This window comes from Drosophila novamexicana, unplaced genomic scaffold (genome assembly GCF_003285875.2).
Source record: "Drosophila novamexicana strain 15010-1031.04,08,12 unplaced genomic scaffold, DnovRS2.1 tig00000485-arrow-pilon, whole genome shotgun sequence".
Lineage (NCBI taxonomy): Eukaryota > Metazoa > Arthropoda > Insecta > Diptera > Drosophilidae > Drosophila > Drosophila novamexicana.
Genome location: NW_020824808.1, coordinates 4326102 through 4468571, shown reverse-complemented (window position 1 = coordinate 4468571; position 142470 = coordinate 4326102). Strand labels below are relative to the sequence as shown.

Here is a 142470-nt window from a genome sequence, read left to right as displayed (position 1 = left end):
CCTTTTTGTGTGGAGGAAATTCAATTAGCCAACCCAATGATTGGACCTAGTTGTGGGGCGACGTTTGCTTAGGTAATGTTTCAATTAATTCATTTGTGGCGCACAGTTGTTGTTGCTACAGCTAGCTGCTAATGATGCGCCGTTTACAGGGACTAGATGATGTATCTACCCATTGTATCTATCTGCTCATGCTGGCTGGAGATTAGAGAAGAAGAGGAGAAGCCCGCTCACTCCCAGCCATAAACAAATCGAATCAATTGACCACAATTAATAACACCAATTTTGTGCGACTGCATTTCATTATTTGTTATATATTTCACAGATATTTATTTGATAAAAGCCGACATCGTCAGACGCCAAAAATCTCATCTCTTTAAGTGGCTCATTTTGAGGCTGGGGCACCCAAAAATAATAAAGAGTTGGGGCACGGCCACAGCCCTAGCTGCAGGCAGCCAAGCAACACCAGGGGCACCAGGGGGTAGGGCCAAATAACACCAGAAAAAAAGGATCGCTACCGGGTAACATATCAAAACGCCGCAAATGGGCAACTCAAGCAAATACAACAACAACAAAAAATGATATGAAATGAAATGATATAAAAAAACAAAAAAAAAAAAAACAGAGAGTGCCAAAAAAAGGCAAACATGCGACGTCGTCTAAAGGATTTGCCAACGCAGACAATGCAGCAAAGACAAAGTATCTGTGGAAAAAAGTATCTGTAAAGCTGCCGGGCACAGGCAAAGGCAATGCCAAAAGATATGCTGAGGTCGCTCTGTCTGCAGCTGCGAGTGTGTGTGTCTCTATCTGTATGCGTGTGTATTTGGGAATTTATGCTGAGATTTGAAAGTAAGTAAAAAAAAACAGAAGCTAACGAAAAGTGAAATAAATGCAAGTCGCGGCAAAAGTCAGAGAATTGCGTATTCGGTAGCTGGCTAAATGTCAGGGCAATATAAAAGATACATGTGTTAAAAACACACAAGATTGGTCACCATTAAGATTCTTATCTAAAGTTAGCTATATGTATTAATATTTTAATCCTTTTTATTATTATTATAACGTAAATGTCACAGGCATGTAAACATTTCAGACTTGCACATAAAAATAATTGCGTAAGAGAAAGCGCTCGTATTAATATGGTTCCAAGTCTGATTAAACTAACTATACCATTTAAGTTATGCTATGGAAATAGATCAATTTTAAACAGGTGTGTCTTAATTGCCTGAGCGTTGAACAAATAAGCGAGAGGTTGCCAATTCAAATTCAAGGAAAATTGCAATTGTTAACATTTGTTTGCTTAATTTATTATTATCAGTTTATGCTTTAACAAGGCGCTCAATTTACAAGTGAACATATATGGCACGCAAATCAAATTAATAAAAAAATAATTTAAAAATAAAAACAGTTCTTATTCAATTTTTAGATATCTATTCTACCTATAACTGACACAAAGATACAATTTTTTTTTTCTTCAAGCTTTATGTCATTGTTTATATCTGTTTATTTAATTTATTATTATCAGTTTATACTTAAGAAAGGTGCTCAATTTAGAAGTGGGCATATGTGCACGCAAATCATAATAATAAAAAATAATTAAAAAATAAAAACGGTTCTTATTAAATTTTTAGATATCTATTCTACCTATAATTGACACAAAGATACAATTTTTAAAATAAAAAATTTCTTAACATCAAAAACAATAAATAATCCTAAAAATGAAAATTGTGAACAGCTAACGATTTTCTGTTTAAATAATTTTCTTACTCAAACTCTATCTCAAACTCTGAGCTGTTCACAAGTTAAGTATGCCCAACTGCTTTTGCAGGGCATCTATAAAGTCCACAAGTGCGTCACCTTCTTGCCACACACAAGCGAACACACGCACACAGGTGCTTCTCATATGCGGATCCTCGGACAAGTTGCTTGCAGTTCGCACTACCACGCGTTAATCCCACATGAGATTATGGGACGGTTGACTTAAAGCATCTGTTAAATTGGCTTAATCTGCACAAGTGTGTGAGTGTCTGTCGCAGTGTCTGCCCCTCTGGCTCTCTGTCTGTCCGTCTGTCTGACTGTCTGTCTGTTTGCCTTTGTAATATGTATCTCCCGCCGCCACTTTGTAACTGTTGTCATTTTTATTGCCCTGGGAATGTTTTTTGTCCACCATTGTGAGAGACGCACACGCCCCGCTAAAAAATTTTTTTCTCCGTCTTCACTCGCATGACTGCCATTGTGTGTTACATTTGTGTGTGTGTGCCCTGTCCTGACTGGGTGTCCTTTGTACTCAGCTAAACAAAAGTTTTGTCGTTGATTTTATTGACCAATTTTTGGATGCGTAAGTTTTTTTGGTTTATTTTTTCTCCTGATACTCCCGCTTAATGCTGGAAGTTTTTGCATGTTGCCCCTCCTTCTGCTGCCCCTGGTCCATTGGCAGTTTATTTGGTTTTCGTTTCGCTTGTTTTGTTTTCATAAGTTTTTATGGCTTCATCTGTGGGATTTAAAGTTTTATTGTGATTTAAACACTTGTTAATCGTGTGTGCATATGTCAATTGCCTGTCGTTGTGTGTGTATGTGTGCGTGTTTGGGTAAGATACTTTTTTTTGTGTAGTTACCGGATTAAGTTGTCTTCGGGAAACGCTTATGACTGTCAATTTGCCTTGAGGCTGGAGTTATGGAGTGGTTAGTAAGTGGATTACCTTGATGTTTTGTTTTGCTGCTTTAAAAAATTGCTTTGACTTAAATTACAGACGAAATACATAATTCTTAAATTTATTTTATATTTTGGATATGATGATACATTCATAAATAAGACGATAATTATTCTTATAAATAACACATATTTTAATTTTTGTTCTATAAAAATGACTATATTTAAAACGAATAATTAGTATAATAAAATAGGAAAATGCTAACCATTAATTTAAATAATTTAAAAAATCAAAATGGAAACAAGTTAGTGTAAATATTTAATACAAGATCAAAATTATAGAATTAAAAGTAAAATAAATTTAAAATGTAATAACAAGGGGAAAGATAGTAGTTTGCCAATCAATTTGTTAGCTTTAATAAATAGTTAGCTTAAATACTGCAATACAAAAATGAGATTGAAATCGTTGTCACTTATAGTTTTTTTTTTTTAATAATTGAGCAAGATAATTTTGCATTAAAATTTGTTCTATTAAAATCAATTAACAAACATATTTATTATGCATTTAATATACATAATATTTGCTTAGCTTGCATTTAGCTTTCTATTTGGAAAACATGTTGCCAAACCAATTGACTTGTTAATTTCCGTCCATTAGTTGCACGTCATTAGCCCCAGTTGACCCAAAGAAGTTGTCTCCATTTGTGGCCAGAGTTTGCATATCTATGCCAAAATTTACATGCAACTAATGTCAGTTAACAGACGAGCTGAGCTGAGCTGAGTACATCCGCAAATCCATCGTTTCATTGATAAATTGTCTACAGAATGGCAGCGCCCCCCTGACAAACAGCAACAGCAGCAACAATAACAAGCGGAGCAATGATAGGTGGACAAGTAGCAAATGTCAGTTACACACACAAATAATCACTACACTTCAATCAGGCGGCACGAGAGTGAGAGGCAGCAACAGGCGTCCGGCGTCTGGGCTACATCTGCCCCCGGAGCAAGTGGACAACCTGCGGAGCGATTGTAATCAAAATGCAACAAATTAAGGAGGCAGTGGCGCACTGAGGAACGAGGGAGAGAGTAAGAAAGGAAAAGAGAGAGAGAAAAAGGGAGGCAGCACAAGGGAAAAGCGAGGCTCGTACCTTTTGCTTAAAATATTTATTTATGCAATTATTTTGCAAGTAGCTCAAAATAAATAAATGAAATGAAATAAAATAGCAGGCAGGCAGCGTCCACCTTTAGCTTGGAACTGGAACTGCGACCACGACTGCGACTGCGACTGAGACAGCAACTGCGACTGGCTCCGTTTACGGGAGCAGCAAGTGCTTTGGCACGACTGCAATTGACGACGCGACGCAGTAAATTAAAATTTAAATTTATGCCATTCGCTGTTGTTGCAACAATGCTGCGTGCAGCAAGGCCCCAAAAACATGCGCAGGACGCAATTAGGCAACAGGTTGAGCTCAAAGCAAAAGGTGCAACAACACACAACTAAAAAAAACTAAAAAACAAGAAACGCTCTGTCATGTCATCATTTCTATTGTCACCCATTTGCTGTCTGTCAAAAATGGCAAAAATTATTTATATATTTATGACAACTCTGGGCCGGACCCTAAGTGAAACATCGCTTGCGTTCAACATTTACGCGCTACGCGCTCAGCTGCCAAAACAGGTGTGCAAATTGCCCCTACCCGCCTACCATACCCTATGCACTGACCCAATTAGTTGTGCTTGTTGTTGTTTCTGTTTTTAGTGCTTTTAACAATGTATGTGGTATGAGTTTATGGCTCGTAAATGTCCCAACTGGCCAATTTTCATGTGTATCGCTTTTAATTACATACGCTGCGTATACGTAATGTGCTTGTATAATATTTGGTGGGCGTGGTGGCAGCCAAAGTATTGATAGACTGCAAAACTCGCTCAGCCAGCGTCTCATTAGCCCAATAACTGTAACTGTGAAGCTGTAAAACCACCAAAATCAGGCAATTGTGGTAGGTTTGGGGGCACGGGGGCTGGGCAATAAATGGCAATCAGGTAGACAATCAATGGGCTGAAAACCCTTTTTGCTTTACGATCTGAAAACAATTTAAGCTTTTATTTGTTTTTGATGCCACCAAAGGCCAAACCAATCAAGTCGAACTTGGCCCGCAGACCGAGAGAGGGCCCAAATGGTAACAGCACACCGAAAAGCCAAAGCGAATGCATTGAGCGTATATCATTGCAAGAGCAACAGTTGCTATTGATGGATCACCAAAAAGCAACGGGGCAACAGCAGCAACAGCAGCAGCAGCAGCAACATCGGCCAACAAATGCCAAATGAGCTGTAGAAGAAGTTGCGTAAAGCGAAAACTGTGATAATGATCATACAAAAGCGAAAAACGCGTTAAACTTTGCAACGTCGTCATCAACAATTGCAAGCGGCAAGCGGCAACAGCAACAGTAACCCCGAGGCCCCCGGCAGCAGCAGCAGCAGCAGCAGCAACTGACCCAACGACCGGACGTAGTGCTTGCAGTCAAGTGCGATTGCAAATGCACGGAATTCACATTCGAGCCTGCCGCGAAACCCCACTAACCACTGCTACACTCAGAAAAACATTTATTTTTATTTATTTACGTGATTAATTATTATACAAAAAAATAATATAATAACTAACGGGAGGGAGTGCTAGCTTTAAGGCCATCGACTCTCAGAAAATTAGTTGTGATATAATTACTTTAATTCTTATTTTTAAAATATAATAGAATAAATAAAATAATTTACCAAAATGTATATTCGGACAATTTAATAATATTTATTTATTGCTGATTTTGGCGAACTCCCCATTTTCAAAATATTAAGTTAGCTGGACCTTGACCCAGCTAACTTAACATTAAAATAATTATTATATTTTAGAATATTATTATAATTATTTTCTTTAAATTATAATATTTCTAAAATTGAAATGATTATGTTTTCTCACTATTAATATTATTATATTGTTTATAGTATATAATACATATATCTAATCAATTTCTTTTTATAAAAGACTGTCTATAAAATATGAAAAATTGATTGTTTATTTAAATAACAGAAGATGGAGAAACTGAAAACAATAATTATTAACTTCTTGTTTCCATTGTTTCTCGAAACCTTTTAAATTTGTTTTTATGTTTGTAACAAGTTACATTTATCCAATTACCCACTCAATGCAATTCTGTATTTTTTTATATATTATCCACACCTCCTTTTTGTTTTAGTGTACAAGCCAAAAGGTTGGCCATTAAAGCTGTTCGGCTTGCACTCGATCGGCTACCGTTGCTACCGCTAAAGCGGCGGCTGCTGTGGCGGCTGCTGCTGATGGGTCTGTTGATGGTTCTGCTGATGGCCAGTGGCTGTCTGCCCGTCTGTCTGGCTGTCCGTCGGTCTGTCTGACTGACTCGTCTGATGAGTTTAGTGCCGCTCGCTGTACGATGATTTGTAATTTTTCGCCGTTTGCCAGTTGAGAATCATAATAATCATAATAAAATGCAGCTATGCTCATTTTAACACCAAAAAGTATATATGTATATGTGTCCTGCACGGAGTCTTTCTGTTTAAGTTTGGTTTTCAGTTTTGGGCTATTGAAGTATTGCCGTTGTCATGTTAATTTTGCAGCCTGGCTAACTGGCTAACTGACTGGCTGGCCGGCTGGAAGTCAGTTGGCTGTCGCATTAAAATTGGTAATTTGTGTCAAGCATGGACGGTAGCTACTACTGTTTAAGTGCTTGGGCTTCTGGGTGGTTTCGCCTCTTTGATCTCAACTTGGCTAATTAAGTTGAGCTAAACGTGCTTAAAGTCTGACCCGCCGCCTGTCGCTCATATGCTAATGGACCCAGCCTTTACATCGCAGCTCTTTCAATAATGAGCCGAGTGCCTGCAGTTTTTACTGCCGTCATTACGTATACCTCATTGTTCGAGTGACGGACACTTTGGTTGCTTTATTTCTTTTCTGGTAAAGAGCTAAATCAATAACTTTTTCGAAATTCTCAGCAATTTCTGGCAATACGCAAGCGTTAAGCTGTCTATTTGAAGAATATAAATTTTGATAGCGTTTAGAAAGCAACATCAAGATAATTTCGTTGGCGGCCTCTTTGCTCATAAAACAATAACATATATTTATTACAGCTTAACGGTTATCCTTCGTTATGTACCTGGGAAAGAAGCTTAGTTGTCTTTCTATGCAAATTTTTGCACAAGAAAGTTGAAGTATAAAAAAAAGCTTCAAAATCGTGTAGCAAAAATCTTAGAGGACATACGGAGCGAATTATTGTGAGATTCTGCGAGGTCATAAATTGTACAGCCGTTTCTTTTGCTATTGCTCGTAGTGCATTTTGAGTACGAGTTTATATTCTAGCAATCAAAATTTAAAATCAGAACATTTTGAATTACTCTTTCTAACTCCTTATTAGACACGTTAGATTTCAATACCAGTTGCTGGGTGTTTAGAGATTAACTAGAAGATTCTTGGCTCAACAAATTCGTATTATAATCTATTCTAATCGCTCTCGTAATAGTTAATAAATATCTATTTTTATACCCTGAACCCATTAAAAATGGGTATAGGGGTATATTGTATTTGTGCAAAATCTAAATGTATGTAACAGGCAGAAGGAAGCATCTCCGACCCCATAAAGTATATATATTCTTGATCAGCACCAATAGCCGAGCTGATCTAGCCATATCCGTCTGACTGTCCGTCCGTCCGTCCGTCCGTATGTATAAGGATCTCAGAACCTATAAAAGCTACAGGAATGAAATTTTAGATGTAGGTGCTCCTAGTGCCCGCGCAGATCTAGTTTGCTTCCGATAATCGATAACTTACTCCGTTTCCAAGCAATCGGTATAAATCGATATCGATATCCTGTTTTTTGGGCAATTTTGGTAAATAATAAGAGCTAGAGTCACCAAACTGGGCATATAGCTTCTAAAATAGAATATATATGTGCATTTGATGTTGGAAGAAGAGGGTTAGGGGTATCCCCTAGTCGGGAGCTCCCGACTAGAACCTGTTACTTGTTATGCTCTCTAACTGAGAAGAAAAATCTGAGTCGGGAGGTACTTAAAGTAGCTATATAGATAATCTGCTCGTTTTCAATAACACTACTTTGTTGATTTTGTTTGTTATGATACACATTAAAGTCGCGTCGGACAGCTTAAAATGTATCATAATTCTAGAATATTAATTGCAATTGTGCCCATCCATCCTGCATTATAATGGAATATATTTGCAGTCTAAAATAATTACAATGAAATATATATTTGCACTCTAAAAAACTATTCACCCTTGTGAATTCACCCTTCAATAATGGCAATGACGTTTGCAGAAAAGTGAAATAAAATTGCGAGTATTTTGAGTAGCCACAAAATGAGTACTAATTAATGTCAGAAATGTGGCGCAGTCCTTTCTTATCGAGTCGCATCAATGGCTGATGATACTAATACTCTAAACGAGCGATGAGTGAATGTCCTTTTTGCAAGTGAAAGCAGCTGTTAAGCATAATTCCGTGGCTAAGTTTGAGGCAGGGCAATTAAACTGTCATCAGTGTCAGAAAGTTGCCACATGAAAATTGTCTAAAATTGATGAAATTTGATTTTAATTGGCCAAAGACAAAGTGCCAAAATGTGGGCGTGCCGGCGCAACAGCAGCTGTCACAGGAACATGACATGGCCGCCCTTCCGCTGAGCAAGCCGCTAAAACTAATTTCCGTATTGTGGTGGTGGTGGTGGTTGGTGTTGACTCAGTGGTTGTTAGTTGTTGCGCCATATTTGCCACTTAACGCATCATCACTTTGGTTAATTTGTTGCAATGGGGCTTGCCACCGCGCTGGCTGACCTTGGCGGCTAATGATGCCGCCCAGTTGCAGTTGCAGCTGTAAATTTGCAACACAAATGCAAACAGTAAACGGCCAATTGGCCAGCGATTGCAATCAGCCGGCGCGCCGCATCTCTATCACAGCGAACATCATTACCATGCACTTCTTGAAAGGGGTCTGCAATCGGAGGTGGTGGTAGAAAGGAAGGGGGTCAGTTGCAGCATCCGTTGCTACGTTTTACGCGCTTCAATGATTTGGTTGCGGACTGGCCGCAGCCTCGTTGTACCAGATTAAACGTATGCAACTCTTAACCTTCGTTTAAATCTGCTCTGATTGACAATCATCAAGCGATACGAAAACAAGAAAACTCCGCAAACATTGCCCCAGGTTCAGTGGCAGCGGCAGGAACAGTTTCAGCTTTTATTGTTGTAACTACATTTGTTTTGCGGTTCGAATTTGTTTTGTTTTATTTGTTCCTCTGTGCGTTTAGCTGGGAAGTGGTTTCTGCTTTGAGTGGATAATCAGCACAGCTTACAGAAAAGCCCACAAAGATTGCCAGCAATTGAATGCATGAGATCTTACCAAAGATCTCGATAGCCTTGAACAAGTTTTGATCACAGCTAACCCAGCCCAGCTCAATTATCATTTCGGATATGCAAATGGCCCAGACAGATAAACACACATATCCCGGGCTATAAACGTTACGCGGCGATCAATCAGCGACTGGGCCAAAACGCATTACCGTTAGAAGCGCCAAAGAGCTAATCAAAGTTGCAAGCAGAAAAAGAGCAAGTATCAACAGCCGAATATTAAATACCCTGCCAAGCATTTATATCTTTATCTATATATATATAGATCGCAGAAATAGAATCGAAAAATCATTTGAAAAGTTATATTTGTTGTCTTTTCAAGGTATTTTTGAAGAAAACTTATTTTAATCTTTATACTTATCCAAATTGTGTGCCCCACAATCTTCCGTCCTCTTTCTCACACTGGCGAGTTTTTGTCACTCGCTCTCTCCTTTTATGAAATGTCGCTTCTCTTAGCGATTTTCAAGATTTCAAGCAAGATTTAAAGTTTGATTTCTGACTTTTGTAACTAAGCTACTATGACTAAGATCAGAATACCTTCAATGAGGATACATTTTGCAGCAAACTTAAAATACCCTTTGGTAAGTGTATTTAAAAATTTGCATATGCCGCAGCCAGAGTTGCCCGCAGGGCCAAAAGCCAGTAGCCCAATAATTTCATATTATAACTCATAAAAACGCAAAAACAAAATTAGAATATATCTTGCATATGTGTATTTTTTGGTTCGAGCAACGTTTTTGCCAAAATTTCGGCTACTGCAATTTTGAAATGAGCTTCATCCAAAATTATGGCACGGCACGAAAGGGTTGCTCAAATAAAAACTATATATATAAAACTAAAAAATTTGCCGCCGATCATCGCGTTTTTAGCTGCAAAAACTAACTGTTCTTCGCTGAGACTTTTGCATAATCGACGTCAAATGTTTGTGATTACTTTTTTCTATACACAACGCTAAAGTTTGCCAAATTTCGATGCTTTTGGCCAATTGCATTAAATTGTAATTAACCTTAATTGATTGAACGATTATCATTCGCCTTGCCAATGCAAAATTTCACTTTCAATCAATGTTCTCGCAGTCACTTCCGATTGCGATGAGCACAATTACACACACATGGTGCACATAGATACACTGGGCGTGAGTGTGCGAGTAAGTTAGTGTTGGCTGCCTCGTCTATCATTAGCATCAAAAAGCTATCATCATCATTACCAAACCCCAAACTGCTGACCAAACGAGACAGCACGAGTCTCGCACTCTGCACGCGATAAAGTTGTTGGCTGTTTCGTTACAGGTTGTTGATGTTTGCTGCTGTTGTTGTTCTTCTTGTTGGCGTTCTCTTAGATACACACGCATACAATAATTAGAAGTTGAAGCACTAGCAATCATAGTTGTTCAGAGGTGTTGCTTTGTTAAGTGCAGCCTAATCATTTGCTATGAGCAACATGCTAGCTACGGCAAAGTATCTTACAGGTGCATAGATACATATATGCAGATTATCTTCAATTAATGGCATAGATTATTTATTAGATTGTGTTTACAGTTTACAGTTGATCCGTTTACTAACAAAAACACAGCTTTCTTACTATTTAATTGTCATCTGAAATCTTCAACATATCTGAATTCGTTTTCCTTTAGAACCTTTTTGAAATGTATGTTTGCGTTCACATATTTTTATGAGCATTTCACCTAATCCCTAGCTGTTAATTTATTTATTTATTAGATACAAACATTTTGATGCTCGAAATTTAAAACCTGAATATAAATTTGCAAACGGTCGTTATTTTATCTTAAGCAAAACAAATGTTTAAATAGAAAATACAAAGGAATTGTTTTATTTTTCATTAAACCGGCTATCGGCAACATTTCTCCCAGCCACTCATTAGGCATATATTATACTTAGCTTAGCTATTTGTATAACTATTGGTATTTCTTATTTCGATTGAAGGCTTTCAAGTGGCTGACATAAATTGACTAAGTTTACGAGTGAATGCAACGTTAATCGCTCAATCAGCGAGCTAAAAAACATGATTAAAAAAAAACGAAACGTATCAATAACTTAAAAATATAAATCAATATCAAAACAAATGGTCAACGGTCCATGTAAGCACTAAATCAAAGTGTCAATATGGGTATTTGATACACTAGAGATCCAGCAATCCAGCAGTCCGACTGCAACGGAAATTGAATTATGCTCCCAGTCGAAGCGCTCAGCTCCAACTCCGACTACAACTCCAACTCCAACTCCAATTGGAACTCCAATAAGTATCTAAGCATGCATGAATGAGCGCCTGAATGACTGAATGACTGACTGAATTGTCGCCTGAGTGGCTGGGTGACAGACGGCGGACAACTGGCGCTCAAATCAGGTGCTGCCACTTTCGTTCGGTTGCCAACGACGTCCGTTCGACGTGGACGTTTGCTCAGGATTGCGTCTGGCGGAGCTGCTGATTGCGGCTGCTGGCTGCTGCTGCTGACTGTGAGAATCTAATGTCCAATGTCTGAACGGTTTCCTGAGCGAACGGGTTTCCACCGGCATTAGATACTGCAGTGATACGCATGCGATACGTTCGATAGTTTATGGTCTACAATTAAAATTGCACGTTTGTCGGTTGACGACAACAGTGAAGCGGCCAGAGGCGTAGCTGCTAGCCAAAGGGGGTGAGATCTAAATATAAACATACATTTAAAAGAAAAATGTCTATCATGACAGCCTTGAATATTTATATATTTTTTTAGATCACTTTTTAATTTATATAGATTAGCCCCTTTTAACTACGCCACTCTCTTTTTGTTTGAAGCAAATGCATTAAATGAAAATTAGCTGCAATAACATGAAAATTCATAGCTTAATATGAGCCGGCGCTATATTTGCCACAGGTTGGGGCAAAAACTTTTTCTTGGTCGAGTGCGAGTACGAGTATGAGTTCGAGTGCGAGTACGAATACGAGTACTCCGACTTATTCGCCGACAACTTGAATGGCGCATGGTAAATTATTGAGTTTAAATGCTCGATTGACATGTGAAAATGCTTATAAAAGGACTGTGTGAAGCAGTGCAGTTTCATATTGTTTGCGTTGTGCTAATAAATAAATTAATTGTTGAGTTAATTAATTATTTTTACGTGGCATTTAATTAACAGACAATTTTTTGTTAATCAACAACAAAATTTGTAACACTTTTTGGAAATTTTTTTTTCATGGGTTTGCCTTTTATGGACTTGGCTTCAAAATATTTAATTGTCTTTTTTGCTTAATTTATGATTTTTAATGGTAGATTAATAATTATTATATTATTAAACTATGTTTAAAAATATGATGCATTACAGATAAAAAACCAATAAGATAATAGGTTTTTATGTAATTCACTTTTTGATATTTCAATATATCAACTTGTGATAAAAATGACAAATTTGAAATTAATTATAGCAATTAAATGCCAATTTAATTCCCAAGCAGTGTCAAGCTCTCGTATATTCATGATTTTAAAACTCAATGAAAATGAAAGTGTCACACATACGAGTACTCCACATAAAACCAACGCGCACAACCACTTTCGATAGGCAAAACCCGCTGGAAAAGCCACTTTTCCAACACTCAGTGTAAAAAAATGAAAATCCATAAAAAATAAAAAAAGCAAACGCTTTGAAAACGGAAGTTGGAAGTGTGGCAATTAAATGTGTGCGCGGGACACGGGACACTGGCCGGGGCCGGGAAACTGGGTAAACAAACGCAGCGATGCAGCAATCGCCGCTCAACACAGCGTGAGGTGTTGGAATTATTGTTATTTTCTGGCCCAGAACCCCACTCTCCCTCTTCACTGCTGGAAAAGCTGTTGATTTGTTCAATTGAGTGCGGCTCCAATTTATGCTCCCTGCTCGAACTAAAGAGCTGCCGAAATCTCTTTTGAAAATTAGACGCAAATAGTGCGGAAAATAAAGGCCGTCCAAATGACCCTCAAAAATACTTCACATGGATGCCATACATTTTGCTGCAGCTCTTTTTGCTTTTGGCTGCTGTCGTTTTGATTTTTTGCTCGTTGGTTGCAAAAATATTTGAAATATTTTGCTTTAGATTAGCGCAACTTTTGTCGCAGCTAACGGCGCTTTGGAACGCAACAGAAATCCATCAAAGGATCATCAAATTTTGCAGTGACGTATTGGGTATTGCCCTCGGTCCCAGACTGTGGCAGGAATGCGCAATGTCTACCCAAAAGAAAAATAAATAAATAAAATAAAATCGAAAAAAGAGAAAAAGTCAGAAAGAAAAAACTTAAAGCTACCTATCTCAGGTAGCTAAACTACAGCAAACGAAATCCAATAAAACATAAACACGACCAGAATTATAACAACTAAGTAAACGTCTGTCACTCGGACTCGAGCAGGACAGAATTTTGATCAGCCCAAAAATGGAGGAGGAGTCCGGCAGCCGAGGAGCCTTGGAGCCAAAGAGTCGAAGAGTCGAGAAGCCTGCGGCCCAGAGAGCTTGATCAAAGGCCGCAGCTTGAAGGCTGAGGACATTGACGATTGCAGTGCAAATGATAATTTATTAGATTGCGATCTTTAGGCTCAACAAGAGAGCGCAACAAAAAAAGAAGCGAATGTCTAAAAAAAGACTGAAGGTTTTAGAGGCTGAGAAAACAAGCTGGAATTTTTATTGAATTAATTTCGTCATTCGTCTCCATTTCTAATTAAACCGAATTAATCATGAGCAGCAACATTGCACTAATTATGCGTAGACCAAACTGGGCTACCAGCCGATCTCTACGCGATCTCGTTGAGTCTATTGCTGCTGCCCACTGCAGGACGGCAGCTGCTCTGCGTGGCTGTTGGCGGCACTCACAAAAGCATTTTGCAGCCGATGCCCATGATGATTATGATCAAACAGTTGTCCAGCCAGAGCACTCTGCACTCGAAGCGACTTGACTTTGATGTTTTGCGACACGCACGACACACATTTATTGTTAGCCTTAGTTCCAGACGTTGCCCTTGGCTGCCACCAAATGTCCAAATTGTCTCGAGCGAAATTCTTAGTGAAAGTGCGAGAGACAGGGTGAGAGTAACAGTGAGTAATGATTGCGCATATTGCGTTGCCCAATCATATCAAAAACATATGCAGATGGCTAATCAGATAAGCAAAAGATTAATCTTTAAGGATTTTGGAGCAATGACAGCCTAAGTCAATGCCCAACTGTCTACAGGCAAAGCAGACTAAATATTTAGCTCTGCTTTCAGCTTTATTCAAAAGCTTGCTTATGCGTTCTAGCTAACCCATCCTAATGAACCTTCCTTAGAGCTTAAGTATTCCTTAATGCTCTAAAGTGATTTTAATCTTACTATAGCATTAATATTCTTAATCTAACTTAGAGCTTTCATATCGCATACCTGAAGCTTTAATATGCTTTCCAACATGTGTTTGTAACACTTTTCTTACTACGATAATATATTATAACTAATAATTATAATAATAAATATTATAACAAGCAAAACAACAAAGATGTTTGTTATTCAAGCTGCCCTTACATATTACCTTCTTTTTGCCTATGATTTATCTGTTCTTACAGCTATGAAAATGCCGCCACTTAACAGAGAATGGTCGATTTTTCTAGCGGTCAAAATCAGATCAAATTAAAGGTAACATAAGCACAATCCGTCATAATGTTAGACGTGGGCTTAGCAGCTACAAAGTGGCTCCTGGTTGCCCGGCGAGGGAGACCCCTGCGGCAGAAGTGCAGCTGGCTAACGAGCGCTCAGCGCAAACACAGAAAGAGAGAGAGAGAGAGAGAGAGAACCCATCAAATCTGCCAAGGATTAAGACGCGTGTAGCATTAGCCGCCGGCATAGCCACAGCCATAGCCACGGCCGCAGCTACCGCATAGCTTAATGGCCGTAATGACCAACAGCAATAACAACACCAACAACAACAGCAACAAGGACTAGAGCAAGGACAAGGTAGAGGATACGCCAGATAATGCGCATGATACGGGCCAACACATGATGCAGCTGAAAAATTGTACAAATTACTTGTGTCCAGCAAGCAGCGAGCACAAAATAAAATCATTTCGGACACAACTTCTGTTGTTTATATAGGAACATGATGCAGGACTCGCCAGAGGAGGGTTGCACGGGCAAGCCAGCCAGCCGGCAAGCAAGCAACCCCCGCGCTGGGGGCAGCCTTTATTAATGATTCACAATTTTATGTTGCGCGTATTTATCACATTTGAGTGTGCGACACACACACACACACACAGGCACGCACACATAAACGACGGCGACAGGTATTTTGTAAGTTGAAAACTTGACAGACTTGTTTGTGATCCTTTTTTTTTTGTTGCTGCTGTTGTTGTTGGGTTTGTTATGACAAACGTGAAGCAAGGACAAGCACAAGGGACTCGGCGGCTTGCGCCTGTTTTGGGCGACATGTTTTGCAGTTTTCCGGTTGACCGCAACAAAAGACATGATGTCACGCTGCCTGTGGCTACAGCTGTATTTGTGTGTGTGTGTCTTGTAACTACAATGGCAGCGCGACACAACAGCCTTTGTCAACACACACACACTCCGCTCGTGTCAATTGTAACGTAGTCAAAAGGTCGGGCTTAAGTGACTTTATTAAGCGGTTTAAAAAGGGGCAGGTTACACTCACACACAATCGCATGCAAGCGCACACATTCAGGTAGCCGCACATGTGTGTGTGGCACTTGACATGCCTGTGGCTGTCCTGGCAGCTTTTGTTTGCTACTGCGACCTCAGGGGGCACAACTTTTTAGGGCGTTCTGGATTAGATGGGAGTTAAATGCTGCTTTAAATAATATTGTCTGTGTAAGATAATATTAAGTCAATATTTAAGAAATTAGAAACTTTTAATTCAGACTTAAGTCAAAGTACATTACTTGCTGCAATAAAATATTATTATTAAAATGAGCTTATTAACAAAATTATATTAACTCCGTTTAATATAAGTGTTTTGAGGCATTATTGAAAATGTTTTTCAAATAATAAGAATTATATTTTAATAATTATTATTCCATACAGCCCAATATATAAGAATAAGAGTAAGCAGAATTTCTGTAAAAATGAAAGTAAATATGCTAAAATAATTTTTATTACAAATGTATATATAAATTTCTCAAAACATAATTAAAGAATTTAAAAATACTTTAACTCAGAGCCTTGCTATGACTAAGCCTATTTGCGTTTCCACAGCTTATCACCAAGGATCTAGAACAAACGAACTCCAAGGATTTGACACATTCATTAAAACTGTATGTAAAGACCGTTCTGCATCACAACCCCTTCAGGGGGCACAAACGCCCCCCACCAGTTCGCATTTCATTCACTTTTCCGCTGCTTTAAATCACACATATTTCTGTGTGTTCTTCTTGTTTCTTGTAATTTATGGGCCACATGTTACCTGACAAAGGTAACACACCTATGAGTAGTCAAAATGCTAAAAGAAAAAACGCTTTGGCATTAAAAACAAACGAAAAAGGAAAAAAGTTTAAAACAATGCAAGGAAAATTTGAAAATACTGGCCAGCACATGAAAATTCCTGAGCAAAGAATTTCACGCTGATTTATGAGATTGTAAAAACGCTTGAAATTCGCTCTGGCGAAAATTCAACAAAATTATTATGTGTATATGTAATAAATGTGAAATATTAAATCTGAAATAATTTGAGCTTTAAGCGAGTCAATGACCCAACTCCTTTATCTGGGCTGAGCCATATATCTCGTGTCTATGGGCAAACAATGGAGAGCATCGAAATATCGATGATTCACGACTTGACAAATGAATTAGCGCAATTCACTCGGAGCACAGCGAATGGGAAATGATGTCGCATACAATGCGTGCCTTTCAATGCAAAAGTCAAAGTGTCAGGCCACAGTCGAAATAACAGTGTGCAGAATGACAAACTGACAAACTGACAAACAAACAAACGCTTCCTGTTGAAACATTGCAAACTTCCGACTGCCAAAGGAACTGGCGAAAACATATGCCTGCAGTGTGGGTACAGCCACAACCTAGCCCCTGCCCAAGACAAAGCTTAGCTCGACTTCAAGCAGCGAGTGTAGTTGAAATATTTTTGGTGATTTATTTGCAGCGCGTAGTTTGTGGCATGTTTGCCGACAACAACAACAGCGCCAATAAACAAATTGCCGACGCATTTTGTCAGCCTTACGGCACAGGATTATGTTAAACAAGCAAGCTTGTGAACTAGCACAGTGGCTGACTTTGAAATACCCTGTACTCATTAAATCGAAATATGGAGATATATGTTATGTCTTAGCTGAATGGCTTAAAATAAAATTGGAAAAAAATACAGACAGCTTTTAGACTTATACATATTTTGATTTATGCAGAGTATACAAAAAGTTACGTAACATATTTTTTATTACAATAATTAGAGAGCTGAATGTGTTTAAATAGAATTGGAATATTTCAAATCTGATGAAAGTGTCGTTGGACTTTAGATTCATGTAGAGTATATATTTAGAGTGAATCATTTTTAGCCTAAGCTGGATGGCTTGTCAAAATATCTCAAATCTGATGAAAAAATCGAAGCAAAAATTGGACTTGAATAGAAAAAAAAATAGAAGATAAAGAAGATACATTTATACAGATAATACATAACATATTTTCCGTTATGTAGTAGATGGATAACTTGCTGAGCGCATGCTACATTTGCACAGCTCGTTTATACCCAGTTGCAGTCCTTGGCTGCAGGGTATCGGAACCAAGCTCCTTGACTGCTGGGCGGCTCGACTGCTTGATTCCTTGGCTGTCTGTTTGTCTGCTTGTCAGTGCCTGAGTGGCGCTCTTTTTGGGGTTCAGCCTGACTTTCGTGGTACTCTCGTGTGTGTGTGTGTGTGTATGAGTGTGCGCTTGGGCTCCAAGCACTTTGGCAAGTGATTTCAATGCGCTGCTTTATAGCGCCACTTAATGTGTCATTGAATTTAAATCAATTTCTGTGCAAAGTTGAAAAACTCTTGAAGTATGGGTACATAATTGGGCTGACACGATGTGAATTTGCGGAGTTCATTTTAAAGCTAGTAGATTTTCAGTTCCAAATCAATTAACAACTACTTGAGACAAGATTTTGATAACTACAATTTGAAGATTTGTTAAATATGCTTATATCTGAATTATTTTAATAGATTGTTTATTTTAATCAATTAAAATATATCTAACCATGTCGAAAATATTATCAGAATAATTTGGCTTCATAAAAATTATAATAATTAAGTTCTAATCGTGAACCGGTAGAAAAGTTGATTTAAATATAGCATTTTTTACAATACAATTTACAATTACAATACACTGAAGACTTTTGCCTAGGCTTATAATAGTCTATAGGATTGGTATTTTCAGCGTTTTCAGCATTTTGTGAATATACCCTTCTTAATGAAATCATAACTGTGTATCAAATGCGGGCAGAACTTCAACTTCATATATGGATTTGAAGAGTCTCTGCCAAGCTGCAGTCATCTTGAGCATTGTTGAAGTGAGGGGCAGGGCGCAGGGGGCAGGGGGCAGGGGAGCTGACAGTAGCGCCTGCAGTAAAATAAATCACAGAAAAATGTCTTTAATCTTGGCGCCTGCAGTTGCGGTACAGGTCGGTCGCATCGGTAGCCGTTGTGGCTTTAGCTGCTGTTGGGGCCATACATCAACGCGGCATGGCAGACATTGTGTTTGTACCACGCCCACTTATGAGAGTTTTGTCGCCTTAATTACTAGTCGCTGGTCAGGTCTGTCTATTTGTACAGCATGGTCCACAGTGATGCCTGCCGAATGAATAAGCCGCGGCCCCTGATGATTGCCATTCATATCATTTGTCAAGGAGTGCATAGAATGCACTCATAAGCGCCTGCGGTCACAGCGGAAGCTGTAATGAGTTATTCAAGTAAAGCGTCAATTCACAATGGCAATTAAACTGGCCCAAAGGGTCGCAGCGCTAACTTTTCCAAGTGACTGCAGCCGTTGCCACAGAAGGCTTTCACACAGCCAGCATGTGAGTTGACTTGATAAACCACTAAAAATAATTTACGACTTTGTTAGGAATTTAAATTTCAACGCCCGCGCTACCTCAAGATACAACAGATACTGCAGATACTGAAAGTATCTGTAGGATACTTTTTTACCACAGCGCTTAAATTTATGCGCTGAATGGGGTGTTGTGCGGGCTCGCATGTGTAAGACGCTAAAACAACCTGTTTGTACACACTCACCCACAACAAACACACACCCGCACCCACACACATATCGGGCTTTTTATTTCCGCTTAGATAAGTTTATTTCATACGCGACACTAAATTATATGCCAAGAATGTTTACTAGTCGCTGTTGTTGTTATTCCTGGTAGACATCTTGCTTATTGTTCTGCTACTGCTGCTGTCGCTGTTATTGTAATTTATGCAAAAATATTTTCGTTGAAAAATACGATTACCAGTGACCAGCCATACCCAATGGCAGCCACAGCAGCTCTTTGGGCCGCTCTCTCTGAGGCAACGGGAAAACAAGTGAAACAACCTAAAACTCCGTCTCCGTTTTCCATTCTCCGGCACTTGGCCCAGCACGTACGAATAGTTTTGATAAATGTTTAACTTGGTAAGCGCATGTTGGTTTGTCTTGGACGCGTATGGCTGCGGGTGCACCCATTTGGCGGGGATGGGGCACCAAGAGATAATAAAACACACGTTTTAGGTTTGTCTTTGGCATAGGGTGCCTGGTGCTTGCTTGTAAAAATACGTGGCTTCCATTGAATACTACCAAGAACAGCTGATGGAATGTTTTTGAAATAAATCTTCATTTGAAAAAAGGCAAAAGTTTCTAATTATTAAAGAAATTAATACATTTCGCTAGGGGATCAATCTAGAGAAAGAACCAAGATCAAAATGATATTTCTCTTGTAAATAGGCTTTGGCTAAGGATTAGCTTTATAAGACAGAATACTTTTTTAGAAATTTTTGTATATTTTTAAAACATAATAATAATCATTCTCATGCAAGTACGTTAATAATTCCATGGAAAATGTATAAATTTATGAAATGCATAAACTGTTTATACATTATCAATGTAAAAATCGAACTAAAATCAATATTACATTACCCTAACAATTCTGAAAAATTAGGGGAAAAGCTAAATTCTTTAAACATTCTATTTAAGTTTATGCGGCATTTAGGGCATGAGAGAAACCTCTTATTTGTGGCTAAATTTAATTGAAAGGATACTGAGTGAAAAAGCCCAACCACGTAGACCGTAGTGACATCCTCGAGACTCAAAGACAACAATAAAGTTGGGGAGAAAAAAGCCACCACGCAGCCAGCTGCAATGTCAAAACTGCAATTTTCTAAATAAATCTAACCACAGTGAAAACTCACCCCTTCACTAGAAGTCCCAGCGATTGCAGCGGGCGCAGCAACAGCAATCTCTGTCCTTGTTGTGGGCGTTGCCAAAAGCAAGGCTTGGGGCCACTTGCAGCGTCTGCAAAATCTGCATAGACGCCTACTTTTCCTGGAGGAGAACTTGGCTGCGCACAATGCAGTGCGCCAAATCCAAGTCTGGCCACGCCCCGCAAGTGCAACAAAAAGCACAAATTTAGGGGTGAATTTAATAAGCGAATTTAGATTTGTTGCAGCGCCAATGCAGCAGCAAAAAGTATGTTCCCGTATTTATTCACATAGGTTTCGTATAAAAGATAAACAACAAAGTTGACATTGATATTCCACAGCCACCGTAATGATATCGGAGAGTTAGGGTATCACCCTGCGTTAGGGTGTTGCATATTAGATGAAGTTGGGAGTAAATGTATATGTACTCTTATATTCAGAAGGTGGGTTTCCCGTAAGGAAAGTTAAAATATATTGGAATAAATTTGCATAATATTAAGAACTAATCAAATTTATATTTAAAATATAACGAGAAAGAAAGGCTATCTTCGGCACGCCGAAGATCTAATACCCTTGCAGACCCAACCTTTTCATAATGCTTATAGTGCTTTGCCCGTATCTAAGAAGCACAGGGAAAATAGTTAATGCCGAGTTTGGTCAAGATAGCTTGATAAACAAAATGTTTTTTCATACAAAAACTTTATTTTCGAGCGATCGTTCCTATGGCAGCTATATGATATAGTGGCCCGATCTTAATAGGATTTTGCATATATATGAGGAGCTTAGTAAAACTAATAAATGCCGAGTTTGGTCAAAATATCTTGATAAACAAAATGTTTTTTCATACAAAAACTTAATTTTCGACCGACCGTTCCTATGGCAGCTATATGATATAGTGGTCCGATCTTAAAAGGATTTTGCATATATATGAGAACCTTAGTAAAATTAATAATTGCCGAGTTTGATAAAAATATCATGATAAACAAAATGTTTTTTCATACAAAAACTTAATTTTCGACCGACCGTTCCTATGGCAGCTATATGATATAGTGGCCCGATCTTAATAGGATTTTGCATATATATGAGGAGCTTAGTAAAACTAATAATTGCCGAGTTTGGTCAAGATATCTTGATAAACAATATGTTTTTTCACACAAAAACTTAATTTTCGACCGATCGTTCCTACGGCAGCGATATGATATAGTGGTCCGATCCAGCTGGTTTTCACATATGTGCTGCGTGCAACAAAAAGACGGACTTCTGCAAAATTTCATTAAGATAGCTTTAAAACTGAGGGATTAGTTCGCATAGAAACAGACAGACGGACGGACGGACATGTCTCTATCGACTCGGCTGTTGATGCTGATCAAGAATATATATACTTTATGGGGTCGGAGATGTCTCTTTCTATGCGTTACACATTTCACGACAAAATTATAATACCATCTGCAAGGGTAAAAAATTAAATAATTTTGTTTAATAGCTGAAATAAGAAGTTAAAAGTTTATTTTTACATTCCTAAACATAAGCTTGTATTAAATCATAACAAATTCTTTAAATTGATTTAAGCTATTTAATATTTTTAGACCTTTTATGTCCACTTGAGTATGTTTTATATATTATAATACAATTTGGGAAATTGTTAAGATATTTGGATTCTTAATTTATTATGATAAATATGTTTATTTTTTGTTTATTTAAATTTATTTTGTTTTATAATTCTGATTGCTTTCATTTGATTAAAGAATATTTTGTAGTTTAAGATTATTAATTATTTTATTACTATTCAATTATAATTACATTTTAGATGTAAAATTAATGGCAATCCAAGTGCAGTTGAGTAATATTCTTAACAAACAAATAGATATTAGCCGAGTGCTTCTGCCTTTCGCTAGAGAAGTCTGCCGTTCCGCTGAATGACTAATAAAGCACCGAAGCCGATGAGGTTTATGGACGAGTACTTCTCGTAGCTACCTTATAGCTACCTCTTGCCGACCTGTAAATTCGTATAATCAAGCAGAGAACTGAAACGCTTAGCGTCTGCATTTGCGGCTATTAAGCCATAAACCGCGGGCAGGGCGAAGAGTGGCCTGTTTCGAGCCAGGCCTGTGGACTCGCGGACTCGTCGAGCGCCTCATGATTTTAATTATTGTTTACATTAAATGGTCATGAGTCTGCGCCGAGTGAGACTGAGCGCACTGGGCGTAATTCGCATTTAAGCCACGACCGTGTACTTAAACAGCGATTAAGCCCGGACTCGGACTCTGACTCTGTTGTGGGACTCTTGTAATTAGCCACCAGTCAGTTGAGCCACTGTGAGAACCGCTCGCACATACAGATTTCTGGGGCAACAGGTCAATAAAGAGCCAAAAATCTTGCAAGCGTCTGATATATGGGCACTTCCTGCGCGCCTTTAATTCGCTTTTAAATGTTGGGGCAAGTTTTTAAAAGTTTTTAATTAGGTACTCGGGAAAGTAATATGTATGTAAATACTATATATATTTATATATGCTTATATATATTTAGATAATTTGCCTCATCATCGGCCTGTGAAATTCTGCACACGTCATTTCCCATTGGCATGAATTTGCATTTTCAGCAACTCATTTCAATATCCTTTCGCTTGTTTTCATTGAGTAAATGCTGTTGTGGGCAGGGGTTGCTGGGCTGGGGGCACCATACAGACCTAGACCTAGACGACGACGGAAGTCATTTATTTAATATGCGCCAACATTATCCTTTATTATGGCGGTTTTGCATTTCTGTGCCTTATGAGCTAGCACGCCAACCGAGAGGGTCGCGCGTTTCCAGCTAGTGAAGCCTGGCATGGCGTGGCCCGGCTTGGTCTAGTCTGGTCTGAACTGCTCTGCTCTGGCTGGGGCAATACCAAGCTGATTGGATCTACACAGTCTGTAGTTAAAGGGTGTGTGTGTGTGTGTGTGTTGTGTTATGCGAATTCAATTTTGGTAATGGCTGTTGGAATTTATTTTTGTTTTCCGAAATCAATTAAGTCCTTTAAATTGTTTGCATTGTGTTTAAAGTTTTACAGGAAATTGTTGGGAGCATCGATAAATAATACTTAGAAAATATAACTTTAAATCTTACTGTGAAGCTGATTAGTAGAAACTTAAGTCTTCGCCCGCACAAGCCCCATTTGCCAACTGCAAAACTCTCGAAATTTGTAAGCGAATTTCCCAAAGATGTTCTTAACATCAAAAAGATATATTTGCTTGAAAATATAAAACACAATCGAACTATTATTATCTTATCAAACCTTTTGCCTTCAATTTTTTTTGTCACTCCATAAATATCTCGAAATGGGCGGGTCAATATCTGAAATCGTTTTATTACCAACATCATTGACAATTTGCCACCCAAAGGGGTCAGAACTTTTATTGCCTGGCAAAAACTTTTTATATTGGCAATTTCTGCAGAGCATTCGCCAACTTTAAGGTCTGATGTGCTTGAGAAATATGCCTCAATTTTTTGCAATTGTGAGTTAGCTAATTATATAGCTTTTACTTTAGCACCAGATGCTTAAAGATTTATGACTCGCCAGAGCAATTTAATAAATCTAGGCATATTTCAATATCTATACCCTGGGTGGTGCAGGCCGCTTGCCACCGCACCACCGCCCTGTGAATTATACACAGATTTGTCGCGCTTCTTGCTATCTGCAGGCAGAGAGCAGAATATTCCGACACACTTTAGCATATCAACAAATACGCTCATATGTCTTTGTGGTGGTAAACAGCCGCCTTGCCCCGTCCTTCGCCCGCAGCCTACCACTTGAGGCTTTTGCAAAGGGTCTGCTACTTGGCTTTCTTTTGGCATTTTGCTTTTTCCTTAGCTTTGGCACATAAATCATTATTCGTCGCTGCGTTTATTTTGACTCTGGCAGCTCAAACACTTGAGTGTGTGTGAGTGCATCTGTGTGTGTGTCAAGCGTCGAGACATGGCCATTATACCATTTTAATGTCTGTTTAAATTGTCTTTAAAATTATGTTCTATTTCGGTAAGAACTTAAATAATTATGAACAATTAAAGATGAGTATTCCCCTATTTATATACCCTTTCTCACCCAAACTTTCCCTTTATTCTTTTTTATCACAATCTCAAGCTACATTTAGGCTACATTTAATTAATATATTTTATAAATCACTGGCAACCACCGAGCTGCTCATCCTTGGGGACCTGCTTCCAGTTTACAACTTTTGCTGCCGGACATTGCTGGACATTTGCTAAATGACTACAACACTTAGGCCAAGATTTATAATAGCCAAGTTGTTGTTTACTTTTGACTGCACACACACATACACACACACACACCCGCACCCAGAGTTTATTTAAAAGGGGATCTCGCAATGTGCACACTTCATTTAGCCACGTGCCTTTTTGGCTTGAACCGGTCGCAGCCCCCATTGGCTAACCGAAATTACGAGCGTTGATTAGTTTGCTTAGCCTGGCTAAAAAATGTGGCCACACCGAGTTTTGAACATGGTCAAAAGCGTTACAAAAAAGAGGGCAAGAGTTATTTGTAATAAATTTAAGTGTTATGCTCGGACCCGGTTCGTGCCCCAAACGGCAAAAAGGTAACACCCCCAAGTTACAGTTACAGTTTCTAATTTATGACAAATGCACATGCTCGTCTTGAAGTTTGGACCTGAACCGAGAACTGGACAACACCTCCACCCGCCCAGCCGCTGCAGAGCCCCATCAACAGCAAAAACTTATTTGTCGATGGCTTTTGCGGTTTTGCAATGCGGCGCTGATTTTCAATTTACTAAAATTTTGCATTTCCAAAGTGTTGCGCATAGTTTTGTGCCAAACATAAAAGTTATGAAATTGTGTGTACAGTATGATATATGGCCCAGCTGGCGGAATGGACAGTGATATAGAGGAGAAATAAATAATCGTGGGCATCAAATATAAATAAGCAGTGAGGTAAATTATTGTGCTATTGAAATATTAAAAAATACAAAATTACTTAAACACATTTAAAGTAAAACAAGTAAGAGTTTCTAGTCGGGAGCTCCCGACTAGGGGATACCCTGAACCCTCTTCTTCCAACATCAAATGCATATATATATTCTATTTTAGAAGCTATATGTAAAATTTGGTGACTCTAGCTCTTATTATTTACCAAAATTGCCCAAAAAAAAAAAAAACAGGATAATATAATTTTTATCGATCGCTTGGAAACGGAGTAATTTATCGATTATCGGAAACAAACTCGATCTGCGCAGGCACTAGGAGCACCTACATCTAAAATTTCAAGTGTCTAGCTCTTATAGGTTCTCAGATCCTTGTGTTCATACATACGGACGGACGGACGGACGGACGGACAGATAGACGAACATGGCTAGATCGACTCGGCTATTGGTGCTGATCAAGAATATATATACTTTATGGGGTCGGAGATGCTTCCTGAGATGCCTGTTACATACATTTGGATTTTGCACAAATACAATATACCCTTATACCCACTTTTAATGGGTTCAGGATATAAAAACCAAAACGTCACCAAAATATTTGTTAGTTATGCTTATCTATTGCTCTGGCATCGTTTTCGCGGCACTGGGGTAGGACATGCCATGCCCCCTCCGCCTCTTCCTTTCAGTCCTTCTCCGGCGCCCACAAGCGTACGGCATGTCAAATTATTTGTATATAATTCACATCCTTTTGCAGGCCCTGACAAGTGATTTATGTGCGTCTCCTGCCTGCACAGAATGTAACCGAATGCTGCTCCTATAAATAAATATGCCAAGTCGCAGTCGGGCGACATAAGAGACATTCCTCCTATTAGAAGCAGAGCAAATTGTTGGCCTCAGCACTATTATCCTTTTCGCAGACTGTGCTCCGTTTTAAGTAATTGCTGACTTTTGCCATTTCAGCGCTAAGTTATTCCTTTTCGATACCGAAAATTAGATATTCCGACCACATGCTGTGTTTAAATTGTTATGCCATCTTTTTTGGCACTATCCAAACGGATATCGGAGGTGTGTTTGTGTGTATGTGTGTGAGCCCAACTACTTGTGCTTTGTAATTGAAAATAGTGTTTTTTGGCACGGTCAGAGACAACAACTTGCAGCGACAGAGGCGTGTCTCAGATTTTACAAGCTGATTAGAAATCTGACCGAAGTTTGAGTATAAGTCTGTGCTAGATTGTAGATGGAAATATATTTTTATTTTCCTTTAAATTACTTTCTGATTCTACAACAGCTTCAATAATCAGCTCCTTAAGTGAGTAAGGTGCACTTCTTTCAGTTAGTCTGGCATATCCACAGCTGAATGAATAAATAAATGATATGAAACATGGTCACAGCAACACCAGGCGTATCCTAAGCTCCTGTTTTCCACTTTGAATTTTAAATCAAAACTATTTATGTCAACTCGCAGTGCCTCTCTCTCTCTTTGAGCTGTAGTAATGGCTATTCATGAAATGCTTTTTTAAATTATGTCATTAACATTGCAACTGGTGCCGGGAACTGGTTCTGGATCTGGCTCCGACTAGGCAGGCTCTCATTTTTTAATGGGGCTTCTAGAGAGCTCAGTCGGTTGTGCGTTGTGTAATTATGGCATATTTTAATTGCATTTAGAAATTGTTATTGGAATAGTATTGGCATTAAATGCTTGTAAATATTTTAATACAATTATTTCATTAGACGCGCTTCTTGTAATGTGTTTTAATACATCGTTAAGAAGTTTTGGGATTAAAATGTTTATACATAGGCTGTTCAAGAAACTATTCAAAATATAAAACAAGTAAGAGGTTCTAGTCGGGAGCTCCCGACTAGGGGATACCCTGAACCCTCTTCTTCCAACATCAAATGCATATATATATTCTATTTTAGAAACTATATGTCAGATTGGTGACTCTAGCCCTTATTATTTACCAAAATTGCCCAAAAAACAGGATATCGATATCGATTTTAATCGATTGATTGGAAACGGAGTAAGCTATCGATTATCGGAAACAAACTCGATCTGTGCAGGCACTAGGAGCACCTACATCAAGTCTCAAGCTCTTATAGGTTCTGAGATCCTTGCGTTCATACATACGGACGGACGGACGGACGGACGGACAGATAGACGAACATGGCTAGATCGACTCGGCTATTGGAGCTGATCAAGAATATATATACTTTATGGGGTCGGAGATGCTTCCTTCTGCCTGTTACATACATTTGGATTTTGCACAAATACAATATACCCTTATACCCATTTTTAATGGGTCCAGGGTATAATAATTAGACGTAAAGCCTCTTAATTAAAAGATCTGACAAGTTTCTGAAGGAGCAAAGGCCATGTATAAATATATTCGTAAAGGTAAGGTTAGTGCTGAAATATTGTCATAAATCACATATAAAATATCTGTTTTCTCTCTTAAGCTTATGAAGGTGAACTAAATTAGGAGAAAAGAAAAATACTATAACAAACCAATCAGCTTTTTTTCAAGGGAAACTTGTAGTTAACTAAAGCTAGTTCTCAACAGAAATATATTAACTTCAAGGCTGTAGCATTAAAATGCACTAACAATTGTTCTCGCTTATAATTCTCAAATAGTTAAAGCGCTGAACTGCTAAATTGATCTTCATAGAGATCAAATTTTAGTTCTTTTGTCAAACAAAAACTTTAGCTTGAACCGGAACGGAGCAGTTTTAGATACGCCAGCAGAACGAATAGCTAAACAGCCGCAACTAATGAGCATAAGAAATTGCTAGTCTAATGTTTTTTAAGACTTTTCGACATTACCAAAGTTGCATTTGAATGAAAATGCCTGAGAAATTTTACTGGTGTCTGGTGTTACATCTGGCCCTCGCTCAACTCCTCGTGCCCGCAGCTGGCGAAGCCGTCCAAGTGGACAGTAAAAATGTGCGTGATATAATTCAGTCTAATGAGCTGGTCCTGCTGCTCTTCTATTCGAACACATGCCGTTTCAGCGTGCAGATGTTGCCCATCTTCGATGCAGCCGCCGATCAGTTAAGGTCTCTAATTGTCGACTCTGACCAAGTGGGTCTGGGCAAGGTCGACTGTCTGAAGGAAATGCAAATGGAGATTGACTTCGATATAGGCAAATATCCGACGGTGAAGATCGTGCGACATACGCATGTCAGCAGCAAAGAGTATCGAGGAAAACGCTCAACGGAGGCTCTCATTCAATTTGTCTTCAAGGAGCTGCGGAATCCCATCGAGCAGTTTGGCTCCATGCACGAGCTAAACGGTCTTGTCGGCCAAAAGTATATGGTTATTGGTTTCTTTGAGAGGAAACAACATGCTGAATATGAGATCTATCGAAAGGCAGCATCCAATATGAAGGAACACTGCCAGTTCCATGTGAATTTCGATGAGACACATATCCACAATAAGTTAACATTCAGGCGCGAGCTGAATCATACGGATTCCCACAGCGAGTACTCCGGCAACATGTCCAACTTCACTGAGGTCCTAAGCTGGTTAAGGGAGAAGTGTGTGCCAACGGTGCGCGTACTGACATTTGAAAATGCCGAAGAGCTATCGGAAGAGGGGAAACCCTTTGTTATACTCTTCCATCACCAAGATGATCGCATATCTCCAAAGGAATTTGAAATGGTTATTCATGCCGATTTAATGGATGAGCTGGACAATGTTATCTTTCTGACTGCTGATGCAAAACTCTTTGCCCATCCTGTATTCCATTTGAACAAAACAGATGCGGATCTACCCTTTATAGCTATAGACAGCTTTGTGCACATGTTTCTCTTTCCCAACTACAAGGATCTGCACAAGCCATCCAAACTGAAGCAGTTCGTACGCAGACTCCACACTGGCGAGCTGCACTGGGCCCACCATTTCGATGAGGCTAACGAGGAGAGCACTACGGCAAGTGCAGAGGAAACTGAGATCGTGATAACGATGGCACCCGAGTCAAAATTCAAGGCACTGCTGCCTTCAAAAAGTCGATATACATTCGCCAAAGATGAATTGTGATATCAGTTGCTATCTATGAAACCAACTTAAAATATACAGATAGGCAATAGGTGCATCAATTTGTTACATTAAAGAAAAGCAGAAGTACGAAAAGAAAACAAAAGGAAAATTGCATAAACAATGGCATGAATTATTAATTAAAACCAATGTTTTTAAATATTCTTATATAATTAAATAAAAATATTTTGAAAATGTAAATGAAAATAATCACAAAACTAATTATATAATAAATATATAATTAAAATATAACTAAATGCAACAATAATTAGCAATAATTTTCATAAATGATAAAAAATGATTGCTTACAGAAAATAACTTACTAATCCAAAGTTTTAAACATACAAAACAGTTTCTAGCAAGAGCTATTAAAGTGTTGGTTGAATATGCCAAGGTAACAAATTTTCGTCAGCATTTCCCGCATTGAAAAGAAAATTTTCTGTCACTCAGTAAAATCTGGAAGTGCTTTGGTTAATAACATACAATTATTCTTTAATATTAAATAAAGTGCTATATTATTTTTACACTTCAATAAATATAACTTCATCTAAGTTATTAACTTCAGCTCTTTTTATAAAATGTGCCTAATAAGAAAATATTCTAGATATCTAATACTGTGGCCATACATTTGCACCCGACTTGGCATTCACAATGGTTTTGTATGTAGGGAGCATGTATAGGGTTGTAGAATGCTTGAGCCTAGTTGGAAATGGGCGTTCTGTTTATGGCGGCTGCGACAAATCGAACACCAGCCAATATGGGCATGGGAACCAACCATTGAGAACCAACTGAAGCGCTGGCACGTGCCAAGATGGGAAGATCTTGAATGCAGCACGATGGTTCCAGGAACGAGATCAAGGAACGCAGAATATTTGAATATGCAGTGCAGGGAAATGCTAATGGACTCATTAGTCAATCACAATTGACAGGTTAGTGTGGCTGGAACTGGAATAGGAACTGGAACTGGTTCTTGTTCCCCCGGGGAGAACGCCCGTTAAGGCAGCGCCATAGAAACAAACACTTTTACTCATAAATTGTCATAATTAATAATCAATTTATGGACACACACTGGCAGTTGGCGACTGCCTTAAAGAGGCTGACATGGACCAAGTTGGAGCAGCAGCTTGGACCCGGTTCTAATGAGCGTCAAGAGCGCGTGCCGTGCACATGTGCCAAATGCGGCACCTTCGCGTGGCCAGCGCTGCAATTACCAGAGTTTTCCATAGTCGGTGCTGGCCGCCTCGTTTTGGAGTGGCAGCTGCCCCACCAAATAGGTGTTGAGCAACTGCACCACCAGCAGCATCCCAACGACCATGCCCACCATAAATAACTGTCAATAAATGTCAACGTTTTTGGGACGCATTAACATAGAAGCTAAGCCGATTCCGCTGACAGCTGGTGACGTTTGCCCCAAGATGTGGCACCAGCTGTAGCTGTATTTGTATTTGTATCTGTATCTGCAGCCGTATTTGTATTTGTATCTGTATCTGTATCTTAAGATGTATCTGTTGCTGCCTCTATGGCCATCCATCGCTGTCAGCGCTTGTCCTTTGCGCAATTGATTTAATCGCCTTTTAATCGCCTACGCCTCGCCTGCCCCGGCTCGGATGCCCAATTACCTGTCGACGCGATGCCTTCTGTAATTCCCGCTCCATCGTTAGTTACCTTTGGCTTGGGCTCATCAGCAGCTGTCGCGGAAGTCACGTGCGGAAGTTTTACTTTATGTTCAAGTACCTGCAATACTTACCCGATTTTAGACCGGGTATTCACATGCAAGTTCTATATTAAAGCTAATTTGGCTTCCGTTTAACATTTACACACTTTGATTTTTCGTGGAAATTAACCCAAATTTTTAAAATGTTGACTTTTTGTTGCATGTTTATTGTGTGATACGCTGTTAGTATTACGTTAGTTACACGAGCTAGGTTAAACTGTTGATATATTTACTGTTCTAGTCGTTATTTTGCAGCATTTCCAGTCTAATGTCAATCAATCAGAAACAAGCTTTAAAAGAAATCGGGTCTCGTCAATTATGATTGAGCTACTCGCATTCTTTTAGACTTAAACGATCGCCAAAGATGATTTGAGACTTTAGAATACATTTAAGTATTACGATATCTTTATTTTTCTATTGTCACGGTGTTTATTGGGTCACTCAAGTGACTCGGAGGGAAAATAAAAGGACTAGATCTCACTTCTAGCCAAAAACACGAATACCCTTAAGCAAAGATTTTTACCTATTGCTCTTCCCTAGGAAAACCTTACGAAATGAGACTTTTTCTTTTTCTTCATCATTCTTAATGCATTCTAAAATTATGTTCTGCTTCTCTTCTTCTAACAAATTCAACATAACCTCTTTCAAGTACCGCACCGTGCATACTGCGGCTTACAGCTCGATCAGAGATACGCGTTGTGCGCCAGTAGAATCGCAAAATGAACTCGATTTACAGTTAGCATAACAAGAAACGGCAAAGAGAGGCAAATGTCAAGCACACACTCAAATAGAAATGCAATTGCAGTTGTAATTGCAATGGCAAATTTGTGATATTTCAATTAAAATCTAACGGCACAAGTCATTAAATAACAAATACAACATGTACAACAACAACATATCTCTCTCTCTCCATCTCTCTCTCTCTCTCTCTCTCTCTCTCTCTCTCTCTCTCTCTCTCTGTTTGTGTGAGTGCTCAACATATTCAAAGTTGTGCCGAGCTGCTCGACGCGACGGGCAATCAAATGCGCTGATTCCAATTGCAAGTTCTGCGCGCACAAAAAGCAGTTTACGGCAGCTACAAAAAAAAACACAAACAAAACGTTTTTGTTTAATTAAATTAACAAAATACGCGACCGATAAGAAACAAAAACTCGAATATTTTGCACGCCAACAACAACAACACGTGTTTTCTGCATTGTCAACTAAGAGCGTCTAAAGAGAGAGAGAGCGCGGCGGAGCGTGTGTGTGCGCGCTCTCGCTGCATGCTCTTAAGCTTAACGCGCTCTCGCTTCCACAGCTTATTAATTGGCAGACGCGCTCTCTCACTCGCGTAGCCCCACATGACGCGGTTTCTCAAGTCCATTTGTCTTGCGGCTCGCTCGCACTTGCGCATGGCCCGTGTGCGGCGTTGCCATCTCGCTCGCCGACTGGTTTCAACCCGTTTCCACCAATCGGCAAAAAGCAGCTAGGACCAGTCTGCTCGCCATGTGCGCACAAAAACGAGGCGGAGCACAAAAGCTCCCTCGCAGTCGCTCCCCTCTGATGACCCCTAGGTGCACCAGCCCTATGGCAGCGCTGCCCCTGCGCCATTGCCGCGCTGCCAGCCTGTCTGTCAACCAATTTGGCGTCCATGACCAACCATGACGACTCCAGCTCCGACTCCAGCTCCGATTCCAGCATTGACTCTAGCTCCGGCTGCCTCTCCACCAACACAAAATGTTGCGGCTTTGCATTTTGACATTTCGCTCGCATCGTCAATGGCGCCGCACAGCTGTGTCTGTCTGCATCCTATTCCAGTCCAGCTGCGGTTGGGCCCCGCAATTTTGTAATATGTTAAATACGAACAAAATGCATTTTCGAAGATTTCCCATTGCGGTTTCCACTGTAAATTGCACGTTATCAGCAGCAGTTTTAAAAGGCGAAACGTTTTGTGCATCTGCCGGTTTTTTCAGTGTATTTCAGGAACCAAAATTACCCAAAATCATTTAGAACACTCAAAAAAAAGAAAAAGATTCAAATTCGAGCCGTTTGTGGTTACAAATATTTGTATGTGCGATCTTATAAACATTGCAAGCAAACTATGTATAGGACAAAAAATTTATTTTGAAAACTAAGTAATACATATCTTTTTCTATTATATTGGCTTAGTGTTTACAACATTAATTGGTGTTTTATAATTGGGAAAAAATAGATAGAACTAGTGAAGCAGTAATTAGTTTTTTATATTTTGTATAAACTATAAGTAACATTTTAAGTAAGGTTCTCTGAATAGAGAATACTTGGGATCCAAAGTGAATTTCAATTTGAAAAAATTATAAAATCTGGTAGCACTATTTTGGCATACAAATATTGATGAATCGTCTTAATTTAATATCTTTGTGCTAATTATGTTAAACATTAATAGCTCCAACATGCTTTTGATATGGTCATTATATTCAAAGCGTTTAATTTGAGTAATAGCAGGATATTACGATTCAAGTCGCTTAATACGATGATCCATTCAATTTTAGCTTTTAAATCCGATCGTAACAAAATAAGAAGAATATCGATTTTATCTAAGTTTTTAAAAATTTCAAATAGAAAATGTTAATTAATTTATATACATACTTTCCCAAAATCCCTGTCTTAGCGTCTATCTTCATCACTCCGACATCAGTAAGCCAGTCAATCAGTCAGTCAGTCAGTCAGTCAGTCAGCCAGGACAAACAGTTTTATATATAGAGATAAAGTTTGGAATGATTTAATCGCCTTAATATGAATCAATTATACAAAATTTAATAAATTTGATTATAATCAAATAATTTTGTAATCAAATCCTTTATACATTCTTTGACATCTTAAACTCTATACTAGGATAATAACTGCTAATCCATACTTGAAGTGTCTATCTTATTTGCTTGTAAGCTATGCTTCTAGTATCCATCCATTCTCTGGGTCTACAATGCATTTTGTGTATGCTATCTACCAGCTCCAACCTACAACCATTATTAACCCATTACAGGAACCATCAATGGAGATTCAGGTATAATGCTCCTCTATTTGGCAGAGCTGGTAAAAATTGCATTGATGACAGTGCAAACAATTGAAATGACAGCCGCGTTGGGCGATAAGGCGAGTTTTAATGGCGCTCAAACAAATGGAAATTTAGCACGAACCAAATGAATGGAGTTCAAATGTTGGCACTAAGCAAATGACAGAACATGAAAATATAATTTAAAAAAAAGGGGGAAAACAAAACTAATTGCAGTTGTTGTTGTTGCTGTTGCTGTTGATTGAATGAAATAATCAAATTAGCCGATAAGCCTCGGGCGTGTGCATTCGCTCGATTGGACTTTATATTATATACATACATATATTTGCCGTCGGAGGCTTTGCAAATCGAGCGCTAAATAAAGCAATTTCCTAGTAATGCAAAAATGGCAAGCATTACAACATTGCGAGCGTTTCGCATTCCATTTGTAGAGCTGCATGTACCAGAGCTGGGCTCGAATTGGACGCGCCGCGCGGCATAATCCCCAAAGGTGGCAACGTTGCAGTTGCATTGATTAACTAACCTGCCATTGCATAATGCCATGCAGCTCGAGTGCTTTGTTGTTTTTCTTGCTATATATTTCCCTTATTTTCTATATTATGTTTAATTTTTAATTTTATGCGGGCGCTTTTCCCCTACGGAATTGTTGCAGTTGTCAGCGGCGCAGCGAACGGGCCGAAAAGTCTTCTTCAATTCTTCAAGAACAACAACCAAAGCAGCCATAGCAAAGAGCGAAGAGAGCAGCAGCTCATAAAAAAATGCAACGTTGCCAGCCGCTACGCAAAGCATAAGAAAAAAAGCCAATCCAAAGGCAAGCAGCCGGAGAGACAACAAAAACGAACGAAATCGGCAAAAAAAGGCAACGTCAAGTGCTCCAATAAAAATTCCGCCGCCTTTGGCACACGCTGCACTGCTCGCTCCCACAGCGCTGACTGCGCTGCTGCGGCGCCTGTTGTCTCGCTCGGTCGTTTTTTTTAAGAGCGCGCTTTTTGCAGCGCCTGCTCTTGAGCTTTCGTTTGAGTGTTTTTATGTGCACTTGAAATGAATACGTGCGATTATTGGCCGCGCGAAAAAAATCAAAACTAATAAGAAAAAACTCGCTTATGTATTTGATTTTCGTTTTTGCTAACGGCTTTTGCTGCCTTTTTTCTGCTAAAATTTTAATTTGAATATTACATGTATTAAAAACTCATTATTGTTGGCCGATCCGCAAAAGTTGGTCAATGGGCTAATGTGCGTCCAACGCTGCGGATGCTTTTGTAGTTGTCTTTATTTTTTTTTTTTTGCTGCTCTACGCCCATTTTCTTCGGAGAATAACCCTGAAATGGAGAAGTTTCACTGTGGTTCTTATAAATTTACAGCTAAGATTTTTAGTTATGTGTGTTGTTTTGTTGTGTACATTTTTCATGTGATATGATATATAACTATATATATTATTTCGGATATAGCTTCATCCATAAGCACTTTCCTAATCTGTACTTTAACAGAGAACAAGTTCTGGTAAGAATTTAGATATATGTCTTGATGTATTGTTTTATAAATAATCTACTTGAGAAGACATATATATATATATATATATATAGACTTAAAATTATAATCTATTTTCTAAATAATACTAGAAACTCAGTTTCTCGGAACCAACCAATAATATAGCCACCTTTCTGAAGATCTCAGATCCACCTCCTCTCTAGATAAGTATATATACATATTACTATGTATATATAATATTATTATTATATGTACATAATTGATAATAATGATATAAAGTCATCGGTCGAATTGAGTCTTAGACAACCTTTATTTCATTTCGAACAACTAAGATGCTGGAAGAAAAGCTTAAAAAAAAAAAAAGAAAAATATCGTTTTTCCAAATGTTGGGTCTTAACCAGGGCTCCTCTCTAGACATCGCCAAAGGACGACGCCGGTCAGTTCGCAGGTGATGCTGCAACCCACCACAAACAGAACTATGGTACGGAATATGCGGAATCCATATAAGATATTGTCATTGCGCCCGTTATTGCTTTTAATCGAGGACCGCCTCCTGTTGGACCTTCGGTTGCTGAGTCTGGGCTGGTCTTCGGGATTGGGCTGTGGTTGGGGAGGTTCCGCGTTTTCGGGGGGCGGTTGTTCTTCGGCTGGCGGTGGGTTGGCCTGCGGCGGATCCTCCGGGTTCTCTGGGGGTGGAGGCGGGGGTGGTTCTTCTTCATTGGCAGGCGGTTGATCTCCCCCGTTCTCTTGCTGATCGCCTGGCGGCGGACCATCCTGAGCATTGGGATCTGCCATGAAGAAGATTTATAAAGAATTTGGAATTTATTGATTGCCGAAAAGAAAACCCGACACCATTTTACAAACTTGACAAAACAAAAATAAATAATGAATGACACGCCTACTTGAGCAGTTAATTATAGTTCGGTTTGGCTTGAACTTTGCATTTTTGTTGGAAAACGCCTACGCCTACTGGAATACCCCAACAATAGCAGCAGCAGCAGCAGCAGCAGTAGTGGAAGCATGGTCATTCATGCTCAAAGAGCAAAAGCACTCAAGCAAAAAGCACACAATCAAATCAAAGCTGCTCAAGAGCGCAGCTGAGCAAAAACCACAAACAACTTTTTTCTACACAGCAGCAGCAGCAACAGCAGCTGCTGCAACAGAGAGCGTGAGAGAGTGAGCGCGCGGTTTTTGCTGTCGTTTTTGTTGTTATTTGCTTTGTTTGCGCGCGCCAAAAAGGAGTAAAAAGATGCGCATGCGCCGCCGTCGCTGCGCCCCCCCAATTCACTCAGCCGAAAAAGCTGCACCATCAGAGCGAGAGAGCATAGCGGCCAAAGAGAGAACGCTCGTGTATATGTGCTTTCGTGTTTGTGTGCATGTATGTGTGTGTGTGTGGGGCCACTGCTGCCGTCGACGTCGTCGCAGTGGCTGCGATTTGGCGGCGAAGGCATTTGAATGTTTTTTTCGTCGCCGCAGTCAGCATTCGAGTTCGGAATTCTTGCGAGCTGGCAGCAATTTTTTTGCCAGCGCCAAGAGACCGGGCCACAGACAATCGAGTAGCCACTGTACCAGGCAGCAGCCCAGTAGACCAGTTGCCACTAGCCACTAGCCAGTATACAGTATCCAGTATCCAGTATCCAGTTACCAATAATATCCAACAGTCTCGCGCGCGTTTGCCAAGAGTCGAGCGTTTTTTTGTGCTCGCGCGTTACTCCAAGAATTCTGTTGCAGTCGCCAAGTGCAACGCATTTTCGCCATACCGCAGATGCAGCTGGCTTTGCTCTGCATCCACAATTAACAAGCGCGTTAAAAAGTGCAACAACAACAACAACAACAAAAACAAGCAAGTGCAAGTGCATATTGTTAAACACAACAACAACAAGAAAAAAAGCTAACCAAAAAAAAGTGGAAGAAGAGCAGTCCAAACGAATGTAAGAATCGTTTGTGAATGAATCGCCGGTCAAAATTGAATGAATATTGTGACGCCATTTTGAGTACACTCAGAATAACAAAAGTGCTAATTGTCAAGCATTTCAATTGTGGACTGCTTCAAAAGTGAAAGTCAAGTAAATAAAAATACCTGTTTACGAATAATAAATGCTAAAGTCAAGTATATTTTTGTGGGATATCGGGATTATTTAGAGTATTTAGAATATTTTTGAATAGGGTCTGAGAGAATTAGAGCAATCAGAATGCGAGTACTTGAAATAGATTTGTCTGGGCTATAAATGAAATAGAGTAACCAAAACGTGAGTGTTTGAATGGATTCGACTAGAGTCTACATAAAATAGAGTATCCAAAACGTTGGTGCGATGTATTTCAAGCATTCATTATCCTGTAATTTTGTATTTTTAATCTCAGAAAATGTATCTACTTGGAAATAATTTATATAGAAAATAAAAATAAATGATAAAATAATGTTACCCTAGCTTGTGGTTAAATAATTAACAAAATGACACAACTTTTTAATTTCTATTCAATATATTATTATTTTTTTTTTGGATTTTTAATCAGATTTATCGAATAATGTAGAATGACTTCTGAGAATTTGGTAAAAAGTAGACCCCAGGGTTTTAAAATGGCTTGCAAACTAGCCAATAGCTTGTAGATAAAGGCAAGATTTTATTACTAAGGCTTTATTTAACTTTGTCTCAATCAGTTTTCAATGAATCAATCATATGGCAGCCTGGTCTATAGACGGAATATCTACTGACTTTGCAGAACATTTTTTAAAAGTTAGCAGACCAATTATATAAGTCTGTTCCATAGAAATAGAAAAAATTGGATCCCATCAATAGAACATAGCTTATACTTTTTGAGCATATCTTATAAAAACTCACTTAAGGAGCTGAAAAATATATAGAATTTGGAAAAAAGATTGAAAATGAAAACACATCGGCTGTTATCTGCATGCGAAAGCTAAGCCTAAAGCGAAAGGGGCTACATAACCTAAATCAAAAGGGAACCAAAAGTATTATACTTTCTAATCATATTTAAAATATATCCAATATTCATCTAAATATAAAGTCTAGAGTTGTCGCATCCTGCAATAAAGAAAATCAAATGGTTTATAAAAAGCAAAAAGCAAAACAAAAGTGCTTGAGAAGACGAAACAGTGGCAAATAATTTAAATATTGCAAATACTAAAAGTGCAAAGTGCAAAACGCAGTGTTGAACAAGGCCGCAGTTGATCTGTTTAAATGATTATGCATGGTACCTGGTACAAAGGACCACAGCTGTCGCATCATCCACACACCGACTACCATCAGTTCCGATCGTATCCCTCGTTTGTTGTGACACCCTATCACGAGGGACATGCGGCCACGCCCTGCCCGCCCACGCCCTGTACACCCTGCAACAGCAGCACCAGCACCAGCACCAGCAGCAGCAGCAACCATGCCGCAACTGGACTTGGACTCGGTCTTGGACTTGGCCAAAACACAGCCGAGGCGACACCAATAATTGTCGAGGGCACATTCGCTGCTGCCGCCGCTGCTGCAGCCGCTGCAGCTGCCGCCGTCGGTTGCATAAATCCAATTACCGGAACGGTAACGGGAACGTTAACGGGAACGGGAACGGGAACAGTGACTGCAACGGGAACTGCATCTGGCAATACGCTGCTGAGTCCGGCCATTAAAATCGAGCAGGTTTTTGGCGAGGCATCCGCCAACTCATCGCTGGGCGCCGTTGTCGAGGATTATGCCCTGAACTTGGACTGTCCAGTGGAGCATCAGTTTCGGGTGAGTTGCAATTAAGTACAGTAGCACTTGCCAGTTGCCACTTACCACTTGCCACTCGCCACCGTCAAGGGGGCGTGCTCCAAATCAATTTTCATGAAATCATCCAATAACACTTAAAAGCCACAAAAAAAAGGGGGAGACAAAAAAGCGAGAGGCAAAAAATGACAACGAGTAAAAAACATGACAACAAACACGCCCCCAAATTCACACACACACTGCGAGAGAGAGAGAGAGAAAGAGAGCGAGAAAAAGACGGCAACGCTTGCTCTTCGTTTTGTTTTCGAAGAGCGCGGCCAGGTTTTGAGCTTGTTTTTGTGCTCTTGAGCGCAAAAGCTTGCGCTGACTTTTTGTGCACGCAGGACATTTTTTGCTGCGTTGGTTCGTGCACAGGATATGCCATAATTAGTAAGCGAAAGTTTTGCGCTTTAAAGCTTTCGACGAAAAGCTCTTCAATTGAATTTACTTGAGCTACGCTCAGAGTGTTAAGAAAGGATGCAACAGTTGGGTCTGAATATAGACATCAAAATATCCTTTATGGCAAAAGACGAAAACAACTTGTGGAGCCTTGTTGAGGCTTTGACTTGGCCGAAGCAAGTTAAATAGGGGCAGGTCAGGGTAAAAAGGACTTGCATTTTATAGAGACACAAGAGAAGCTGTGTATTCTTATGGAATCTAATAAAGTAACTAAAACCAGCTCTAAGGGGCTTAAGCTTAGAATGTAACTCGAGAAATATTGTCTACAGCTGAGTAAACTGGGGAAAGTCAGGGTAAACTAAAGTTTTTTTTTTTATATAAAATCATTTCGACTGTATCAGAGTTCAGTTTTTTTCTTGAATATAGGTATGTCATAAAGTTAAAAAACAACAAACATTTTGTTGCAATTAAAATTCCATTTGAGGAAAATTACAAAATTCGAATAGATTTGTTTCATAAAGAAACCAAAAAGAATTTGAGATTGATTTTCTGAGGAATATAGTTGACATACAATATCTATCGGGCAATATTTAAGGATTTGTTCTCTAAGAAATTTAGTGAAGATATAATTTTTATACCCTGAACCCATTAAAATTGGGTATAAGGGTATATTGTATTTGTGCAAAATCGAAATGTATGTAACAGGCAGAAGGAAGCTTCTCCGACCGCATAAAGTATATATATTCTTGATCAGCACCAATAGCCGAGTCGATCTATCCATGTCCGCCTGTCTCAGAACCTATAGGAGCTAGAGACTTGAGTTTTTAGATGCAGGTGCTCCTAGTGCCTGCGCAGATCGAGTTTGTTACCGATAATCGATAACTTACTCCGTTTCCAAGCAATCGATATCGATATCATATTTATTTTGGCAATTTTGGTAAATAATAAGAGCTAGAGTAACCAAACTTGACATATAGCTTCTAAAATAGAATATATATGTATATGCATTTGATGTTGGAAGAAGAGTGTTCAGGGTATTCCTAGTCGAGAGCTCCCGACTAGAACCTCATACTTGTTTTCTTATGTTGTATTTACTTTAATGTGCTTAGCTTATAGATTAGTTTTACCTAGAAATTCTGTAATATAATGTAAAAATAGACATTCGTGAACATCTCTTGGCTAATAATGTGTTTATCTTTTATATTAGTTTTACTGAAGAATTTCTATAATATAACATAGTATTAGTGATAGATATTCGTATCTTCTTAAGTAAAACATTCGTGAATAATATCTCTTGGTTCGAAATTATATCTAAGCTTATTTTATAGACTAAGGAGTTTATAGAGCAGCTTGTTATTTGACACATTTATGTTCGTTCACTTCTTACCCGGAACCGTTTCCTGCACGCCTGACCTTTAATTTCAATTATCCGTCAACGTTATTCTCCGACGATTCTCGCATCCGCTAAACGCCGGATGCAGCTCACCTTAAAGGCGACGTTTAGGTTTATCTTTGGCGAGAAGTGGCAGGAGCATATCCTTTGCTGTTATCAGCTAATGCAGAAGGAAAACCATATTACTTGGAAATGTTGCTGTGTGTTTGTGTGTGTGGGCTCAGTTGTGTGTGTGCGTGTGTGTCTGTGAGGGTGTGCTGCAAAGGAAATATTCGCGTTGCAAGCGAAATCCTAGCACATAAAAAAGCAACGCACATAAAAACATATGCTTCAAGCCCTGGTTCAGGATACTTGTTTTCTGTTTCCCTTCTTTTCTTTTTTGTATTTTTCTGTGCGCATTGCATTTACGACGTCACCGTCGCCGTCGACGTCGACGCGAGCAGCGCTGCCAAGCCTTGCAGTTGCGGGCTAAAAGTTTTCTTGTTTCGATTGTTAAGTTGTTTCAAAGGCGTTTAACAAAAAGGAAAAACAGTAAAGAAAAGCCAGCTTAGGACGCAGTGGAAGGGTAACTAGGTAGCTTGATACTGTAATAGCTATAAAGCCCTGTAAGCATGGCAGAAAACAATATAGCTTTATTGAGCAATTATTTCGGATAATAAAACAAAATAAAACATGTAAAAGATTTATAACGAAAAAAAATATAAGGCGAGAGTTCGAAAAAAACACAAGCAAATGCGCTTTAAAAATTAAGAAATGAATTTGGGAAATAAATATAGAAAAAATACAAAAGTCCTCGAAATGTGCAAGCAGCAGAAATAACAACCAAAAAGAATAGCAAAAAAAAAAAAAAAAACAAACATATAATAAACAAAATGAAGGCAAAGAAATTGGCGCTCATGAAATGTTAACGGCCAAGCGCTGACGCTTGACGTCGACGCCGGCGTCGCTGCTGGCAGCGCAGCGCGCTTGAATGTTGAATGTTTTCATCCTTTCTTCGATGTGTTGTCGCCGCGCTGCTTCTGCTGCTGCTGCACTTCATATATATATATACATATATATATATATATATATATATGAATGTGTGTGTGCCAGGACATCACACGGTTTTCGCTTTTCTTTTACAACTTTTTGTTATTATTTCGTTTTTTGCTACTCGCCGCTGCCTTTTGAAATGTATTTTCTTTTAGTCGCTGCTATTTTTTGCTTCATGTGGAGGCAGCTAAAAAAAAATACAATTTCACTTGAATTTTTTTATGCTACTGCCGCTTGTGTGTGTCCGTGTCAGTGTATGTGTGTGTTTGTGTGTGTGCTGGCCCTCGACCTGCTGCTACTTCTTGAGTTTCCTCTTCGCGCGCGCCATTTTTGCTGCTGCTTCTGCTACTTACAGCAAACATGGCTGTTGCTGCTCCTGCTGCTGTTACTGCTCATGCTGCTGCTGCTGCTGGCATAAGTCGCCGCTTTTATCCTGCTGCTTCCGGCGCAGCCGACGCCAGCTGCGACGTTCACGATTGTTGCATGTGTCCGTGGCCTTTGGCGCGCTGCAACTGTCGTTGTCTTCAGTTCGCTTGCGTTTGGCCAAATCTATTGGTCGTCGGCGCGACGTGCCGCGTACGCGTCGCGTGTTTTCCAACTGACCCGCATGCTAGGTGCGGGCGCCACAACACCAACAAACAGACACAGGCACATACACTCCAATTATAAAGACTATCAACAGCTACAAGTGCTACACGGTGCAACTGCAATAACAGCACCAACAACTTGACTTGCCTCACCTGACGAACCGTGGGAAATTCCAACTTAAGACCAGCTGAACAGGGTGGAGTCAAGCTTTTAGTTGCATCTTATCTTTCTATATTTCGTTTAAAGAATTTTCCGCAACTTAGATCCTAGTTTCCTAGTTTTAGTGACTGACCTCTGATGCACTATTTGTATGACTGCTCAACACTCTTTTTTCTAAAAATATTTCAGTGTTAAAAGGTGCGTGTAGTTAACTGTAGTTAATACAGCAGAATCTGAAGCCGTCTGTTCACATTTGAATTCCCCACGTTTCGTTTAATGCGATCTGGTTTCTTCTACTTGAAATAACTGCAAGTGCAACACTAACTGCAGTGTTGTCTAATCTAGTTAGCTTGAACATTTATCAACAAATATTAATAACATTACACAGCACTAGAAATCGTTCACTTTGAAAAACAAATAAGTATTATTGTAAACAGTACTGTATAACTTTTCGAAAAAATATTTTTTTAGACTTTTAATCAATTTTTTCATATGGCTTATATTCAGAAAAGGAGCTTAAAGCTTATAGTAAGTTGTATTGCATTAGCTTAATGCAATATATGGCACATCAGACTTTAAGATCTTGATAAAATAATGATTAAGCTGTTCTTAAATTTCACATTATTAGGGTACAGTTTAAAATAAAAAAATAGCTTCAAAAATTAAACTTTTCAACAAATTTTTAAAAATTTGAAAAGCTTTTAAATAAAAAACTAAAGCAAAATAATTTTCTTTAAAAATGTTGTTTAATTGTGTTTTCTCATTTATTTTGTTGACGCTTTTTTGTGCGCATATTTTGTGCAATTTACTCTAAGGTAAATACGCCTAATACATTATTTTGTGGCAAAAACACAATTTGCACACAATTCTGGGATAAATTCTGTGAGACTAATGCGATTTAGACTTGGAATAAGCGTTATACTATATTCTAGAGTATGCCAATCGTTATATTCTGGGATTGTTTCTATTCTGAGACTTCTAAGAACCACAGATTTGTTTATCCTCTGGCCTAAAGCTGCCTCGTTTGAAGCTTGAACATTTTTTATTTGTATTGTTTAGAGGTCGCATACATAGAGTATACAGGATGCTTAACAGCAGCGCGTCTTCAGTTGCAATAACTATAGTACTTAGAACTTAAAAAAAAAACACACACACAAACGCACATAAGATGCAATAGCAGCAAGAAAAACATAATAAAAATCACAAAGATGAGCAACCCGTATAAAAGAAAATCAATCTGCCGTGCTGCAGCCCAGGCACCGAAACCCTTACACCAAATTCACAAAGTTAGATCAGCGCCTCCCCCACCCCCAACTCGTAACATAAACCAAGCACCCGCACTCTCTGCGCCCTTTTGCCAGGACATCCCACGGCCTGCAGGACATCGCGCAAATTCAGCTATATTTTTTTCATATACGCTACGTTTTCTTACAAGAAAATGCTGCAGTGCGCTGCGAATGTATGTCTTTATAACGGCAGCGTGCATAAAAAAGGAGCAAGGAGCAAAAATTATAAAATAAGAAAAAATAAAAATGAAAGCAAGGAAAAAAAGAAATAAAAAGAAATGCACACACACAGAACAACAAAAACTCGAGCTGACTCTGAGATTGCTCTCCCATTGCAGGGGCGCAGGCAGCAGAGCAAGGAAAAAAAAAGAAAACATTCACAACATACAAAACAGTTTTTACACACACACACACAGCACGTATGTATGTATGTGTGTGTGTGTGTGTATGGGTTTGTGTATATTTCTTTGTATACATATTTGACTGCTTCGCGCGCGCTCGCAATTTCTTTTGCGGCAGCTTCAGCTTCAGCTGCTGCACTTTGAGTTTCTGTTGTTCAGTTGTTGCAAGCTATCCCACGCTCGCTGACTGCATGACAGAGACGGACGGGACTGAGACAAGGACTCGACATAAAATCCCACGCACACACACACATACACACACAAAAACAAATACAAATACAAAGCTGCAACGAGGCTTATGCGTAATATTCATACGACTAACGCCTCAATTTCCAGCATAGTGTGAACAAGCGCCCGCGCATTCGATTTGTCTAAGATCGGACATCTGATATATATCAAACATATATATGTGTGTGCTACGTCACGTATACAACATGTATCCGGAAATAAATCAAAGCCTGTGCTAAATGCGCGCATCGTGTGTTTTGGCTTAAACAACGCAATCTATGCCGCAACGAAAGTTCCTAAAGAAAGTGCAAAATATTGAAATAATCATTTAAAAAGTTTAAATCAAAGAACAAGTGTAAAATTTGCAACAAAAAGTTCCTAAAACGCACAAAGTGCAAAATATGTCAAAAGAATTAATGGCATTTTAATATAAATATATATAAATAAGTATTTATTATAATTATATACGTAAAATTTATAAAAAATATATATATGAAGATGAAGATGCAAAATATAACAAAGTATGAATAATAAGCATAATATAAATATAAAAATAATAAAAGTATGGATATTCACTTATGAGAATTTATAATTTTATTCATATTTTTTTGTTTATTTTTATATTTTTATATATTACTATAACTATTATGATTTACGCATTTATGTTAAGTAAAACTTTGTTTTAAGGAATTCAATTTTAACTATTTTATTGTTATATATTCAAATATTTATTTATTTATATAATATATAAAACTGTGTGGTTTTGTGTTTAACAGTTTATTTAGATATAAGTTTTCTATTATTTATCAGAGCAAATTCTATTAGCTTTATTTAGCCAATAAAGTTGTAGCGGTCTTAGCCCTTTGGTACTTTTAAGCTCTTCAATGAAACCGACAACCAACAAACCGATCTAAAATACGTACACTCCAAACTGCAACAATCTAAACGAAATCATGGAAAAAAAGCGTTTACCACACATCACACGCAACCTGCCACAAAATGTGGCAGCAAATGGAAATGCAACAACAACAAATCAACTAAAGCAACAAATAAATCATACACAATTTCTCAACCGAATGTAAACTAAACAAAGAGCCCCGCTAAAAGCGAAATAAAATAGAAAAACTAAAACAAAAACTTTTTCAAGGTCATTTGCCGTGAGGTTTTTTGATTTTTCATTTGAACAAAACTGCATCTAAAAATACAAAATAGTGTTGGGGTAAAAAATGCGACGCGTCGCAGCTACAAATAAAGCATATCAAATGCTTACAAAACTTTTTCGTGCGACCCCTCGTATAAAATAAAAGTTTAGCCAAAGAAATAATAAAAAAAATCATCGCCAGCAAAAACTTTTTGTGTTTATTTTTTGTTTTATATGCCACTTGTTGTTTTTTGTTGTACGCCTGCGGCTCGGTCACAGCTTTGTTTGCATGTGTAAATCGAACGAGCGGTGCACGAGTTAGACACATTCCCACCAACCACTGCCCCTGCCCCGCGGTGCCTAACGAAAGTGAAATTGTCACAGACTGTGTGAAAAAAGTGTTGCCTACATTTGAGCACGAGTCATGCTGAAGGATCAGCTGCGGCGTCGTCGCGCCCAGGACTTGGGCAGCTACATAGAAGCGCTTACTAGCGCTACGCCCGCACCAACGCCCTTTCTTATGCCCGCTGAATTCTACACGAGCCTCTTCGCCAGCGCCGTTCTGCAGCAGCAGCAGCAACAACAACAATGCGAGGCCAGCCGCTGGTACCCGCAAACACCATCGCCCACGCCCCCGGTGAAGCTTACAGCAACTGGCACACCCCCGCCAGCCCACCTGTCGAGCAATTTATTGTTCTCTGCTGTTTGTGTTGCCGCCGTTGAGTCAGCCAAGCGCAGCCAGCTGAAGCCGCAGGATGTGGCAGAAACTAAGGCGCAGCAGAATGTCCTTGAGAAAGTTTCAAATGTGGGGCTGGCAGAGCATGTTAGTATGAAAGTTGTCTGCAAAGTTGAGCAACTATTTTTTTTTTATTAATTACGTGTGAATAAATATATAATTGACATACATTCTCGGCTGACGATTTATATGTGAAAATGTTTTTTTTTTATATCAAAATTGGTTTAACATTTATAATTTAAGTTTGGTAATAATTGAAATTTTTTTGAATTTATATTTGCTGCGTCTGCTTCACTTAAAGGCACGTTTTCTTGAATTATTTTATTGGGATTTCACATTGTAAACAGTGAAAAATTTCATTACATTGAGTTAAATATTTTTGATTGGGCTGTTGCTTAAATCTGGCTTTAGGAATTTCTCTGATTTTCTTGCTACTATTGAACGACATTTTCTAAGAAGCTGCGAAAAGGGTATTAAAACATATTTGGATGTCATAGTTAGCTCTAACTTTTCACAACTGTGCATTGAGGTGCTATAAGACTTAAATTCCATAGATATGAACGCGAACAGGCGTTCAGTCTCCTCACAGTCCATCTGAATAGACATAATTGGCTTTAAAATCCAATTAAAGTATATACAAAAAAATTGCGACCCGTCTCCAACTTGTGTTGAACCCTTACCTTAAATGAAAAGAAGCGCAAGAAAAATATAAAATTGGGTTTGTTTGTTTACGCTAATTATGGGTAGCCCAAAAAAATAGGCGATTTTTCTGTGGCAGCAACAACAACAACACGAAAAATCATCAAAAAATCATTAAATATTTCATGCTCAATGCTTGGGCTAACAAGAAAAATATGAAAAACCCTTTTCAAACAAAACAAAACAACAAATTTTGTACTTTGCAGAAACCCCAACACAACAACAACAGCATCAACGGCTACGCCTGGTCAACGAGCAACGGGCCGCAAAGCGAAGTCATCAACAACAACAACAACAACAACAATCAACACAATTCACACCAATCAGGCGCTACCGGACCTGGATCAGGACTATTGCCTAGCTCTGCTCCAGCGACGCCGCCAACGCCGCCCGTGGACGCCAGCCAAGCGACAGCCGCTGGTTCCGCAATTAATTTGAATCAGCCCGCAACCCAGGCGCGTACGAACTACGGCAATTCCGTAAAATCACCACCGGAAACAGGCAGCGCGCAGCCATCAGCAGCTGCTGCCACCTGCAAAACTCACGACAGCAGCAGCAGCAACAACAACTGCAACAACAACAACAGCGCAACTGCTGCCGCTGTGGCCGCTGCCGCCGCTGCTGCCGCCGCTGTCAACATGCCGATCGGCGGCGTGCAGGGACAGAATCCCACCCAGGGCCTGGTCCATTGGATGAGCGCCGTGATGGCCGAGCACATGACCGGACAGACGCATCACGATCCCGGCGCTGCCGTTGGCATGCACTACATGTGGAATGGGAATGTCGATGTGAGTATCCGAATCCCAACTCCCCTCCTTCTTAGTCTTACTGGGGATGGCGTTTGAGCACTGTTTGTCAGCTGCGGCAAAAAAACCTATACATTTTTTAAGTTTTCACAGGCTTTTTTTTTACTTTTTGGCTTACGCGAACTTTGCCCAAAGTTGGCCGCTCAATTCTGCACTTGGCAGCTGATGTGGCCGCTGACTGGTGCCTACGAAAGGCGCTCGACTATGTCGGCGTTAAATGTGGGCGGCTTGGAGGAGCTTGAAAGTATCCAAAGGAAGTGCTCATAATTAATATGACCTGGAACTTGTCGCACTGAGTAAATTAAATGAGCGCAGCTTTAAAAGGACAAGCAGAGCAGCTAGCAATGGGATAGTTGGGTTGTTATTGCAGAGTGTGTTAATTGACCAGTTAAAAAAAAATACCCCCTTAGAAGGCGAGAAAATTCGATTTAATTCAAATTCTAGTTTCGCCAATTATCGGGTTAAAAATATGTCAGCCGATAGAAGTTAACTTAGGGGCATGTTTTTCCAGAATAATTCAATAGAGCTCAACTTTTAAAACGTTTCATGTTTCATCAGTTCAAGCAAAGACCAGTTATCCTAGCGACCCGCTCATTCAGGCGACTGCGCAACAAGGATCCGCTTACAATTCGAACAGCCTTTGGCTTTAGTTAAAATTTGTCTCAGCCAAAGCTAGTCCTATTTCAAAGCTTACTTGCAAGTTTATAATTATGTTCAATACTAAAAATAAGCATGGCTGCTTAGCTAAAATAACTACAGTTTGAATCATCTACGGTTTGAATCAATGCCCTGCCTTTCAGTTCGATTCCGTGAACCTCGTTTTACAGCACTGGTTCCACTAAACATTAAATTTTCATGCATTTAAAACTTAAGCTCAATTGAGAGTACAACAAGCAAGCTCTTGCTGTTGATTGTATACAAACTCGATTATCCAACATTTCATTCAAATGTTGCAAGTCGCCTTATCAATTTGCAGTGTTGCAAGTCGAAGGCCTGGGCAAAGCTCTGTTACAAATGCAAGTACCTTTACAGGGCAGCGTACAGCAGCGCGCAGCTTCAGGTCAGCTCATTACCGCGACACCCCCAAACCCTCTGCTGGCAACACCTCAGCTGCCCCAATCCTCCGTCGAGCCCCCGTCAAGTCCACTAAGCTCGTTTGGGCAGCCGTTGCCAAACCCACTGCACTTTCACTCGACAAACTTCGGCCGGCAACTGACCAAACCCAAACCGTTGCTGTCTGTTGCCACACGAACGAGCGGGAGAGGTAGAGCCTGTCGCAGTTCCCCCTCCCATGGCCAGTTCCAGTCCTAAGTTCAGCTAACCAAGTGCGCTGTCCCCTGCTCTGCTGGGCAAGCAGACGCGACGCAAAAAAAATAGCGTGTCCTTTGAGCAGCATCCTCCAGTTTTTGCTGTTCCTTTTTTCCCCGCAACACACAACTTTTTCTCGTACCTTTTCTGCTGCTCCTTTTATGAATATCCTTGCTCTTGACTGCGTTTGGCTTCGCGTGCCACGCAGCAAAAAAAAGTTCTTCGAGTTTTTTCTGTTTTTCTTTTTTGTTGCATTTTTCGCATGTTTCCTTTTTTTCGTTTTTCAAGATGTAAACAAGTTTTTCTTTACGCGACGCGTTAAACTTTGCTTGTGTTTTTTTTTTTCGTAGCCTTCTTGTTTTGATTTTCATTTCTTTTTTTTTTTGGTCTGCACTGAGTCGAGTTCTTTGCATTGGCTCGCTTTTCACTTTTTTGTGCGTTGAAATTATTGTTTTGAATGGAGATTGATTGTCTCCAAGGACAACGACGGGTCGAGCGTGTCTGCAGCTGGAAAAGGTCTCCCCCACGTCCCATCCACATCCCACAATGAAAATCATTTGTTATCGCGTGCTTTGCCCCTGCAAAGAAAGCAATTTAGAACTCGACGCGACGACCCTGTCGAATGGTTTTTAAAGGATATCCGAAGTTAATTAATTTTTTAAAGTTCAACTATGAACGAGCGGAGCTTAAAATCAACAATCAACGAGGCAAAATCTTGGACTTGATGTTGTCACTTGCATTATTTAATTTAGTTAGCTGTTGACTAAAAAACACAGAGCAACAACGAGAGAGAGAGAGAGACAGAGAGAGAGAGAGAGAGAGAGGGAAAGAGGAAGAGAGAGAGAGAGAGGTAGGACAGAGGAGGGCGAGTGTGAGAGAGGGGGCAATGCAGAGTTTACTAATTAAGTTTGAAGGGAATTGCACTTAATTTAGCTAAGTTGACAAGTAACCCAACTTGAAATTGATTCCGACTTGATTTCTGCAAAATGTTTGATGGAAAACTTAAAACAAATGAAGAAATGAAAATGTACTACATTTAAATAAATACATATGTACATATATTATAATTGTGTAAAATGTGTGTTTGAGTAATAAGAGTTTTATTGAACGTGCGAAGAATGTAGGGTAGAGTACTCTGAGTATATAAAATAGAATATAGAATATCGTATGAGCTTAAAGAGCAAGAAATCATAAAGTAAAGATAATAAATAAGAAATTCACTTTATATACGTACTTTTACTGGAACACAAAAATTCCTCTTCATTGAAAATTCTTCAGTTTTGTATCACGCTGGTACATCTAGTACTTTGTAAGGGTTTCTATAGGTCATATTAGCTGCTAGTCAGCTGTAAATTATCTTATCCATTTACTCATCACAAGCTTGACAGTGTTGAGCAACGGGGGAGAGTCCCTTTTAGAGCAAAGTTGATTGAAGACGGACGCAGGGTATTGTGAAATAAGGAAAGACGCATGCACATATAAAAATAAAAGACTAATACTGTTTTTGTATATTTATTGTGTGCGTATCAATTTTAAAGATATTATCTTCACCATTTTTGAATATTAATTTTAAAATATTATGGGAGTACACAGCAACAATATATACTTTAATTGTAAAGGTAATAAATTGGAATGGATAAATATTAAGCTCAATAGTATTTTATTTAAAAAAAAATTAGAATATAGGGTGCGGCTTAATCTTTTTTAAAAGGCTATCAAGTGACCATATTCCTTAGTAGAGTTGCAGTAATAATATATTGAGCCTGTTTTATATAAAGAATCCATAAAATAACCAATAAAATTTGTAGATAAACTTAATATAATAAACAGCTATCTTCCAGCTTGAATACACCAACGGAAAATATTCGAAAATTCCGCAAACAATTGTTGATAACCTTTCATGCCTATACATATATAATAAATGTAGATGGTTGACTTTAAACAATGTAAAACATTAGTTAAATTGCTAGCTATTTCATTTTAAGATTCCAATTAAAAAGCCATTGAGGCTTGTTGTTCCAATGTGCAGCCAACAGTGGCAGGCGTCCAGAGGAAAGACCCTAAACCACAACACGCCTCACAACAAAGCATTGCAATTAATACTTATATACTTCAATTAGAAAAAAGTCAACGTGACGCTAAAGTGAAAAGCGAAGGAAAAAAATAAAAATAAAAATATACTAAAGTAGAAAAAGAGCAGGAAAAGTGAAAATTGAAAGGGCAAGCGGGGCAAAAGCGCAACATGGTATGAGGCTAAAACTGGACTGAAACTGACTAATGGGGCCAGTTGTCAGGGCTGATACAATACGAATTCGAAACGCCAATGGCCAGTGGGTGTGCCCAACTCCTACGCTGTTAGGGCGCCGAAAAAAAGGACTGCAAAAACCGCGAAAACCGCTGGCAACTTCAATTTTTAAAGTAATTGCAATAAAGTTGAACAAATTTGTGCACAGCAACAATAGCTACGAAATTCTAACCTCAGGCGGCAGTAAAGGGGTGTTGTATGGGGAAGGGAAGGAATAGTCAAACATTTGAACATTGAACAATACAAAAAATGTTTTTTTTTCCTAGCCGACGCTGAATGCGAAAAAAATCAATAGAACCAGACAGCAGCGGCATGAATAAAAAGATGACGGCAAAAGAAGAAGTTAAATAGAACCAAAATGCAAAAAAAAGTTCAAAAAAAAAAATTTTTAAATTTCCCAAAATCATAAAAAAAGGCTACAGCAAACAAAATGTTGAAGCTGGAGTCTGGAATGGCCAAAAAGGTTTGCTACAATGTGCAAAACGCGTTTCGTCCGGAGGTTGTCGGAGCTGCAATTGCGAAAAAATTCACGTTTTCCGCCTAATTTTTTTGCAATTTCTTTTTTGTGTTTTCTGTCCTTTTTTTTTATTTTACTAGACAGCGTACTGGACATAGAAACTGCACCACCCAGCGGTCAAAGCGCTGCCAGAGTGTGAGTCGACGCTGCGGTCGGCGTCGCTGCCGCTGCGAAGGGGTTAAAAAAAATTTTGTTTTGATTTTTTTCCACTAGCAAAAAAAAATCATGAAGAGCTTTTCCCTGCTCTTTCAAATGTTTTGGCGCTGGTCAGCGGAAGAGAGAGAGAGAGCGAGAGAGAGAAAAGAGGCGATAGCCCGCGGTGGTTAGAGCAAGACAGCAAATGGCGCGCGCTGCTGCTGCGCTGTACCAATATTACAAATTTTTTTTGCCACTTTTCTTTGAGAATTTTTTTTTTGAAATTTCGTTTTGTTCCATTTTGCTGCGTGCTGCTGCTGCAAGCCGAACGCAGCGTCGGCGGCTGGCCGGAAGCTGGCGTGGGTCATGCGACGCCTTCATCTACAACTTGCTGTTGTTCTTGTTGTTGTTGTTGTTGCTGCTGCTGTTGTTGTTGTTGTTGTTGTTGTTGCTGTCGTTGGCTGGCTGGCGTGTTGGTTAGAGAGCACTTCCGTTCATGTGCCGGGCGCTGGAGCTGGCTCTGGTTCTGGTCATCTTCATCAGCAGCTGCCAACGCAGCACTGCAAGTTCGCTGTGCGTGTTTAAGAGTGTGCGTGTGTGTGTGTGTAGCTGTGTTTGCATTTTTTGTAGATATTTCTTCTACTTTTTCGTTTGTCCACCTACTAACTAGTCGTTGCTGCACACACACGCACACCCACACATTCACAGCCCACAACTCGCTTTCCAACACTGCTGCAGAGTTTGGGTGCTGTGCAACCAACAAAAACTAGCGTTACGTGGTTTACACACACACACCCACAAACACACACGCTGCTGCGTTTTCACACGCCGTGGCAACTCCCCTTTCGCTATGCAACACTTTTTTCTTCCACTTTTTCTTCACCCTTTTTGTTGGCAGCAGCGAAAGCCGCCGCATTTTTGCCGCTCGCCAACGCCGACGCTTTGACACCTTCGATTGTGTGTAACGCGGTTTTCTATTTCAATTGACACCCCCCCCCCCCCCCCCCCCCCCCCAATACATATATATAAATAACTGCCCATATAACTCCTATTTTTTCGCTATTGTCACTTCGATATTATTCGCCAGCGGTTTCAAATTGTGACAAGTCCAAAGATATGTTTATTTCTGTAAATTTTAGTTTTTTTCTATAAATATTTATTATTTTGAAAACTCATATTACCTCTAGATAAATGGGCAAATATTGTTCAAGTGAGTCTTTAAAAAAATATGGAATTTTAATTGATTTTAGTTCAAGTGAAATTTTTGTTGAATATTTCATTAATGGAATTCTTTATCTACTTTCAATTGTGTAAAATTATTCCATTTTAGTATGAATATAAAAATGCTATTTAAATATAAAGAATTTCAAAAAATGGTATAGTCAAGAATAAAACTAGAAAGTGAATTTGAGTAGGAACAAATAAATAAATAAATCTGTCTGAAAATATATGAAAATGTGGGAATTTTTCTTTTATTTTCGATTTTCAATCTCTATTAGGTTAAGGTAGATTTTGTAAGGCCTGTTTAGGTTAAACTTTACTTTATACCGGATTGTTATTAAGATACAACAAATAAAAAGGAAAATAGCATAATTATCGTACATTAAAATAAATAGAATTAAATAATTCAAACAATTAAAGTACATTTAAATTTTTTTTTAAATTTAATAGATATTTTAGATTGATATTCTTTTGAATTTTTCTTTCTAAGGCATTTACTTTTAAAGGACAAAATTCTGCCAGAATAATTAATAATACTTAATCTTATTTATAATAAACTAATTGCTCATCTTTTTGTTCTTATTCTATTTTAAATTTTATGACTAAATTTAATGACTAAATTTCATGCAGCATGCCAAGGATATTAGCGATTACAATCTTTGGCCACCGACGCCGCGCAGCCATCAGCATGCCAGCGAGCATCATCCGATGTCCCTGAAACAGGAATACGAGGTAAGTGGTGCAAGTGGTTTAAGTGGCATAAGCAAGTGCCGTTAAATGTCCATAGATTGTTGGCATTACTCTATGCCACATGCATAAAAACGATACCCACAGCAGCAGCAGCAGCAACAACAACGACAACAACAGCCAAAGTCAAACAAAAAAATTTCTAAAATTCGCGCGACTCGTCGTTTGCTTCTGGATTTGTTGTTTTTATTTAGACCCCACCATATCAGCCAGGGTTAGGTTCGTTGCTGTGTGCTATATTGTATACAAATAACTGTATTTGCTTGTTGTTGTAGTTGTTGCTCTGGATTTTCTTGTTGCATTTTCCTGGCATTTTGTTCTGGTTTTTTACCTTTTGTCTTTTTTGGCTGTTTTTTCTAAACATATCGAATATGTTTAGGCAATAGCAGACGCGGTTTTTATTTAGAGAGCATTTTTTTACGATGGTGTTTTAAAATATACTTCATTTTATTTGCCCTGTCGTAGGTCATGGCTGGCACAGAGACAGTGAGCGAGAGAGGGAGAAGAAGAGGGAAGGAGAGAGGGCGAGTGAGAGTGAGAGCTAGTCTCGAGGCTTTTAACCCATATTCACAATCGAGAGCAGAAGCCGCAGCTAAATTTTTCTATTTCTATTTCTATTTTTATGTGATTTTTGCCTCACTTTTTTCGCACTATTTTTATTTATATTTTCTCGTTTTGATTATGTTTTGTTTTCAACGCGAATTTTTGTCACGCATTCAATTTGAATTTTGTGGCGATTGTCAGATATTTGTCTGGGTCTTTGTTGGCCATAAATCGTTTTGACAACCACATTGAAAACATTTGCCCAACAATATTTTGGCTTAGATATTCATGTTTTTGTTTTTTTGTATGGCATTCATTTCATTTGATGTTGCTTTTGATTGTTGACCTTTTCAATTCGTTTATATTTCAATTTTGGCTTTTTATGCGCAATCATTAGAAATTTATTTTATTATTTTGACAGTTGCATTTTATTGGCTTTCAATGAAACCAACTATTATTTAATAATGATTAAAAAATAATTGTTCATTGATTTTATAAAACAACTGCTTGCTTAAAAGTCAGCTAAATTATAGGTTTTTGAGTGGTTCTCTAAATTGAAGTTTTGCAGTCAAGAATGAAATAAATGTTTTTTACTTTTTGTTAAATTTAATTTGGAGGAGCATCGAGGAGTTTGATGTTTGATGTTGACAATTTAGCTTTTAATGCAGTGGAATACATTTAATTGCGATAGTTAATTATACATTTCTTAAGTAATTTTTAAAGCTCTAATGCGGCTTCCTGTTGAAAAGAAGATTGTTTAGTTTAGAGTTAAAGATTCAAGACCAAACATAGCTACTCTCTATATAAAGATCTCTACAAATGTCAATATTAGTCGCATTTAAACAACTACTTATTAAGACACTCAGGAGCTTTATGTACCAAGAGGTTGGTTTTCTATTTTTTATAAATTTACTCTGCTTTTATATCTGCCAACTCTTCAATGCCATCTGATTTTCTTTACTTTTCAGGCCAAAATGAATGATCACCACCATCACACTAATCTGCAAAAAGGTGAGTTGAGATAGCAAACCGTATCGAAAATGAACTGTGCCCCCCTCCACGCCGCTACTCTGGCCCCATGCAATGACCTGCCCCAAAACTGGAATAGCTGACCCAGGCAACTAAGGCTACTAGTTGATTAGTTCATGGCTCCGCTGCTTAATTAATTGCTCACAAAAACAACAAACGATAATCACGAATCTCGAGCAGATATGTGGTTTCATGGAGAGCGCGCGCGACTTCAGATTGCAATCTGAAACGAAAAATGCATACGTTGCATATAAAAGTTAAATTGCAACACGCGTGCGGCATGATGATAGCGAAGACAAAGGCGAGCGGACAATGTGGCCCCATTCAGCAAAGGACAGATACACCCCAGATACTCCCACGAAAAATTGACCTTTAACTGAAAGAACGGCAGCAGCAATAACAAGAACAACAACAACAATTGGCAACAAGATGCTTACAACATGTTTACATAAATTCCTAAAATGCAAACAACATCTTTGTGCACAGCAACAACAACAATAGCAATAAGAACAGCAGCAGCAACGGCGGCAACATTGACAGCAACACGCTCCAAAAGGGTTTTCGGTAAACGGGTTCGATATCGGGTTAGTAGCTCCGTTGGCGGCAATGATCTCGACCCGATAATGTCAACGCTAGGCAATTGGCCAATAACATTGTTGTTGCTGTTGCTGCCGTTGATGTTGCTGCTGCTGCGATAAGCATCAGCAGCAACATTGCGGGCAACAATGTAGATGTAGATGTATCTATGCGATTCATTGGCTTTTACTTGTACGCCTGTTGGCTTTTACCTGTACAAATTAACAATACGGACGGCTTCAACTATGTTGGCCATGACTGGACTAAGACTTTGCCTGACTGCAACTAGCATGTAGTAGCTCATATTGCTGCACCCAAAAAAACTAAAATAAAACAAGTAAGAGGTTCTAGTCGGGAGCTCCCGACTAGGGGATACCCTGAACCCTCTTCTTCCAATATCAAATGCATATATATATTCTATTTTAGAAGCTATATGTCAAGTTTGTTGACTCTGGCTCTTATTATTTACCAAAATTGCACAAAAAACAGGATATCAATATCGATTCTTATCGGTTCCTTGGAAACGGAGTAAGTTATCGATTATCGGAAACAAACTCGATCTGCGCGGAACCTAGGAGCATCTACATCTAAAATTTCAAGTCTCTAGCTCTTATAGGTTCTGAGATCCTTGCGTTCATACATACGGACGGACGGACGGACGGACAGACGGACGGACGGACGGACAGACGGACGGACATGGCTAGATCGACTCGGCTATTGGTGCTGATCAAGAATATATATATAGTTTATGGGGTCGGAGATGCTTCCTTCTGCCTGTTACATACATTTGGATTTTGCACAAATACAATATACCCTTATACCCATTTTTAATGGGTTCAGGGTATAAAAATCCAACCCAAATATTATTATTCAGTAATGGGATACATGTTTTAATTATTAAGCATTTTATAGGCTTAATAAAAGAGCTTAAGTGTATTAAAAACAATGTGTATTCAGTTCCAATCATTGGAACATCTAACATATTCATTTTTATATCAGATATGCTAGATGTGCGTTCATGGTAGAAATCAAATGTAGCCCTCAACTTATATATGAAAATATGCAAGACATGCAGTATTTTCAGTAGAGCGGACAGTAAAAAAAATGTTGAAATTGTGTGACAAAGCTAACTTTGAGCCAATACAGCCCAGGATTTGGAGTCAGGTTTACAAACTGAACCCCAGACCAGGTAGTTGGTTCTTAGTTAAGACTTAATCAAACTGAAACAAATTATAGATAGTATATTATTGTTAAACTCCACTCCACTCCTGCCAAGCAACATTTTAAACGGATTCGATTAGATTTGTGGCAAGGAGCTCATCCAAAATAGTTATAATTAGAGCAAACTTAGCTGAACATTTTTACTTTTAAGAAGGGTTCTTCAATGAAGTCCATATTTCAATCTCAGTTTTGATTATATATCTTCACAAAATTAATATCTCTGATTTTCTTTGAGTGTATCTGTTGGTCTGGCTGTTGCTTGTGCCCGTTCATTCAGTTTGGACAACTTTGCGGAGCTGGCGCCATTCACCCGCCTGTAATTAACACTAAAAATGTTGAACAACTTGAGTAGCCTTTGCTACCAATTTGGTGGCAACAATTGTCTGCAAATGTTTTATTAGAAATGCTTTCGACATGCCAACGGGGCGCGTCGACTGCCTCAGCTGCCGCAGCCGCCTCGGCTGACCCAACTGTAGCAGTCGGTAATCCTCTCCAGACTGGCCAGACTCAGCATTTTAGCTCATCAACAGATTCACACAATTTTTGCACGCAAATGCGCCAGGCACTCAATTATAGAAAGATGGATGGGTTAGATGGATAAATGGAACCCAGGCATAAAAAATATTTGAAAAAATATAAAAATTGTGAAACTATTTTCACATAAACTGGAACTCAGCTCGCGCGCGATTTCCCAGTGGCAATCAGAGCGGCCAAGTTTAATTAGAGAAGCCAGCGAACGTCGCGGTGCAGGAACATGGGCGGAGGGGTAAGTGGCACGCTGCTGGCCAGGTGGCAGGTGGCAGGTTGCAGTTGGCAGGCTGGCGGCAACGTGATGTGAGTGAACGTCGGCAACTTCAACAGAGACGCGCGGCATGACTTGTACCCGACTCAATTCGACTCGTTTCGACTGACAGCCGTGGCAACATTAGATGGCGCCACGGCTGACACAATTCAACAGCAACTGAAGCAAACAACTCAATTGCAGGTCACTTTCTGGATGACAACCGTCTGGAGCATCATGCGGCGGTCGCCGGACAAGGTAAGTCCTAAAACCGCAAGTCAAAGTTTTACCTTTTAAGGTCCTGCAACACTTGTCAACAAGTTTTCTAATGCTTTTCATGTTTTTTACTCTTGTTAAGGACTTAAAAGAGAAACTAAGAAACATAAATGATGAGAAAGCTTTGAAAAGTCTAGTCTAAATTCAGAAAGTTTTGGATGTTATTTAAGTTCAAACTAAAACTAAGTTTATCTTAACATGCACATATAACTAGATAGAAAACCTCGGAGATACTCCGTTCTGTACAAAATTTGTTTTAAATATGTATATATTTTACACATAAAATCATTTTTTTCATATCTAGTAATATGAGAGAGACAGATTTGTATATATAGAGAATAAAATGAGTGAGGCATAAGAGATAGTGAGAGAATGGGAAGGAGCGAGAGAGAGCATTAGAATAATTAGATTTTCAATGCAACTTATTCAACACTTAAGATCAAAGCATGAAAATCTGTATACGTTACTTGAATTCTTGAGAATCACAAGGTAAGGCAATATTGAAAAATACTTTTTTAGTTCTGAGAAACTGAAATTATCTTCTTTTGCGCATGGTATAAGAGAGTCTTAAATATTCGTGCAAAGGAATTGCTAATTTAACATCGTTTTTGAGATCATACAATGCGTATATAGCCCGGCCTTGCCCGAACTAAAGTTAGCATCGACAATTTTACTCAAAGTTAAGTTAAATACAAATTATAATAGCAATTTAAAAAACTCATTGAATGGGATGAAAATTTCTATATTTTTAAAGCATTCTCTCTAATTTTAAATTTTCATTTTTATCTTAACTGATAGTTTATTTAATTTTCAATTATAATTATCTAATCAATTTTCTCAACAGGCAGCCTGGGACTTGGTAGCGCCGTCAATGGCTCTGGCCCTGGCCCTGGCGGTGGCAACTCTGGCCTCGGCGGCGGCTCGCATCATGGCAACCATGCCTCCGCCGCCGCTGCGGCTGCAGCGCATCATCACAACAATGCAGTGGCAGCTGCATCAGCGGCCGCGCTGCTCGTCGTCCCTCAGCCGATTAATGCCAGCAAAATGGGCGGTCCCGGTGTGGGCGCTGGCGGTGGACATGCCCCCGCCGGCGGCAGTGGACGCAAGTATCAATGCAAAATGTGCCCGCAGGTAAGTGAAGCCCCTTTGTTCCCGCTGCTATTTGCATTGCACTTAACTGTTAAGTTAACTGTTAAGTTAAAGCTATAAGGCTTATCAATATTTTGGCCGACGGCCTTGCGTAAATTGGCCGTGCAGCAAAGTGTTGACAACAGCTCGGGACAACGATATGACAACCTTTGTTTACAATTTTCCAGTTCATTTGTTTGCAACAAAGTTTCGAATTTCATTCGACCCGTCTCGGTTTCTTGCCCCTCGCGCCGTGCGCTGTGCTCTGCGCCCTGTGCCCTGTTTCCATATCAAGTGCAGTTTTTCCCACATTTCATTCAACTTCAGTTTTTGGCGGCTAACGCACTCGGCCAGAAACAGAGCTGGACAGAAATGGTGTAAATGACACTCAAGCTGCGGCCAACAGATGCTGCAGCTGCTCATAAAATGTCAAATATGCATCGACAAGTATGCTTGTGTGTTTGTGAGAGAGAGTACATACATGTGTGCATGTGTGTCTGTAATCGTCAGTGTGTTAATTGCAGCTAATTGAGCTTATTGTTTTTAACGGTTTCGCTTTTTTCCCATTTTTTTGGTTGACCAGTGGCAGGTGGTGGTTTTCGCCAGATTTTCGGAGCGTTAAGCTAGTGATATGCGTGGGACATATTACCGGGTGGGCTCTTAAAGAGAGAGTTTCTTGGAAGCTTAAAAGTTCTTTAAGCTGAAAACCTGCAAATGTCGTTTCATCCGAATATGCTTACTTTATGCTTAGTTTACATTATTACATTGCACATGTCAATAAAAAATCAATTAAATAAGCTGTTCATACAACAGACATTCAGTTGCTTGCCATGCTTGATATGCGAAGAGTTTTAAAGTTGTATAGTAAGGTATCGTATTGCATAGTGGTTTACTGGTACAGATCCCCATATTTCTAATAGGTGACATTAGATATTATGAAAAACAAATGACTTTACTCAGAAAACAAGAATCTAATATTTTCAATTGAATGCTTACAATTCTAATATGAAACAAGTAAATAAAAATATGTTGTGGAAAGATTATATTATACGCACATTTTCGGGTATTTTGCGCGAACCTACAGAGTTTATAATTTAGTCAGCTTTATTGAGCTTCTCGTTAAGGCTAGCATTTAAATAGCACTAAAATATCAAGTGCATTAGTAAAACAAAAACAGAAATCTTTTGTATTTAATAAATCAAATAAGCTCAAGGGCAATTAAAAAAAAACACAAACATTAAAAAACTGTTAAGAATTTATACAATATGCTGCTTATACGTGAGTGTGTGTGTTTGTTTTTTTGCTTGTTAAAAAGATCGAACAAATGAAAGTAAATTGAACAACGCCCCGAGAGAAAAGCAAAAAATAATATGTATGTAGGAATAGCAAAAATTGTTGTAATTGTTGTTGGTGTTATGTATATTTTTGGGCAACAGCCGCAGCAAGAACGGCAACGAAAATTTGTTGTCCATTGGACGAATGATATGTCGGCCAGATATGCCACACCCAGAACGCCCACAAATTGTGGTGCGGAGCTAACAGCTTTTGCAGCGTGCGCTGATGAGCGACAGTGTATGTACGTTTGCTAGTAAGTGTGTGTGTGTATGTGTGTGTGTGTGTGTGTGTGTGTGTGTGTGTGTGTGTGTGTGTGTGTGTGTGTGTGTGTGTGTGTGTGTGTGTAGGCGACTGATGATGTTGATGACGCTGCTGAAAAGCCAGCAACAATAACAACAGTAACGGCAACAGCAACAGGGGCGAGGAGGTGTTCATTTGTGCGAGGCGAAGTGAAATAGCAGCATGCCTAAAAGTATGCTGTGAACATTTTTTTGTAGCAGCCGCTGCGTGCGAGTGAATTCACAGTTCTGCGAGTGTATGTACGGGTGTGTGTGTGTGCGTGTGTGTATGTCAAATTCATGTTTCTTTTTGTAGCTCACACGCATGCATATAAATTTATGAGTGTGTGCGTGTGTGTGAGCTGCACTACTGAAAATTAGTGCGTTTCTACGCTCAAAAGCGTCTGCTGGTCTGTTGCTACGTTTTTAATTACCCACACTTGGCATTTTTTTACGGCGCTGCTTTGGCAGTCTCCTTGTTGTCCTTGTTGTTGTTGTTGCTGTTGTTGCCAATGCAGCTAAAGCTTCAATTGGAATTACTTCACTTGGCACTCGCATCTGCGTTGTAGCAGCAGCAGCAGCAGCAAAAACTTTTTGTCTTCTTTAATGCCTTTGACTGGCCACATCTACGTATCCATATAGTATAGCATGTGCACGGGTGACTGTTTGCGTGTGTGTGTATGTGTCAGGTACAGCTGCAGTCAGCCTATCATGTTAGTGTGCGCTGGCCTGCTTTCTCGTTTTTTTTTTTTTGGCTCTGCTTTTTAACTCTGAAAAAGGAGGGGCAAGTGTTACTTTTGCAATTTTGTTGTTTTTGGCCAAAAAATTATGTGCTAGAGTATGGGCAGGTAGTAGATGGTATACTTATATGCTTCTCGCTTTATGACGTTATTAAATTATGCTGTGTGAAATCAGTGCAATTATGTTGATGCGATTTTAATTCAATAATGCAGCTGCAAAAACATGAAATTCTAAGCTAATTACTTCTATATGAGTGATGCTGTCTTTGCCTTTGACAAATATGCAACACGATTAATATATTTGTAAAAAAGTTTTATGCAAATGTAAACCGAACTTATCTGCATCAAGATATTAGTTTAATTTAAAATTTAGGATTAGCGATAAAATGTTTTTAAGGCTCATACATTACTTAAGCAAAAATCTCAATATATATAAATTTTTGTGCCTGAAAAATATTCAATATTAAAAAAAAAAGACGCGTAGCTGCGCCCACTAGCCAAAAAAAGGCTCTGCTTACATAAAATTACATAAAAAGAATGAACGGAAGTGCGCACACAAGTATGCACATTTTTTGCACTGCGTTTATTATTAGCGCACGCATAACATGTGGATGCATGTGTGTGCTGCATTAAATTGCTGCTGCCTTTTAGGCGCCTACCCCCAACCCAATGCACCTCTACCCGCGTTATGCCCCTTTTATTATTTTTCACAGCAATTTTTTAGTTACATTTGCGTTTATTTTTTGTTTTTTTTTGGTTTTATGCATTCAGTCAACTTGCTCAGCTGCCCAGCTACATGCTATGCACTAACACAATTACACACGCACAGAAAAGCCACTGAAGCACTGGCCATGCCGCATGTGCAGCCCGAAGAGTGTGATGAACGGCGGTTTGTCGGGTGCTGCTCAAATAGCTCACACTATCAATTAGTAAAATTACATGCGAAAAACGAGCACAAAATGTTGTGCCACGTTAGGCAAAAAACAAAAAAAAAATAGAAAAAATTATAAACTGCATAAAAAAAGTTTAGCGCACACTCATGCCGCACACACGCATGTGTACTTGTTGTCTGTAATTCCCCTCATTTAATTAACAATAAAAATAGGCTAAAAAGTCCAAAAAAAAGTTAAAACTGTAAGCGATTATGCATACATGCCGCACACACGCACACACACTCCCACAAACACGTACATACATTGCGCGCGTGCCATTTGTTAAACAATTTTAACACGCGCCCCCAAGTAGGCAACGTTTTTGCCAAACTGCGCGGCTTACACTACGCACAGACACACACACACTCAGGCACACAGGCATGCCGAGCGCCAGGCATTAACATTTTATCCAATATAATGCATGAAATATGTAAACTATTTTTGTATTTATTTTTATTGTTGTTGTTGATTTTTGTTATTTTTATGTTTTTTTTCGCTTTTTGCCATTTTTCCTGTCCCCGTATTGGTGGCCCCTGCGTATTGTCATTGCCCCTGCGTATGCATGTATGCGTGCCCACGTATGTGTGTGTGTCCGTGCGTTTGTGTGGGTAGTGGTCAGCGGCCTTTGGCATTAGCATTTGGTTAATGTTAACGAGTGTCGCCCTCTATCGACCGAAAAAAGTTTACCTCACATGCATTTTTAGTGCGGTTAGCAACAGTACACACAAACGCAGACGCACACACACACACACACACACACACACACACACACACACACACACACACAGAGAACAGACACGCACGCAGGCAAATCTATGACAGCTATCTCGCGTCCACAGCTTTTGCCATCTCTTTCGATTGCAGTCTGTAGCTTGTTTATTTTTAATTTTATTATATGTACATTATTTTTCCAATGCATTGACGTGTGCGACTGTGTGCGTGTGTGTGTCTATTTATGCACTTGACCGTTGCATTAAAGTGCTTTGTTTTGTTTTGCTTGTATTTTGCATTTTTTATGAAATCATTCACTTTTTTCTAGCCTGAACTCTACACTCAGCAAATTGTTTTTAAAACGGCTAGTTTTTTAGTTTTGTTTATTTTTTTATTATTGTATTAACGCTTCGAACAACATATTTATTTACATGGAAGTGTATGCAGTTTATGTTGTGCTTACTGCTTAAAATAATATTAATATTCAACATGCAGCAAAACATTCGAGCGAAATAACAATGTTATATTCTTAGATTTAATCAATTTTGTAAATTCAAAAAAGGTTACACTTTTAGCCGTTTTATTGCTCATAAAGTGATATGTAAAGTTAATTAAATTCGCAAATAATTGATTACTTTTTCTGCTCTAGCAACTTATATTAACAAATAGTCCAAATTCCACTTGAATGAAACACTATAAATATGAATATAAATTTCATGTTAATATAAATAAACCATTTTCCATTTTTTGAAAGGTACTTTAAATTCTGCTCGTGGGCCTTGGAAGATTGCCATAAAAACAGATTTTTTAATCTTCCAATCTTTTAAAATTCTCAAGTTTGGCCTTTCTTCACGTCTCTTTATATTATATATATATTGAAAAATTAATCAATTGATTGTTGCAAAATCCTTTAGCATTTTATTGAAAAGCCACAAGATTTATAACCCAAATTAAATAGTTTTTTCTTCACGAAAAATGCCAAGTCTCATTGTATAAAATAAAAAGAATTAGTAGGAATTTTTGACAAGTATTCACTGTTCCACATTTTCCTGGACACCTTATTATTCCAAGTGCGGTTTACTTTAGGTTTCAACGAGTTTTTTTTCTGCAGGCGCTGTTTATATGCACATATATAAAACACACTCATTTCTGTAAAACCAGCTGTGGTGTTATAAGGTTAATGATAAGCGCATTGTTCTCAAATCACAATTAACCAAAACAAGCTAATAGTCTATGGATATATTAACTAGCTCTTGGAAAATTATAAAATTACAAGGCTAACGGCTATTGGCTACTATATTCCATCAATTTGTCAGATTGTTAACTAACTTGCATATAGAGCCCGCCTCAGTCAGCGAGATTAACCTATTGAAGAGAAACGGACTTCTATAAAATAAAACAGAGAAAGACTTCGTGACTTCGAGAGTAACCTACCATCGATCTAAAATAGGTTTTCACGGATTGCCAGCTTGGTGAATGGTAATTTTCACGTTTCCACTCTTCATCATCCAGCGAACAAGCTGGCAGCAGCGGCTCCACCTCAAGGAATTGAGCCCAGAAGCCGGGCGATTGGAGCAGCAAAACGCGCAGCACCTGCTGCCAGAGCACAATGTTACTCAGATTCAGATCGACATCGTCGAAGAGTGTTGGGGCAAATATGACGGCAATATTATTAATAGACATCTTTACGGCTGGGCTCTGGGCAATGCGCTGCCAGTGCAGCATGAGAAAGGCCAGTGTGTCACGATGTGATTGTGGCAGATCCACCATGGCCAGATACAATGGCTCCTCAGCAGCCAGCGGATCGGTCTGTTGTGTAGCCAGCACAAAGTCGCGTCTGTGGTACATGGGTATCAGGGGGCGTTCCAGCGAGCGCAGAAACTCCTTCACACAACAGCATAGCGTGTGCGTGTCCTTATCGCCCAGATGTGGCGTTGCCTTGCCACGCAGCAGCTTGTGTCGCAAACGCTTGACCTTCTCCCTGGTGGAGGAGACGCGATACAGACCCTCCTGCTCCAGGCCGCGCCCCTCAATTTCTGTCACACAGTGGACTATCAGGGCAGGCACCAAGGGAGCCGCACGTGGCACAAAGTCGCTCAAGTGGCCGCGCTTCGTGCTGACCAGAGGCTGTGGTATGCAGTTAACCGTGAGCTGGCTGCAGCAGTCCGTGTGGCAGCGCAGCGGACAGTCGCGGCACCTCAAACTGGCCACCGCAAAGCGTATGCTGCAAGAAGCCGGAGCATGCAACACACTTACAGATATTCAAGCTGTGGCACCCACTCACCGTTTGTTGCACTGCACACAATTGCCCACATTGGAGTAGTAGACCTTCAGCTTGAAGTTGTGCTGGCGCAGCAACAGCTGCGGCGACTGTGGATAGGCGGATGCGTAGAAATCGTCACGTTGCAAGGATAGCTCATCGCTGCCATTGGGATTCATGTGAATGCGCAGACGATCATCCAGCAGCGAGTCCATCGACTGCTCATCGTACATGCGAAACTCTCTGCTCAGATCATTGTATGAATTATATTCGCGGCGCAAACGATCCTTGGTCTGCATTGCAGCGCGTTATGGCAACAACTAACCAAATTGCAATTCTCGCGCACTCAACGATTGGCGTCTGTTTTGCCCAGTTATCGCCAACTTCTGATACTTAACCACATATGTATACCTCGCCCACCCATGTACTCACCAAATCAGCTGTCACTTTTCATTGAGTCAGCTGCCTGGCTGCCAATATTTTTCCAGCAAAAGTTAACTTCGCAGAATGTTTACCTATTGCTTGTCGCCCGACTTCAACAACGATTTCGAGTTGAACGGCTCGTCTCAATAGTCTCTCGCAGTACTGAACCGCACTCAAACAATGACTAAAGAAAAAGTTACAATTCAGAATATAATGGAAACGCAGACGCTTCACTCGATGACAGCTCAGTAAAACTGAAGCTGTTTTTTGATTAGACAACTAAAACGAATTTGTAAGCATCGATGCTGCTACGATATATTGCTCAAAATCATCGTATGACTATTTTGAAAACAATCTTCAAAACATTTACAAGAACATGATCTTTATAACTTGATAAGTCTTTGAGAAATAGGACTAGAATATTTTCAAGGCTTTTTTAGGATTTATCTTTGTGCTCTACCCAGTTTTCTTGTTGCACCCAATGAAATCTTTAAAATGTGTATAATTAATTGATTGTTTTTTTAGGATGCAGCCGATAAATGTAAACATATTTCTAGAAATTAGGTTAAGTGCAACATATTTTGTAGGTATATTATAATGAAAGTCGCTCAATTTTTAGATATTTTCACTTATCGATTAGTATCTGTCGATATTAAACCATTTTTAGGTAGCAATTTTAATCGATTCTTATTTAACTATCGATAAGCGCGATCTTTTATTTTTAAAATTATCAAGAACGATCTCCGATTAATGAAGTGATATAATACTTATGCATTTCCAGTACAATTTAAGGAGAGCTAAACAGTATATTATTAAAGAAAGAGTTACTTACAAATAATAAATTATAAGTAGGTGCTTAATATTACGACCGACTAGGAAAAAAAATCAAAAATAGTCCCAAATTCAATTCATTGAAATATTTTTCAATATAATAAAAATTGCTAATTCTTAATGAACAAAATTAATTTTTAGCTGTGTTTAAAGTAAGCTTGGAATTCATCTCTAAAAGCACTTTGGAAAAACTCTCTTTAAATATTTGTGCGGCACTCGAGAATTCAATGTCACGACGCCGAGAAAAAAACTCTGATGGAATAACAATTTGCGAAAGTATCAATGAATTCTAAGCGCGATGAAAATCGCTCAATGGCCGCGCTATGTGGATGAAAAATTTATGGGGAGAACGTTTTGCGACCGACAAACAAAATACGTAAAAAATTGCAAAATCAAATGAAAAACTAAACACGAAAACAAAAGAAAGCAAAATGAAATTTACGCGAGCACATCTAAAAAGCGAAAAAGTGTGAACTAAGCGTAGCTAAAAAGTAAAAATGTTGAACATTTTTTATTCGATTTTTGATTTTGGAGTCTGACAAATGTGTTGCATACTTGCCGGCGCAGCGTTTTGGCATCAATTTTTGATCGAGCAATGGCCACAGCGCTGGGTGGACAGCAGAGGAGGGGTATGGGTGCGAATAAACGAACAACGCGAGCAAAAGGCGAAAGAATCTGATTTTTATATTTTGTTGCCGTTTTTTAGGCGCCAGCAGCAGCAGCAGCAGCGACAGCATACCTGTGTGTGTGTGTGTGCGCGCGTGTCTGTGTGTGTGTGATTGGCTGGGATGCCTGCTTCTGTATGTGTGTGTGTCTGATGGGAGTCGCATTGAATTCGTAGTTATTAATGCGTATTGAAATGCACATGTACATGCATATATATCTACAAACCTCTTCCTTTCCATGCATGTGTGTATAAGTGGGCCGTGTGTGAGTGAGTTTGAGTGTATGCGTCTGTTTTGTTTGTATTCAAAGTCCACAAACGCCAGTCACGCATCGGCATAAGCCCATGCAAGTAACCATAGCAAATATGCGGGCTTTGCCCCCAAAAACCACCATACTGCCCCACTCCCATCTAACCCCGCCACCAACAAACCTACCTTGCGTATGCGATTGTGTGTGTGTGATTTTGACTGCCCACTGTGTTCGAATACAACAACACAACAAAACAACTAAAAAAATCTCTGTGACATGCAAAAAAGAAACAAAAAATAAAACAAACCAAAGCAAAATGCCAAACGTAGAACGAGCACACACACACACCCACACACTGACCTCACGCACACAATAATAAAACAAGGAAATATTACATCAAAATCCACTGACAGTGTTGCCACGTGGTGTTAATGAATTTTTCACACACACACACAAATGTTGCCACAGTTTTTCTAAAATGTTTTTATCCGACTACAAATGAAAATGTTGCAGCTGATGTTTGATAAGTGCTAGAATATAATCCTTTCAAGGTAAGCCAATTAGAAACAGGAAAAGATGTTACAACTACGTCTACGCAAATTAACAAACTTTCAAAAAAGGATTTAATAATTATATATATATTATATATTCATGAAAATTTGTATTGACCCAACAAATGCGGATCTATGCTAATGTTTTTTATTTAAATTACCTCATCTTAAAATAATTTTGTAACTTTATAATATACCACAAAATTGAAATTAAAAAAAAAAATAATTAGGCGTACACAAATCAATATGTATACTTTTGAAAACTTTTTAAAAATTGTCATTAAAATATTGTTAGTGCATTCTACATATGTACATTTTGGTTGGAATGCAGGCTCAGTTATCCTAGTTAGATTCTGTGATGTGGAACAATTATTTTGATTATTATTATTTTTATTTTTAAATTATTATTACGCTTATTATTACCATTGCGCTAACTTAAAGATCTATTGCCGCCATTTCAAAACTCAACCATTTTTTAACAAGCAATACTTTTCCTAAAATACATTATTGCAATAAGTGCTATACTGAGGCAAATGTATATATACATATAGGTTTGGAAGCATATTTTAAAGAACTCTTCGCTCCTGCCAAAATCCGTTTAAGCTGATAGACCCTATATTTGCTGCTGTGCTCAATAGCCTCAATAGTCTAACCCAATTCTCTAACACTAAAAACGGCAATTTATAATAAATAAATTTTTCAATGGCAACTCTACCGCCGCACAATTTTCCGTGTGACTCAATTGAAAAAAACTTAAAAAAAAAGAAGAAAATAACAAAATCTAAAAGCAAATGCAAATACAAAACACAAAATACAAAATCAAATGCAACAACGTGCAGGAGGGGCGATAAAAGTGGGCAAAAACAAAGCCAAAACAAAACGAAACAGTAAAAAATGCTGTTTTTGAGCGGGTCAGAAGTGCGGCGTGCGAGCGAGATGGCACGAGGAAAAAATTGTTTCCTGTGACAAGGAGGCGGTGGAAAAAAATGTTGAAGGGGAGGCTGCATGGAAAAAATGCACAGCAAATGGAAATGGAAGATGTGAAAAAAAAATAAAAAAAAGGGCAGTGAGAGGGGCAGCAGAGCAGCTGTAGCGTATGAAGTAGAAGTTGAGGCAAGGTTGCAATGTGGCAGCAGCAGCCACCATACCAGCAGGAGGAGGAGGAGGAAAAAAAAACAACTTAGGAATAGCAGCGACCACGACGACGGTGACGGCGACGAGCAGCAGACAAACGACGGCTGCAACGCAGCGGAAGGAGTGCGCTTTGTGGCCTGTCTGTGTAGAGGTGTGTGTTGGCCGGGGGGGTGGAGGGGTGGGGGGTGTACTGAAGTGAGAGCACGGGGATTGCTGCTGGCAGTTAAGCCACGAGATGGCTTAGGTCAGGGCGGAGATTGCCTGAGGTGTGCTCTGCGTAACTGTGTATGTGTGTGTGTGTTTCGAGTTGTGCTTTTATATTTTTTTTTTCCCCTGACGTAATTCGACGCCAGACTGATAGAGTGCTTCAAAATGCCAGCCGCGCCGATTGCCAACACTGCGCCATGTTTTAGCGTGGCCAGCGCTGCACGTGCGTAGCGTCAACCACGCAGCGACAAAAATATTGCCTACTTTAAAGCGCAACATTAAAATTTGTTTAAAATGCTATCGAAATTATAAATGATATACAAATAATTACAATTTTAATCACAATTGTTAGCTGCATAATTAGTTAATTTATGAAGCTGACATTTTTTACATGCCACTCCACATCACCACTCCGCCAAAACCCACAGAAAAAGCCAAAAGAAAAGACAAAAGCAAAACGCAAAGTCAAATTGCAAAGAGCTTTTCAATGCAAACAGAAAAAAGGGATAAAAAACCAGACAGCATCAAAGTCGAACAAAACAAAATGCTGGAAAAAATAGCAGACCATTGGCATGAGTGCGGGGGCGGCAACTGCGTTAGGTGGGGGTTGCGGGCCGGCTGCGAATTTGGGGGAGGCGAAGGCTAACACGACGCTGGCAGCGAAAAAATTCCATGCGTTTGTATGTCTTTATGTGTGTGTGCGCATGCTGCTTTGTGCGCGTGTGTGTCTGTGTGTGTGTGTGCGTGGGCAAAAATTCCCCTTTTTAAATTTTTTACACACACAATACTTTTTTTTTGTATTTTGCGCGTTTTTTAGAGCCCATCGGTTGGCTCCAAACTTGCCCCACACCAAATTGAGTTTGGGTCAATGTTGACGGCGACTGCCTGCCTGCCCGCTCGCCTGTTTGTTGTTGTTGCTGCTGCTCTTGTTGTTGTTATCGTTGTTTTGGCGTTGCTCTGTCAGGTGGCTGCGACGCTGGCAGCGCTGCTGCTGTGGACGGCGCAGCATTTGAATAGCGCCAGCAGCGACGCCGCCTATGCAACCGAATCATTTTTTTTGTTGCTTTTTTCGCTGTGTGAATGAGTGTGTGTATGTGTGCGTGGCATTTTTTTGCCCGTTTAGTTGGTTGCTGTTGTTGTCGCTGCTGCTTTTTTTTGCGAAGTTGCCGTTGCCTGTTTGTGAGAGCGTGTTGGTTGGCGCTTGCCCCTTTGCTGTGTGTGTGTGTGTATGTTGTTATTGTTGTTGTTGTTGTTGCCGCTGTGTCGGCCGGCGGCGGCCTTTAGTAAGCCAGGCCGCCACCCACACACACACAACTACATTATGCTGCTGCTGCGTTTTGGAGCGCAGTTGCGCTTGTGTTAGTGCGCGTTTTGTCTGTCTGGCTGCCACCTCGTGCCTGTCGATGCCGCCGCCGCCGTCGCCGCTGCGTTGCTTTGCATCTCTCTCTTTGTATGTGTGTGCGTGTGTGTGTGTGCACGACCCCCCGAAAATATATTGTTTCAGATTTTTTCATCATCGCTTTAGTTGAGTTTTTACATTGGTGACGGATCGTGCTTTCGGCTCGGCACGCGCGGTGCTGCTTCAACGAAACGACTCTCGACGCTCGACGCTTTGGACGCTCGCTGCTCGACAGGGCCAAAGCGCGCGACTTTCAGTTCAGCTGTGTGTTTTTCTGTGTGCGCAACATGTTCCTTGAGACGCCGCCAATAAAAGTAACAGCAGCAGCAACTACAACAACAGCGACAACAACAAGCACAAACACAACCACATCAAACAGCGGACAGCGTCTTCGGCTGACGTCGTCCTTGTCGACGTTGTTGTTGTTGCCACGACAAGGCTAAGAAAAAGTAGCAACATATACAACAACAACTAGAAAAAAAAATAGGAAACAAATTCAACTCGCACTTGACTCGGTTTCAGTTTCCGTTTCCGGTGCGCGCTTTTAGACTTTTTCCGGCTTCTGCGTTTCGATTCAATTGCGGGCTGTGTGTTTATTTATTGCTGCAGCACACAAACAACGTACTCGCGTGTGTGTGTGTGTGTGTTTGTGTATCTTTAAGATACGCGAACTTCTAATGCAGCGTGGCTGCCCGTCACGTGCTTTGGCGCTAAGAAGAAAGCGAAGCGACGCAGCAGCTGGCTTTTGTTTTCCTTGCCGCACACTTGCCTTTGTGTATGTGTATGTGTGTGTGTGTGTCTGTGTGTGCATATAAATAATAAATGTTCTTTACGGCGCAGCCAATGCTGGTAGGTGTGCGTGTGTGGGTGCTGCATATCAGCTGTTCTTGTGTTCAATATCAAGGTCACAATTACTCTCCGTTTCCGCCTTTAACTGGGCGAAACATAAATATTCCGACGGTATGAGAATATTGGTAAAAAATTCATAGAACTTAGGAATATTTCAAACAAATAAGCTCTAGAGTTCATAATATCTAATAGTACCAGCAAGTATTTCTTAAATTTTTGCTAAGCCAAATAGTATATTGGTTTTTTTTTAGTATCCAATTTTGTTACTCAATAAAATTATTAACCAAGGCTAGCTACGCTCTTGGTTGGTACATTCAACTTATTATTATCTGTTTTTTTTTTTTTTTTTTAAGAAAGTTTAGTGTCACTTCTTCTGATTGGCATTTAAAATGTACAATCTAGAATCTTTCAGAGTTACACGTATCATTATTTAACAATAATATATTGTTTAAAGAAGTTTTTCTGAAAAATTCTGTATAATTTTAAAACGTTATTTATGTTATTTTAACAGATATTTATAACATTTAAACATTCTATATATATAAATATTAAATGTTCAGGATATCTTATCCATATCTTATCCATAATTTCAAATCATTCATTTATTTCACTTTACTACGTATTTAAATTTATTCATTTATTATTTTATCTTCTAAGAATATTTTCGCATAAAGCCAGAGCTACATTTCAAACCAGTTCCAAATTGATGAATAACATTGATAAAGTACTCGGTAATCTTTTAAATCAAATGTTAAAAAATATATGTCAACAAAAAATTTAAAGCCTAAAATCTATACATTTTTCAGTACAATTTTTGACTAAGATCAAGTCACCTATAAAGAAGTTTTTAGATCCTTCCACTAGATTCAATAGACTGAAATGTAAAAAAACAAGGTCTAAATATGTCTGAGCCTCCACTTAAAAGTTTTTTAATATATTTAATATAAGCAAAACAAGCGTAAAAAGATCACATTTTATATTAATGAAATTGTGACATCGTACTTCAAACTGATATTAATATGCCTTATGGCTTTCCTTAGGCACATAGTTGACATAATCCCAGGTTCGATTACCCAGGCTCAGGCATAGGTCATCTTTTTCAAGCTGACTTCACATTAACTCGATCTGATGTTGCTCGCCTGCGTCTTTGCGACTGAGAGTTTTGCGGGAGAAAAAAACCATTCAAGCTTACGCTAATTGGGCAGCATAAACACCTGAAGCTGAATACAAATATGAGTCCTAGCCTGGGCTTGAACCTGAAGCACGCATGATCCAGGCTCGGGAATTTGATATGCTGAGAATATGCTGAGCAAGCGCCACACAAATCGCTGCACAGCCCGTTAATGAGACACAGCTGCGCATTAAAAGCCGTGCCACGCCCCCACACACACGCACAGGCATAAACGCATTCATAACAGTTACTAGAGGTTTTTGTGGAGCCTGCTGGCCACAAAATTTATTTGGCCAACGATCAGTTAATCAACGACAATTGTGGCGTTCACAACGTAACCAGCAAGAATTTCGGGCGTACGCTTTTTATAATTAAAATAATATATGTTACCTTTAATTAAGGAGCAGAGCAAAAATTAATTGCATATTTGAAGTGATGTGAAATTAATTAATGATTAGTGCAAACAAGCGTGACCCCAAATAAGGAAAAAAACGCGATAAATGTGAAATTAAATATCATTAAAATGAATAAAAATAATAATTAAATGTATTGAAAAAAATATTTGCACGGATCAAATGGCACCCCGCAATGCATTTTTCATTAACTTACAATAAGCTAAAAAAAATAAACATAAGCTAAATAAAAAACCAAAAAAAAAAAAAAAAAACGAAACGGAAACATTTTTGTGATGTACAATTTAATAAAAACAAGCTAAAAAGTAGTGTGAAAAATGCATTAATCAGGCAACAACAATAGCAAAAAGTTATGAATAATAAAAGAGCGGGCGAATTCTTTCCTTTTTTCAAATTTTTCAACAATTTTCAATTAACATTAAAAATAAATCTAGAGTCTGAGTCACGAGGGCAGGCCAAACCGCTAAATGTTAATTAGTTAAAAGCCCGAACTATGCATTAACCCGAACTTCAGCCCACAAACCCACAAACAAACAAACACACACATGCACATAAGTACATAAGAACATTCCCCAGTTTTTGCTGTTTTTTTGTATTTTTATTTGTTTTTTTTTTTATTATTGTTAATTCGGTTTTAGGACGGGGCCTACATTATGTGCAGCGTATATGCAGATAAGTCTGTATTAAAGCGCATACATATGTAACACTCACTCGAATTTATATACTGTTTTATATAACACTCTGAAAGCCATTAAAAAGAAGGAAGAGCCCATTTGAAATGTCGTAATTTGTACACAAATAATTATTTAGCTAACAAATAAAAATTGAAAGGAAAAAAATAATAATGCATCAGTGTGTATAATCTACATGTGTATGTATATAACCTCTGCCCCTATATTAAGTATGTATATATATATATATATATCGCATAAAATCGCACTCTTCTTTGCATATACCTTGCATACATACATACATACATGCTCCATTTGTTAGAAATATAAAAGTACAGCAAGGCTGAAATATTTTTGAAAATTTCTATTTGCTATAATATTATTTTTAGAACTTAAGAAAGCACTTTACTTTTAGTTATCTGTCATCCACATTCCCCCTACATATGTAAAAAATGCTGAGCAGCTAGGTATACATGTATGTAGTAGTATACCCGAAATTTTCAACAAATTTTCAAAAAATTCCTTACAATTTATCATTTATCAGATTAACGTTTAGCTGTAAATGTTGAGTATCTGGTAAGCTTTGCCATTTTTAACTAATTTATATTAGTTCATAAATAAATAATGAATCTGCAGATCTTTTACATATCCATAGTCTTAAATATTTTGCCAATATACTTCACCAAAATAAAACACAATTTGGCAAATAAAAAATAAATCAATTTGTGGCTTTATTGAAATGTTAACCTATAAAAATGTCATTCAAGGTCAATGTCGTGAATGACTAACGAACTTGCAATTCCATCTATACGCAAAATAAACAAAATACAGCCACGAGTACTCACAGACCGTTTCAATCATATCAAAACTCAACATTCACAGAGTTCACAAAAATAGTTGAAATATGCAACAAATAAATGAATTATTCGCTGCGCTTAGAAATAGAAAAACCCCACAAAAACAGAAAATATGGAACAATACAAATAAAAACAACGAGGACTTTCACCTGATATATACGCAGATTGTCTGCTGCTTGTCTGCGCTTCAATGACTTGTCCCACAACAAATAGCAAAAAATAAAAAAGAAGAAATAGAAAAAAATATTCAACAGTCAACAGCAGAGGGAAGCACATAGCGGATTTTTATGTGGGGAAAAAATTCTAATCGAAGCGCTCCAAAAGCGAGCAGAGAAAAGGCCGCATGGAAAATAGAAAATGGTCAAATTGAAAAAAACACGCTCCCGGCCACAGAGTGCGAAGGGGGGGCGCTGGTCGCATAAAATCTGAAAAGTCAAATGCGTGGCGAAAAAATATTTCCGCGTAGAAAAAAATTTAAAAAAATTCCGACGTGCAGCGCAAACGAAGCGATTGAAAATGCAAAATAACAAAAATAAAATAAAAAGCATAGAAAAATTGGTGTTAGATTTTGACAAGCACAAAAAATTAAAAATGACCAAAAAGGGAAATAAATTCTACCCAAAATTGCTGTGATTGGTGCAGAGAGCCGAGGCCTAAGCGTTTTTGCGGTCGCGTCTAGCAGATTTTTAAATTTAAAAAACCGTCACCTACAAAATTGGACACAAAAAAACCGATAAAAAAAGCTGTGCAACAGGCAGAATACCTTAACCTAAAGTAAGGATATGCTTGATAAAAACAAAAATGGTAAAACCTCTGCTGATAGATCAGACAGTTCACATTATCTTCAGTATAAAATACTTTCTGGTTTTTTTTTCTGGGTTCTACGTTATGTCTTCTGAATAGATTTCTTTTCAGTTAATTAATGTACATTAGAAATTTTATTTGTTTTATATATGAAATTTTTTCTATAATTTAAAAAAAAAAAAATACTTGTGTGCCTTGCGGTTATTACATCACTTATTTACTATGTGCAGGTAAAATATAACTTGCATATACATTTCTTAGCCACAAAATAAAAATCAATTGAAAGTCCACGGCTTAAAAACCTATAGAAATGAATAAAAATATAATTTGTAAATACAATACAAAGAAATAAACAACGAAATAAAATTAATAATTATAAAAATTGCCCACGGAACATTTTCTTCACAGATATAAAAATTGTGCTTAAAACTCATTTTAAAGACTTGTAAAAAATATATTCATACAATAATACTAAAACGGTTGAAATAAACGAGCTTAAATAAGAATATTAACACGAAAATGGAGGGCCGTTTGATTGAGTATCGTCCAATTGGCGGTGGCCTCGACTACCATCACAATTCCCCGCTAATTGGCGAGATTCCACCCTCTGGCGGCGACTACTCCCACGCAGTACATCGCTCCATAGATCATCTGCGCAACAGTTTGAACGAGCGCGTGGCCCTGGGACCCCTTAGCGTCTTCTCAAACACACCTGATCTGCGCGGCTCGGTGCTAAGCTATAGCCAACATCCGCAGCCACAGCAGCAGCAACCACAGGTGCCACAGCAGCCACAACAGCAGCAGCAACAACAACAACAGCAGCAGCATCAATATCACCTGAGTGGTGGCGGGGAGCCGCTGCATCAGCCCAAGCCAACTCTGGAAAGCAGCTCCACTCTAGCTATTGCCGACGGCAGCAGCAGCAGCTCCAAGCTGGTCAACGATTCCGTCGTAAGCAGCAGCAGTAGCTCTGCTGGCGCCGGCACAACAGCACCCACGGGATCGACACGTGGTCGCAAGTCTCGCATTTATCCGAATCCCAACCAGCACATTGTGGTCACCAGCAACAGCGTGGACAACGGCGGCATACGCATGCAAAACGCAACGATCAATGAACGTAATCCGAATTCTAATCCCAATACGAATTCCAATCCAGTTCCGACTGCAGTCAGTGGAAACGTTGCCAATGCCAGTGGCATCTCATCATCTACCAGTTCGCCGCATCACATGCCGCATGATGTGAAGGATACCAAGGTGAAGGCTTCAGGGTACCCGCAATACAAAGAAATTCATCTGGGCCAAACTCTAGTTAATTTTGACAAAAAATTGTGACTTGTGGAGTTCCCAATGCTTTTAGTGGCCTTAAACTTAATCGATTTCTATGCACGATGCTATTCTGGAGAAGGTTTACCTTCATTATTGATGAAAATAAAAGTAAAATGTACTTTTTCTTGAGGATATTATTTTTTTTTTCAAAATTTAGAATCTCGAAATTGGCCTTTAAATCGAGTATGCAAAAAGTTGTATGTTTTGAGAATTTTTTGATTTTTTTAAGGTATTGTATATATCTCTATTTTTGGAAAAATTATTTTTAATAATTGAGAATCCTAAAGGCATTTTTAAACAGTTTCTTGGGAATTCCAATCAAGATAAAAGTAAAAAATTTTTTACTTCTAACGAACCCAAGTAAATAACCAGAAAGAAGGGCTATCTTCGGCTTAGGATTTTGCATATATATGAGGAGTATAGTAAAACTAAACAAGTAAGAGGGTCTAGTCGGGAGCTCCCGACTACGGAATACCCTGAACCCTCTTATTCCAACAGCAAAAAAAAATTAAAAAAAAAGTTCCCTTGGCAGGGTTCGAACTCGCAACTGATCGCATTACTTGCTGTCGACTCTACTCAACAGCCACAACAGCAACAAAAAAAAAAATACTTTTCCCGGTAGGGCTCGAACTCGCGACAGACCGCACCACTTGCTATGCCTCTACTCATCACCAAAAATTAAGTACTTTTGGTAAAAAAAAGGAACTAAAATAGCATTAAAGAAAAAAGTCGCACTTAGAATGCGAAGTAAACGCGCATGAATGTGTGTGTGTACATATATACAGAAATTCTTAAAGCTGCTGCCCCATCCAATTGCGCAGTTGCATATAACTTTGTTATTTTCTTAACCGATCTTTATGAAATTTTCTACAGTATATCTTATTGTTCCATAGAATATTTGTGTATTCTGAAAAAGTCAATTGCATTTAAATTGTGGTTTAAATTGGTTGGCAATAAAAGTTGGGTTATTAAATTGATGTATAGCTCTGGGGTGGTAGCGGGGAGGTGGCGATAGGTATGAAATGAAAGATACTTGAAATATCTATAATATTCTAGAAGCAACATATCATGTTTGGTGGCTCTAGCTCTTATTATAAGTAAATGCCTTTCCTAAACTAGCTCAGTCGAAACTGTTTCGGTTCGAATGGGGAATAACATGGTTTACATGGATCATGATTTCATACCTAAAATAAGAATCGTTTAATAGATTTGCAATAATTGTGGTGCATTATTTAGTATAAAATAATGTTGAATATTAAATATGTCATTTTTTTAAATCAACTTTGATTTCAACGAAAAATAAACAATTGATAGCTTCAGCCGAGTGCAATGCAAGTTAAACAAAATATAAAAACATATATCCCAACCAGTCAAGCCACAGCCATGTCCGACTCTTACAATTTTCAAAATCTCTCAATTGCAGATCTTTAGCTCAAAAGCGGACTTGCAGCTGCACACGCAGATCCATATGCGTGAGGCGAAACCGTACAAGTGCACGCAATGCTCTAAGGCGTTTGCCAACTCTTCGTATCTGTCACAGCACACGCGCATCCATTTGGGGATTAAGCCGTATCGCTGCGAGATTTGCCAGCGCAAGTTTACGCAGCTATCGCACCTGCAGCAGCACATACGCACGCATACGGGCGATAAGCCGTACAAGTGCCGGCATCCTGGCTGCCAGAAGGCCTTCTCGCAGCTGTCCAATCTGCAGTCGCATTCGCGCTGTCATCAAACGGACAAGCCGTTCAAGTGCAACTCCTGCTACAAGTGCTTCTCAGATGAGCCCTCGCTGCTGGAGCACATACCCAAGCACAAAGAATCGAAGCATCTGAAGACGCACATCTGTCAATACTGTGGCAAGTCGTATACCCAGGAGACCTACTTGACCAAGCACATGCAGAAGCATGCGGAGCGCACGGACAAACGGCCGCCCATTGCGCCGGGCAGCGCAGCAGCTGTTGCCGCTGCTGCTGCCGCTGCTGCCGGCGGGCAGCAGAGCAATGCATCAACAGCGGCGGCCAGCAACACGCAGCATCAACGCAACAATCTGGTGTTGCCACCCGTTTCAATAGCGCCTAGCGACAACAGCTACTGGCCAAAGGTAAGTCCGGACTCTGCAGCTGCAGCCAATGCCATGGAGGTTATGCATCAGCAGCAACAGCAGCAGCAGCAACAGCAGCAGCAACAACAACAACAGCAACAACAGCAGCAGCAACAACAACAGCAGCCGCATCACCACCACACGCAACTGGGCGTGCCACCGCAGCAGCATGGCCCGCCCCAGCAGCAGCAACAGCCGCAGCACCATCACCCACAGCAGCAGCAACAACAACCACCGCCCCAGCACAGCATGGAGGCGCACTATGCCCAACCGACAGCGCCCAACAGCAACCAGAGCAATGGTCATCCGCCGGAGCAGCTGCAGCCGCATCATCGCATCATGCCCGACCCTGTGCGCGAGGATATTGGTAAGTTTCAAGTTCGCAACTTTCAAATTAGGAACAACTTAGGCAATATTGTCCATCTGCAGTAACCACTCCCAGCACTGTGGGGCCGTATGATGCGGCATCCATAACGAAAACCACCAGCAATTCGGCCTTTACGCCGATCAACTCGATGCCGCCGCACCTGAACTCACTGAGCCACCATCCGATGGCGCAGCGTCCCTATCTCTATGATGCCATCAGTTTTCCCAATAAGAATGTGAACCAGAATAATGCCAATGCCTTTCCCAATCAGCTGATCTCGCTGCATCAGATACGCAACTATGCGCATCAGCCGGCGGGCCTGATGGCCGGGGAGCACCTGCTCGGCGTAAGCGTCGGGCCTGGCAAGGATAAAGGATAGCTAACGTCGTATTTTTAAGTTGGCCACGCCCCATCTTCTTAAGTTATTGTACTTAGCTACATATTTGATATAGTATATATATGTATACAATTATCAGATATTTCGTTAACCGCCGATTTGTATGCAATACGAGCTGAGGCCCGTTTAATTAGTTTCTATTAGGAGTGTCGCGTATCCTGTACAGTATTAATTTGTAGTTAGTAACTCTTAGTGCGTACTATGACCTAGGTTACATATATATATATATACACAGTTCTTTTAAGTTATATGACGATAAACAAATCTGTAAATTGCCAATTATACGTATTATTCTAATTTAGCTACACCGTCCAAATTAATTTTAGAACTCAATTACTGATTGAAGTTCCTAAGGGAACGAAGGAACTATACTTTGTGTGCATTTGCTGGCTTTGTATAAATAGGAATGCTGGTTGAAGCTATTTTAGAACTTGCTTACATATTTATATCTGTCCGATTTGTTTAGTTCCCTGGAGAGCGTCAAAAACTCATAACATGTAGTTTAACATGTTGTTAATGTCGATCTCTCTTCCTGGTGTTCATGTTGAGCTTAAGCTTACAAGGTGGTTAAGTTACCTAGTAAATTATTGACATAAGGATTTGCATACTGCAAGCAAGTTCGATTAATGCTTTTCATATTCATATTAAGCTTACAAGTTGGTTTATTTACCTGGATAATATTTGACATGAGGACTTGCAGTGTTACGTGGTAAACAAAAAATGTACTGTGCAGCATTTATTGTGACAGCACCAAAAAAGCTTTTTAAGCAAGAAACACATAAGGATTAACAGCTCAATATTATGAACCGCCTGATCAACTTCACGTCAAATTCAACCTTGGCCCCTTGGAAATTTAACTAGCCTATAAGCCTCAAGGGTAGCTTTATCATTTCAATACCCTTTCCAGAATCCTTGTGAACTTAAATTTACACATATTTCAGTTCTCAGAGCTCTTGAAGTGCATATGTACATATTTTTAACCGACATATTATTAAGATGTAGTTTTATTTCATGCGCAAAACAGATCTCGCAGTAATATCTTAAATCAAATGGCAGCATTGAAATCAAAGCTAATGTAAACTATAAACTATAAAAGTTATGTACATATACAACTACTACGATTAGTACTGGCGAAAGATAAGTAATCCATTATGTATCTACGTGTATCGTATTGAATACAAAAATTTCTTAAAGAAATTTTCAAATTTGCAAATAAAAACAGAAAAACACAGTTGAGCATTAGAATATTGATGTGTTTACAACCTATTAAAGAAACTATGCGATAGCTTAAAGAAGTAAAAACAAACTATTTTGAATTAAGCCTAAGAGTTAATACTAAATAATACTAAATTTCGAATGTTCAAAACCGCGAGAAAAACAATACTGTTGAAATAAATATTTTTGGTAAGACTGAAGTGATCAAAATTGAAAAATCAAGAGCAAAAATTTGAATACAAATCTAAATATAAAGTTTTTATGAAAATTTAAATGATTAGCTAAGTGAACTTAACTAAATGTGTCCTAAAATTCATACTAAATGTCAGTAATTAATGAATTATCAAATATGCATTACTTGACGAAAATTCAACAAAAAGACAGATAAAAAAAAAATAATTTAAATAAATAGAATATAATCCCGCAAATCTCAATGTATAAAAGCTAAACGCGAAATAATAATAATTAATAACAGGAAAAGGCAAAAATATTAAATTCTAAACCTAAGCATAGCAAATGGAAGCAGGCCACAAAGAAAGATGCGTCAAAGGTTTATGCGAAAGAAAAAATTTAGTACTCTACAAACTATAAGTAAATAAAACTAATTACATATATATAAATATACTTGTGTAATTGCCAAGTAGTAGATGTGTGTGTGTGTTTTAGTTAATGTAAATTGACATTTATTTCTAGCTCTTAAATTAAACCATAATAAAGTGAATTCAATGTTCAAGGATTTAGATCGCTCTTGGATTATCATTTTTGATAACCGCTTTTATATAGTATATATGCCCAAATCGCTGTCCAATGTGCGTTATAGTTCTCACATTGCGTGTCTCACAGCCAACAGTTGTTTATGGAAGACTTCAAAGCATACGGTCTGCTCTGGCTAATCTTGGGCTACAGCTTGATTGGCAACCAATCCCATGGGTCAGACTGGGGACCAAATCTAAAGGTAAGGAAAGGTTGTTGTTGAGCCTTGTTGCTATAATCCATTAGAAACAAAAGTAACGATTAGTCAGATATTTTGCAAGCACTTTTTATATATAATTTCGGAACTTCAAAATCACCCAGCATTGAAAAAGTTTACTTTTACTTTTCCGAACCTTTCGATGATTCACGAATTGTTATAATTTGTATAAATTAAGTATTTGTTAGATATTTTTGCCAACAAACTTCAATATTTTTAAAAGAGTTAAGCAAATTTTGAAAAAAAGATACAAACACTTAATTCAGGGTATTAAAACTTCAGAGTAGCCAAAATGTATGCATATCTGAAGTAAGTTATGAGTCTAAGCTTAACTTATAATTTCTACTAACAAAAAGATAAACCTAGCTAAAATGTATAGTCACAACTTAAAAAAATGTAAAGCTTAATTTAATTTAATAGAATTGCATAGTGTGTTGATATTAAAATTTAAATTCAAACAAAAAATCGAGCCCGCTAATTAAATATTTTAAAATAAAAAGGTCATTTATTTTATTCGGCCTTCCATGCAGGTTAACAAAAAAAGATTTTTACAATTGTTTTCCAACATCTTTCGAAACACTCACATCGCATCCCACTGCTGGCTGCCATCCATATATAAACCAAGAGTTCGAGTTGAGATGCATGTAACATTCGTTGCCCGAATAAAAAACTCAACTACATTTTCGAATTATCCACATTAAATAGTACTAAATATATTCGAAACTCTGATAAATTCAAAATTAAAATAATTTATAATTTTTATATTTTATATATGTTTTTATTACTGAAATTAACCATTCAATGTCTCTTATCATTCCTATTACATATGTATATGTAGAATTATACATTTCACTTTATATGTGTGCATGTATGTAGTTAGTATATATGTCAGTAAGTATATATATATTCATTTGCATGAAGTATGTATATACTATATTTTGATATATGTATATATGTTTCTATGTATATGAAAATCGTGTTTTTTTTAAATTATTGTATGCACTTTAGACGAATTGAAGTTTGATTGTGGACACAAATTGAATTTTTGTTTTCTTTTTTGGGGGCTATGATTATATTATAGAATGCATTTTGTGCTCGTATATGTTTCCTTTTATTTTTCTGTTTTTATTTTTTTGCACGTCTTATAAAATTGATGTTATAAATGTCTCTCATAGCATCCAATTAAACGGTTCAATTGTTGCGGGGTTTGCGTAGTAAGCTTTGCTTAGTTGGGCTTAGAAATATTATAGATGTACGTTTGGGTAAGTGCCGTAAGATTTGTATAATGCCTTTTGGTTTCGTTTGAGCTTTGCCATCTATGTATCTCGTAACTCTACATAATATAATTACTTTTGTGGTTTCTACATACAATATGATTTGACATCTTATACGTACTATTCTATTGTGTTGTTTAGTTTTTGGGTTTTGACTTGTTTCGTTCTTTTTTGTGTGTGATTTTGTAGCTTTTTGGTGCCTAAGCAAATTACTGCGTGTTCTCTCAAGTTTCGTTATCTTTTCGATTTATTTTGATTAGTGTTTTTTTGTTATATTTCTCTTGTTTTTAAAGTTTGTTTATATGTATATAAAGATATAAGCGGTAAGCGTTTGCCTCACTGCGGACACATTTGGAAAATTTGTTATGTAAAGCACTGTTCAAGTAGTTTCTTGGGGGTTTCCTAAATGTGTTCGGTATTCAGAACTCAGTTTGTGGTAAATATTAAATAAACATATGCTTAAAATGTAAGCTACAATATAAATACATATTAAACAAATACCAAATGTATTCATGGTGGGCAGAGTCATAATAAACAATTTTCTTCAGGTAATATATAATTTTACAGTGCTAAATAAAAATTCAAGCTCAATAAGAAATTATTTTAGTATATAATTAAAAAATTTAGCCCAACATTTAAGTAAAGATTTTTATACAGCAACAAATTGAAGTTTTTATACGTATGTGTACCTGTTTTAATTTTCATTATAAGTATATGTGTATCATGTTTTTTAAATTAATTATCTTACATTTACCCGCGTTGTTACATACTAAACATTTTCTAATACATTTAATTTACTTAAGTTTTCTTGTTTCTTTTTGTAATTTACTTTTACTTCATCTTTTGTTATTTCCAAATGTTGTGTTTTCTTATGCCACAAAAGAAATATATTGAGCATAATCAAAATAAATATTTAAAAATCTTTAATTCATTTTAATTAGTTCAAAATAAATATTGGTTATGCACGCAGTATAAAAATGAAAATAAAAATTAGAATATATTTAACTTGGTTTGCCCGATGTTGTTGTTGTTGTTTTTGTGGTTGAATAGGCGGCGCCAGCGCCGGGTCGCTGCCCCAAAATTTGATAAAATTGAAGAGTTTTACTCATTTAGCTTGTGCCATTCGGCAATTTGGCGACGTGGCGAATTGCAAACCTCGTTCCAATGGTTCAAAGCGGTACTACTTGAATTGGGTCCACCCAGCTCTAAGCGTCCAATAACCTAGGTGCACATAAGAGGGTGAGAGCTTTGCTTGTTTGCCTATTTAAAGTATAATATGGGCTCTTACCTCATTCTTAGTCACGCGATCCCAGTCGAGTAGCATTAGCTCCAATGAGACACCTTCCAAGGTGGCGCCAGTGCCCTAAAAAGTATGCACAAATAGTAAAATGAAGAGACGCATAAAAGTCTTTTAGTTCAACTCACCTCTGCAGCGGGTATATCAAAAGCAAAGCTCTCATTGAAGACAGGACTCAGCGTGCGCTTCTTGACATGAGTCTTCTTCTTGGCTATGCGCTGCCCATTGTACAGCAAATAGATCTTGACATAGGGATCAGCGAGGCCGGTGACGTCCATACGGGGCAAATTGCGCGCTTTTAACAAAACGACGGTCAAGCGTCCAGCTGCCGGCTGCCAGCAGAGCGAGATGAGCAGCTCGCCACGTCCTTGGGCGCGTATCTTCAGGCTGCGTGGCTGTATCTCCTTGCTAATCGAGAGCGCCTCCTTCGATATATCACCAATCTCAATGGAAGACAATGGGCAGACAACCTCGCCAATAACATCATCTCGCGAATAACGATCAAAGCTGAGTATAACAAAATGTAGGCTCATGTTTTGCAGATCATTCATATTCAAGCCATAAAAGGTAAAGTCCTCATCGTAAACAGGATTCCTGGTGTTGCGCACCACGCGAGTCTTCACCTTGTGCTGTTTGTCCGGCAGCAGTTGGAGCTTTACATACGGATCGGTTGCGGCCTGGGTGCGTCCATTCATGCCAGTGGGTATATCCCCAGTGCCACCAGCACCACCCTTGCTAGGCAGCCCGCGGCAGCGTATGATGGATACCATGAGTGCATTCCGTTCAGCCAAGTAGCGCAGCTTGAAGTAAATGGTGCCCAGCTTGCCATATTGATCGCATACGGTCAGCTCCTTGCCATTGGACAGCGTCTCGTCCAGTGTGATGGTCACATTACCATTGGCAATGGTCTCCACTGGCGAATGGTGTTGATTGTGGTGCTTGGCATTGTCAACAACGTGGAGCTTGTTGGAATTTTGCGGCTGCTGCTGTGCAAGCTGCGACTGTGCCACCTCATCCTCCTCGGTATATTTCATGTTTGGCGGCGCTGTCGGGGATGTCGACTGATCCTGCATGGGTGAGAGCAAGCCCATCTGCTTGCCACCAGTGGGCGATGGTGATTTCTTCAGATAGTGCGGCGGCTGGCCGCTTGGCGAACGAACTGCGGTCGGACGTCTTGTCGGTTGAAAAGGGAATGACGCATCGTGTTGGTTTTGCTTCTTATTGCGTATGCGCATCTGCTTGGCACAGATGCAGGCCACCGTCGAGAGTACTGCGGCCGCAGTGAGGCCCAATATGGCGGGCACAACTGCAGCAGATAAAAAATAATAATTAGAAATTAAAAAGTATTTTAGTAGAGGTAACCTTGGTGGGAAAAAATTAATTGCTCTCATATTTATATTGGTTGTATTTAGATAAGTGCTGAAGACTAAGCTATACATAAGCCAAATCACTCAGATGCTTCTTCCTTGATAAACTAATACAATTTATTATTATTAGCATTATTAACTATATAGCTTCATATTTTCCAACTCTCTCCATAAAAATGCCGACTCTGATACAAATAATTAATAAAAATTTAATAGGCTGAAACTTACTTACACAAAAACAACAGACCAAAAATCGAGAGAGTAAGCTTCGAATAGCACCTGAACGACAAGTCTTTTTTTTTTATGTAGAAGCAGACAAACAGACGAATTGACTTGAATAATTGTCCTTATCTAATATATATATATATATACATATCTCATATAAAGGGTCTGGCATGCCATGCTTAATGAGTTACCTCTTTCGTAACAATTTAATAATACCCCAAGATATTTTATTACTTGTTTCCCGTTTAACAAAGAAAACTTCTGATGGCTAAACTTCTGCTGCAACTTTCTAACATTTAGACAATGCTAATTATGGCCATTAGTTTTGGCCACAATATGTTACTCACTTGTGTCCATCATGCTGACATCTGGCATATACTCGTCAGCCATTTTAAGTGCCTTGTGGCTTGAGCCGCCCTGCGCTTGTCTTAGCTGCTTTGAAGTTTCGCGTAGCTGTACGGAAGAACAATTAGTCAGAATGAGTACTTCAGGTGAAAATAAAAGTTAAAATAAAGGAACATGAAAAGAACATTTTTGCCCGGGCTCCTCACATCGATTTTACCACATATCTATGCCAAGCTTTTCTTTCTTTTTTGCCAGCTGCTGCTGGGGTTTTTACGTTTCGCACACTCTTGTTGTTATTTTCATTACTTGAGACACTCACATACGCACACACACTCACACAATTGGGAAACCTGTACATGCATATTTGTGTGGCTAATTCGCATGATTCATCCACCCACCCCCGCTAAAGCACAGTTCGCATTAGTTCTTGGGTTTTTTTTTTTCAAGTTCAATAAAAATGGTTCACCACGCTTTTCCTCCAAATTTACTAAACTTACGTATTTTTGCTTTATTTTTGTTCACTCAATCTTTTAAATGTGCTTTAAAAGCTTTTTTAACACTTGTTTTAAAATGTATACCAAATTTTCTCTGCTGCAGCTGTATTTAATTGGTTTCCTTTTAGCATTTTTAAAACTTTTTTTAAACGTTTCTTTTAGTTAATCCTATTATATTCTTACTTTTTTACCTGCTTACTTTCTTCCTTGTTATTTTGCTAATATTTTTCAGAATTTATCCGCTCAGAGTGTACAACGCAGTTCCACAGCCGTTGTACTTTATTTTGCCTTTCAAGTGTCTTAAGCCAACGCGTTGTCCAGCTGCAAATCGTTAATTCTGCGCATGCGCACTGAACGCAGTCGATACTTTTACGTGTGGGCTGCTCAGCGAGTGATTTGGCACTCGTTACGTTTTATCTGGCAGGCCAGTTAGCGGTGGTTGAAGAATCCTGTGACGTATTTTGAGAATATTACAGTTGCTGGGTATGATTCGCTATATTCGAGCTATACAGCACTGGCTGCATTTGGAAAGCTTTACCAACACTTTTGCATGAGTCACCCAAATAAGGAGTTGGGGTGTATTGCGTATGCTTGCTTATGCAGCGTCTTAAACTCTATTTTATATTTTTTTTAAAGATCAAAGAGCAACATCTGCTTTTAATCTCAGTAGAAATGAAAAGATTTCAGTTACACTTCGCATTTGGAATCGAGTAGGAATATTGTTTATGGTGATAAAAAGTCAAGAAATATGCATAAAAATATATAAATCCATTTTAATAATAATAAATATTTGTTGCACCAGTAAGTCACACACAAGTAGCTTAACCTGACAATGAAATATAAAATATATATAAATAAAAACTGTCATTTAATAGTATATAATTGATATATAATTGATCGTTTTATTTTAAAGTATATATTTGCTGACTCTTGTAACTTGAATATTTGCATCTTTATAAATACTCATTTCAATAGTTAGAATATATATTTATATTGAATAATATGCACTTTAGCCAGCAAGCAATTGGCGAACGACAAGCGAGCTTTAAGCTGCACAACGTGAGCGCAGCTGGAACCAGTTGCTCCCGAACCAACTGAAAAACGAACCAGCCAACAGCTCAAGCTTCGTATTGGCGTTTTTGGGGGGAGTTTAAAAAGAGCGGCGCTTGCCGGCCAAACATTGAGTCGACGACGGTCTGCGATTGCGCGCAGTTCAAAACGAGTTGCTCAAATCTTAGCCAGACCTAAACTGCAAGCAGACTTGTGAGCTGCCCGTTCAAGCCAAAGAAGGCAAAACAAAGTACTGTGCGTGTGTTACTGTGCTACTGTGTGTGCTAACGAATAAAAAAGAAAAAATCACCAAAATTTAAGTTGAAAAACATTAAAAAAAGTTTTTGTCAAATTATTGTGCACGTCTTCGGTGGGTTGTGCAATTTGCCAAAAAGGCATTACCGGGAGCGGCACAATAAGAAAATAAAAGCCAAAAGAGCTAATAATTTTTTTGCGCCAAACCGAAAAGGAAACTGGCCAACAACTGGACGCGGGCATAGAAAACTGTGAGTAAATTTTATTTCTGTGATTGACCACAGTTTTGGCATTTGAGGAAGCGTCGCTTCCCGAAACGGAACTTGGCAACGAAGTTGATTTAAATTTAGTGTTTGCACCTTTGCAGTTACATTCTAAAAAGTGCTTTTATTACGTTTCATATTGACACAATTAACGAGAATTAGTGTATGTGTTGTGTGTGTGTGTGTCTCACGATTTTTTAAACATGCTTCTAATTTTAGTTTGCACATTGTACAGGTTTTTCTTTTTTATACCTAAGTGACCCATGTGCTCGCTAATCGGTTCGATTTTTCTGCTCTGTGGCAACAACAAAAAAATACCGTATCATACTCGAATTAAGGTGTTGCGTTATAGCAGTTCATAAAACGTTCGTTACAGTAATAGGAAATTAGCCCGGCTATTTTTTTTCTTGCCAACGGAAGCGTTCGGCTTTGTAAAAGACTTCAGAGCACTTTATTTAGTGTGTGTAAAAGATCTGCAATCGATTTGAATGCATGTGAATATCCGTTTTTAAGTGCATTTTACCTACAACTGGCAAGGGTACGCTAGATGAGTGTGCTCGACTTGGTAATACCCTATAAACTAAAAGACATTAGATAAATATTTTCAACTAGCAGATACCCTCTACATATTTTATAAATGAACATATCACAGTACAGTTTAATTTTAAGCTTCAACCTAAAATGTGAAAATAAATTCGATTATGGTTTAAGCTTGTCTAAGAACTATATGAAATCTGTGAGGAGCTTCAACAAGCTACACTTCAGTATCAAATCATGCCAAAAAATGTCGCATATTAATTCAAATTTTTGCTCATCGATAACATAAAAATAAAAGGCGTTATTGGCGATTTATTTTGATTTAAATAAATGCAATAAATTGGAAATAAAATGAACAATTTCCTTAAAAAAAATTTACAAATTTATGACTTTATGACTTTACCTGAACTCATTAAACAAAAGTTCGAATGCGCACTTATTTTTCTGCTTACTGCATATCAAACTTATGATATTATGAAGAGCGCACGATCTTAAGGTGGGATGCTTAAAGAGGGAGCAGCGCGTGAAGCGATGATCAATCACATTTTGGTATTGAGGCCAAACAGTGGTTAAAAAACAATTGGCAATCGGTGTGCTTGCTCATTATCTAGGGTATCTCTAACATGTGCCGACTGCGGGCATTGAAATGAAATGTTCAGCTTCATATTGAATTGGCGAGTGCTTTGACCGCCAGACACCCACGCCGATGCCCGCTTTCTTTTGTGGCGTCTTGACAGATTTGGCTTGTAGTTAAACCGAAAACTTTGAAAACGTATTTGCCAACACACACTCACACAGCCACAAGCAAACACACGAGTCACAGTTGGAATTGTAGTTGGAGTCATGTTGAAATGTCAGCTAAAGATACAATTTGTATCTCCCTATGTTTTTTTGGGAGCGTGCTGAACGGCTACCTCCCATTGTTGTTGCTGTTACTATTTTTATAGGAATTTTGTTGCCTATTGTTGCTACTCTTGAACGGCAATGATTGACTTTTTGCTGCTATCTGTTTGTTTATCTGGCTTTGTGTTGTCTCCCTTTTTTTTTGTTTTGGCTTGCACTCACTCATTCATTCATTCATCTGCGATCTGTGTGCCTTTTACTTGGCTCCTTGTGCTGCTGTTGTAGTTGTTTCCATTTGCCTTTTGCCATTTAAACGATCTACGGTTTGGACTCCATTTGTTTACAATTCGTTATGGCAGATTTTTATTTTCAGCTTAGAAGTGGCACACTTTTTAAGCCAGAGACGGTGACACTAACAAAATAAACCCTAACTGGGTCACATGAGACGAACAATTGGTTGTAGACTTGGCTTGACTTGGTGTTGGCATTTAAGAATGCTTCAAAATGCTGATTAGCATATCATTTTATGCATATTTACTTTTTAGAAAGTCGAAAGGCTTAAGTCAAAGGCTTAAGTTGCTAGTTCGTTATTTATTGTTCATTATTTATTGAATTTTATTTAGCGTTATATACATATATATATATATATATATATATATATATATGTATCACCTGACTAGGTGCATAGGGCGTATGACAATTTAGAAATTATGGCTGTTTTAAATTTTAATTAAAAATTTATTTTATACCAATATTTGTAAAGCCCAATATTTTTCATTTAAGGTTGTGATGAATTATTCCCTATTTTCGCCTTATAAATAAATCAAATTAATTAATACATGGTATATATGTACATTTTGTAATTATATTGCAATTTTGATCTTAAATAATTTATTTATTAATTTAAATACGAAGAGTATCCCAGAGTCAATAGGCTCCAATGCAACATGTTCGCTTGTTTAAGTGGTTTTAAGAACAATTAAGTTCCTGTGTTTCAACTTTAAAAATATCATAACAAATTATAATCGCATGCGCTTGAGCATATTGATGCGAATATTATCAAAGCTGGTTATCAGCTTAAGCTGAGTGTTCAGCAAACATGCTTTTAACATCTAGCTGTCTGTCCGGCCGGTTAAACGATAGAAAAAATGGTATCTTAGCGACAAGCGTGAGAAATTTGTATAAAACATCAATTACAGCAGCAGCAGCAACAACAACAGCTCTGTTAACAAATTCACCCATTTAGCAAAGAAACTAAAAGTGTTGTTAGTGTCGGGAATTTGGCAGAAATCATGGTGCCACATTCAAGCCGGAGTCAAGCTCCAACATAGTTGACAGGCAGCTCCTGAGCGCTGTTGATGGGCTGCCCACTTTTGCATCCGCCTGGAGGCCAACACAGCAACACATTTCATTTTCCGCTGTTGCTGCTGCTGCTGCAGTTGTTGCTGCCCGTTTTTTACCTTATTCAGCATGTAACCAGTGATCAATCAAAGGCGCAAAGCTCATCTCAGCGTAGCCTCAAATGATGTGCCAGCAATTGCAGAATTTCACTTTAAACTTAATTGTGGTCACAACGCTGTTGTTGTTGCAGCTCATTGTTGTTGCTAGTTGTTGGCAGTGCCAACGTAATTGGCAAGCATCAGCCCTGCGGCCGTGCGCTGGGCAACCAAGGGTATTGCATGGCGTTGCAGTTGCAACAGGCCAAAAAGAAAAAAAAAACAAAAACAAAACAAAAAACAGAAGAAAACTGCAACTGAACATTTTCGGGAAAATGCAAATGCAGCGAAATGTTGCAAATATTCAATCATGTAGTTCGTGCAACATACAACAAATTTAAATAAAGTGTATAAACGCAAAATTCACGTTTCGAGCTGGTATTTTTAGTGGAAGCAAATTTTAACTATTGTTTGTGGTATTTCCGTTTTTACGAAAAACGATTCGTGCTATGTAAATTATGGGTCTGAATTAACTGGAAATAATTTAAAATTAACAATTGTACAATTCTGCTGTGTTCTATGCCCCTTCAATGGCTTTTCTTAGTTTTAATTGTTTTATTTGAGATTTTTATCGCTATTTAAGCATGCCTGTAATGATTACAAAACAATTGTAGCACAATGTTCCTACTTATATCATAATAAAAAGCCCGATAACTGTCAACTGCTAAATGCAAAAATAAATAAATAAATACTAATACATGTAATATCTATAAATATATGTGAAAATGTTTAATATATACAAATTTGTAACACCCCAAAAATAACAAAAATTTTTTTCACGAGTTAGAAAAATTAAAAAAATAAAATAAAAATATGTCAACATGTTGCATGGGAAAAGAATTCATACTTTCTTACGTAATCTGTAAATGCTTTTTACAAATGTAAAACTTATCAACACTTGTGTTAAAAAAAAAACCCAAGTTCCAGTAAAGCAAAGCGCATTCAAGACAAAATCAACAATTACGTGATGGGCATGACAACAAGAAAATAACATAAACAATTGTCAAATTCTCACATAAAAATATTCGCACATTGTTGAAAGCGCGTTGACAATGCGCAAAACAAAAGAAACAAAAATAAAATACAAAAATACGAATCACTTGGCTGCAGTTTGGCAGTAGTTGAAGTTGTTTTTGTTGTTGTATTTCCATGGCCAGTCTGGGCGCAAGACGAATGAAAGTGAAAATAGGAAGTTAAGCCATGCGACCGGCACCGGCATCCGAGCTGCGAGAGAGTCAAAGACACACAGCCACAGTCAGAGATGCAAGGTATGAGATGCATTCGCCAAATTTAGCCAAACATTGCGCGGCCGCTTCCTTCGAATTGCGAATGCAATTGCTGCCGCTGCTGCTTGTTGCTGTTGTTGTTAATGTTGTTAGCCGCCACACTGTTTGGTTTCTTGGCCAATTTCTAATGGCCAACCGCCGGCATTGCAGCCGCATAATAGCTGCAGAGCAGTTCAGTTATCAATACCGCGGCAGCATATATGCAATGTTTGCATTGCATTAAATTGTTGCTGCCACGCCGCGCCGCGCAGATGTTGCCACTAATTTATAGATCCGCTTTAAGCGGCTGCACAGCAGCAACATGCCGTGGCTTATTTGGGTATTATGATAGCTTTTTGTTTTCCATTTTATCTCTCAATTTCTTTTTTATGATACACTTTATTTGCATCTATTGTAAATTATGCGCACATTTGGCCAGCTTGTCATTTTGACAAGTCCGAACGTGAAAACCTTATGACCCGTTTTTTTCTCTCGCTGTTTTATTCATTTATTTAGCTATTTTTTGCTGTGCCCCTGTTAACGGTTGTTTTCAATTTGCCAAACCAGTTTCAAATTATAGCGCGGCACCAATTTAAATCACATTGGTGAAATTAATTACTACAAAGTGCCACACAATGTGCAGAGCATTAAATTGGTTATGGCTGTTAGTTACTGATTAGACGCGTTGATAATGATTATTTATATTTTCTTCCAGCAAGCATAGTGTCAACTATAACAACAATAATTTGTTATAAGCTGGTAAGATGCAGTAAGATCTAAAAACCCTGAGATACCAGCCACATTTCCTGGGCAGAGCTCCCTGTCTATAAGCCTTGAACAGCATTACGCAAGCCATACACAAAATCGCACGCTTTAATCTGAGGCCTTTGTCATGGCACGCATAAATTCCGTTAGTTTATTATTATTATTCTAATAAATGCATATTTCCCACATTAATAAGCACCAAAAATGAAAATCTCCCAAATATTCAGTCAGCCAGTAGGGGGCACACAACATATGCCAGATTGCAGTCGTGTCTTTATTTAATAACTATCTTGTTCACACCAACGCAACAAGTCAATGAGCACGAGTCCAACACGCTGAACTGACTCACTGACTCACTGACTGATTGACTGACGGACTGACGGACTGACAGCAGCTGAAAGAAACCTTCAAAAGCAACAGCAATGCAGACAATGCCAACCCTATCAATGAAGATATCATGCAAACGCATAGCACGAATACAATGTGAGTGCTCGTAGCAACCGCAACAACAACAACAATTGATATGTGGCACTAGTGTAATTGACAGGCTCATCGCTTCAGTGCACAAGACGTTTGACGCCAGACGATATATAGATATATACCATATATACAAAAGCTAATTATGAAGTGGCACCCCTCAGATAGCATGTCAATTGTTAAGGCAGCCAAAGGAAGTGCCAAGCATAAAGATTTAAATCTTTTATCATTGCAAAACTACTTAATGACTAACAAGCTGAAAGCTATGTTAGCTCTCTTGAAAGAAAATATCGCAATTATTTACATAATTATTTTTGTATCAATCATAATATGTCAGAAGCTTGTTACATTATTTAATAATACAATTAATTTAAAATTTTTATTAAAGCTTGTTCTCAGCTTTACACAAATCTCTAGCTAGGCTGCTGGCAGAAATAAATTATGAATATTTATGTATTTAAAATATATTTCTTACATCAAAATTGGTACTGATAAATTAGTATTATAAATGAAGATTTTTGTATTCCTTTTCTGTAGCCATACAATTTTATCGATTATGTATGGCTGGTACTCAAAAGCTTAGTAAAAAAGTATAACTCACTCCTAGCTTGCTTTTCCAACACATTTTTATATTAACCAAGTCATTGGAGCCAAAAGTTGATTGGAACAACTTTTAAGTATTTATTTATTTTTGTTTTGCTTTTATGGACACAACTGTGCACGATTTCTGCACGCATTTTCTGTGCTCTGAAGTTCGCCTGGTTATTTTTTAGGCAGTTGTTGCTGATTGGCGTTTTTCGTTTTGTTGATTTGCTTGTTTTTTTTTTCTTTTGCTTGATGGAAAAACTCGTTGCGAGGTCAACTGCCTCTCATTTTGATTTTTCACGCTCGCGTGCGTGCTGCGTACGCTTTGCATTACTTTCGAGGCATCCTTCAACTTTGCCGTTACCAACGTGAGTTGGAAACTGTAACTGAGACACGAACTGAGGCCAAAATCCGAATACAAATGGTAACTGAAAAAAAAAAAATAGTGTTTCAAATGTCAAATGTGCGCACCATCATTGTCCCAAGTCGATCTGGCGATCTCGAATTGTAGCAATTGCTTGCACTTCTCGACTCTGTTCGGTTTTTTTTTTATTTTCGGTTTTTGATTCTGTTGTTTAACTTTCTGTTTTTGGTTTTGCGCTTACAAATTGCAATTTGACTGCTGTATCCAAATCAACCGAGTTGCTCAGTCTAATTGAGGTCAAAAACGTTGTAGACATCTCCAAAACCTTAAAACAAAAATAAACAAAATTGTATAGCCACTTTTGATGCTGATTTCGGGCGGGCGGCGCTGTAATTGTTTACCGAAATTGTGTGAAAAAATGTGCAGCTAGCAAATTGAGATATTTCGGGTATGCAACTAATCGATTGGCCATTTACGCCATTAAAAGAGTTAGACGATTAAAAACAAATTTTCATACAGAGTTTTAAGCGAGATGCCCAGGGACGCGCAGGTCCTAATAATGGCATATATTCCTCAAATATTATTCCTCTTTCGCTATAAATATAATGTTTTTCGATATTTATTTTTCTACTCAGAAACGGCATACTAAGCATTAAAAACTCATTTAAAATATATTTTGCTATTATATAGAAACAAAATATATTGAATCTAGGTCCAACCCCTTATGTTCAACTCAAGCAGCAAAGATCACTTTCAACTTCACCCAGTAGCTCAGAGGCCAGCACCAAAAATGCAATTGGATTAGCAAATGGCATAATTATTACTCAATGATTGTGGGCTACAGCGAGTACTCGTGTTGTTTAACAATTGCTTCTGTTTTAGGCACAGGCGCCATGAACTCAACTTGCAACGTTTTGAAATTTTTGGAAAAGAGTCAAAAGCAGATATAAGATAAAAGATAGCCAGCACTTCAGCTACATTGGGCTAAGGTCATGTGAAACTATGCAAACAACAAAGCCAAGCCAACGGGCCAAGCTCTTTTGGACCGCTGATGATGAGCTATGACTTCTGTCGGTCTACTGCCTATGTTGGCCTTTTGTTATTACCAATGCTGCCGGCAACTTGCCTAAAGGTATCAAAAATTTGTTTCGTTTCTGTTTTGTTTTATGGACATTTCGCGTGCACAGGCGACGCCTCTTTAGCGACGCCAGCCAAACTACTGTTGGGCTCTTGGATCTTTGCAATGGATGCCAGTTGCAAGGCCAAATCTAATTGTAAAATGTATAAGATGTGTATTTAATTCCTATTGATAATTAACATTAATTTGCCAAAACTAAAAATATTTTATTTTATAGCCAGTCAAGTTCGTTGCCTAAGTCTTTTGATACATTATGCCTGTTAAGTTTGTTGCCTAAGTCTTTTGTTTTTTTAATGCTATTTCCAGAGATTTCATACAACATGTCCACAAGCACATCAGCCTGTGATTGTTTGGTGGGCGTGCCCACCGGCCCAACACTCGCCTCCACATGCGGCGGTAGCGCATTTATGCTGTTCATGGGTCTACTAGAGGTGTTCATACGTTCCCAATGCGATCTGGAGGATCCCTGCGGACGCGCCAGCTCAAGGGTAGGTCATATTTCTACCTAAAATAACAGCAAATCTCGAGCTTAATGATGTATCCATGCAGTTTCGCTCGGAGCCAGACTATGAGTACGATTTCATTGTCATTGGCGGCGGTTCAGCGGGCTCTGTGGTTGCGTCGCGTCTCTCCGAGGTGCCGCAGTGGAAAGTGCTACTCATTGAAGCCGGTAAGTGGTAAACCATTGATTTTGACAGTTGTTTACCTGCCAGACCCGCCAATGTTGTCGCTGTGGCCGTGCAACATGTTGCGGTATATGTATGTATACATGTTGCCAGCTGGGTAAGCTCTGGGCAATTAGACGCGCATTATGTGGCATTTGTTTAGAAGTAATTGAAGCTTAACCGCAACAGCCACACACCAAACCGAATAGAGAAGACAAAGGTAACAACATTAATGAAACTTAAGCAACAGTTAACAATAGCAACAACATGCAACACTAACAACAATGTGGCAAAGAAGCAACCGCAACTGCCTTGAGCATTATGTAAAATAAACGAGCTGTCCCCCTCCATCCCGACTTGCAGCTCTTACATTCAGTTTTACCCTGCCGGTAATTTGCGCCTATGCAAATAACTATATATATACATTGTTTATGGGCTTATATGCCACTTGGTCTTGGAGTTCACCTACAAAGTTGTTTATTGAACGCTGCAATGCTTTTTAATTAAAACTGCAATTAAAAATTGACAATTGTTTTTGTATCAATTTACAAATGCGTTTATGAATTAATTAAGATGCGCGTATTTAACACATGTATGCGCGTGGGTGGAGCGATATTTTCGCTCGTTTTTCAATGAAGGGCATTCACTTAGCCCAAAGCAACTTGACGACTATTTAAACATGACTCGCGTGCTTTAATAAAAGCAATTAACGCTTTATTACATTTACCTTATTTAATACAAACATGTTAGGTTCATCAGAGCAAGATCAAGGTATATGGTAAACCTGATTTATTGGCTCAAATTTATTTGCAAAAACTCTTAGCGTGAATGCGCAAAAAAATGTCAAAGACTTGGTGTCTTTCATTGTGAGACAAGCTATAAAATACACTTTACTCTTTTTTTTATGAATAGAACAAAAGAGATTAAGCGCTCTTTATGAAAACCACCAACAGTTAAAAAGCTATAAAGTTTTACATATTAACATTTTTACAAACCTAATTTATTGGCTCATATTAACTGGCAAAATCTCTGCGTGGATTCGCCAGAAAATGCCAAAGACTTGGTATCGTTTATTGTGAGACAAGTTTTAAATTACATTAAACTCATTTAATTTTAATGAAGAGAACAAGAGAGATTAAGCGCTCTTAGTGGAAACCACAAGCAGTTAAGAAGCTAAAAAGCTTTACATTTTAACGGACATATAAATATATATTCTGTACTTAGCTCAACAAATTTGGTTCAAAGCCTTTAATTAACTTGTATATCCATTCGAAATAAAAGCTGTACACATACGTGCCAAGCATTAAAATTTGGTGTGCCATAAATCAAAAGAAGTTTGTTCTTTTATTTTTTGCAAGCTTACCGGACTCCAGTCGGTACCAGGCAGCAAGAAGTTTGGGTCAAAGACCGATAAGGATGCTGATTTTGCACCTATTAACTCAGCTCAATTGCAGGTAGCAACATGGCAACAAAGTTTCAAAGTTTGGCCGAATGATTTTAACCTTGAACATGTCCATTAACATAAGCCTATAGGCAGGCGTACTTTGGCACTGCTAGAGTTGATTTTGGGGTTAGTGTCGCTGGTAGCCCTTTTAATTAATTATTACCGTGCAACAATTATTATGCCTTGTCACTAATTATAATAATTGCACAACTGAAATTAAGCAAAAAATATAAAATATATAAATATAGATAGAAAGATAATTGTCACTGCGATGGTGCTAATGATCTAACAATGCCTAGAGTACAATTACCAGTGGCTATTATTGTGATTGCTTAGTTGGCCATACCGTATTACCATGAGTGCTTGTTAAGTGCTCGTTTTGGCTAAGTTGGTTCCACTTGGTTGCACGCATAGTTTTTATAATCACCGGGTTGACACTTTTTTGATTTCCAATTCTGACAATAGACGTTTGTTTTCTTGGTTCATTATTCATTTTCAATGTCAACCATCTGCACAAGTTGTGCATCATCAAGCGGATGTATTTTTGTAGAGGTCAAATAAGTAGCTTTGGTTTTTATACGCAAATTAATATAATATTTAAACTAGCACAATTTTTTTTTTATATTTCACGCTTAGTACAAGTTTGTGTTCCAAGAGTTTTATTTACGCGTAAATAAATTTGCATATGTGTTAAATAATACCAACATCTTATACAATATATATAAAGTTATATTTAATAAAAAATCTTAGCGCATGACATGCAAGTTTGTGTTCTGTCTTTTGATTTCTTACGTGTTGCGTGCCAGGCATAATGTGTGTATTTTGTTTATGAGTCTCAAAGTAATATATATTAATTAAAACACTTAAAAGGTATTTCACCCTGTTATATATTTTGTATGTTTTTTTTTTGTTCTTTTGTTAGCAAAAACATTTTTTCCCATCTAATTATTTATGTTAACGCTATTAATTTGTCATACGCAATTGAAAATTGCATAATATAACGAGAATTTATATGCACGTTTATTTATAAGTTTTATTTCATTTTAAGCAATGAATAAATTCACTCAACTCTTTTGTGCTAATTGCTTTTTTTGGTGATCACGACGTAAACACTAAACAACAACAACTGCGAGTTTTCAATTGTGAAAGAATCTTGTTTTATTTTATTTGCAACTTATAAGCATGCTAAATAAATTTATTTGAGTTTTTGTAGAACAAGTTATTAGTCGAAATACATTTTTGTTGAACTGGTCGCAATTTGTTGCAATTGCAGCTTGTTTGTTTTGGCTTCAGTTCAACTGACAAAATGACAAGCTAAATTATTATTCGGACAGCTTGCGGTGAATTTTTAGCTCCCACGGTTTAAATAGCAATCAAATACCCTTTTATTTAAATTGATTTAATTAATTGATGATCACCGAATTGCTCAAATGTCGTGGGCCCATGCACAACGGAAATTCTAGAAGACTGATTCAAAATTAAAAAAAAAAAAAGGAATACAACAAGAAATTAACAATCCGCTTTAGGAAATGTCGACAAGCTTTAAAATAGCATTTCGAATTTTTGTGAATTGATTTCTAATCAGCATAATTTGTTCTGATTGCTACGAACATGTTAGTCACAAAAATGAGTTCCAGCGAAAATAACAAAAACAATGAATTGATTTGCTGTTGCGGGAGATGCACACCCACTGTTAGGTCCGGCCTTTCTACCGTTAACAATCTTGGGCGTGTGAATATTTTTGTAAAGCATAATAGTGTCCCTTACCTTATGAGCTTTGTACCATGCTAAAGCCAGCAATTGTTAAAGGTCTACGCAAAAATCAGTTGGGATTAATACATATTTCAATGTGCATATTCATTGCTGCTATGCGGATCTCTGAAGAGCAAACATTCTCAGTGATATTGTTTTATTGAGTTTACACTTAAGCTAGTAGCTAAGTGTACAAAATGTTTACAATTTGAATAATAGTTACGGCAGCACTTTGCCTGTGTGCTTTTGTTGCAATTCCGCAATGAGGATGCCAAACTAGTTTAGGATGCAATTAAATGAAGCTAAATACCCTTAATTTTTTGTTTCTTCGTAGGTGGTGATGAACCCGTGGGCGCTCAAATACCCTCCATGTTCCTAAACTTCATTGGCAGCGACATTGACTACCGTTATAACACAGAACCAGAGCCCATGGCTTGCTTGTCCTCGATGGAGCAGCGCTGCTATTGGCCGCGTGGCAAGGTCTTAGGTGGCACGTCGGTAATGAATGGCATGATGTACATACGCGGCAATCGTGAGGACTATGATAACTGGGCGGCACAGGGCAATCCCGGCTGGTCGTACAACGACGTGTTGCCGTTCTTTAAGAAATCCGAAGATAATCTCGAGCTAGATGCGGTTGGCACTGAATACCATGCTAAGGGCGGCCTTTTGCCTGTGGGCAAGTTCCCCTACAATCCGCCACTGTCCTATGCCATACTCAAGGCTGGCGAGGAGATGGGCTACTCGGTGCAAGACCTTAACGGGCAGAACTCCACGGGTTTCATGATCGCCCAAATGACCGCACGTAATGGCATTCGTTATAGTTCAGCAAGAGCGTTCCTACGACCCGCACGCATGCGCAACAATTTGCATATTTTGCTGAACACAACCGTCACGAAGGTGCTGATTCATCCGCACACGAAGAACGTGCTGGGTGTGGAGGTCAGCGACCAGTTTGGCAGCATGCGCAAGATTATGGCCAAGAAGGAGGTGATTCTCAGCGCGGGTGCCGTCAATTCCCCACAAATACTTCTGCTCAGCGGCGTGGGGCCCAAGGAGGAGCTGAAACAGGTGAATGTGCGACCCGTGCACAATTTGCCAGGCGTCGGCAAGAATCTACAGAATCACGTGGCCTTCTTTACCAATTTCTTTATCGATGATGCGGACACAGCGCCGCTTAACTGGGCCACCGCCATGGAGTATTTACTTTTCCGAGATGGCTTGATGTCAGGCACGGGCATTTCTGATGTTACCGCCAAGGTTTCCTCGCGCTATGCCGATCGACCAGATCTGCCTGATCTGCAGCTGTACTTTGGCGGCTATTTGGCCAGCTGCGCACGCACAGGTCAAGTGGGTGAACTGCTCTCAAACAACTCACGCTCCATACAAATCTTTCCGGCTGTGCTGAATCCCAGATCCCGCGGTTATATTCAGCTACGATCCGCCGATCCCCTGGATCCGCCTCGCATCTTTGCCAACTACCTGACCGATGATCATGATGTGAAAGCCCTGGTAGATGGCATTAAGTTTGCCATAAGGCTATCGCAGAGCTCGCCTCTCAAGCAGTACGGCATGCGCCTGGACAAGACAGTCGTAAAGGGTTGCGAATCGCACACGTTTGGCAGCGATGCGTACTGGGAGTGTGCAGTGCGTCAGAACACCGGACCGGAGAATCATCAGGCGGGTAGCTGCAAAATGGGTCCGCAGCAGGATCCCATGGCCGTTGTCAATCACGAGCTGAGAGTACATGGCATACGTGGATTGCGTGTGATGGACACGAGCATTATGCCCAAGGTAACAGCGGGTAATACACACGCGCCGGCGGTGATGATCGCGGAGAAGGGCGCCTATTTATTGAAACGGGCCTGGGGAGCCAAGGTCTGACGTGTGGATGCAACGTGGACGCTGCATAGAGTAATTTAATGAAAATTCCATCAAGAATTACTGCAAAATTAAGCGAAATTAATTATAAGGCAACAACACAAACTATTCTACATATTATCCTACAATTATGTACTTGTAAATTGAAACCCTTTGGCTATACTAATTCAACTATATCTATACGTAATCCTCACTCTAAGCACAGACCTCGTTGCGCGATCTATACTAAAGTTCCAGACACTCATTAAGTTAACTTTACGCTATTTTAACCAATTTTTGTAAACGGTTTTCATAAAAAACATTAAAAAAAAAAATAGAAAAAAGCACCCATTGAATTTTGTAGATTTCGTTTAACATTCATTTATTTAAATATTATTAGTTTTGTATTATATGAATGAGAATATTGCTGTCGCATGTATTTATTGTTCGATTAAACTGCAACTATTTAGTTAAACGTTTTTTAATTCAAATCGATCTATAGTTTACTCAGTTTGATTCGTTCTATAAAAGCTAAACGGTTCTCTAGATTGTTAAACAGTTAAGTCTTGGGCTATAGTAAAGATGTCACGGCTCCATTTGCTTCGAATTCTGTTAATGTTCGGCTTATTTTTAATTGAGTTGCGCGCTCAGGATCTACAACCGGAACCGGATAGTCCGGAAGTGCAGCGCGCATTTCATGCGCATTTCCTTGAGGTTAGGACGGCCTGTGCCAAGGAGTTCTTACTACCATATGGTAAGTGAATTAAGGAGAAGAATCGAGTATAAACATAAATAATGTAGCGTACCGTAAAATCGCACTTTGAATTGAACTTCATTCATAATATAGCCCGAAAAGAACTATTTATTTTAATTTATTAACATACAAGTTGCACTCACTAATAATGAAAAGTTAACCAAAATTGGCCAACCTATTTATTTGTATTATAAATTGTAAATTTATTCAGAGGACTGTTCTATTATAGGTTGTTCAACCAAAACCAAACGTTTATAACTATTGTGTCAAAGTTATTATAATATTAGCCAATTTGTTATCACGCCATTTCCGTTAATATTATTCACCTAATGAAACTGTATATTGCGTGTAGTGTAAAAGTCACTGGAACAATTTGTTTAGCTAATTGACTCTCGATATTTCATATAAAATGGGTTTCGAACTCGTAACCTCCATTAAAGTCGGTTTACCGTTGCGAAAATGTTTATAAAAATTCAAATTTCTGTTGCTCTGTTGACCGTGCTGGGCATGAGTCACGGGCTTATTAGTGCTTTCAGCGATCGCGCCCGGGACAATGGCGATATATTTATAATAAATTACGATAGCTTCGATGGCGATGTGGATGACATATCGACCACAACTCAAGCGCCTAGAGAAGCGGGTTATATTGATTTTGACGAGATTATGCATGTCTGTAATGCTAGTTTTGTTACGCCCATGTGTGAGTCCTGTGAGGACAAATTAAATATTTCTATGCTTCTATACATTTTATCATTCCAGCGAATGTGCTGCAGTTCAATACCACGGGCAAGCTATTCGATGAAAAGGATATGACCAGCATGGTATGTGACTGACTCCAAAACTGAAGAAATACTTTTCATTGAATATGTTCTAGTGCTACTTTCGCTGCTTCTTCGAAAAAGCTGGCTTAATAGAAAACTTCAAGCTGAATCCGGATGTGGTGCGCAAATATATGTGGCCAGCAACGGGTGATTCCATAGAGTTTTGTGAATCCCAGGGCAGTGAGTAGAGCAATTAGCAAAATTATGCAATACATACAATACATTAACTCTTAATTTATAATTATTGCAGTGGATGAACAAAATGCTTGTGTTAGGTCCTATGCAATTGCACAGTGTGCTATGATGCGTGCTTTAACAGATGCCAGGAACACACCCATGGTCTAAATTCCAAAAATCACTTGGAAACACATATATGCAAATATTATTGTGTATATAAATTACAAATAGTTTATAGTATATATTAAAAATAAAAGCACGTTCCCGCACAGAGCATGAACCATATTGTGGATCGTTCATCAAGACTTTTGCTTAACCGCCTGTTTTTCTAGAGGGCTGGCACTGCCGCAAACTGTATTACTGTAGTTCAATAAGCGACTTAGCCTCTTGCCAATAGGTTTGGGATATTGATTGGTTTTCATCAGGAACTCCTTTGACTGGTGCTCCACGGCGCCATTATCGAGCTGGTATTTGCATAGTGCATGCAACGGTCGCACCAGCACTTGGCGCAGCTCAGGCTGCGATTCCAGCACTGCCAGACACTGCGCCGCCGTTTCCAGTGTACTTAAGCATCCCTCAGTGGGTTGTGTACGTATAATGTAATCGCTAATGCCCACCGCAATTAGTTTGATTTGGCGCAAGCGATGCAGTGCCGGACTGCTGGCATAGATAGCCTTCGCTTGTGGCCAAGTGCCGTCAATGAGCACGAGAGTATACGGTCCCGCGCTTCGATCGATCTGCTCCAATGGCACTGAATCTTTACTAGGATACAGGAGTAGCGTCTGTGGCGAATCAAGCACACGCTGCAGCTCAGCTGGGTGGCGAGCATTGGGAAATCGCTTGCCCTTGTAGACCACACATTTTCCAGGTTTTAGCCCCAGCTGCAGCATAAGAGCTGTGCGCAGCGAACGCTTCTCCTCAGCGGGATGTTGCAGTATCACAATTTGCGAGGCCACCGCAAGGGGCGGCTGAGGTAATGCGGAGCACCAGCAGACAACTACGGGTCGTCTGTGAAAGGCTTTGCATTAAAGTGGGTTTGTTTATGTTTTATTGACTTACTTGCATTGCTCGCATTTATCGCGCCTGTCAGGCGGATCGGCGCTGATGCCAATGAGATCCTGCCAAGCGTCTTCCGTGGTTATCATCATTAATTAAAAAAGAAAAGCGTTTGAAATTGCTTCAAAAAATATAGTTCACGTTAGTTGATTATATTACACCAGGTGGCAACACCACATCGGCATGCGGCATGTGTTGCAGTTAACAGCCCTGTCTTTGCCAACAGCTGTGCAGCACGACATTAGTTAGTTGTTGTTGTTTAGGTAGTTTCTTAAGCTCGAGGTTTGTGCGTCTTGTAAATAATTAATAAGAGAAAGTAAAATGCACAGCATTGGATGGACGCTGATTGTAAAACGTGGCTGCTTTTGCAGCAAAGAAAAGCTTAACATCAATGGCTCCCGCTACACAATACGCGAACGCCTGGCACAAGGGTAAAATAAAACCACAAATAAAAAGCCCCGTTACAGACAGTTTTGAAAAGTTGTTGACTGTTAGATACCCTGTAGCAGCAACAAATCTGTACTAAACTTATTAGTTAGTTCTTGATAACTTCAAGAGGTCATACTTATCAGTTGCAGTTGCGCTAGATCTCTAGCCCATTTCGTTGTCCCCTCCCAAAGGGTACAATTATTCCTGTTACATAGCTACTGCTATCTAATCTCAATGTTTACACTACTATCTGCTGCAGGGGCTTCAGTTTGATTGACCTTGCGGTGAATGCGGCAACGCGGCGCAGCTATGCGATAAAGCGTATAACTTGCCACAGCATCGAGGATCAGAATATCGCCCTGCGTGAAATCGAGAATTGTCGTAAAATCGATTCGGAGCATGTCATACGCGTCGTTGACTACGAGCTGCAAGGCCAGGCGGACATTGTGATAAACACGACGAGCACCTTGTTCATTGTGTTGCCCTACTACAAGCATGGCTCGCTGTCGGATCACTTGCAGCTGCGCGCACGGAAACAGGATCATATGCCCGAGGCACAGATATTGCAAATCTTTTTGGGCGTTTGCGAAGGTCTCCGGGCCATACATGAGGCAAAGCCAGTGCCGCTGGCGCACCGTGATTTGAAAACTGCCAACATATGCTTATCAGACTCTTTTGAGCCCATCATTGTGGACCTCGGCTCCATGACAGAAGCGCGCCTGCAAATTTGCGGTCAATCAGATGCGCAACGGCTGCAAGACGAGGCTGAGGAGCGCAGCTCAATTGTTTATCGAGCACCCGAGCTTTTTACCGTGAAAACGTATTGCACCATCGACGAACGCACGGATATTTGGGTAAGTTACTGATTATACATTTTTTAGCACTTGCTTACTGTTTCTTTTCTCCAGAGTCTCGGCTGCGTGCTGTATGCCATGTGCTACTTTAACAGCCCATTCGATCCCATCTATGAGCGTGGCGATAGCGTTGCCTTGGCCGTGCTCAGCGGCAATGTAAACATTCCTGAGGATTCCATTTATACAGAGGTAACTCAATCAGTATACGTTACGTAAACGTTACTTCAATACTTTTTATTTCGCAGGACATGCATGAACTGATTAAGTACATGCTGCGCATCGATCCAATGGAGCGACCATTTATCTACAGCGTCATCGAGCAGACGCACGATCTTATACAGAAATTAGAAGGACGCGTGTAGCCGCATTCCAATTATACGCCTCAATCCGACTCAATCATAGTACACCGCTATATATAACTGTTTTTTGACTATCATTTGTTGTAATATATAAATGTGCACGTATTTTGTGAAACTAGCGCTTAACCTGATTAATTAAGATCTAATTTCAATGCTAATGCTCATCGCGTGTCAAACCGGGACAGTTGCTGTCCAAATCATCGGCGCTTTCGTAGTGCGTGCCACACCAATAACAAAATTTGTAGGAGGTGCGCAGATAGCTGGTCAGCAGCTCCAGCTGCTCGCCTGCACTGTACTGTTCCTCCTTCTCTACTGGCCCTGCTGCTTCAACTACTGCCTCAGCTTCTGTCTCTTCACTTGGCTCTGTGGGTTTGGGTGGCCAGAAAAAGTCTAGATCTGGTTCTGTAACGCCTGCTGCCAGATCCAGCGACTCGCACGTTTGCTGACAACGCTTTACATCGTAGTGCAGCTTGCGTTCTTCGGCTTTTTGTGTAGCTCGCTGGCGATATTCCTCTGTGCTGATTTCCTCGCCGGATCCAATGCCTGCTTTGCGCAGCAAATGCTCTCGCCGCAGCTCCTGTCGCTTGGCAGCCAGCTCAGCAATCGCTGCCTCCCGTCCCAGCCCACCGCGATCATTTTTAATACTAATGCCTATTGGCTCTATGCGTGCATCTGCCTGTTTACCCAGGCCACTGCCTGCCTTGTAGCCCATTTTGGCCAACAGCTGAAAGCCTTTGTTATCCGCTGCGAGCGGCTTATTTAAAGACTGTTGCAGCCTCTTATTATCTACTGTGGTGGCATTGGCTTCTTCGCGTTGTCGCTTGCTGTTTTCTTCCTGTTTTGTTTGCACTTGAATCTGACGTTTTTTGGCGCGATTATTTACTAAGCTGGGGCGTATTTCCTGTAGACTGTAGTTTATATATTAATAAAGCCAACTAGATGGTAGTCTAATGACTTACTTACCCCGCTAAGAACTTGTCGGACATGTAGTCCTCTTCTTCGTCCGACATTCTGATAATAAACGTATGTCTCGTAAAATCATTAATTAAACAACATATGGTGTTTGTTTGGTTAGTGGTAAAATGCAAACATCACTGCACAGCTGATTAACACTGAACTGTAATAGCACGGCGGCAGTCGATATGTGACAAACTCGATAGACTCATTAGTTAGTACTATCGATAATATGCAACGATTAATTCCCATCGCTATTGGCAACTGTAAATGCCATGTGCTCGCTTTAAATTTTGTGAACCGCTTTTAACTAATAAAATTTAATTAAAATGGGTACGGTAAGTGTTAAATAAAGTACTAATTTATACTAAGTAACTTTATATATAATTGACACTTGCAGAAGAAGGTAAAAATCAGTTCTGTGAAGCGAGCCGCTCACTTGAAATCAAAAAAGGCACCGCTGAGCAAACAGCAACAACAAAAAATAAAACAGAAACGCGAGCAGTTAAGCTCGAAGCGTGAACATGGACAAAACATCTTCTCTCAAAAGGCGCACAAGCGTGACAATCTGGCGCAGCGCAAGAAACATAATAAGCAGCAGTCGCTTGGACGGCTCCGAGAACTCGATGCTGATGAGGATGGAGATGAGCTTGGCGGGGAGCAGCTGCTGGACAACGTTGCGGACATGTTGGACGGTGATGATTTGGCCCTGCTGCAGGCAAACAAACGCAAGCGCAAGGCAAAGGCAGTGCCATTGGAGGAGCAGCAGCAGTCTGTGAGTCTGGAAATGGCCTACGCTACAGCCAGCAAAAAAGAACAGGCAGCTCAAAAGGTAAAAGTCAACTTGTTGCCCATTAAATCTCGCGATGGTGAGATCATAACGCGGACCACAGAAGTTGACTATGTACCGAAACCAAAACTCAAGCCAGAGGTAGAAGAGGAAGAGGTAGACGCTGAAGAGGACAAAGAGGAAGACAGCGATGCTGTATTTGAAGACAGCGACGATGATGTAGTCAATGATGAGGCACCCGTGCCCAAACGGAAGCTGGTATCGACCACAGATTTGCTAATTGCTCGACAGCAGGAAATAGAGCGTCAAAAATATCGCATAGGCATAATTTGTTCTGGTATCCTGGAGAGACCAGAGGATAAAATGCGCAACATTAATGCGCTCTATGAGCTCATGGATGAGATAAATGCAGAAACTGGCATTCCCAATCTTCTCGCTGTGCGCAAACTGGCAATCATTTCGATCACAGAAATATTTAAGGACATTCTGCCCGAATATCGTGTTGGTCAGGTGGATACCAAGATGCAAACCGTACGCAAAGCCACACTAGATCGTGTTACCTTTGAAAATGCGCTGCTGCAGCAGTTCAAGAAGTTTTTGCAGAAGCTGGAACAGCTGACGGCCCAGGTGAACAAACGTGGTGGCCAAAAGACACCACAAACCATCAAAATGGCCACTGTAGCAGTGCAATGCATGTGCGATCTGCTAATAGCACATCCCTACTTCAACTACGTCCAAAACATTGCCCAGCTGCTGGTCTATATGCTGAACTGCAACTATGGAACGATGCGTTTGGCAGTCAATCACTGCTTCCGCACTTTGTTCGGCAACGACAAGCGGCTGGACATGACTTTGTTTATTGTGCGTCGCATCAATCACCTGATCAAGTCCAAGCAGAATAACGTACATGTCGAGTGCATCACGTGCATGATGGGCCTTAAGATCAAGCATGTCAACCTGGATGCTGAAAAGGAAAATGAACTGAAGCAAAAGAAGTTGGAGTCGCATCGTCAGCGTCTGCTTAGCTTGTCCAAGAAGGAGCGCAAGCGTCGCAAGAAACTTACCGAGGTCAATAAAGAACTAGAGGAGACGCGCGCCGAAGAAAATAAGCAGACCAAGCACCACAAACTGACGGAAATTATCAAAATGGTCTTCACTATATATTTCCGTGTGCTCAAGAATGATCCCACGTCGCGGGTGCTTAGCGCGATATTGGAGGGTCTGGCGGAGTGAGTACTGCAATTGACATCCCGATTAGAAAATCGAACTTATATATTGACTTACAGATTCGCTCATGTTATCAATCTGGAGTTCTTTTCCGATCTCATAGATGTACTAAATCGCATACTTGAGGAACAGGAATTGGGTTATCGCGAGCAGCTGCACTGCATCCAAACCATTTTTGTTATTCTCTCTGGCCAGGGTGAAGTCTTAAACATAGATCCCATACGCTTTTATCAGCATTTCTATCGCAATATGTTGGTCGTTCAGGCGGGCAAGAATCATGATGATTTTGCAATTATTCTACGCACACTGGATGAGGTGCTGGTTAAGAGACGGCGCAACATGAGCCAACAGCGGCTGATGGCCTTTGTCAAGCGTCTGCTTACAGGCAGTCTTCATTTGCTGCACAATGGCACATTGGCCACGCTTGGCACAATTAAGCAGACATTCCAGCTGACCTCGGTGCTGGATGCGCTACTCGATACGGACACCACTATTGGCTCCGGTCGCTATGATCCTGAACTGGATGATCCTGAGTACTGCAATGCGGCGAGCACTTCGCTTTATGAGCTCTCGCTGCTGGCGCGGCATTATCATCCCACGGTGCGTCGCATGGCTGCGCATATAGCCAATGGCGTGCCTGCATCCGGTGAGGGTGCGCTGCCCACAGATATAGGCAAACTGTGAGTAATATAGTCTTATATATACATAGCTTAAAAGTATGTTAATGTATCTGTCTATCATCTCCAGCAATGCACATGAACTCTTTGTACAGTACGACAGCACGCAAATGGCTTTTAATCCCACTATACCTCTGCCCAGGCAAGGCGAACCCAAGCTGAAAAGGGGCAGACATATGTATTTACGTTCAGATTTTAAACAGCACTATGGAAAGTTGTTAAAAGACGCTAGGGAAAAACGAACCATGTCCAAAAAAGTGCTGCAATTAGATTTTCTTAGTGAACTTAGTAAACACTAAATTTATAATTCAAGAGCCCACAACCTTGAGCCCAATTGTCAGCAACAAGACGAACTATTTTCTAAGGGATTAAATATCTTTTTTTTAGTTTTAGAACTTTGAAATTGTTACAAAAACATTGAAACTGAGAATTTCAGTAGTTTACTTAATTCTGTTCATTTTAATCTAAAATTTAAAGAACTAAATTAACGTTTCAAGTTTCCCCTTGTAAATATTAAAGAAAATGCTAATAAACAAATGCAATTTATATGTAGTATATGAACTGAATACATATGAATTAAGTTTTAACTACAATAGTTGTGTAAGGAGCTCCTAAGTGTCTGGATGTAAATGCTAAATATGCTAAGCCTAGTGTCAATCGAGTCTATTGCCATTTAACCGGGTACAAATGCTGAGATGTCTTTACGCCTATGCTTGAGTGCGTTGTTGGCGTTGGCCAACGGTGGCCGGCGGCAGATACTCTCGATTGCCAACGGCAACGACAGGTTGAGCAAAGCTGCCCACAGCGTTGTCGGGCAGTAAGCCCGCCGCTGTGGCCGCCAGACCAGCAGCAGCTGTGGCTGGCGGTAAGCGATTGGCACCCGGAGCAGACACAGTGCCCGAGACACCAGCCGGGCGTATAATGGCGCCAGCACCATACAGAGATTGCGCTTGTGTGGGCGTGGGTGAGGGTGGAGCATAGGCTCCACGTTGTGCATTGTATCCTGCAATCTGTGGGGAACCAGTAGCGCGAAGCCCTCCGCCTGCAGAGGTAGATGGAGCAACTGCACCGTAGGCCGTATTCACAGGCTGTGAACCACCTCGATATACATTGGCATTCAGATTTAGATTGCTGGAACTGGAGCTGGAGCTGGTACCACTATAGTCATAGATGTAGGCATTGTTGGCGTACAGACTTGGCGCCGAGACGCAGTCATATTGATTCCACCACACACAGACAAGCGTCTCCTGGCTAAACACTGTGCCATTGGGACACAGGAAGGAGTAGGTGCGATTGAGTGCACATATGTGAAATACCTGGCACTGGGCTTCAATGTCCGCATAGTAGCCCGGAAGTGGTTGTTGTGAGCAGTCGAAATTGGTGCGTGGCACTTGGGCGTATACGGGATAGTCCACGCCGGGCTCACCGGGTATGGCTGAGTAATCACCATCGGCGCCGTCGTTGTAATCCTCCGCAAGGGACGCACGTGCACCCGACGATCCCACGGCCGTGTTGCTATATTGCGGCTGTGGGCCGTAAGGACCGCCGCGGCCTGCAGATGATGCGCTCTGTAAACCAGAGCCATTAGGGCGTCTTGGCAGATTGGGGACGCTGCCAACGGCAGCTGTGGCAGGTGCTCCAAAAGCAGTCGTTGCCTGTCCACTGGGCGTATAGCCCACAGGTGGCGAAGGAAACAATCCGGCGCCATAGGCTGTGACCGGCGCAGGCGTCAAGGGCAGAGCTGTGCCCGTGGGATATACACCAGGTTGCAAACGACCCGCTATAGCTCCGCCGCCTGCCGTGGTGGCCAGCTCCGGACGCACATAGTTATAGCCGCTTTGTGCCTGACGCGAAAGCGAAAGGATTTTTATAAGTCTTCTTTTACGACGGTATTCCCAACTCACCTGCACCTGCAATTGGGCGCCACTTCCGCACCAGAGCAGCAGGAAAACTGGAACAATTGAATTCAAGAACATTAAAGCTTTCTAATTGCGTTAAATCTGGCGGAGATTTTGGCTATTCGCTCCGAGATTCGACCCGGACGACGCAACAAATCGAAATGAACTGAGCCGCAGCTTCGTCAGCGATCGGCCCATGTTCAATTTAGGGCCAAGTACGATGCCAGATGCGATTCTTGCCACTGATAGCAAATGCGGACGGTTCTACATTGCGATCTTTATTTATCAGTTTCCTACTCAAGTGTCTTGCACACTGGTGCAAGTTGAATTAGCGAAAAATTAGTTGAAAACCGCGAGAGTGAAATAGAATTCGATTCCATTTATTTTAACTTTAATATTTTAATTTTGTTTTAAGGCTGAAGAGAAATTTTGTTCAATTAAGTTGGCTTTTAAATTAAATAAACGTACTGAAAATAATGCAATTTCGGTTGACTAGGAAAATCAACTTAATGCTTTGTTTAAAAACAAAATTAAATGCGTTAAATTATATGTTTAACTATTTTTATACCCTGAACCCATTAAAAATGGGTATGAGGGTATATTGTATTTGTGCGAAAGCCAAATGTATGTAACAGGCAGAAGGAAGCATCTCCGACCCCATAAAGTATATATATTCATGATCAGCACCAATAGCCGAGTCAATCTAGCCATGTCCGTCTGTCTGTCCGTCCGTTCGTCCGTATGTATGAACGCAAGGATCTTAGAACCTATAAAAGCTAGAGACTTGAAATTTATTAGATGTAGGTGCTCCTAGTTCCCGCGCAGATTGAGTTTGTTTCCGATAATCGATAACTTACTCCGTTTCCAAGCAATCGATAAAAATCGATATCGATATTCTGTTTTTTGGTAAATAATAAGAACTAGAGTCAGCAAACTTGACATATAGCTTCTAAAATATAATATATATGTATATGCATTTGATGTTGGAAGAAGAGGGTTCATGGTATCCCCTAGTCGGGAGCTCCCGACTAAAACCTCTTACTTGTTTGATTTGAAGTTGAATCGAAATTGTTTTCAATCGATTAATGAATTGAATAAACAATGCTAAAGGAAGTGTCAGGTAGTCCCTTTTGAAATAAATAAATTTAAAATTGAATAAACACAACTTTCAATAAAATAATGTTGTCGGTTGTGTTGGTGTGTTGAATTTATTGATTGGAAACATTCATTTGACATAGAATTTTCTTAAATTTTTTTCATTTTAATTTGATTAAAATGTTGATTTGAGTCAAACTTTACTTTTTTCAATAGCATATATAAATAACACAGGCTAATTTGATGTGGCAATTCAAATTAGTTTGCTTAACATTAAGTGTGGGATTTATGTTCCACGTGCCACTGTGGCACAACAACGCACTGCCACATCAATGGGCTGCCAAGAATTGCGATTGCTGTTCGCTTGTGGCCAAAAACAAGACGCATGCCTCGTAAATATGCAAGGCAGCAAAAACTTAGACAGACAGACGCCCACAACAAAAACAACAACAACTGGCAACAACAGCTCCAAAGGAAGTGCTAATAATGATGAGACCGACCCGGTCACTGTTGAGTTACGCGCTGCGGCTCCGCATGCCGAAACCGACCTTGAGCCGCAGCTGTGTTTGGCTTTACTCACCTGCCAAGAGGGCGGCGTAACGTTGTACCAGCATGGCAAAATAAATAAACAATTTTTAGTTTTAGTTGTTTTCGAGTTTCGAGTCCTTAAGGCCTTTTGCCTGTGAGCAGCACTACTCGTCAGAACCAACTGCACGCCACATGCAAACGGCAAGAGACATTTATAGATGAAAATGTTCTAAGCTGACTGCAGCCCGGTTGCGGCATCTTTGCGATATTTATGTTTATGTGGATCGACAGTATGTCAGTTTGACAGTTCGTCAGTTGGTTTCGTGCTTGCGCTTTAGCAGATTTATGACACTGAATTAACCATTGTTGCCCAGCTATCATAGATGGTTGTACACCCGTACGTATACGTAACAATTCGCTACGTTACGTATACGTAATTTAATTATATATGTATTGCACTTCAAGTGCAATCCAATTGAAATCTGATTCCGTTGCGCCCTTGAGCCATTGACAATTTGCTTCTCTTTTTTTGTTTTCGCTTAAAATAGAAAATTACAAAAATATTTAAATTTTTGCCTGATTGCATGAGCGCTTTATGCCTTTTTGTTCTATTTGACCTTTCCCGCTTGGCCAGCACCTTTACTTGGAACTGGCAGGCCAAGACAATCGCATTTGTGTTCAGAGTTTTTCGATTATCCAAGTTGAGTTATTTAATGTGTATCCGATTTTTATTGATTTATTGTTGATGGTTGTTTATTCTATGGCTTGTTGAATTATCTTTTTATGCGGCTAAAATATGCCTAGCAGGCTGCTAAAATCTTTTTTAACTGAACTATTAATTATTTTGCCTGTATATAATTATCTAAATTCTGTTGGCGGGTAACAGATATGATTATTGAGGTAAATCAAAACAAAAACAAGTAAGAGGTTCTAGTCGGGAGCTCCCGACTAGCGAATACCCTGCGCTCTTATTCCAAATAAATTTGCTGTCTACTCTACTCAAAAGCCACACCAGCAAAAAAATAAAAAAATAATACTTTCCCCGGTAGGGCTCGAACTCACGACAGACCGCACCACTAGCTATGCCTCTTCTCAGCAGCCACACCAATAATTAAGTACTTATGAGAAAACAAGTAGAGGTTCTAGTCGGGAGCTCCCGACTAGAGGATACCCTGAACCCTCTTCTTCCAACATCAACTGCATATATATATTCTAATTTAGAAGCTACATGTCAAGTTTGGTGACTCTAGCTCTTATTATTTACCAAAATTGCCCAAAAAACAGTATATCGATATCGATTTTTATCGATTGCTTGGAAACGGAGTAAGTTATCGATTATCGGAAACAAACTCGATCTGCGCAGGAGCTAGGAGCATCTACATCTAAAATTTCAGATCCTTGCGTTCATACATACGGACGGACGGACAGACGTACATGGCTAGATCGACTCGGCTATTTACGCTGATCAAGAATATATATACTTTATGGGGTCGGATATGCTTCCTTCTGCCTGTTACATACATTTGGCTTTCGCACAAATACAATATACCCTTATACCCATTTTTAATGGGTTCAGGGTATAAGAAAGCAACAACTACATGGAATAGCTTGTATGTTTGATTAAAGGCAAATACCTTTATATATATTTATTTTATCAAATTCGCATTTTAAACACTTGTTTTTTAAAGGCCTTACTAAAATTTTTCATTAAGTTTCCTTTTCGATTGTCTATAATACAAAATTACTCAAATAACTCAAGACGTGTTAATATTTTATTTTGTTTTTATTTGTTTTTATATGTACTTTATTAACTTTAAATAAATATTTACAAAAAAGAGCAAGACATAAAGACAACATATGTATATATAGGCATATGGATTGTACAGAAATAATTGGGAAAATGTGGAAAATACTCGTAATTTGCAGTTAAAACTAAAAGAAACTAATTAAATACAACTTGTAAAGTTAGAGTATTGTGATATTCGAGTATTTTTTACGAGTATTTCGCTTTCAAACTTTTGCATATTTACAAACTAGTTGCGAAAAAGAACTTTTAATAGAAAAGGATATACAAAATATGTTTAATATCAAATTTAAGCTAAAATACTCAGTTTGCAAGCCAAGTGAGAGGAGGGTATTGGACGGTTGTTGAGCGCCGGGGGGAGTTGACTAAAAGTTAAGCATTTACTCGCACACTTTCGCAGCGCTGGCCACACTGCCATTAGGAATCGGCAACCGTTGGCATTGGCAATCTTATCGCCTGCTGCTAAACTTCGATGCCAGCGAATATAGTGACTTCAGCAGCTCCAGGGCACGACGATCCGAATGGATCTCCGTGTGCGCTGGCGCCGTCGCTGGCGTTGTTGCCGCCAAGTCAGCATCGTCCACATCCTCGACACGTATCTCGAATTTTGTGGTCTCTTCATAGCTGCCCGGCGCCGTGCTGGTGCTAGTCGAGAGCGGCTGCTCTGTGCTGGTCGTATAGCCGGGTGCCGTGGTGCTCGTATAGTAATCCGCATTGCCGGTGCGTCGGAATGTGGTTACGGGCACACGCGTCGTAGTCGTTGCCAGCTGCTGCCTTGCTACGTTTTTGCCGGGCAACTTGCTGTCGATGTCGATGAGCGCATTTAACAGATGCTTGCGGGAGCGTTCAAGTGCCTTGCCATTGCTATCATCACAGGTTTGGATAAGCAGAAGTAACAGACTCAGAACTTGGCGATCGTGCTCTGCCTTGGCCATGACATTGCGCAAATGCAGCGCTTCCTGCTCGTTGAGTCCGCCGAACAGCTTGTTGGCTATGCGCTGCAGGCCGGTGCTCGAGGGCAGCGCATCGCGTGGTATATCATAGCTCCGGAATATATCATCCCACTCATAGTGCGCTGGCGAGCTCATGGTCGTCTGCGTGCCTGTCGTGCTACCGCCCAGCGATCTGGGCGAATAAGTAAACGGCGTGGAGGTGCTGGTTGATGTTGTCGTTGTGGTCGTTGTGCGCTGCTCCTTCATCAGAGCATCGTTGATGGTCAGCGGATCGAGGAAATCCGTTTGAGATTTCAGCGCCCACGGATTTTCGGTGGGCTTGTGCGTTGTTATGAGCTTTTGAGGACGTCCATCCTGCAGCAAATCGTTGCGCGATTTGACAAACGACTGCGTCTGCTGCTGCTGCAGCGACTCATCTCCTTCGCCGGAATCGAGACTGGCCGGTGACAGCTCCGCTGATAGCTCCAGCTCCGAATCGTGTGCTCTGCTGGTGGTTAGTTCGTACAACTCTGTGGTGGTTGAGTACTCCGGCGCTGGCGTTGAGTCGAACTTGTGATTGATTTCGAACGCAATGTTTTGCGGCGTGGTCACATCCGGCGAGGGCTTAGTGGGCAGATAATACTTGGCCGTGCCGTCGCTGAATAAGGTGGAATCTGTTGTCGTCACTGGCTTGAAGTTTGGCGGCTCAGTAGGTCGCGCACGCGCCGCTAGCTCTTCCCGAAAGCTGCCGGGGTTGTCCAGATAGCTGGTCAAAGCGTTCGAGAAGATTTGCGCTATCTTGCGCGACTCCGGCCGCTCTGCCAGTGCGCCTATTGTTGAGCCCGTGCTGCCAATTTGTGGGAAGGGCTGGTAGTCCGCTGACTTGGCCGGCGGATGCGTCTCATTCAGCTGGGCATAGAGCAGGCCTGTGCTAATATCAGCCTGACCTTCAGCTGAGTCACGACCCATGGCCACCTTTAGGCCAAAGAGATTGCTATATTTCTGCACGGTCTTTGCGCTGAGCAGGCTCTGCTTGATATCGTCCGCCTGCTCGCTAATGCTGGGAGGCGTCTCGGAAGTGGTCAGTGTGGCTGTCGTATCCGATGGCTTAACCGTTGGCAATAAGGGTGCCGGTGCCGGCGCCTTCGCGGACAGCTTGGTATGCACCACACTCTTCTCCGGCTTGAGCAAAGCATTGCTTGACTCATTGTGCTCCTGGGCAAAGTACTTGGCCAGCGAGACGAGCGCATCTGGGCCGGATGAGGGCGGTATTTCTAGGCCAGCGCGTGCATTTGATGCAGGCTGTGCATTCAACTCGACATCCTCGAATTGATCCTTCAGCAGACTCACAGTCTTCAGCATATCCTGCACATTTCGATAAACGGACTCCTCCTTTACGGGATTCGGTGCAAACAGCAGCGATTCACCCCCAGCTGCCTCTGCATTGGATCTAGGTACAACGGCGCCTACTTTGGGCAAATAGGTGGGTCCACTGCTCGTCGCTGTCGGCGCTGATGTTGTGGGCAAGTAATCACGATTACTTTCGCTCTTTTTTGGCGCGTGCTCCGCATTCGAGTTGATGCTCAGCGCGAGACGCTTCAGCTCCCCGGAGCCGGCCACATCGTAATGATGGCGCATGCCTATGATTACAGGCCTATATGTGCTGTCCAGCTCCAGGCTGGCGCTGGCCGTGGGCTTGGCGCTCTTGGGCGCCTGAGAGGATTCCAGGAATAAACTTGAGATGCCAGCGCTGCCAAAGCGATTCGGATTGGGCGTGGTTGCGGAATGAACGCCTTTAATGTAATTCAGCTTACCCTCGGTGGACTTGGATTTGAGTACGCTGGGCACAGTGGGCGTGTAGTAGGGCGTCGATTTGCTGGGCTCCAGGCGGCGCACCGTTGAGTAGCTGCTGGGTGTGTAATAGGGCGTAGTGTGCTGCACGGGGCGGATCGAGTGTGTCTCGTAGAACTCGGGTTTCTCCTTTAGTTTATCTTTGCTCTTCTCCTTGTTCTGGTGCTCCTCGCTGTCTAGCTCCTTATACCGCTGCTGTCCACGTTGTCCGTTGCGAGCACGCTCTCTGGATTCGCCACGCACCTTTGTGCTGCGCTCCTGTGAGGAGCTGCTGCTGCTGCGACTGCGTGTTGGCTTCAATATGGTTGCATCATCATTGCTGTTGGGATTGAAATTGCCATTGCCATTGCTGTTGTTGTTGTTGCGTCGCTTGTTCGCACCACTGACAAATGATGAGCTCTCGGCTGCGATTTGCGTCTCATGTTCGTTGTTGTTGTTATCAATGCTGGGCAGCACCTTGCGCTGCTTCTCTCCAGAGACATCATCGAAGTCAACGCTCTCCAGCGAGGCATGCAGATCCTCCGTAGAATCGATGCGCCTATCGGATTTGCTGCCCGCACGTGTGCTCGCACGCCCCTGACCCACAGCAGGTGTCACCTTGGGCTTGATATTCAAGCCGCCGCCCACAATATTAAAGCCCTGCACTGGCACCGAGGGGCGAACGCGGTGAACGCGCTGCTTGTTGAGGATTTCAGCGCTCTCAGCGTAGTAGCCGGAAGAGCCCAGGCAGTTTACCTTGAACCACCAGTCGCAGGTGAGCTCGCTCTGCTGGAATATGGTACCATTTGGGCAGAGGAATGAGATTTTGCGACCCTCCTCGCAAATGTGAAAGACCTGCAGGTAAAGAAAGAATTAACTTCCTTTCGACACATATCTTCGAGCTGAACACCCACCTGACAATCCGTTTCCATATCTGCAAAGTAGCCGTTGCCGTAGGAGCGACAACTGAACGTGGTCTTTGGTATGCGCGGATAGATGGGAAAATCAATGCCCGGTCGTCCCACTACGCCCTGATAAACCTCATAGTCCACATCCTCGTCGGAGGCGCGCTTCTTCAGATGATGCTTGTGCTCATTGCAGTTCGTATGCGTCTCATAGCGTTCCTCCTCAAACTGTGTGGCGCCTGTCTGCTTGGCCAGAATGCGAGCCGGCGTACGGAGCTGCAAACAGTAAAGTAAACTTATAAGGATTTAGCTTGGATTCAAACTTAAAAATCTCTTACCTTGGTTTCTGCGCTGGCTTGGCTCAAGTATGCCACCAGGAGAAGCGCTGTGAACGAGTAAAAGAAACATGTATAAATATTCCTTAAAATGTTAAATACCATCTTAAAAATAATAATAAAAATGAAATGAATTACATCAAGGAAGGTAGTTGCTTAGCTATTCATTTACTTCAAGATTCAACTAATATCAAGCTGTCATTTCAATATCATTTCAATGCATCTAAATATAACTAATTGCAGTTTCAAGCCATTTATTATCCGAGCTATGTCTTGAAATTTTGATAAATTTGATTTAATATGATATAATATTAACTTCCCGATTGCTGAACACTGAAGCAACCTTGACTTTTGTATAACCATTGCCGAATTACGCAAAAAGTGTGACAGTGATTGTCACTGTGAACGTGACTGTGACTGCGATAGCGATGGCGATGACGATGTTGAGGCGAATTACTGACCTTAGGCCAGCAAATGCAATAATTAAATTTTCAAAGCATACAAACAATTAAATGTATGTGGCAAAGAGATAAAGTAAGAGATGTGGCTGATGGATCAACGACTGGAATTGAAGACGACACCACCAAAAAGCCGTAACCGCAAGATTCAAGGTTCGATTGCTGCATAATCGTTGTTATTATATGAATCATTATTCAATTGTCCATGAACAACCGAAGTAACCGAAGATTGCAGCGTTTGCTTTATCGAGGGTGTTGCTGCCACAGATAATTAAACAATTGCCCATAATTTGTGCACGTTGATTGAAACGCCCCAAAAAGAAGAAATAAAACGCGAAGCGAATGAGCCAACATTATGCATACGCCATGTGGACAGCGTGGAGCAGGCGTGATGAATCACACAAATATTTGCATTGTCCAATAGCTTACATATTTTTTTCGGCATTTATTGTTGATTTTAGACGGTTAGTTAAGCAGCAATATCTTTGTCTGCGCCCCGACATTTGGGTCTGGGTCAGCGGCTAATGAGCGTTTAAATGTGGCATTTTCTCTGGGGATTTCCCAGGCATTCACCTGGGACAGCTGTACATTAATTAACAGCTCAGGCCAAACGCATGTCTTCAACCCAGGTCATCACATTTTTTTTTTATTTATCGCACTACAGCAACAACAACAACGACAACAACAAACAAAGACACCCAATCCGCCTCTTTTATGCCCCTTTTTTATGATGCTTTTTTTCCGCCGATTTGTTGCCTACGCATGCGTCACGCGTCACGCGTCGAGCTTTGGTTTTAGCCTGGCTTAAATGTGCCGTTAGCGTTAATGGATTGTGGGAATCTGAGCTGCGTTGACAAGGTCAAGGATTGTTGCAAAATGTGGGCGTCGTCTTTTGTATTTACTTACACTTCTTTTTCAACACAAAGTTGTGACAACGAATTGAAAGGCGCAATAAATTTAAAAATAAATAATTTGTATTCTGCCAGAAAATTGAATAAACAAAGATTGTGTTGACAACCACTTACGATATCTAAAACAGAAACGGACTTTCACAATTATAATGAGTCAGCCCTGATTAACCATTATTGTGTGTCTATGAAAGATGACCTACATCTTATGGCTGTTAAATGATATAAAAAAATAATATATTTGGTATATATAGTATATATTTCCGAAACTTTTAAAAACAAAAGCGTGTTTATTTCATAAAATTATATTGGTTTCTTCAAGGGCATTAAAATCGACTGTAATATTTGTTTTTGAGTTGTATTTGCGTATCAAATACTAAATAACCTATATCATCTACCCCTTATATTCACACCTGTATTTACCTATTTGTGCATATTTGTTTGGCAGATGAAGATAACCAAGAGCACAATAATAAGAAGTAAGAGGTTCTAGTCGGGAGCTCCCGACTAGGGGATACCCTGAACCCTCTTCTTCCAACATCAAATGAATATATATATTCTATTTTAGGAGCTATATGTCAAGTTTGGTGACTCTAGCTCTTATTATTTACCAAAATTGCCAAAAAAAACAGAATCTCGATATCGATTTTTATCGATTGCTTGGAAACGGAGTAAGTTATCGATTATCGGAAACAAACTCGATCTGCGCGGGAACTAGGAGCACCTACATCAAGCCACGAGCTTTTATAGGTTCTGAGATCCTTGCGTTCATACATACGGACAGACGGACGGACAGACAGACGGACATGGCTATATCGACTCGGCTATTGATGCTGATCAAGAATATATATACTTTATGGGGTCGGAGATGCTTCCTTCTGCCTGTTACATACATTTGGATTTTGCACAAATACAATATACCCTTATACCCATTTTTAATGGGTTCAGGGTATAAATATAATGTTAAAACAATTTTGTATACTTCTAAGCTTGCATTCTTAAAATAATGTCTTATAAATAATTAACTTACCACAGCACAGCAAATGTATTTGTGTACGCCGCATTTTATGTACTGAAATGCCTAAAAATAAACAACAAAAAAAAAAAAGATTAAAATTTGTTGCTGGCTTGTTAACAAAATTATGAATATTTATTGCTACAGCTCGTGGGATGCCACAAAAATAAAACAACAAATAAAATCACATACTACACACCGAATGCACGCTGGCATATTAGATAATGAAAATTATACGAACTCCCAAAAAAAAAAATACTAGAAAGAGAAAAAATATATAATTGTGCGAGCGTACGCGCTGCATGGACACAAAGTCGCTGGAAATTGATTACATAATGCAATTGCATACACACCATAGACAAGTTATAGATAGGTAGAGTTTGTCTAAGATGAATAGATAAATACAAATGAATATACACATAAATAGCTATGGAGATAAAGCGCAAATGGTGCGACAGGCAGCCAATGGCGCCACAGGGCGTACGTGTGATAAAGTAAAGGGTCATACAAATGACAAATACTGTGTAAGACACTAAGTCAGCTAATAAATTAAACAGTAAGTCGGTTTTACGTAGACAGCTGCCTTAGCTGGATAGATGCGGCGCTTAAAGGCGCCACAGGGCGTATATATAATAAAATATGGTAAAGTCTGATCTCAGGCCTGCAAGATGACAAGATGACAAGATGACAAGAGCTGTACGAAGCGGTGAACGGTCAATTTCTCAATCAAGCAGTCAATTAGCTACACATAGGCAGTAAGCCTTAGCGGGATATTTAACAATGGATAAGGCCGACAAGGCGCCCTGTAGGCGTATGTGTAATAAAATGTGCTAAAGCCTGGGCGCATGGCAAAAGTAAATAACGCGAGCTGCGCGGCAGCTGTATCAGGCGCTTGGTAAGTTAGTCAGTCACTAAGTCAGTCACAAAGTCATTCAGTCAGTCAATCGCTGCAGACATTCACTTTGGCATCGTTGTCACTTCCGTCAGCTCATTTATGCAGCTGTTTTTGTTGTTGCTGCGGCTACGGCAGCTGCTGCTGCTGATGCTGCTGCTGCGTACTTTGCATAATTTCATATAATTGTTTTAATTTGCACAACTGCAAACAATATAGAGTGGAGAAGCGAGAAGCGAGCAGGCAAACGGCTTGCCCAGTGACACTCTTTGCATTCAATTAAACAATTTTCGCAGCTAAATCTATTTCTAAGCTTCCAGTTTTTTCTGCCAAAGATTTAATTCTCTCTACTTTTTCAATAACAATGCAAATTGAACAACAAATATATCGAAATACACTATTTATGTGCACACATATTTCAATTTAACATAAAGTGCAGTGTGGTGCCCCTCTAGAAGCTCGCGGGTGCGGTTTTGCGAAAGCGATTTTTTTTTGTATGCATTGTCTGTTAGGTGCTTCTTTGTATTTAAATTAGTTGCCTGCCTTGGATTTCGGGTTCTTGTTTAGATTTGCCGTTCTCACAACTAAATTTTAATTCTTTTTTCTGCATTTCATTAAATACACAAATTACATAATACAAAAAAACCATAGAAACAGCTGACTTTTGAAATTTAATAAAATGTTTTTAATACGCCGATGAAAAATATGCACAATTTTATTATTTAAAGTTCAAGCGTTGCATGCTTCTTCCACATCATTAAATTGATTGCTGCAAATCGTTTTATCCAATATGCACGTTTTTCAATTTGCAATTACCCGCAAGAGTTTTTTTCATTGCCAAGGTTTATTTATCGGCAACAGCAAATTGAAATTGAATGCAATTGTTTTTGGTCAAGTATCATTTTTCTTGTGAAGATTGAGTTCTATTTTGTTATTGGAGACGATATAAAATTTTAAATTTAAATTTTGACATGTTCTCTGAACTTAAGCAATTTATAATAAATTAATTAATTTTTTTTATTATTTTCATAAAATAATTTAGATGAATCGAGGTTCAAGCCAAAGCATAAATATCGATTTTTTTAAATATGAATTATGTAAAACTAAAAACAAGTAAGAGGTTCTAGTCGGGAGCTTCCGACTAGGGGATACCCTGAACTCTCTTCTTCCAACATCAAATGCAAATATATATTCTATTTTAGAAGCTATATGTCAAGTTTGGTGACTCTAGCTCTTATTGTTTACCAAAATTTCCCAAAAAACAGGATCTCGATATCGATTTTTATCGATTGCTTGGAAACGGGGTAAGTTATCGATTATCGGAAACAAACTCGATCTGCACCTACATCTAATTTCAAGTCTCTAGCTCTTATAGGTTCTGAGATCCTTGCGTTCATACATACGGACGGACGGACGGACAGACAGGCGGACATGGCTAGATCGACTTGGCTATTGATGCTGATCAAGAATATATATATTTTATGGGGTCGGAGATGCTTCCTTCTGCCTGTTACATACATTTGGATTTTGCACAAATACAATATACCCTTATACCCATTTTTAATGGGTTCAGGGTATAATAAGCAAGACTTGTCTTCAATTATTTTTGAAATTCAATAAATATTTGCTGCACAAATTTAGTTAATCTCTAATGACTATATATGCCTTTGCTCTTTTACTTTTATATTACGGCTAGGCCCAAGTTGTGTGCATTTTATTAAACAATTTTGAGAGTCCTTCAATAACATTTATTAATTAGCTTCACTTGCCAGCAAAATGTTTACACAATTTCAACGCACTGGCAAAACAAGAAATTCAATGCAATCATCTTTAAGAGAGACACCAAAAATGATAAATGGGATATGCCTGGCCATTCACATGGCAGAGCACCTCAACGAAAGTGAAAAGAAATAAAAGAGCTGCAGGTAAAAAGCGAAATATCCAAAGACTACAATGACAAATAAGGAAGTTGCAACTGCTGAGATGCTGCGGCGGCTGATGCTGCTGCTGAATCATTATCTGTTAACAACAACAGCAGCAATACAAGCGGCAAGAGAGCGAATAAACTGTCAACACGGGCCAGGGCAACAGGTGTTTGCAGCAGCCATAAAAATAATAATAAAGCAACGTCGGCTGGGCTCTTGCATTCGGCTAGACGAGGGCCGCGACAATCAAACAAAATTTGTTCCGTCTTCAAGCACACACACACCCACCTACACACTGATAGGCGCTGCTGTCCAGGACGCATTGCGGGTGTTCGCTGCATGTATCGTCCAATCTGCGCGTCGTCTTGCTTTCAGCCAGCGCTGCCAAATGTCTGTTAAATCGTTTTAACCTTTTTGTCAAGTTGCCGCTTAACCTTTACGGTTGCCGCGCTGACATATAGGAAGCATTTGTTGTTGTCTGCACAAGTGTTAAAACTGTATGCAGCACATACACAAACATACAAACACACACATTCACCACAAACTCCAACTGAAATTGAAACTGAGGCAGCGCCATGCTCAGTCAAAATATTTTACTTGGTATTGTCTTGGGCTCGCAACGTGTCGTATACGTGTTATTTGTAGTTTTGATTTATTTGTTTTGCCATTTTTATCTCGCCTCGCCGCGCCGCATGTTGTTTATTCAAGCGAACCTTTAGCAGCGTCTTTGTGTGCGGCCCGCTCAGCTGCAAACTAAGCAAAACAAAACAAGAAAAGGAACTCTTATCGGCAGATGGGCCGAAGATTTAATACCCTTGCAGGCATATTCATTATTATTCCATTCAAAATAAGTAATTTCTGGTTAACATATAATTTAAAAAAAAATTAAATAACCTTTTATAGCTATATCTGAAATTGACCCGATCCTAACGATTTCATCTTAGGTGTTGCCCTTTACTAAATAAGCTTCATATCCCATCACTGAGAGGCAGTCAGACCATGTCGACCCAGCTCTGATCTACTTAATTTATGTTTTCATAAATGCCATGTAAATCTTATGACAATAATAAAATAACCCCTCGTTAGGGTACCAATAAGTAAATAGTTTTCATTTCAATTTGTTGTTGTATTTATTTTTTGCATTGTGTCTGAATATGCCAAGCAAAATTTTCACCTTTATCGAATGGCATGCGAAATGTGCACCTTCTGCATTCACTGCATTATGAAACGGCAGCCAGAGGGGTGGACAGGGAATTGCTGACAATTCCTGTTGTGAAAATTACATAAAATTGCCGCATCTTCAGTGCAATCGACAGAAAAAAACAACAAAAAAAGCGAAAGATAATGTTAAAATTTGATGTGGGAGCGTCGCGATGCAGCTGGCCATTTTTTTTTGGCAATGGTGTGGGACTTAAAATATTGTCTATAAGCCGGGAAGAGGGTGCTGTGCCAGCGGTAGATCACATTTATAAATTAATCGCTGCGTTGCTGCTTGGCAAGTTCAAGTTCGTGTCTTCAGTCTTTTGTTTTAACACTTTCGAATAGGCGACTTTATGTTAATTTCCACAATTAGTTATCAATCGTAACATTTGCTGCTAAAAACAATGCAAATTGATATGCTTAACATTTAAAATTCATATTTTGCTTTTTTTTTTTACTACCCGCGCTTTAAAATTAATTGTGTGAAAAATGTTATGAAAAATGCACAAATCGCACCATCACCTAAACTTGCGCTACGTTACTCAGGAAACTGCAGCAACTACAGCTTTTTTGAAAGTCCAAGAATTACCATTGTATCTACTCTACTCATTTTGTTTTTGCTTTTTGTTTTCGCTTTTCTTAATAAAAAGAGAAGAGTCAAGAGCTGAGCAATTATATTCTTACTTCATTTGGCCGATGGAACCCCTGCACAATTGTGACGCACTTTGTCATATTTCAACTCGTTGTGTCTTCTATCCGAACGCTTGGCTGTTAAATCATTTGTGCTTTTAAATATTTACATAATTTTTAAATATAATTAAGTTGAATAATTTAACGGCAGATGTTGTAAGGCCTGTGAATCGGGTTAAATTGTTGTTTATATTGTTGTGTTATTAACAGCTAAATGCCATATACGGTAAATCAAGCGCACAGATAACGGGTGAATGATTAGCCGAAAACAACAACCACAATTTGATTAGTTGGGGTGCAATTCACGAATGTTTATGCCTTTCCAAAACAAAGGAAACAAGTAAGCGCAACATTGAACGCTTAAAAATATCCTTTAATTTCTCAGAATAAAAATTTGTTTAATAAAGATCGAAAAACATTTTTAATAACTTTTTTTATTTACAGATGATATCAAAACCAAAAATACTTTGTAATTTGAACCTAATAAATTTAAATACAGATAATAACAAAATTGAAAGTAAATAAATAATAAATAAAATAAAAAAGTATTAAAAAACTTCCATGAAAACAAATAAGAATTTAATGTATTCATTTAAAAATATTTGTACTTTAGCAAATTTTTAAAATAATTTAAGCTTTCTTAACGTGCATTTAATTATAGCTTTAAAGCGCCCAAGAGTTCGGCAAAGCACAAACAACATACAGTCAGGTGTGAATATGCGTCAAACAAAAAACCATGTACATTTTGCAATAACAAAACCTAAACAATTTTTTGTCGTGTATAACAAAGATGTAGCTAAAGGCCGCCAGATAGGCAACTCGATAGACAGGTGGACAAGCGGACGGAGCTGGCTGCTGCTCAGCCAGACGATGTAGTCGCTGCGATTGCTGATGCGTTGACCTACGTGCCACAGATTCAGATGCTCAGACAGACGCTCAGATGCTCAACTGATGTAAATGCTGTAGCTGTTGATGTTACTGCTGATGCTGATGTTGCTGCTGCTGCTAGTGTTGTTGTTTGGCTTTGGGGCATTTTCACAGTTTTATGGACATTAATGTTTGTAGTCGACCAAAAAATTGGACCAGAAAAAATGCCCTAAGGGGGCGGCGGCTGCGATTGCATTTCATAGCCGCCAGAGTTCGACGTGCTAATAGATTTTGAGGTCATATGCAAGTGTTTTTTTGTTTGGTCTTGGTTTTGGCCAGCAGCTCTTTTTTTTTTTTTTGGTGTGTTCTGCTTGTGATACGATTTCAGTATGTTTTTGTGTTTTGTGTACTTTTTGCACAAGAATTCTTGTGCATTTCCGCAGCTCTGTTTTTTTGCCCGCTGCTCATTTGCAATTTGCGTTCGGCGCAAAAACTGGCTGTCCGGCAGACAGTTCGACGCGTCGTGCCAGCATGCCTGTCTGCATGTTTCACACTTGCCCCCTAACCAAGACCGCCCACAGCGCCGCCCACCGTATATGTATAATATATATGCGCAATGTCTAATTGGAGCTCGGTTGAGTTTTGTAAAGCATGCCGAAGCACTTAACGCTTTAGATTTTTCCTGGTTTCGTGGTACACGCTGCCGTCGCAGCAATTATTCATGCAAACACTAGCCCCACGGCGGCCATGGACCGCCCGCCGAAGGGCGCTAATTGGCCGCCTCCTGCTGTGGGCTCGTTCCGCTGGCCAACAATCGCCCACTTTATGAGATGTTAGAAATTGTAGCCGCCAGTTTTGTTTAGTTCATCTTTATTACGTATGTGTTTATTTTTGGGGGCTTTTTCACGTTAAATTTAATTAAAACATACAGTATTTTTTCTTTTTCAGGGGAAGTGTTTCATAATTGTTTTCACTTCATTATTAAAATTTCATAGCTGCTATTATAAGTTTATGAACTGGAAATAATACAAAGACTGAAGAATTTAGAATAGCCCATATTATTATTGAAGTTACATATATGAGTTCAATTATCACAAAAATCATTAAACATGATTGCATTAAATTTAAATTAAGAAGTTATAAAATTGCAAATAATTTAAGGTATATATAACTTATCATACGACGACAGTGAGCATTTATCAAAAGAAATTTAAAAAAAAAAAAAACAAGACTTAAATCAACTAGCTGTATACAAAAGACTGTGGAATCGAACCTGTTTTTATAAAAAGTTCGAGTCGTATGTGGAATATTTTATTCCAACATTTAAATTTGCCTTAAGTGTATCAACTAGCAATTAATCTTCGGATATTGACAAGCGTTCAAGCTTTCCGCAACATATAAATTAAGTTATAGTTGACTATGAAGATTTATAAGATTTATATAAATCACTAGCGGGTATAGCCCGGCCTTGCCCGAGGCATGTATGTTATAAAATCAATGTTCACCAAAAAAATAAGTCTTTAAAATGCATTCTCCACCTAAGGAGTTTAGATTTTGCGTAAAATGGGAAACACGTGTCAAATGATTTTTAATATAGATCCTTGGAAATGAATTTGGGCGCGAAACGTCACCCACCAAATCTTTCACCCCCATTTATACCAACGAGAGATGGATTCCCCAAAAAGTGGGAAACACCCCTCAAGTGAATTTGAACGAAGAACTTTGAAATTGAGTTTGATGCCGATCGGATGGTAAACAAAAAAGTTTCAAACAAACGTTTTTCCCGATTTTTCCATACTTGGGGGTGGAATTTCCCGAAACTCCATCTTAACGTGAAAATTTCAGCTTCCTAGCTCTTATGGTATGGGCTGGGCGTTGATCACCAGTCAGTCAGTCAGGACAAACAAATTTATATATATAGATATATGTGTATATATATGGAAATTTTGATGTCAGCATTGAAATATTAATATTCTGGAACTTCTGTTAGGAAGGTGTTTTCCAGGAATAATAAAAGTAATTATTTAACAAAAATGCAATTCAATTCTTTAAGAAATTACCTTTAGCAATATCAAAACAATTGAAAATGAAAAGAAATGTTAAAACTGAACGGAATATAAATAACTTCGCAAAGCCGCCATCGAAAACAAACAAAAGTCGCAGTTGCAGCGCCGCAGTTTCAATTGTTATGAGGCAATTGCCAGCAAGCGAAAACAGCAGCGCTGCAATTTATGACAAGCAAAGGCGACGCCTGCCATGCCGCCAACAATTGCAGCAGTCGAACACCAACAACAACAACAACAGCAACAACGAAAACAATAACAACGCCGACAACAACAATTAATAGGTAATTGGTGTTGTTCTGCCTCCAGTTTGTCTGCTCGGGAGTTGCCACAATCTAAAACAAAACGAGAAAGTAAGGCTACCTTCGGCACGCCGAAGATCTAATACCCTTGCAGACCACACCTTTTCATAATGCTAATAGTGCTTTGCCCGTATCTAAGAAGCACAGGGAGAATAGTTAATGTCGAGTTTGGTCAAGATATCCTGATAAACAACATTTTTTTTCATGCAAAAAAACTTAATTTTCGACGGATCGTTCCTATGGCAGCTATATGATAGTGGTCCGATCCAGCTGGTTTTAACATATGTGCTGCGTGCAACAGAAAGAGGGACTTCTGCAAAATTTCATTAATATAGCTTTAAAACTGAGAGACTAGTTCGCATAGAAACAGACAGACGGACAGACGGTCAGACGGACTGACGGACATGGCTATATCGACTCGGCTGTTGATGCTGATCAAGAATATATATACTTTATGGGGTCGGAGATGTCTCCTTCTATGCGTTCCACATTTCACGACAAAATTAGAATACCCTCTGCAAGGGTATAAAAACCGGTGGCAACTCTTGCATTGCATTCGATTCCTTCGGTTATTTTCTTTTGGCTCGATATCTGATTTATGAACCACCCACAAAATATGGGTCAGTTTTGCATGCTCAGCCCAACTGCTGATTTATGTCACTTGGTTAAATAATCAGCTGTGGCTGTTGTTGTTGTTGCTGCTGATGCTGCTGTAGTTGTTAATTAACCAACAACAATGGCTCACAATTTTCTTTGCCTTTGCGGCTTTTCTCTAATTTATACAACACCAGCGCACTTTTCCTCATCGTGATGGCCTTTTTATGATTACTCGCACTCATCTCTATACACTTTCTGCTCACACACACACATACACACAAGTACATTCACACATACTGTTTCAATCTACATTGCTCATTCGCCACCAACATCTCAACTGAAGATGCGAATTAGACGCTTATTGTTTGCAGTAATTGTTTCTTGTTGCCGACACTGTTGTTGTCTTTATCTTTTCTTTTTTCTTTTTTTTTTTGGGTTTTGCTACGTAAACTAAAGTCAGTTTTGATATTAATTTTGTTATGATTTTAAAGCTTGTTTTTGTTTGTGCAATTTTAGTCTGTGTTAGTAGAGAAATATGAAATAAAAGCGAAATGGCAAAAAATAATAATAATAATAATAATTACAAGCAATAAATAATTAATAATAGTAACAATAAATTTAGACAATAAGGGAAAGTTAAGAGATGCAAAATAATAACTTTTAGCAGCACAAGATATTTGATTTTCGAAGTCTTCAAATATTTTTGTATACTTTTATCATAATCAAAGTTTAATTTAATTCCTGTCGCATAAAATGCTGTCTTTTATAATTATTAATTTTCTTAACCTTTCTTTTAATATGCAAATGCAGGTAAAAAAAAATTAAAAGCCTGCGATTAAACATTAATAATAAAATTAATAATTTATCGGCTTTTGTGCGCCGTTCCAAATTATAAATAAAAAGAAGCAACAACAAAAGACTTAGGCAACGAACTTGACGAACGTGGCAGACACTCCGTCGTAAAAGCTGTAGTTCTTTGCTGTGTTTTTTGTTCTTTGTGCTGCTATCGAACGATGACAAAGCCCACAAGTTGTCGAAAACATCAAAGTGCCTCGATTATGACTGTTAAGAGCTCTTGTCATTTCGTTGCCTTCGCGCTTTTTATTGTGCCTGAAGCACATAATCAAAATGACCTACCCGACCATTAAAAAAAAATATGTACGTAATATATATAATATATATATGTTTTAAGATGCGGAATTATAGGTGCTTTTGATTTATGATTCACAGGGTGAGGCGTTTCTAATTGGCTTAAAGCAGCCAAGTAGAAGTCTATGATGCCTACTTAAGTAGTTGCCCAATAGACGTATCATTGGCAGCTACTTTTAAAGTGCTCGTGGAAACGCTGGCAATGACAATTCGCTATTGCTGTCTGCCTGAGAAAAAGTTTACGGAACTGAAAGTTAGCCAACAGACTCAATTTTGAGCATCCATAAACCATACACATGAAGATGTGCGGAGCATAAAATTAAGCGACAACTTAAACAAGAGCTTAGTTTGTGATCAAATTAAGTCGCATAATTTGAAGCCACCTACTGTCGAGACACCAGCTAAGTATATTATTAACATAAACATAATACTAATGAATCATTCGAATAAGAACCAGTTTCACAGCATCCTTTTGGTTAAGTGATGTCATTGGCCCAATATAGATCCTGACGAGGCGTAGTATAGCTCTCTTCAAAACAAGTTCTGTGCTCTTTTGTTAACACTAACTGCAAAGTAAATTTTTAAACAAAACAAATCTGATAAGTTTATAGACTTTTAAGCATCAAACTCGTTTGCTAGAATAAATATCAAGCATATTGGCATCTTAAAGCCGATAATTAGGTTTATTAATTTTGAAAAATATCATTATATTTATATATTTTAACTGTTGTTTTACTAAAATCATGCACCACAGCCCAAACGATTCGTCATGCGGGTCTTAATCAAAAACTATTTATATAAAGAATTGTCTGACATTGAGTTATAGTTGTGCATAAAATATATTTACCAGAAAAAAAGATTCTCCAATTTCTAATAATCAATTGGCTGCTGCTCTTCAAAGACTTTGGTTCAATCTAAGACTTAAAGTTGGCCAAAGCAAATGCCATTCAATGTTAACCCTAAAATGGCATGACGCAAAGTGTGGCCTGTCAGCGCATGGAGGTCAGCATTTTGCTCTGACATTTAGCCGCATGCCGCTGCTGCGTATATCAAGCGCTGGGCTGCCATATACAAAGCGGTCAGCATTTGTACTTACAGTTGTGGCTACGCAATTTGCAACGCACGTGGCTTGTTGAATATGCTATTTTTTTACTTATTTTTATTTTTTCTACAATCATGTTGCATGCTGTAATTTAAGAACTTGGCATTTAGTTGTTAAGTGCACACATAATGATCATATTTAAAATCGTGATGTAATACAACTTTTTACGCATGCTATGAACGGTGGGAAGCTGCAACTTGATGTGGTAATAACACTTTAGACATAAACAGTTACAGTTGATTTGACTTAAAGTTCATAAACATCGGCGAAAAAATAAAAAAAAAAAACAAACAAAACAAAAACGGCAGACAAAAGTTCAAGTTCGTTGCCTAAGTCTTTCGTTTTGCTGCCAAAAAAGTTGACAAACGATTTATTTATTACACTTGAAGCGTAGCTGACATTTGACCAAATGACAAAAAAATAAAAAGACGGAAAAAACACACGTTGATGTGTTGTTTAAGTTTGTTTTTGCGCCTGGACAAGTTCGTTGTCAAAGTCTTTTGTATTTCCTAGTGTTTTCATAAATTGTAATGTAGCTGAGCGCTCAAGACAAAGCAAACATGTTGCGCACTTCGAGAATAGCAAGAGCAACAACACAATGCGATAACAACTTCAAAAAACAACAACATGCGTTATGTCAGGGGGAGCAAAAAATAACAAAAACAAACCTGATGCTTAGAATATGTTGAAATCTTGAGGCAGCATCAAAAGCAGAAAACATGTACATTATTTACACACTTCATTAATCACTAAAGATGGGTACTAAAGAAAAAAATGCTAATAGCAAACGTAAGGTTAGATGTCTAGGAGGTGGGGAAAACAAGATAGATTAGGTTACTTTTACTTGATCGTACCCTCTGCCGTCGACTGTCGGCAACAGATGCGGCTCATTGGCTTTTCAGCGATGCGCACGCAGCGCCAGTTAATGCATCAACACTTGAATGGAATACAAGTACAGCAGCAGCAACAACAATAACAACAGCAACAGCAACTAAAGTATAAGACAACAAAGTTGTAGCCGTTGGTGAATACGATCGTAGAGAGGGTGGCTGAAGGGAAGGTGTATGGGGCGTAGGTCTGCTTTTGGGCATTGTTGCTTGAATGACTTTTAAATTTATTTGCCATTTCTTTGCTGGCAAACGTTAATGAGCAAAGCAGACCAAGTCGTACTCAAACCGAACCAGCCAGGCAACAACATTCGCATTTTGAACTTTTATCTGGCCATCTGCAACAGCAACAACTACAAAGCAACTGGCGGGCAAAATTATATTGTATACAGCATTTGCTTACACTTAAAGCAGCCAGTTTGGTGTTTTCTTTTTTTTCTCTTTGATTCCCGCTAGCTTTATTTCTTTCTGCCAGCTCAACTTTAACCCTCTGCCACATAAAACAAAATAACTAAAACACCTTCGCTTGGTGCGGGTGGACGACTGTGTGTGTGTGTAGGCTTGTGTGTGATGTGAAAGATGTTAAGTCACACATTTGGCCTAAATTTGTCTTTTCCTTGGCTATGGCTAAGCAATGTCTGCGGCAACTTGGCGCTTTTCTTTTGTTTATTTGCGCCACAAGCCTGGAAAAATCTGTAGCAACTCTTGACATTTAAGCAGCATTTCCTAATTCCTGCACAAGTACTTTCTGTGTCTGTGCTGTCGCCTCGGCTGTAATTTTGGGCGCTGTTAAACAAAAAATTATCTTACCCAAGCATTTGCAGCTGCCCCAAGTGCCCCCAAGCAGCCCATTCTGAGCCACTGCTGCCCCGGCTGCGGTACATCCTTGAACTGCCGGTACTTTATCTAAGATGCTTTAATAACAATGCCAAAAACTCAGCTGTGGCCAATTCGGCAATGGTAAATTTATGCGGTAGAGCAAAAACAAATATACAATTAAAAACTGGTAAAGCCAAAACAAAAATAATTATTATTGAAATGTATGCCATCACTTTAAAGGCTGCCTAATTTTTCTCTATCTATGCATCTATGCTAAACAACATATCTTTTGATTTATTAATCAGACAGTCCACTTGCTAAAAACATAAGCAACATTTTTGCATATCTTGTTAGAACAATTTAAATATTTAATATATTCGTTAATTACACCCAGCCAATTAAGGCAAGAAGAAGAAACGGCTGCAGCTGTAGCTGAGGTCGTTGACATTTAATTGCTATGTCATTGTTTGATTATTAACTGATTAAAATTTTATGAATTTTCATTTAATATATTAGATAAAATTGCAATTAATATTAACAATCAAGTATATTTAAGGACAATTTGAAGATTTCTCAGTTTTGCAAAATTAGTTAAAAAAGTATTTAAGGAAAAGCTAAAAAAATATTAGCACGCCATGCAATGAGAATGCAGTTTTTAAAAGATTCTTTAACTAAATAGATGTAACAATTAATAATAAAAACATTTTTATTGCAAATAAACGAAAATAAATTAAGATATAATATGTAAAATGGAAAAAATTCGTATCTCAAAATGAATAAAATGCACTTTCCCAAATCAACTTTTAACACAAAACTAAAAACAAAATAAAATTTAGGAGGAAAATCCTAACAAAAATGATTTTATTAATAAACAAGTAAGAGGTTCTAGTCGGGAGCTCCTGACTAGGGGATACCCTGAGCCCTCTTCTTCCAACATCAAATGCATATATATATTCTATTTTAGAAGCTATATGTCAAGTTTGGTGACTCTAGCTCTTATTATTTACCAAAATTGCCCAAAAAACAGGATATCGATATTGATTTTTATCGATTGCTGGGAAACTGAGTAAGTTATCGATTATCGGAAATAAACTCGATCTGCGCAGGCACTAGGAGCAAACAAAAAAAACAACAAAAAACAAATTCAAAACTTGTCCTAGACATACAAACTGTGTCAATATTAAAACATAAAGAATTTATGAATAATTTGTTAATGCGTTGGCTATTCACAAATATGTTGATTTGATTGACAATGGATGGTATAAAAACTTGAATATTAAATAATTTAAAAGAGTTAAATGCAAGCATAGAACATAATAAATAAATACTGTTTATAAGCAAAATTACTTAAGCCGAATATAAAAAGATATATTCGCGGTAAATTCTGAAAGATAATTCCTTAAAAACTATAAGCAAGTAAAGCAAAACATTATGCAAGAACTTTACGCCCCAGAAATAAGCTGATTAAAGCACTGCAATCACGCTTCAATCCCAAAGTTAATTATTAAAAGCACAATAAAATCACATGCTAAATTAAAGTCCATAAAAAAAACTAGGCTCGTTTGTGAAAGGCAGCAGTTGGCTGAGCACATTTGCCATTTATGGACAGCTAAGAAGTTACAGCTGACAAGATTCCAGGCCGCTGAGCATTCACTTACCTTTAGACGGCAGCATCAGCAGCAGCCTCAATGTCAGATTTGTGTGTGTGTGCGTGGATATTTTTTTTCTGTGTTAACAAACTGTGGCTGCAACTTCTTCCTGTGCCCGCAAAGTGGTTTTGCTTTCGGTTTCGTGAGTGAAGTAATATGTTTTGCTTTATTATTATAGAGTTTTCCGCTGTTTTCGTAGTTTTTGCTCTCTCGTTGTATATTAGCTTTAATGTTGCATATTTTTTTAGATTTTTTTTTTATACTTTTATATGTCTCACTAAAGTTTTGTTTGTCTAGTGCACAAATATCACGATTTGTAGTTAGGCGTAAGAAAAAACAAAGTCACTTCAAATGTGATGTTGGTGGCACCCACCCATCATCAGCAATGGCAATTTGATTAATAATTCAGATTGTGGTGTATGAAAACAAAATAACAACTAAATAAACAGAAATTTCAATTTTAAAATTAAGAAAAATATTGATCAGAAAAGTTTTTTGCAGAACATGAATTCTCAAAAACTTAAAAAAATTGTTATTTAAGTTTCTGAAAATTTCTACAAAATTTGACAACAATTTTGGACAAACTTTTGAAGTGACTTTGTTAAAGAAATTCATATTTAATCGCGTTTAACGACAATTATAAAATGTATTATTGTTCTGCACAAAGTCTGGTATATAAAATATTTTATTTTAACAAATAAAATCAAGCCATTTAAAACACTAAAGTTTCAAGATTAAGACGCTTTTTAAAAATACACTTAAAACAATGCACAACTAATTTTGTTTAAGCACAAAACAGTTTCAAGATATAATAAAATTGTGTAAAATATCTTTTGAATTAAATTACAAAATGTGATACCAGGCCGCACAGAAGACGTCTTCACCCGTACGATATTCACATTTGAATGTTTCAATTGGCAAATGCGGCGTCCAACTTTAGTAGTTGAGCGACTGCGATTCGGCCCCCGACTACAACTCTGACTCGGCGCAGTCTTCTCCAGCGAAAACGCACAAACAACGACTCCCAGCAAAGTCACCCAAGAAAAGCAGTCGGCAAAGTCGCCGAAGCTACCGCAAATGTTCGCCGAAGCAATCGAGCATCTTCCTCGACATCTACAACAACAATTTTATGTTAACCAGCCAAAAACAAAGCCATATCTAAAAGCAAAAAGTAAAAAACCAAAAATAAATACAAATGCAATTGACTTTGCGACCGGTCCAGCGATCAGCTGTTGAAGCTAAAGACAGCAAGACAGTTAACAGAGCGCATGTAATTACACTGTTAAGCTGGGACATTCCTGTTAACTGACTTCACAGACATCTGTAAATGTCTGTGTGTGTCAAAGGAAGCAAATGGTTAAGAAAAGTACTGATTAAAAATAAGAATTAGGCATGTTAAAAGAAAGAATATATGATAATTGTTGTTTAATGAAACTTTAGGAAATATATTTTATTTATATTTATTTTAATGGCGAAACCTTATTAACTAGAAATATTTGAAACTTTTTCTTTTTACACATAAAAATCTAATAAATGTTGTATTTATTGACACAGTTTATTAATTTCAACTGATAAAAATAGTTTGTACTCTCTCCAGATATATTACAATTAACAAATTTGTCTTCTATATGACTAAAAAGTGTAAATATAAAGAAAGAAACCAATAAAAAAACAAAAAGTAAAAAATAAATGTAAGCTCAAGATTTAATAGCTTCATCATAAAACAAAAACATTCGAATGACTCATTTAATTGCTGTTGGGAAAGGGAAGCGGGCAGACATATCATTAATGCGCGTACGCTTGTGGGGCCCTTCAGCAACTGTCGAGGTGCGGGGTAAACGCAAATTTGTGAATTATTGATTCGAAACACTGTCATTGACAACTTTATGACTTGAATTGATTTCTGTTTATGGGCCACTGTCCAGGCCAAAGACAGAAATGATGCTAGGCAGCTGAAGAGTTTATAGTGGACAGTTTTTATTATGATTTGCTAGCTTCTTGAGGATGATGGGCTCCGACTCGAAGCCCTGACAAGCGCCGCTGTTGCATAACAAACTGTTTGAGTTTTCGGTTTTGTGACGGCCGCTTCTTGGGCACAGCTTCTGTCGCTTTCTGCTTCCTTCTTCAACTACACCTCCATCACAATCTCCAACTCCGCGCGATGCAGATGGCAGCATTACACGCCGCATTCATTGCGCCTTCGATTATGATTTTGCTATAGGAAATGCTTAAATAATCGCAGTCGCAAATATTCCCACGAGTTTTTTCAGCTTTTTTCAGTTTTTTTTTTTTTTTTTTTGGTAGCAGCTATCTACTTCCAGACATCAGCAGCGTCTGATTGTCTGCTACATGAACGAATCCGCATTGGATTCTATTAAAAGTGCCGGTAATCATCAGAAGCGACGCTGGTAATCACCGCCAATTCCCAAAACGAAAGACTGCAACAACGAACTTGCCGTGCATGCTTAACTTAACGTGATTTTAATAGCGAGCGGTTCTGCATTTCATATTCCTTCTTCACCATCAAGCACAAATAAATGTGTATAGTTATGTATATAGACAGTACATTGGCTCATGCAAATGACATTGAACATATTTGATACCCTGTAAACATTAACGTGAGCTATAATTTGAATAGAACTCTAACAAGACTATGTAAATCTCTATTAAAAGATGAAATAATAATTTTAGGCGTTCAACACATCATTTATTAATAATTTTAATATAGTTTATCCATGATGTTTATCAGTTTTCAAATTTAGTTATCTGCAGATTTCAGAGATTAAAGAAGGAATTTTCTATACACGTTGAAAAAGAAGCTGAAAATGTATTAATATTATTATTATTATTATGGTATAGTTACTATTAGCCGTCATTAATATTCTTCAACTATAAGTTCAGCGTTTAGTTTAAATAATTGTAGGCTTTGAAACAGGGTAACTTGTAATCACACAACTTACAACTTTATAATAAGGGGAATTTTATTATTATAATTGATTGCTTCATTTAACTTTAAGTATTTGCAATTAAAAATTTTTTATTGAGTATTTTAGTCATCATTATGTTTATAAACGGGCTGAGTTAGAACTGCAAAATATTTTCTAAGTGGAGATGGGTGTGGCTTGGGATTTCCGTGGCAGTCACGAGCTCAGATTTGATCAGAGCTCGCTTTATCTTTTAGCTTAGTTTAGATAGAATAAAATTCCTACCATTAAATTCTTTAATTTTTAAGTGCGAATTTTAGCAACTCACAACAGTTCAAGGATATGTACCACACACAAAATGCAGCGCAGCATTGAGGACCCGAGTTTATTTAGATAATAAGAAAATTATTTGGCAATTTGCAGGCAAGCTCATTGCCACAATTAATTCATTTCATCAACACAGAGCATTGCAGCTGCATATCTTTAAAGGCGAGCCAGATAGTTGGATGCTAGTGCACATTGGGAAACAACCTTAAAAGGTCGTTTTGCCATTTAACAGCAAAGTGTCAAATCATCGCCATAGCAGTTAAGGAGCCATAAACTAACCTATATTTAACCCCAAACTATCCATCAAAGTACATCGAATGAGGGCTTCTGTTTTTCTTGTTGCTCTTGCAATCGAATGCGAGACAGCGAAGCCTTTTGTAAAATTGAAAAACAATTTAAGTCCCGTTAATTTTAACACCCATTTTCTATGCCAGCGGCTTAGCTAAGATTGCCAAACAGAATCTCGAATGAAAAAAATAAGGCGCAACGCTGGCATCGTATACAAAAGCGAGAAGCAGCCGAAATACGTAATGCAAGCGATAATTATTACCTGCAGGCCTCAAAGACCCTACAGACCCAGAGAGATAGAGACAGAGAGAGACAGATAGAGGGAGATCCCCCAAAAATAAAAAATAAAAAATGCAAAAATAATAGTAGCGAGAAGCTGCCGCAGTGTAGATGATTTAAAAGTAACAAAGATTTGCATAGAAACGTGCGATTTTCGGTGTGCTGCCAGCGGCACATGTTGGCCTCCATCTGGTAGATACCCTTTGTATCTGCCACTGGAACATTGCAACCACACACAGCAGCAGCAGTAGCTGCAGCAGCAGTCGGCATCGTTTGTCGCGCCTGCTGTCAACATGTTCAGACCTCAGTCACAGCATGAGAACAATAAAAACAACGAATTTGTATTCGCTCTACCGTTGGTTTCTTCTGCTACTGCCTTCAATTATTCATCATTCATGCCGTCATTTCCATAGCAGCAAGAGGCAACTCGTGGATTTCTAGCTCTCTCAGTGGCAATTTGTTGATTTTATAGTTGAATTTTCAGCAGCTTCTTCAACTAATTGCAAATAATTGCAATTAATCTAATTAATATTTTGGCGAACAAAAGGTCTTTAGGTTTGTTCATCCATTGTTGTTCCTCCTGGTTTTGGTATTTATAATGTAATGCCCTCATTTGTTATGTGTGTATGTGGGCTCATTTTTAACATACGACAAACATTTTTTATATTTGCGAATTTCGTAGACCCAAAAATGCTTGGGTTTTGTTCTGGCCGAAAAATGTCAAGATCAAAGCTTAATGATAAGAAGACAGCTTGATTAATTAACTTGTTATAAACGACACACATTTGAGTGCTTTAAATTTAAATAAACCAGATTCTTCAAAATCGGAATGAATCATATATAATATAGATAATAATTGCTGAAAACTAGGTTGAATTTCGATATTAACTAAATTTGCATATAAATAATGTATAAATTAAGCTTAGAATAAATTTTTTAACATAAATTAAACAAACACTCGTATAAATTATATAGAAATAGATTTATTAAAAGTCTTTTTAAATGAATAGATATTAAAACATTTTTTAAAGGTAATTCCTTTTACATATCGGAAAAAAATCCGAAATTCGAATTTTATACTCGAAATCAGATCCTATCTATTAACCAAACCAATAAATTTAGTGTTCATCACATCATTAATTTCAGATCCAAGCTAACTCGAACCAGCCTCTCTCATCCAATGAGAATGTCAATGTGTAAATTTCTAGAAAAACGAGTCAAATAAATTTCGACAACAATTGAAACAAATGATCGCAAAATAATGTTAAACAAGTCGCAATTGAAAGTGGCAGGCAAACATTTGCAAATTATCAAACAATCGTGTGCTAATGATGTAGGATCTTTGTCGTAGTTGGCTATACGAATATATTGAATTCAAAAGACAGACACGGCGACTTAATATGCCTGGCTAATGGCTACTCAATTCCAGGCTAACAACAGCGACAACAAAAATGTATCTTTTATTGAGCATTTTACAAAACTGCACATCAAACCGCAGGGCCTGAACACTGACCCTGCACAAACTCCAACTCTGGCCACGAATCACGAAGCAGCCGCCAGTCAAAAAAAAAAAATGAAAAAACTATTTATGCAAGTTCGGTGTAGAGTTGCCAACTAGCTGGTAGCACAGCGAATCCATCATTATCGAACGACATAAGTTTTTTGTTTCTGTGATGGGATCGCAGACGTCGCAGAGGATTATTGCCAGGAACTATACATTATAACTTGATCGCAGAAAAATCATTTATTGTGACACGATCATCAATTGTAAATTGTGTTTATCAATGCAATAAATCTCCAAATTGCCAACTTGTTCAGTCTGATATTTCTTGACGATTGGCTGCGGCTATCAGCGCATCTCGTTGCCAAGTTGGGGGATCTTATTATATTGTAAGTATAGGAGTTAAACTCATCTCTTCTCTTCTTTTGTGTAATAAGTTTTATATTACCATTTTATAATTTGCCTGGGAACCTGCTATAATTTCCCCATATTTCCTCTTTTTTTGGTTGTTAAGCATATAACT

At 39.1% G+C, this 142470-nt stretch overlaps 12 protein-coding genes across 20 annotated transcripts; 6 read left to right on the top strand and 6 right to left on the bottom strand.

Annotated features, from left to right (window-relative positions):
- The first annotated feature begins 28228 nt into the window (after positions 1 to 28228).
- On the top strand, positions 28229 to 29422 carry LOC115761505 (endoplasmic reticulum resident protein 44). The gene has a single exon (XM_030703273.1). It carries the CDS (start codon positions 28229 to 28231, stop codon positions 29420 to 29422), a length of 1194 nt encoding a protein of 397 aa, XP_030559133.1.
- A 9430-nt stretch (positions 29423 to 38852) lies between these two features.
- Positions 38853 to 80716, top strand: LOC115761647 (zinc finger protein rotund). 2 transcript variants are annotated; one of them, XM_030703482.1, is made up of 9 exons: positions 38853 to 39174; positions 39238 to 39392; positions 47676 to 48257; positions 54392 to 54493; positions 56020 to 56062; positions 58863 to 58916; positions 59779 to 60065; positions 79293 to 80337; positions 80400 to 80716. In XM_030703482.1, the coding sequence occupies exons 1-9, from the start codon at positions 38853 to 38855 to the stop codon at positions 80714 to 80716; spliced, it is 2907 nt and encodes a 968-aa protein (XP_030559342.1). The 2 variants fall into 2 exon arrangements, with proteins under 2 accessions (XP_030559342.1, XP_030559343.1); XM_030703483.1 differs by lacking the exons at positions 38853 to 39174; positions 39238 to 39392; positions 47676 to 48257; ... (2 more) ...; positions 58863 to 58916; positions 59779 to 60065 and adding an exon at positions 77063 to 77797.
- On the bottom strand, positions 64965 to 66989 carry LOC115761648 (GTPase-activating protein RacGAP84C). 4 transcript variants are annotated; one of them, XM_030703487.1, is made up of 4 exons: positions 66751 to 66989; positions 66343 to 66561; positions 65493 to 66282; positions 65396 to 65444 (listed from the first exon to the last, which is right to left on the bottom strand). In XM_030703487.1, the coding sequence occupies exons 2-4, from the start codon at positions 66549 to 66551 to the stop codon at positions 65424 to 65426; spliced, it is 1020 nt and encodes a 339-aa protein (XP_030559347.1). In that variant the 5' UTR covers positions 66552 to 66561; positions 66751 to 66989; the 3' UTR covers positions 65396 to 65423. The 4 variants fall into 4 exon arrangements, with proteins under 4 accessions (XP_030559346.1, XP_030559345.1, XP_030559347.1 ...); XM_030703486.1 differs by having other exon boundaries at positions 64965 to 65441; positions 66343 to 66989; XM_030703485.1 differs by having other exon boundaries at positions 64969 to 65423; positions 66343 to 66988.
- Positions 80717 to 85170: 4454 nt separating the features above from the next.
- Positions 85171 to 91248, bottom strand: LOC115761755 (synaptotagmin-4). Of its 3 annotated transcripts, none has more exons than XM_030703660.1 (5): positions 91092 to 91248; positions 87430 to 87535; positions 85619 to 86796; positions 85482 to 85556; positions 85171 to 85414 (listed from the first exon to the last, which is right to left on the bottom strand). In XM_030703660.1, the coding sequence occupies exons 2-5, from the start codon at positions 87470 to 87472 to the stop codon at positions 85295 to 85297; spliced, it is 1416 nt and encodes a 471-aa protein (XP_030559520.1). In that variant the 5' UTR covers positions 87473 to 87535; positions 91092 to 91248; the 3' UTR covers positions 85171 to 85294. The 3 variants fall into 3 exon arrangements, with proteins under 3 accessions (XP_030559520.1, XP_030559518.1, XP_030559519.1); XM_030703658.1 differs by lacking the exon at positions 91092 to 91248 and adding an exon at positions 88113 to 88402; XM_030703659.1 differs by lacking the exon at positions 91092 to 91248 and adding an exon at positions 88121 to 88402.
- LOC115761754 (glucose dehydrogenase [FAD, quinone]) lies at positions 89106 to 103015 on the top strand. 2 transcript variants are annotated; one of them, XM_030703656.1, is made up of 4 exons: positions 89106 to 89477; positions 97266 to 97447; positions 97509 to 97629; positions 101155 to 102704. In XM_030703656.1, the coding sequence occupies exons 2-4, from the start codon at positions 97280 to 97282 to the stop codon at positions 102702 to 102704; spliced, it is 1839 nt and encodes a 612-aa protein (XP_030559516.1). In that variant the 5' UTR covers positions 89106 to 89477; positions 97266 to 97279. The 2 variants fall into 2 exon arrangements, with proteins under 2 accessions (XP_030559516.1, XP_030559515.1); XM_030703655.1 differs by having other exon boundaries at positions 89107 to 89477; positions 101155 to 103015.
- Positions 103016 to 103191: 176 nt separating this feature from the next.
- LOC115761759 (general odorant-binding protein 84a) lies at positions 103192 to 104680 on the top strand. Of its 2 annotated transcripts, none has more exons than XM_030703665.1 (4): positions 103192 to 103434; positions 104194 to 104255; positions 104309 to 104435; positions 104506 to 104671. In XM_030703665.1, exons 1-4 carry the CDS (start codon positions 103263 to 103265, stop codon positions 104598 to 104600), a joined length of 456 nt encoding a protein of 151 aa, XP_030559525.1. In that variant the 5' UTR covers positions 103192 to 103262; the 3' UTR covers positions 104601 to 104671. The 2 variants fall into 2 exon arrangements, with proteins under 2 accessions (XP_030559525.1, XP_030559524.1); XM_030703664.1 differs by lacking the exon at positions 103192 to 103434 and adding an exon at positions 103879 to 104134 and having other exon boundaries at positions 104506 to 104680.
- A 28-nt stretch (positions 104681 to 104708) lies between these two features.
- Positions 104709 to 105666, bottom strand: LOC115761758 (DTW domain-containing protein 2). The gene is made up of 2 exons (XM_030703663.1): positions 105492 to 105666; positions 104709 to 105440 (listed from the first exon to the last, which is right to left on the bottom strand). Exons 1-2 carry the CDS (start codon positions 105578 to 105580, stop codon positions 104732 to 104734), a joined length of 798 nt encoding a protein of 265 aa, XP_030559523.1. The 5' UTR covers positions 105581 to 105666; the 3' UTR covers positions 104709 to 104731.
- Positions 105667 to 105734: 68 nt separating this feature from the next.
- On the top strand, positions 105735 to 107150 carry LOC115761756 (serine/threonine-protein kinase 16). The gene is made up of 4 exons (XM_030703661.1): positions 105735 to 105919; positions 106177 to 106771; positions 106826 to 106960; positions 107017 to 107150. Exons 1-4 carry the CDS (start codon positions 105810 to 105812, stop codon positions 107131 to 107133), a joined length of 957 nt encoding a protein of 318 aa, XP_030559521.1. The 5' UTR covers positions 105735 to 105809; the 3' UTR covers positions 107134 to 107150.
- A 118-nt stretch (positions 107151 to 107268) lies between these two features.
- Positions 107269 to 108228, bottom strand: LOC115761757 (G patch domain-containing protein 11). The gene is made up of 2 exons (XM_030703662.1): positions 108094 to 108228; positions 107269 to 108038 (listed from the first exon to the last, which is right to left on the bottom strand). The coding sequence occupies exons 1-2, from the start codon at positions 108138 to 108140 to the stop codon at positions 107285 to 107287; spliced, it is 801 nt and encodes a 266-aa protein (XP_030559522.1). The 5' UTR covers positions 108141 to 108228; the 3' UTR covers positions 107269 to 107284.
- A 104-nt stretch (positions 108229 to 108332) lies between these two features.
- LOC115761601 (nucleolar complex protein 3 homolog) lies at positions 108333 to 111462 on the top strand. The gene is made up of 4 exons (XM_030703402.1): positions 108333 to 108422; positions 108485 to 110103; positions 110161 to 110781; positions 110849 to 111462. Exons 1-4 carry the CDS (start codon positions 108414 to 108416, stop codon positions 111075 to 111077), a joined length of 2478 nt encoding a protein of 825 aa, XP_030559262.1. The 5' UTR covers positions 108333 to 108413; the 3' UTR covers positions 111078 to 111462.
- Position 111463: 1 nt separating this feature from the next.
- LOC115761602 lies at positions 111464 to 114457 on the bottom strand. Its single transcript, XM_030703403.1, has 3 exons — positions 114352 to 114457; positions 112683 to 112729; positions 111464 to 112622 (listed from the first exon to the last, which is right to left on the bottom strand). Exons 1-3 carry the CDS (start codon positions 114383 to 114385, stop codon positions 111486 to 111488), a joined length of 1218 nt encoding a protein of 405 aa, XP_030559263.1. The 5' UTR covers positions 114386 to 114457; the 3' UTR covers positions 111464 to 111485.
- A 1985-nt stretch (positions 114458 to 116442) lies between these two features.
- LOC115761504 (serine-rich adhesin for platelets) lies at positions 116443 to 125626 on the bottom strand. Its single transcript, XM_030703272.1, has 5 exons — positions 125596 to 125626; positions 122505 to 122552; positions 120109 to 120155; positions 119780 to 120046; positions 116443 to 119720 (listed from the first exon to the last, which is right to left on the bottom strand). Exons 1-5 carry the CDS (start codon positions 125624 to 125626, stop codon positions 116553 to 116555), a joined length of 3561 nt encoding a protein of 1186 aa, XP_030559132.1. The 3' UTR covers positions 116443 to 116552.
- Positions 125627 to 142470: the final 16844 nt, after the last annotated feature.

Bases quoted from the DNA above. Each gene is read 5' to 3' on its own strand.
- LOC115761602 (XM_030703403.1), bottom strand. From the start codon at position 114,385: ATGCTGGTACAACGTTACGCCGCCCTCTTGGCAG. The intron at 112,730-114,351 runs GTGAGTAAAGCC...CAATTGTTCCAG, and splicing joins TTACGCCGCCCTCTTGGCAG to TTTTCCTGCTGCTCTGGTGC. The intron at 112,623-112,682 runs GTGAGTTGGGAA...CTTTCGCGTCAG, and splicing joins GCGCCCAATTGCAGGTGCAG to GCACAAAGCGGCTATAACTA.
- LOC115761755 (XM_030703660.1), bottom strand. From the start codon at position 87,472: ATGGCTGACGAGTATATGCCAGATGTCAGCATGATGGACACAA. The intron at 85,557-85,618 runs GTGAGTTGAACT...CATACTTTTTAG, and splicing joins TTGATATACCCGCTGCAGAG to GGCACTGGCGCCACCTTGGA. The intron at 85,415-85,481 runs GTAAGAGCCCAT...ATGTGCACCTAG, and splicing joins ATCGCGTGACTAAGAATGAG to GTTATTGGACGCTTAGAGCT.
- LOC115761759 (XM_030703664.1), top strand. From the start codon at position 103,894: ATGTTTATAAAAATTCAAATTTCTGTTGCTCTGTTGACCGTGCTGGGC. The intron at 104,256-104,308 runs GTATGTGACTGA...AATATGTTCTAG, and splicing joins AAAAGGATATGACCAGCATG to TGCTACTTTCGCTGCTTCTT. The intron at 104,436-104,505 runs GTGAGTAGAGCA...TAATTATTGCAG, and splicing joins GTTTTGTGAATCCCAGGGCA to TGGATGAACAAAATGCTTGT.
- LOC115761758 (XM_030703663.1), bottom strand. From the start codon at position 105,580: ATGATGATAACCACGGAAGACGCTTGGCAGGATCTCATTGGCATCAGC. The intron at 105,441-105,491 runs GTAAGTCAATAA...AGCCTTTCACAG, and splicing joins GATAAATGCGAGCAATGCAA to ACGACCCGTAGTTGTCTGCT.
- LOC115761648 (XM_030703484.1), bottom strand. From the start codon at position 66,617: ATGCAGACCAAGGATCGTTTGCGCCGCGAATATAATTCATACAATGAT. The intron at 66,283-66,342 runs GTGAGTGGGTGC...GGCTTCTTGCAG, and splicing joins TGTGTGCAGTGCAACAAACG to CATACGCTTTGCGGTGGCCA. The intron at 65,445-65,492 runs GTAGGTTACTCT...TTTATTTTATAG, and splicing joins AAACCTATTTTAGATCGATG to AAGTCCGTTTCTCTTCAATA.
- LOC115761757 (XM_030703662.1), bottom strand. From the start codon at position 108,140: ATGTCGGACGAAGAAGAGGACTACATGTCCGACAAGTTCTTAGCGGG. The intron at 108,039-108,093 runs GTAAGTAAGTCA...TATAAACTACAG, and splicing joins TCCGACAAGTTCTTAGCGGG to TCTACAGGAAATACGCCCCA.
- LOC115761647 (XM_030703482.1), top strand. From the start codon at position 38,853: ATGATTATGCATGGTACCTGGTACAAAGGACCACAGCTGTCGCATCAT. The intron at 39,175-39,237 runs GTTGCATAAATC...GAACGGGAACAG, and splicing joins CGCTGCAGCTGCCGCCGTCG to TGACTGCAACGGGAACTGCA. The intron at 58,917-59,778 runs GTAAGTCCTAAA...TTTTCTCAACAG, and splicing joins TGCGGCGGTCGCCGGACAAG to GCAGCCTGGGACTTGGTAGC.
- LOC115761504 (XM_030703272.1), bottom strand. From the start codon at position 125,626: ATGCGTCCTGGACAGCAGCGCCTATCAGTGT. The intron at 122,553-125,595 runs GTAGGTGGGTGT...GTTTATTTTTAG, and splicing joins ACAGCAGCGCCTATCAGTGT to GCATTTCAGTACATAAAATG. The intron at 119,721-119,779 runs GTGGGTGTTCAG...CTTTACCTGCAG, and splicing joins ATATGGAAACGGATTGTCAG to GTCTTTCACATTTGCGAGGA.
- LOC115761601 (XM_030703402.1), top strand. The intron at 110,104-110,160 runs GTGAGTACTGCA...ATTGACTTACAG, and splicing joins ATATTGGAGGGTCTGGCGGA to ATTCGCTCATGTTATCAATC. The intron at 110,782-110,848 runs GTGAGTAATATA...TATCATCTCCAG, and splicing joins CCCACAGATATAGGCAAACT to CAATGCACATGAACTCTTTG.
- LOC115761505 (XM_030703273.1), top strand. From the start codon at position 28,229: ATGCCTGAGAAATTTTACTGGTGTCTGGTGTTACATCTGGCCCTCGCT.
- LOC115761756 (XM_030703661.1), top strand. From the start codon at position 105,810: ATGCACAGCATTGGATGGACGCTGATTGTAAAACGTGGCTGCTTTTGC. The intron at 105,920-106,176 runs GTAAAATAAAAC...TATCTGCTGCAG, and splicing joins CGCGAACGCCTGGCACAAGG to GGGCTTCAGTTTGATTGACC. The intron at 106,961-107,016 runs GTAACTCAATCA...TTTATTTCGCAG, and splicing joins AGGATTCCATTTATACAGAG to GACATGCATGAACTGATTAA.
- LOC115761754 (XM_030703656.1), top strand. From the start codon at position 97,280: ATGTCCACAAGCACATCAGCCTGTGATTGTTTGGTGGGCGTGCCCACC. The intron at 97,448-97,508 runs GTAGGTCATATT...GTATCCATGCAG, and splicing joins GCGGACGCGCCAGCTCAAGG to TTTCGCTCGGAGCCAGACTA. The intron at 97,630-101,154 runs GTAAGTGGTAAA...GTTTCTTCGTAG, and splicing joins AGTGCTACTCATTGAAGCCG to GTGGTGATGAACCCGTGGGC.